This window comes from Peromyscus leucopus, chromosome 2, assembly GCF_004664715.2.
Source record: "Peromyscus leucopus breed LL Stock chromosome 2, UCI_PerLeu_2.1, whole genome shotgun sequence".
In the NCBI taxonomy this organism is placed as follows: domain Eukaryota; kingdom Metazoa; phylum Chordata; class Mammalia; order Rodentia; family Cricetidae; genus Peromyscus; species Peromyscus leucopus.
The window spans coordinates 152,055,394-152,195,348 of record NC_051064.1 but is presented as its reverse complement, the minus strand read 5'-3'; the positions used below and the strand labels follow the sequence as shown (position 1 = coordinate 152,195,348).

The window sequence follows — 139,955 nt, the reverse complement described above, 5'->3', positions numbered from 1 at the left end:
ACCTACCACTCTACATTTCTATAAGGGAACTGGAAGTCTACTTGAGTGTTTTAGTGACTACAAGTTTGCGGTTAGGCTCAGCTTAGAAGACCAGAGTGAAAACCAGAGAAAGGACAATATGTGAGCTTTCAATAGGATTTTTACAAAATCTACTTACTTTACTTTGTGTGGATGAGTGTTTTGCCTGCATGCATGTGTGCTCACCATATATACACCCCTAGTGCCCACAGGGGGCAGGAGAGGGCACTGATGCTCATATGGATGGTTAGGAACCACCATGTGGATGCTGGGAACCAAACCACTGGGCCACCTCTTTAGCCCCGATCTGTGACTTTGAAAGTATTTATTTTAAAGCCAGGCATGGTGGCACATGCCTTTAATCCTAGCACTTGGGAGACAGAGGCAGGTGTCTCTACATAGTAAGTTCCCAGGACAGCCAGAACTACATAGTGAGACCCTATTTCAAAAAACCACAAATAATTTTATTTCATTTTGTGTGTGTGTGTGTGTGTGTGTGTGTGTGTGCAAGTGCTCATGGAAGCCAGAAGAGGGTGCAAGTCCTCTGGAAGACCAGCATGTGCTTTTAATGGCTGAGCCATCTCTCCAGTCCCCAATATGTGCCTTTCGAATGGGCAGGGGTTGTTCCTGAGATGACCTCAGAAACACTCAGGGCTGTATTGGAAGATCCTAGGATAACCACCCGGGGAGAAGCCGGTGAGTTGAGACTGACTTCTCTAGATTTAAAGTGATAAAAGACCACATTTCCTTTTCCTTCTCTTAGAAATCATTCCTCACAAGTACACACGGTATGTCAAGCACATGCCTTGAATGCCTCCCTGCTTTTTTCTTTCTCCCCCTCACCCCTCCTAACACACAGTTTCATATCTACTTCCATGTCATAAAGACCGTCCTGATTTGATGTGTCTATGTAAATGAAAGAAAACACAGTGTTTGTCTTTCTGAGACCGGTGTCATTCACTAAATATAGTTATCTTCACCTTTATCTGTTTTCCTGAAAAACACATAGTTATTCTTTATGGTTGAAAAAAACTTTCATTGTGAATTCATATCACATTTAATTCTCCGTTCCTTTCTTGTTGGGAGCCCAGGTTGGTTCCATATCTCAGCCATTGTAAATAGTAATTAGCTTCATTTCTTATTAAAATCTGTCCAAAGATCAAATACAAAAGAGATTTGTTTTGTAATTTTTTTGGCTACAACATTTTTTGAAGCATTTGTGGATCCTTGAAATTGTCTTGGAAGGTATTCTAATTATATTTCTGTTGCTGTGGTTAACACCACAGCCAAAAGCAAACTGGGAAGGAAAGGATTTATTCCAGTTTGCAGGTCATATCTATCGCTGAGGGGAGTTAGAGAAGGGATTCAAGCAGGAGCCTGAAGCAGAAGCCACGGAGGAACATTTCTTGCTGGTTCACAGGCTCATACTTAGAGCTTTGTATACACATAGGAACTCCTGTCTATGGGTGATGCTGCCCATAGTAAGCTGGGCCCTCCTGCATCAAGACAACAACCCCCCACAGCCCAATCTTGATTGAGGTTTTCCTTTCGGATTGTTCGAGGCTGCAACAAATGGACAATTAGAACCAAGTAGGACAGAAGGGAGAAAACCATGAATTTCCTTCATCCAGCAAGAAGCCCCTCTCTCTAAACAGTGGATGGGCCAGGGGTTTCGTCCTCACTGTGCAAAGTATCTTGAGACAGATCCTTTTGTGTGTAAGCTGGTCTTGCTGTGTTGCCCAGCTGGACCCTGCTGAACTCAAGGCTCTCCTGTCCTCAGAGATGGACAGAGACCTGGAAATCATCAGCAGCATCCAGGCTTCTCTTTGTTCTCATTCCTCTCAGCAAGAGGGTCTCATTCTCAAGGTCACCTTGTAATCTGCAATTCTGGGTATTGCTTTTGTTTTTTTGACAGGGTCACTTTATGTAGCTCAGGCTAGCCTCAAACTTGTGGTTCTCAGCTTGCTGGCTACTGGGATAACAGGCGTGTGTCATCACACTCAGCTTAGGCATTGCTTTAAATATTGGAAAAATGAACGGCAGGAAAGATCTTACTCTAACCTAGTGAACTCTTTGAGGAGCCTCCAGAAATCCAAAGATTCCTTTTAAAAGTCAGAAAATGTCGGGGACGGGTCCATACAGCATTGTTCTTGGTTCCTATTGTAACTTAAAGAGAAACTTACACAATGTCCTGCAGATGAAGGAGGAGGGTGTCCTCAAATTTCTTGAGGTGGGGACCCACTTAGGTGGCACCAACCTTGCCTTTCAGATGGGGCAGCAAATCTACAAAAGAAAAAGCTATGGTATCTGCATCATAAATCTGAAGAGGACCTGGGAGAAGCTGTCGCTTACACTCGGGCAATCGTCATTGAGAACCCTGCTGATGGCAGCGTCCTCTCCACCAGCAACACTGGCCAGCGAGCCCTGCGAAAGTTTGCTGCCACCACTGGAGCCACTCCAAATGCTGCCGCTTCACACCTGGCACCTTCATGACCCAGATCCAAGCAGCCTTCAGGGAGCCGCAGTCTAGTGGTGACTGATCCCAGGGATGACCACCAGCCTGTCCCAGAGGTGTCTCAAGTCAACTGTCCACCATCGCTCTGTTTAACACAGACCCCCTCTGTGCTATGTGGACATTGCCATCCTAACAACAAGGGAGCTCACTCGGTGGGTCTGATGTGGTGGGTGCTGGCCTGGGAAGTACTCTGCATGCCTAGCACTATCTCCCATGAGCACCCATGGGAGGTTATGCCTGATCTTTACTTCTGCAGAGACCAGAGGAGACTGAGAAGGGGGAGCAGGCTGCCGCTGAGAAGGCTGTGACCAGGGAGCAACTTCAGGGCGAATGGACCATGCCAGCTCTTGAGGTCACTGCTGCTTAGCCAGAGGTGGCAGACTGGTCTGAGGGTATTCAGGTGCCCTCTGTACCCACCCACAGTTCCCTACTTGTTGTGGGCACAGAGGTCCTTGTACTCACAGAGAAGTACTAAGAGAACCAGGGATGTTAATCATGCAGGAGTGTCTCCTCACTTGTGAAGAGGAAATCAAATGCCTGCATTCCATCCAGAAAGCTGAGCGTGGATTTTGTTAACGACATGGTGACCTTCGATATCCTTGGAGGCAGACCTCACCAAATCCCCCAGAATGATTATTCCAGACTCTCTCTCCCTAGACTGTTATCTTTAGCTCCCAGTTAAACCCATCCTTAGAGAAGATGTCACATGTATTTTATAGCCCGCTGACCTCTATAAGAGACAACACTCGATGCTAGACCTTTTAGCTATAGAACCCATCCTCATGGTCACATGTACTTTGTAAAGGAGTTTCTATGGAGTCATACCTCAAGATTTATTGTGTACCTGAATGATTGTCACATGGAAACTTTTTCCCAATTTGTACTGTGTTTTAAATACGCTGACAATGAACCACCTGGCATTAGACTCCTTGAAGTCCGACAGGTTGACAAAGTCAATCTGAATGGGGTTTTCATTCTCATCTCTTCTCATGATTTGCTTCCCTGATCCCCTCACCTGCTGAAGACTGGGGTGCCCAGCCAGCCACTGAGGACTAGTTAGCAGCTGGCTCCCCCAGTGCCAGCCACCAAGTTGGTTAGAGCTGCCACGGAGTGAGTGGTCCTAAGCTGCTCTGTGTAGCAGGAAGCTTAAATAGTCTTATTAATAAAATCAAACCTGGAGCCAGGTATTGGGGTGAATGCTGGAAGATCAGAGAAGCAGAACAAGCCACAGCTACCTCACTTTGCCAATTCCTCAGCTGATTCTGTTTCCTCAGACTGGAAGCTTCTGAATCCTCGACCAGAATGAATCTCAGCTGAACTGTGCTGCTCAAAGCCTAAAAGTTTAAGTATCTCTAGTTCCTTGTCCTCATACCTTAAATACCTTTCTGCCTCCTGCCATCACTTCCTGGGATTAAAGGCATGTGTCACCATGCCTGGCTGTTTCCAGTGTGGCCTTGAACTCACAGAGATCCAGGTGGATCTCTGCCTCTGGAGTGCTAGGATTAAAGGTGTGAGTGCCACCATTTTTTAGCCTCTGTGTCTAGTGGCTGTTCTGTTCTCTGACCCCAGATAAGTTTATTAGGGTGCACAATGTTTTGGGGAACACAATACCACCACAGCTCTGTGACACCTGGACAAAGAGAGAAAACGTGGAAGGAGAACAGAGTTCCTAAAAGCTGGGGGAGAAGCCAAACAGACTGGATTGTAAGGGAAGGGTGCCTGGGTGCCTCAGATGGAAATGACTGAAAGCCAGAAGGTGTGTGGCTTGCGCCCATGCTACAAGAAATGCTGAGTGGCTGGCAAGATGGCTTCATGGTCAACACCAGCTACTTGAGTCTGATGATCTAAGTTCAAAACCCACAGTGGAAAAAGAGAACCAACTCCCCAAGGCTGACATCTGACCTCCACACATGAGCTGTGGCACACTTGTGTGTGTGTGCACACAAATACAATGATAATAAATACAAATTATAGCTAAGTGTGGCGGCACACACCTTTAATCCTATCACTCAGGAGGCAGAGACAGGTATATTCTCTGTGAGTTTGAGGCCAGCCTGGTCTATAGAGAGCTCCAGGACAGCCAGAGCTACACAGAGAAACTCTGTCTTAAAACAAAACAAAATTTATAAACAAAATTTTTAAAATAAAAAATAAAGAAATGCTAAATGAAACCTTTCAAGTTGAAAGGTTTTTTGCAAAAACCACAAAAAATTATTTTTACATCTTGATTTTTGAGAAGTTTACATGACCTTTGAAAGCAAAATGTGTAACTTTGGTTTTTAATGTACATAGTATAGACAGATAATACTTACAGCAATAGCATAAAAAATGGTGAGATGGCTGAGTGTGTTGCCAGGCCCCTGTATTTCTGGTACTCAGGGAGGCTGAGGCAGAAGAATCTCTGGTTTGAACTCAGCTTGGGCTTCATAGAGATCCTGTTTCAAAGAAAAAAAAAATGAGAGGGAAATGAAGGACCCATTTGGTTGCAATGGTACACTCTTAACTGTGTTGTAGGACAGGAAACGTCAACAACACATGCTGTTGGCAGTGGCTAATGCACAAGCAAAGGTGTGTGCAGGGACTCGGTGCCTGAGTGTGATGCAATTCTCTAAGATGCTCAGTGAAACCAAGAAGAAGAAATGGGGCCAGAGGAGAAAAGAAGTACTAAAATAGTCAACCCAGATCAGCCTCATGGGTAACATCAAATATCTACTGGTGGGATCTACCAGGAAAAAAAAAGAACCGTTAGCCTAGACAGTAAGGTCAGTAAGGTCAAAGGTCAGACCCAGCCTCCAGCTACTCATGAGAAAGGCACTTTGATCTATTTATTTATTTATTTATTTATTTATTTATTTATGGATTTTCAAGACAGGGTTTCTCTGTGTAGCCCTGACTGTCCTGGAACTCACTCTGTAGACCAGGCTGGTCTCGAACTCACAGAGATCTGCCTGGCTCTGCCTCCCAAGTGCTGGGATTAAAGGTGTGCACCTCCAATGCCCAGCCAAAAAGATTTATTTTTATTTTATGTTCATGCCTGTTTTGCCTGGAGGTATGTATGTACACCACATATGTGCAGTGCTCATAGAGGTCAGAAGAAGATACTAGGTCCCCTGGGACTGTAGTTATGGGTGGTTCTGAGTCATCATGTGGTTGTCGAACCTAGGTTCTCTGCAAGATCAAAAAGTGCTTTTCATCACTGAAGCACCGTTTCTGCCCTGTGATGTGCACTTTAAACATAAAGGGACAAGTTGAGAATGAGTGGATGGGCAGACTAACTGCAAACATGCCCAACGAGATCGACTTCAAAGCCCAAGATGTAAAACAGACATCAATGAATGAGGTGGATTTTTTGTTGTTGAGGTGTGTGTGTGTGTGTGTGTGTGTGTGTGTGTGTGTGTGTGTGTACACGTGTGTGGAGAACTTGCCAAGTAGGCTGCCTGGCTTTGGGGTCCAGGGGTCCACCTGTCTCCACCTGGGACTATGATGTGTGCCTTCATGCTTGACTTTTTCAAAAAAGTGGGTTCTGGGGGTCAAACCCAGGACCTTGTGCTTGTAAGACAAGCCTGTAACTCACTGAACTATCTCCACAGCCCTCTGCTTATTTTTTTTGAGCCAGAGTCTCACTCTGTAGCCATGCCTGGCCCAGAACTCACTGTGTAGGCCAGGGTAGCTTCAGACTTGAGGCAATCCTTCAGCCTCAGTCTTCTGAGTGCTGGGATTGTCAGTTCTGTTCTTCTAGAGAACCCTAATATACGTCCTATAAGAAGGACCTTCATGTACATGCTGTGAATGTGTTCTGAGTTAACCCTTCAACCCAGGTGGTGTCTGGGGGAGTCAAACAGTCAATACTGTCAGATATCCAGAGGGTGGTGACCAGGGAGACATGTCACAAAGTCCAGCAGTGCGGTAGCCATCTGACCAAAGGGACAAGCTTGAGCTCCAATGACCAGCTGCCCTTGTTTTACTTTCTATAAAACAGCCAGTTGGAGACAGAGGGAGCAAGGTAGCTTTTGGGGGCGTCAGCCTGCTGTTTTCTCAGATTGCCAGCCATCTGAACAACACAGACATTCAATTCTTGCCTCTGCTCATTGACAACTGTGGTGCCAGGCAGCATGAGCTTTGTGTCCCAGTCTCAGAGGCACTGACAGTGATGTCAATCACTTCCAAAAGGTCCTTACTCACAAAAGTCTGCACCTGACACCAGCGGGTGGGACTGGAGGCTGACTCCAGCCTGGGCTTGGAGCCCAAACACAGAGATTGATAGTAAACAAGGAGGAAATGGGGAAGAAACTGATGATCAGGATTGGCTTTCCTTCAATTTGTGTGATGATTCAGAGTGACACTGTAAGGTATTCCTCATGACACAACATAATTAACTACAGGTCACATCTGATAAGGGCTCAGGGTGCAGAAAACATACCTATCTGTTAAGAGAGGAGGGCATAGAAAACATCATATCTGAGCAGGGTTCAGTGTCAGAAAGCACACATGACAAGGGAACTTGCCCCAAATACATCATGTCTGATAAGGGATCAGTATGCAGAATACATAATCTCTGATAAGGGATTAGCACCTAGAATATATAATATTTCCTGAAACCAATCCCCAAGTTAAAAAAAATCAGTAAATAACTTAAATGGCATTTAAAAAAAGTTGTAGAAATGGCCAGTGAGTACATGGATATGTCTAACATGACTCGTTGTTGGAACCACAGATCCTAACCACGGTGAGGCTTACCTGCACACCCACGGTTTGGTGAAGGCCAGTGGGGACAGCTGTGCCATGGAGGTGAAGGAAGTGCCGCTGCCGGATTCATAGCCAAGATGCTTCTGAAGAGCCGTTTTACGTTATGTGTGCTTTTAGCACAGCAACAACCAACAATAAGAATGAGCCCTTCTTTGGAAGAGGTTGCCCCTGCCACTCAACTCCAACTTTTTAAGAGTTGTATGTGCACTATTAAGAAATGCCTTTAAACTGTGGATTTGACATTTTGATTACAATCACCAAGGTAGTGTCAGATTTCAAACAGGGTGAAAAATTGATGAAGAAACTCTTTAAAAAGAATGCACACACACACTAGGTGGCACATGACTTCATCCCAGTGCTTAGGAGGCAGAAGGATGTGAGTGCCAGACCAGCCTGTGCTACATAGCAAGTTCTGGGCTAGTCTGGGCTAGAGTGAGACTCCTTGAAATTCATATTAAGTGAAACAAACCAGACTCATTAAATAAGTCTAATGAAACAAGACTCATTGTGTGTGTATATGTGTGGTGTGTGTCTCTGTGTGTGTGTGTGTACATACAATTTATAAGAATGAGCCGGGCGGTGGTGGTGATGCACACCTTTAATCCCAGCACTCAGGAGGCAGAGGCAGGCAGATCTCTGTGAGTTCGAGGCCAGCCTGGGCTACAGAGTGAGTTTCAGGACAGGCTCCAAAGCTACAAAGAGAAACCCTGTCTCGAAAATTACAAAAAAGCCCCCCAATTTATAAGAATGGCTTACAGGCAGTGGTCCAGGTAGCTCAACAATGACTGTTTTCCAACAGAAAGGCCTAGGATCCAGTAGTTGTCCAGTCCATGAGGCTGGGTGTCTCAGCAGTCCCAGTCTGGTGGAGTCCTAGAGAGCTGTTGGTCTCAGTAAGTGTTGGGAACCCACAGAAGAAGTGAGTTCTAACCCAGCAAAGGGATACCTTAGCAACAGGATGCATAGACTTGCCAGTGAGAGCAAGGGCAAGCAAGCAGAAAGTAAAAACTTCCTTCTTTCATGTCCTTTCATGTGGGATGTGGGTTGCCATCAGAAGGAGTGGCCCAGATTTAGGATGGGTCTTCCCACCTCTGAGTATCCAATACAGAAAACCTCTAACAGGCAAGCCCTGCTGCTTGGGGTGTAGCTGATTCTGACTGTAGTCAAGCCGGGATAGTCCAGATTGGCCACTGCTCTCAAGAAAACCAAATAGCTCATGTTTTCTCTCAGGGTTAGATGGACTTTATATGTACACATGGAGAGAAAGAAGAGAGACTATTTGTGTAAAGGAGAGGGCTTGCCAGAGGGAGGTGAGGAAAGGGAGGCGTGATGCTGAAAACCGTTAGAAATAAAATCTGGGGACTGGAATAATGGTTCAGAGGTTAAACACACTAATTACTCTTGCAGAGGACCTGGGTTCGATTCCCATCACCCACATGGCAGCTCATAACCACCTGTAACTCCAGCTCCAGGGGATGTGACACTCACTTCTGACCTCCATGGGTATCAGGAATGATGTATATGCACAAGCATATATGTAGGCAAACCACTCATACACATTTTTAAAAATTAAAGAAGAAAAAGCTGACAGTTCATTTTCAAAGGTGCCTTAAGTCCAGCGACAAATGATCAAAACCACCAGACTCCCGCTAATCCCTGCTGGTCTAGCTACTGCCCCCCAAACTGCTAAGCTACATCTGCCAGATTAGAAGTTTAGAGTAGAACATGACTCACAGCCAGGCTTTTTTTTTTGCCCGTCTGGTTACATTTGACCGCAGACAGGCTGTAAGATGCAGACATGAACATGTGCACAGGTTTGGTTGAGGAAAAGAGAAGAGGCAGAGAATGACCTGGGCTAAGTGGAGGTCAGGCCTCCTTTTCGTGACCCCTCCTAGGCAGTCTGCTGAGTATCTCCTTCCCTGCCGCTGGCTGTCAGAAACCCACTGCAGTGGATGCTGAAGGCAAGCTTTGGACGATCTATGAGAAGTTCGTGGCCACAGAAGTGGCTCTGGGTGAAGAGTGGAAGAAAGGTCGTGTGGTCCGAATCAGTGGCGGGAATGACAAACAGGGTTCCCCATGAAGCAAGGCGTTTGGACCCACGGCAGAGTGCGCCTGCTGCTGAGAGAGGGGCATTCCTGTTATAGACCAAAGAGAGCTGGGAAGAGGAAGGGAGTCTGTTCCCATATACATTGTGGGTGCCAATCCGAGTGCTCTCAACTTGGTTATTGAAAAAAAAAAAAAAGTAAAGAAGGAAATTCCTGGACTGACAGATACTACTGTGCCTCATCAGTTGGGACCTAAAAGAGCTAGCAGAGCCTGAAAGCTTTTCAGTCTCTCTAAAGATGATGTCTACCAATGTGTTGTCAGAAAGACCTTAAAGAGAGTGAGAAGCCCAGGACCCAAGAGCTCAAGATTCAGTGTCTTGTTCTTTCCTTTGTCTTGCAACACGAACACCGATGTATTGCTCTAGGAAACACAAGGAAGAAGGTGTGGAATATGCTAAACTTTTGGGCCAGGAGAATGAAGATTAAAAAAAAAAAGCATCAGGAACAGAATGCCAGGAGATGTAGGCTGTCCTTGCTGAGAGAACTAGGTCTGAGTCCAGTAAAAACTAAGTCTTAAGAGGAACAAATAAATGACAAGGACCCTGAAAAGAGAAAAGAGTGGATGATGTGTACAATTGAAACCCCCTGATTACACTAAGGGAGGAAGCTCATATTAGTCAGTCTAGACTGATGCTCATCTTTGCAAGATGGGCAAACAAGCCCTGTTGATTTCACTACTCTGAGTCTCCAGTGCTCTTATTATGAAGAAAGATTGTTGTTTCTCGTGATATGGTTGAAGTATGTGATATCCTGGAATGAAATGTTCTGTCAATATGTACTGTGAACATGTGCCAATAAAATACAAGTACTACTCCTGCACCCAACAAAAATGAGAGAGGAGGATTCCAGGTCTCTTGAGGTCAGACTATTTCTCTTACTCTTGTGACATCTCAAGATTTGGTGGGAACAATGCTTGGGTCTGCTTCCCAGCTCCTTTACCTAATTGCAGAAAATTGAGGAGACTATGACCATGCCCTGTTTCTATGGAGACATCTGTGATGACACACACTGCTACCAGGAGCCTGTAGGACAGGAGCATTGGAAGCTTGTCTTTTCTGGCTTGGACACCTTTGAAGGTTCAAGCTAAGGTTGACTTCCCCTCCATAACTGGCGCTGTGCACAGGAGCAGCAGGCCTGTGTGGTCATTCAGGCTGACCTTCTGTCTCTGGTTCTGTCTTCTCAATGAAGAAGGAGAACTTCCCTGATGAACTCAGCTTGGCATCCCCCCAGATCAGCAATGGCATGGTGCTGCTTCAGAGTGTGGCCAACCGGGGCTCCCATGGGCCAGAGAAGAAGCTGCAAGACCGTCATAGACCCAGCAAGTCAGCCCAGGCTGTTGGCCGCTACTACGGCAAAATGGTATGGGGCTGGGTGGAGTACCTCTAACTTCCCAGCATGGCCACCATGGAGCTAGCTACTCCTCTCCCTTCCTGAAGGACCCTGGGAGCTGTCAGTCAGCAGAGCTTGGTACATGCTTATTGGCAATCTGCCACACAGAGCCCAGGAGGCCTGAGGACTGTAGCTTCTGGTGGGTCAGAGCCCTGGCTGGCCTTGCCCAACTTCCTGAAAGACTTATTACCTCCTTTCCAGAGCCCCTAGGCTTTCCTGGGGAGGTAGCTATATGGAGTAGTTGACTTCCCCCTCTGCAGATCTTGGCTCCTGCTTGGTCTGGTCAGCCAAGCCCAAAGGAGGAAGTCAACTCCAAACCCTGAGCAAAGAAATCCTGTCTGTCCTGAGTGTCAGAGAGGAAGGTGAAAAGGAGAGAAAGACCCATGAAGGGAAGTCCAGATGGAAAGATCACCTGCACCCTCCACGCACCAGGGCAGTCAGGGATGGCGATGGGAGGCTCACTGACTTCCTAGTTGGGTGCTGAAAACCCAGCCAAGGGTCGTCTCTAAGGCGGGGCTTTCTGGGATGCTTTCCAGCTGGCCAGGGAAGGGGTAGCCCTTGCCACCAGTGACAGCATAGACGGGACCCTTACAGCTATCCTGAAGGCACAGCCCAAGCATCTGGTCTCGTTCTTTCTCCTGCCAGAGCCAGCTTAAGAAGCTCACTGGCCCTAATGGCTTTGTGTCTGAAATGGAAGAAATGAGGAAAGCCTTCCTCATGCGGCCTGGATGCCCCCAGTTCAGTACCAGAGCCACATCTGTGTCTCATATGGGTAAGACCACCATCCCTCGTACCACCAAGGGTGACTAGAGCAACCTGCTGCCTCCTGGAACCCTTCAGGCTGTAAGGAGCCACTGTTCATGTGTCTGAAATTCTCTGTGGGAGCACAGAGTTTTTGTGAGACCTGTGCTGAGGCTGGGGGAGGGCCAACCATAAAGGAGAGAAGCAAGATGGCAGCCTCCTCATCCTCATGATTGTTCCTTCCTGTTCCACTGTTACAGTGTTGGGGTGGGAGAGGAGAGGGTTGGAATTTCCAGAAGCTTCTGTGAAGAGGCTCTTAAGTCTACAGACACCTCAGTGGGAGCAAACACCCCAAGGAGGCCGAGAAGCCTTCTATCTTGCTCCTCCTTGTTTTGCTGAAGCACAGGAGAGCACTTGGTGGCCAACCAGGGAAACATCATTCAGAGTCAAGGCTACACCCCAACCTCTTGGATCCCTGACCTGCTTTTGTCCCACGTCCCCACTACCAGCTTGGGGACTTGTCTGTGAAGTTCAGCAATAGCCAGGCACATGCTCCACTTCCCAGGGAACTGTGGGTTTGCTGGAGGGTGGGTTGAGGGGCCACAGAGTCTAGGCTGCAGGGTCTGTATCTGCATTCTCTCACAGGTACCACCATCAGTCTGCTCAGATGATACACTGTGATCAGATGGGTAAAAAGACAGAGCCTGTGTTTTGGTAAAGCCCAGGGTTTAGTCCCATGCCTCCATCAGGAAGACTCACTTGTTCCTGGCCTCGTGTTTAAAGATAATGTGACAGCCTTGGCCCTAGAGATCCTGGAATGGGGGACTTTTTGTCATACTTCCTGGCACCTTGCACATTCCAGGTTCTGCCACCACCGTTGATCTGCCCAGGGACACATGTACCAGCTCTGGGACTTGGAGGATGACTGAGGACCAGCCCCTGGACAGGCTGGGCTCTGCCACCAGTGTGGATGGTAAGGGGATCCTGGAGGCCTCTGCCTTCATCTGCTGGGGCCCTGGGCAATAAAGGTGCTCCCCAGGGATGCCTGATGTGCTCTTATGGAACTCTTCCTAGGATTGCCTGCCTCTCAAAAACTCTGAGACACAGGCTACCCAGAACTCTGCTCTCATTGGTGGAAGACACTACAATTGTTCCTTGTCTTTGGCTGAAATCTGTGTCCTCTACCTTCTCTGTGCTCTTTACTTCCAGCCCCCTGGGTACCACCTACTTAAATAGAGAAATAAGCTTTCATTTGCCAGAAGATGAGATAAACATGATAATTTCAGATAATGACCTGTAGTGAACAACTCCCTCCAGGATTAAGAAAGTGAAGAACCCCAAAATCTAAAGTGAGACTCTAGGGTGCAAGAGGGCTGGGTCATGGGATCAACAAGGACAGTAGCAAATGGCTTCCTGTCTTGACTCCCGGGCTCTCATTCCTCCACCCTGGGATTGGGATGGGGACCTTGATGATCGGCCACTTTCCTCAGTACATTCCAGGTGGGTGTGGGCAGATGTGGCGGTTTCAAGGGCTTCTGGTTGAGGAGACAGACAAACTTTAATATTTTAGTTTGGCAGGGGAGATAGCTCACTGGACAGACGCTGGCCTCTGAGGGAAGGTACGGATAGTGTCATGGAAGATTCTACAGCACATCCCCAGGGAAGAATCCAACTGCCCTCTGGGCTCTGCTTCCTCCACAGGGCACCTCTTTTCACTCAGCAAGAGTGCTTGTGAGCTCAACTACTCACGGAAGAAGAGTGAGCCCCCAGCCACAAGTCCCACCAGCCCAACCTTGGTCAAGAGGTCCCAAAGAACCAGAATGCCCTGGTACATCTCAGTCATCCATGAGAAGGTAGGGTTCCACGCCTGGCCCTGCATCCTGCCCACCCACAGGGGACTGTTGTTCTACTGTCTGGCTAACTGTAGCCTAAAATGACACCCAGACACCCTACTTTGGCTATTAGGAATCCAGTGATTCACACACACACACCTGACCTGCTTCCTTCCTTTTCCTGGTGAATGGCACTTTAAGCCAGCATAAAACTTGTTAGTGTGTGTGGCCATCAACCATTCGGTATACCCTCAGCCCAGAATTCTCTGTAAGAGTAAGTTCTAACAATCTGAGTTAGAGGTCAGCAAATGCCCAGAGATTTGTGTACGAGCTAGCACATCCTGGTGGGATTCTTTCTTTAAAAAACAAAAAATAATAAATTGATGCTTGTGAAACTTGAGTGCACAACTCACTTGTCTTAGAATTCCGTTGAAATTTGGCATTCAGGTTATTCTGACCTTGTTTTTAAAAATTCAGAAGCTCTGAAGAACTTTTTTTTTATCCATCTGTTAACACCATTCTGCTTTCTGGGGCTCAAATCCTGGATCTTTCATGTGCTTATAGTCCCAAACCTTCTACTATTTTTTTTTTATTTTGAGACAGAGTCTCACTGATTTGTTTAGGATGGCTTTGAACTCACTCTACAGCCCAGGAAGACCTTGAATTGACAATCCTCCTACCTCAGCCTCTCAACTGAGTTGGGATTCCATGCTTACAAAACAGATAAGTTTTAATAAATCACAGGTTTCATTCCCTTACAAGGTAGGTGTTTCCTCTTTTCTTCTTCCTTCACTTAACATGCATTTAGGAAGTGTTTTCCTGCAGCAGAAGGGAGCCACACCATCACTGCCTGTGGCTCCTGCAGGAGCAGCCCCTTCATTCCCGACATCCCTGACTCCTGTTGTGTCTCTTTTTGATGGGCTGCTTTCTCTGTGCTAAGCCTCCTCTCAGTGTTTGCCCTAGGTTGTGCTGATTTTCTCAAGTGTATGCTTACTATTTCTATGTCATGAATTCATGTGTTCATGCACATGTGTGCATGTGTGTGTAAAGGACAAAGGTCAACCTTGGATGTTGTTCTGGGAGTGCTGTCTTCCTTGTCTTTTGAGACAGGATCTCTCACTGACTTGTATCTCACTGATTAGATGAGGCTGGCCCCAAGGATCTGCCCATGTCCATCATCCCAGTGCTAGGATATATGTGTGCCCCCATTTCTAACTTTTTTTTTATGTTGAGTTAACTTTAAATTATTGGCTTTAATAGAATGAGACAGTTTTTCATTTTGATTTTATTTGTATGTCTTTTTAATAAATTATTCCTGTGTATAAGTGTTTTGCCTGCATGTATGTCTATGTTCTATGTGTGTATGGTGCCTATGGAGTCTGGGGAGGGCACCAGATCCCCTGGAACTGGAGTTACAGAGGGTTGTGAGCTATCATGTGGGTGCTGGAAATAAAACCCTGGTCCTCTGGAAAAACAGCCAGTGCTCTTAGCCATGAAGACATCTCCCGAGCCTCAACACCTATTTTACATGCACAGCAAGTACTTTCCTGGCTGAGCATCTCCCCAGCTCCCATGCTTTTTTAAAAGCCAGGAGGGTTTTAAGGGAAACTCTGAACAGTTGTTGAATGCACAAGGAAGAACACAATTGGACAGAAGCAAATGAAGTTCTGCAAGTCCCAGCAAGGATGGGTCCTTGACGGCTGGTGTATGTGTGCTGCTGACGCTACACTGTGATGTCCAGGAGCTCAAAAGTGTGTCTGCCCTTTGACCCAGCACTTCCACCTCTGCTACGAGGGCAAAGGTGTTCACCATCATAGTGTCATTACTCACCCACACATACCGAAGGAAGGCAGCAGGCCTGGCTCATCCAGGAGCTCAGATGGCATTATTAGGGATGTCTTTGTGTCTTCTCAAAGGCCATAGATAAATCCTCTCATATAGTGGCAAGAGCCAGCAAACTTGCACTGTGCTATCTCAGCAGTCCCCAGCAGGGAATGAGCTAGCTTTTCCCACTGTGGTCCCCAGACTACTTGGAGACATGTGCACATGTCTAAAATCACCATGGTCAGAACAGTAAGAAAATATATATATTTTCTAACTTCTCTCTCTATATATATTCTCTGGTGTTGTTTTCCCACTTTGCCTTTTTATTTTGAACATTAAACATTGTAATAGTCACACAAATAATTCCCACATCCCTTTCACATTTTCCAATGTTACAATGCTGCATGCTGGCTTCTGTGTGTGTGTGTGTGTGTGTGTGTGCGCGCGCGTGCGCACACGTTGTGTTTGTAGACATGTGCAGGTGCATGAACCCATGTGCATGCCTATGAGAGTGGGAAGGGGACCTTGGCTGTCCTCTCCAGTTGCCCCTTGCCTTATTCCCTTGAAACAGGGTCTCTCAACAAACCTGGAGCTAGCTGGGTTTCGGCAAGGCTCACAGCCAGCATGCTCTAGCTGGTCTTTCATTTGTACCCCACCAAGCACCAAGGTTCCAAGTGCATAGGATCTCATATCTGGCTTTCTATGAGGGAGGTGGGAACCCAAACTTAGGTTTGTAGGTGGAGTTCTTTGTTGGGACCACCAGCTCCCAAATAACCACTCAGAGACTTACTATTAATTATAAATGTTTGGCCGATAGCTCAGGCTTGTTGCTAACTAGCTTTTACATTTTAATTTAACCCATATTTCTTATCTACACTTTGCCATGTTGTGGTACCTTTTTTTAACATGTCAAGTTAATTTTGCTTTGGTCCATGGCTCCTCACGACTCCTGAGACTCCTCTGCCTTTCTTCTTCCCAGCATTCTCTCCGCCCTGAAAATCCTGCCTAGCCAACAGCCAATCAACTTTTTGTTAACAATGAGAGTAGAACATCTTCACAGTGTACAGGAGGATTATTTCACAGCTCAGGTCCTCATGCTTGTACAGCTAGATATCAACCTTGCCAGCTCCACTTGGTTCTTCCTTAGATTTGATTTGTTTTTCAATTCATGCATGTGTGTGGATAGACCTGTATGTGGGTATGTGCTGGTGCCCTCAGAGGCCAGAAGAGGGCATTAGATTCCCTGAAGATGGAGTTACAGGTGGTTGTGAGCTTCCTGGTGTGAGTGCTGGGAACCAAACTCAGCTCTCTGCAAGAGCAGTGTGCATTCTTGCCCATGAGCCATCTCACCCCTCTTGCTTCACCCTCACTCCCTCTTTCTCCCACCCTCCTTTCCATCCCTCTCAGCAAACTCTCTTACATTTCCCCCAGGTGCTGGGGCTTGAGCCCAGGGCCTCGCCCATAGAGCAAGTGTTCCACCACTGAGTGATGTCCCTGGCTCTCTTTTTCTTCTTGTGAAAATTTCAGAAAGGATCTCACTAAATAGTTCAGGTGGCAGGCTTTGAATTTTTGACCCTCCTGCTTCAGCCTTACGAATAGTTGGGATTACAGGCCCAGATCATCAAGTGGGGAGGTCATTAATTCTTATTTCTCACACTTTTCCTGGTTTCAGGTCATCGAACTGGGAGTTCATTAATTCTTGTGTCTCACACTTTTCCTTGGTTTCTGTTTTCTTGAGGCTCAACTTTTGGTTATTTTCTAAATTCTAAATTTAAATTTTTGAGATGTCTATTTTTTTATTTTTATTTCATGTGCATGGGTGTTTTGTCTGCATATAAGTCTGTACACCATGGGTGTGCAGTGCTTGTGGAAGTTATAAAATGGTGCCAGAACCCCTGGAACTGAAGTTATAAACAGTTGTGAGCTGCCATGTGGGTGCTGGGAACCGAACTCAAGTCCTTTGCAAGATCAGCAAGTGCTCTTAAACACTGAGATAGCTCTCCAGCACCTAAGATGACTGTTTATACTAGTTTATATTTTGCCCAATAAGTGCATCTCAAGACTGCAAAATGTCATTTATTTATTTATTTATTTATTTATTTATTTATTTATTTATTTATTTAGTGTGTGTGTGTGTTTGTGTGTGTGTATCTGTCTGTCTCTGTCCCTGTGTGACTTTCTTCCATGTGTGTGCAGGTAACCTCAGGGCCAGATGAGGGTGTTGGCTCCCCTGGAGCTGAAATTAAACATTGTCATAGCTGCCCTTCATGGGTCCTCAGAATTGAACTTTGGTCCTCTTCAAGAGCAGTATGGAGTTGGGCATGGTGGTGTAAACTTCTAATCTCAGTAGAGGCAGGAAGGTCTTGCCAACCTGGTCTTGCCTTGTGTTTGAGGCCAACCTGGTCTACATAGTGAGTTTTAGGCCATCCAGAGCTATAATTAGACTCTTGTCTCAAAAGAGGAGTGCTCATTCTTGACCAGAGACATCTTTACTTCCCTACAAGCTGGCTTTAATCACAGTTTTAGATTTATCTGAGGTGTTATGATGGTCCCACATTCCATTTCGTTCATTCATAATGTTTTCTAACTTCTCAAGTGGTTTCTTATTCAATCCACAGGCTACATAGAAGCCTACAATGTTATTTCAAATAATTTGAAAAATTTCTAGTTACCTTCCCTTCCAGACTTGTGTTTGGGTCATTTTCCTCCTGCCTGAAAACCTTACTTTAGTCTTTGAGTTCATATCTGTTGGTGAAGAACTGCTTGCTGAAGATGTCTGTAATTTGTCAACCCATTTTGAAGAACAGATGGAGTTGAGATTTTTGAGAAGGCAGGCTGAAGAGCCTGATAAGCCCCTTGGGGGTTACTCTTGGGTGATGTTGCCGCTTAAGTGTGGGGACCACTAAGAATACAGGCATCTCGAATTACAGTGAGAAGGCTGACCAGGCTCTGACACTGACCTGAACGCCTTTGCACGGGATTTAGGGTCTGCTCCCAGGAGAGATGGACAGGTCATAAGAAGCTGGAGGCATGGCTGCAATAGAGAGATGCACAGCTTGTCCCAGGGGCTGAGTGTCTGGGAGCTCCTGTCTTCTGGGTGGCTGGGGTGGGATATTGGGGACAATTGGCTTTGTCTAGTGGCCCAGGAACTGTCTCTGGTTTTCATATAGGATCATTCCCTGATCCAGCTGGAAGAAGAACTCCAGCGTCTCTCGGTGTTGGAGACCCAGATGCAGAAGAAAGATCAGGAGATCTTGATGCTCCAAAAGGAGAAGGAAGCCCTGAAGAAGCAGCTGAGGACCCTCCTCAGAAGCAGAGGCACAGAAACGTCCTCAGCTTCTGCCAGGATGGTGAGCCTTCTGGCAGGTGACCTATGGGAGAACTGAGATGTCCCCATGAGCTGCAGGCTCTGCTTCCTCTGTCCTTTCAGGTATTGGCAGAGGGCTGGGTGAGGCAGGTCCGTATGGCCAGGAATGATCCCCTGATTGGTCCAAGATATGATTTCATTCATATCTGATGGCAAAGCCTGCACTTATGTTGGGGCAGACATGAAGTCAGAGCAGGAAGGAGGTCAAGAGGTCATGGGCAGTGACTGAGTACCTTGGAAGAAACTGCCCACACAGATGCCTGAGGCAGAGCAAATGGGACTTCTGCTCCCTATTCCCCCAAGGGCTCTTATGCAGGCATGAGAGGACAGGGCAGCTAGTGAACTACAAAGGAGCTGGAAGCTGGTCTGGTGGGGCCCGGAGCCCTGTGGTCCCCCAGGGCTGCTCATCTGCAGACCATTGCTTTATTTTACTGGATGGCACTGATTTCTTGCCCTCTGTTGTGGTTACCCATCTGCACTTAGAGAGACTGACATTCCCTTCCAGGAGGATGAGGGAGGAGGGGGGACATCACCTGGAGCTCCCATGGGGGCATTTGGAGAGCCTGAGGTTCATAGCAGCATCTGGCAGGAGCGGTCCTCTGAGGCTCCCCTGAAGCTGGGAAGGCTGAGCATGCTGAAGACCGCATACAAAGAAGAGGAGGAGCTGCAGCGCTGGGTGCAGGTGCTGAACAGGCTGAAGCCCCAGGCTGTCACTCCGCAGATCCTCCCGGGGAGGATGGGTGCTAGGAGGGAGGCCACAGCGTCCCCGCCTACAGTCCTCATCTGTCGGCCCGCTCTCTGTGCAGATGAGCCCGGTGGATAAGTTCAGTCCCCTCCCCACCAAAAGCACAGACCTGGGAGGAGGAGACAAAGGAACTGGGATGCTGACGAGAGTTGGTATCTCTACCTTGTACCTGGGGACATTTGTGTGAATGCCAGCCCCTTTTCTCCCCGCCCCCCGGATGCAGGACGACCTTAACATGGTAGAGAGCAGGGAGCTGCAGATGGAACTAGGAAATGTCGTGGAGGAAAAGGGCGCTGAGGGGCCCCTGGAGGAGGCCGTAACTGGCAAGATCGGGACTTTGCTGGAAGAGGGCCCTGAGGAGGAGGAGGAGGAGGAGGAAGCAGAGGGAGCTGAGGAGGATGAGGATGAGGAGGTAGTGGTACAGGAGGAAGAATTGTGGGAGCTGAAGGAGGAAGAGGAACAGCGTCCCAAGAGGTCATACTCTCTGACCGAGTCCTTTGAGGAGGAGCTAATGGCCCAGCTGGAGGAGTATGAGCGAATGTTGATGGACTTCCAGAGTGAGCTGGAACTCACTAGGGCCAGATATTCCCTGGCCACAGGTAGGAAGGGCCAAAGGGCTGATGCCATGGGGTGTGGGTGCTCAGCTCTGCTGACTCTGCCCGGCGGGCAGGAGAGGCAGGAGTTGTGGCTCCCTCTCCACCAGGAGTTGCACCAGGAAGGGTGACTGGGCATTCAGAGGAGACCCTGGGACTAACAGCTCTTGCTCTGCCTGCCTCCTGCCTTACTCTTAGGAGCCATCACATCTTTACAACGACAAAACGACTTCCAAGAGTCTCAGCTTCGGAAGGTCACCACAGAAAACGAGCTTCTGGAAAAGGAACTCCGTGAACGGAAGCGGCAGATCCAAGCCATGACCAACAAGGTGACTGTGCACTCAGTAGCCCCCACTAGCCTGGCTCAGTGAGCCAAGCCAGCAGGGCCCGGTAGTCCCAGCAGCTCAGAGAGCATGGTTTTTCCTAGGAACAAAGAGTTCAAGCCCAGGGCACCAGCTGGTGGCAGCAGAGCCAAGATTCCTACTAGACTTTGTGGACAGCCACAGCCCTACTGTCCTTTGGTCTGTGTCCCTATGTCCTGTGCCATGATAACCTCAGCTACTTCCTAAACATTTGCTGGTCCCTGATCCCTAGGCTAAATTTATCCACGTTTGGAGTCCACTTAGCTACCGGGCTTACCCACACTTCTGTTAGCAAATGCCTGAGACAGAATATGTTATGCAGTAGGAAGGTTTATTTTTATCTAAGCTACTCCACAAGTGCCTCCCTCTCATTATCCCCCAGCCCATGGCAATGGCTTCTAAGTCTTTTAACAAACCCTTTAGGAAACTCCATTATGACATCAGATAATGCTCCTTATAGAGTCATCTTCATTGTGACGTCACGGAATGATTTCCTCTTTCCCCACGTCCTCATCTGCCTTCCACAGGGCAGGCTCTCTTCCCATCCTTTGTAATGTCATCTTATCCCACCTTTAGCGGCATTGACACCATGCTGACATCATTCCAGCAGTTACTTGAAACATACAAGAGTTCACTAAACAGTCCCGAGATTCATGTCACGATCTCCAGCTTCTGCACTCATGTCCTTCTCTTTCTTGACTGATGTTCTTCTGTTTTTGTGTAGCACATCTCTAGGGGTTTCTCCAGAAAGGATGTCTCTCTGTGAAGCTTTGGGGATACAAACTACCTGCAAATGCCTTTATTCTACATATTAATAGCCATCAGGTTGACCACAACTTGGAAGTCATTATCCCACCTTACTGTAAAAGCCATGAAGGCGAAGACGTTGTTCTTGTAGCTTCCAGGCCTGCTGGTGGGAAGTCTGAGGTCACCTGTGTCTTGAAGATTGTCTGTTGGAAAGCTGTGAGAGCCTGTCTCTGTCCAGGGTGTCCTGAGACCTCACAGAGTTGTGCCTTATTGCCTGGCGGAGTATCACCTCACACTACATGGCAGGCACTTGGTGGCCTTCTGGAAGTGTGTCATGGTTCCTAGAACCATTGTTTGCACTGCTGTTTACTTCTTTGTTCTAGTTTTATTTCTGTTGTCATGACAAAATACCCTGACAGAAGGCAGCTTAGGGGACAAAAGGGTCTTCCACTCACAGTTCTAGGCCGTAGTAGTCTGCCGTGGCAATGAAGTCAAGGCGGGAGCCAGAAGCAGCTAAAATCCAGTCAAGAGGAGAGAAAGTGAATGTTTGTATGCATAATGCTCGGATAGCTTTGTCTGCTGGCTCCTGCATAGTCTCAGACCCCAGCTGCAGAATGGCACTGTCCATTTTCAGGCTTAGCCTTCCCATATCAATTAACAAGACAACTCCCCCACAGACCAACATGATCCAGACAATCTTTCATGGAGAACCTCTTCCCAGGTGTGTAGGTTGTGTCCAGTTGACAGTTAGACTGACCACCACACTCTTTTCTAGATGATTATGTGTATGTGTATGCAGATGCATCTGCATCTGGATGAATATGTGGGTATGAGTGCAGGTGCTCACAGAGGCCAGAAGAGGGCGTCAGATATCTTGGCGGCTGGAGTGAGCTGCTTGACATGATGCTCAACTCTGGCCATCTGCAAGGGCAGCGAGTGCTCTTAGCCACATTCTTCCTTTCTGATTTCTCTTATGGAGCTCTGGGACTTGGATTGGTCCTCTTGATGTGACCTGCCATTCCTCCTTACTCTGTCTCCCCATCTCTTAGGTTTCCTCAGCTCCATTAGCAACTCTGCTTGGGAGTCTGTTTTAAATGTCCATCTACGCTTCAAAGGCTCCTTTCCTTCTTTTTCCAAATTCCACCCCTTTTTCTACCTCACAAGAGCACTGCCCCCTCTTTCTGCAAAGGCAGCATTAATTGGAGCTTGTTGTTGTTGTCTGTGACAAGGTCCAGATCTGAACCCCAGTGGCCTGGTATTCATGGCAATCCTCCTGCTTCTGCCTTCTTGCCCAGGGATCCCAGTATCATTGCTGCTTCAGTGTCTTGCTCTTCCATTTCTGATGAGCCTCCCTTGGCCTCTATTATTCATGTTAAACTTGTTGCCCCAGGGCTGCCCGGAACCTCGGACTATGCAGGTGACTACACTGTGAGATCCCCAGCAGAGTGGCCCCTGGAGAGTTTCCATCATAGACGTCTCCTCTGGTCTTTGGGGTGGTCAAATTTCCTTGAAAGCTAGGGAGCCGAGAGTGTCTTGGGTAACAAGCAAAGGTTTCTTGCTCTGGTTCTGGGCCAGGAGGGCAGGAGGCTGAAAGTGTCCACACTCAGCACGCAAGGGAGGGTGGCATCTTCAGGTCTGAAGCTGACTAGTCTTTACCAGTGTGGATAAAGGGCAGGCAGCTGGCGGGCCAGGGCCTAGCGTGAGTCCACAGCTCTTACTTTGGGTAACAGCTGGCCACTGACCACTGTTCTGGGAAACTGAACCGTGCTATCTTTGGTTTCCCTGTGAACGGCTGAGCATCTGGCTTTCTTGGATCTGCAATGTTGGATGCCATTCAACACTGCTTCCCATCTTCCACTGTGTCCTTGGGGCCCTTTCTCCTCTTCCTCGTCTCCCTGGCAGAAACCCACAGCTTTCCTCCCTGGGAGGCCTGGAGGCAGGTCAGATGTCTGTACTCCATCTGTCCTGGGCCTGGGCCCCACGCTGACCCCGTTGTCTGCCCTGCAGTTCTCCAGCCTCCGTGAGGAAAAGAAACAGCAAGGGATAATGGGGCTCATTGAGAAGGAAAACCTCATCCTCCGACAGGTGAGGGCATGGGTATCGCTGAAGGCTGGGCTGGGCTACCGTCCCTGTGGGTTGGGATACCACGATGGACAAGATAAGGCTGGAGCATCTCCACAGTTGAGCTGGGCCTCCTAATCCAGACAACACCCCACTCAACACCCCCCTCCCAACCCACACTGGGGTCCTCTGGCAATGGCTGGGCTCGGTTGCAGGCACCAGAGGTGCATTGCCTCCATCTTTTGGGAAGAGGTAGTAAGGACCACACAGGAGCAGCTCCGGCTACACAGCTGATGCTCTGTTCTTCCTGGTCCCCCCAGCAAGTGTCTGAGTTGGAGACAGAGCTCCTGAGTCGTGATCAGGACATCGCAGAGCTGCACAGCAAAATGAGCGAGCTGCAGGCTCAGATCGACCTGAGCGAAGATCACTTGAGGCGCTGGAAAGAGCTCCATGATGACCTCCAGAGCCGGAATGAGACCATCCAGCAAGCAGAGCAACAGACTCGTGTGATCCTGGAGTCCTCTCAGGCCAGGGTAATGCCTGTTGCCCCCCACCGAGGGTTCAAGTTCATGGCTACCTATATCCTTACCCACCGCCCACCCACACAGACCATGTGCCCAGCAACAAGGGCTCTGGCTCATTCTGCCTCAGATTACAACATGCAGTATAGAATTGAGGCTTGGGAAGTAGTGGAGGAGAGCGTGAGGGCCTATGGAACATTCTGGAAACACAGAGAGCAAGAGCCAGCATTGTTTATCAAGAAAGTGGGCCTTGGGTTCAACTAGAAAAGAAGGCAGGAGGGGGGTGATGATGCCCTCCCTCATCCCACCACTTCCCCGCTGCTCCTCCCCATTATCCCCAAGTCCTGCTTCAAGTCCTCTTATCTTTTCTAATTGATTTTTTAAATAACCCACTGAGTCCAATTAGTGCTGCTCCTATGTGAATGGCTGTGGGTTCACACACCGGGGGGCATGAACAACCAGTCAGTGATCACCACTCGAAGAAAAGTGACTCCTTCCCATAGCAGTCATTAACTGCCAATAGTCCCTCGGCTGGGGGTGGGGCCTTGGGAGCCCGTTCCCCTCCATGCTGGAATTAAAGAGAATCATGTGTATGTATGTGGGTACCAGTTCATGTGAGCGCGGATGCCTGCAGAGGCCAGAAGCTTCAGACTCCTGTGGAGCCAGAGTTACGGAAGCTGTGAACACCCCATGTGGGTGCTAAGATCCTGTCGTCTCTGGGAGTCTGAATGAGAATGACTCTCATGGGTTCATATGTTTACACACTTGTTCCCCAGTTCATAGAACTGCCTGGGCAGGGTTATGGAGTGTGGCCTTGTTGGAGGATGGGCTTTGAGGTTTCCAAAGACCCTACCATTCCTAGTGTCTCCCTCTGCCTCCTACCTGTGGGTCAAGATGTAAGCTCTTATGTATGTATGCCCATGCCCTTGCTTCACCGTCACGGACTTCAGCCCTTCAAACCCTAAGCTCCAATTAAACCTTTCTTTTATAAGTTGCCTTGGCCATGGTGTCTTATAATAACAATAGGAAAGTAGCTAGACAGAATCAAGTTCAGGTTCTCTGCAGGAGCAGAACAGGCTGCTGAGCCATCTCGCCTGCCACAACCTATGCTAGGGTTTTTAACTGGCTTGACATTGGCCCCCATGGCTGTTTTCTGATCGTCAAGGTTTAAGGGATTTACATCATAGATAATAGAGAGAGATCTGTCTAAACAACTGATAGTCTGTAGAGAAGGAGTGAACTGTTAAGAGGCTTAGCCATTAAGAGCTCTGGCTGCTCTTCCAGAGTATATGAGTTCAATTCCCAGTACCCACACAGCAGCTCACAACCACATGCAACTCCAGTCCCACAGGATCTGATGCCCTCTTCTGGCCTCTGTGGGTATTGCATGCATTTGGTACACAGCCGTTCATTCAGGCAAAACTCCCATACATATTAAATAAAATTAGAGCAAAATAAACAAAAGAGAGTCTGATGTCTTCACTGGCAGCTAGAAACTAAAATAAAAAATATTTTGTTTGTGTCACTATTTTATTTCTAAAATATGTATTTTTATGTATGTGCATGTGTGAGTCTGTGTCTACATGCCTATAGAAGCTGGAGCTGGAGTTATAGGCAGCTGTGTGTCCTGAGTCCTGTTAGGTGACAGGACCTGAACACAGATCCTCTGCAAGAGCAGCAAGTGCTCTTAACCACTGAGCCATCTCTCCAGCCCTGTGCTGATATTTTAAAACCATATATAGAGCTAGGAATATATCTCAGTGGTAGGGAGCTTCCTAGCAAGTGAGTGGACTTCTGGTGGGGAAGTGCACTTTTCTAGTTTAAGAACATAAAAATAAGTGTGTTGGCATGTTACAACTTCTGTGTTTCAATGTGGGGCCACCCAGGAACTGGGGTCTGATCCAGAACATTCTAGCTCTTAGGCAAGTCCCATTTCCAGCCATGACAAGCAGGAGCAAGAAATACCTTCCTGGCCTGCAGGGCTTATGGCGGCAGGGCCAGGCATCTTTCTTGGTAACAGTAGGCCATGTCTTTCACCTCTGTTCACAGCTCGAGAGACTAAGGAATAAGATCATTCAGGCTGTCTTCAGTGTCAGTGGGACCAAGAGCTTGTCCACTGAGCTCTCGGACAACTACATCCTGGAGTCCCTGCAGGTGAGGGGACCTAAGCTGTGTCCACATTGCCCATCGCTGAGGCTGGGGGAGGAGGGTCCCAAGCTGTGTCCCCACTGCCCATCACAGAGGCTGGGGGAGGAGGGGACCCAAGCTGTGTCCCCACGGCCCATCGCAGGGGCTGGGGGAGGAGGGTCCCAAGCTGTGCCCACATTGCCCATCGCAGGGGCTGGGGGAGGAGGGGACCCAAGCTGTGTCCCCACTGCCCATCGCTGGGGCTGGGGGAGGAGGGGAGCCTGAGCTCAGTCCAGAAACCCAGTTCTCACCCCAGCTACGTCACCCATGCATTGTAACTCCAGGCCTGTCCTTTTTCCCTGCTCAACCAGAGGGGACCAGACCATCCCTGGGGTAGCTCTAGCATGGAGTTGGAGAGTCTGAGCTGCTCTTGGCCTCAGGGAGGAGGGACACTCAGTTGCCCCTAACCCTCATGCCTGCACAGGGAGAGGGACAAGTTACCTGAATTCTAGAAGTTCTCTATGGTGGAGCCCCCTCCATAGAAGCTGCTGGGCCAGAGTCCTGGCACAGACCCCTCCCTCTTGGCCTCAGCCTTGCCAACTCCTATGGACCTAGAGTCCCCCAAAGCAGAAGCTTTAGAGGCTTTGGTGCCTGTGAACTGGAGTGGTCACCACTCGCCAGCCCTTGGTGCTAATCCTAGCTGCTTTGTGTTTCTCTGAATTGTAGGGCTTCCCTTTATAAAGGGGATGGACATGGCTACCCTAAAGGTACAGGGCGCCAGAGCCCTGGGATTGCTGAGGTACCAGGCTGCTCTGGTTGGGGCCATGTGCCACACAGGATCACACCTCATTAGCAGCCACTCTGTTCCCAAGGTCTAGGCCTTGCGTTGCATTGCCCACATTTCCCTTAGGCTTGTGGGGAGCCTGGGTGACTGCCACCTCTGGAGGGCGGGAACCTGGGGACAGGCCTCTGGCCTTGTGTGTGCTGGTGGGGAGGGAAGAGAAACAGAAGGACAGAAGATGCCCAAGGTCCTGTGCTAGGAGTGAGAACAGGGCTAGGGTTGGGGAGGGAGCGGCCGGGCCCTTCTGCATAAGATGAAGCAGAAGCTTCTGATCCTGTAAGTTCCCTTCAGTGCCATGTTGACTAAAGGGGTGGGCTTAGTGAAGGTCGGGTGTGAGCTGACTCCTGGGACAAGTGCATCTTCTCCTTCCACCCTGCCTACTGTGACATCAGCTCTGCAGCCCCACCATAGCCCTGGCAGGCATACCACAGGTTAGAAGCAGAGTTTCTGGTTTGCACTTGCCCACTCGCAGCAAGTCCTGGGTGGGTGACGGGAGACCGAGGTGTGGAGCTGGAGGCCACCCCATTGACTGTTTTTGTCCAGAAAATCATCACAGAGAGAAGTGACTTCTACAGTCAGCTGAAGCAAAAAGGCGTAAAGGTACCCCCGCTGCAGCAGTCAGACATCTCCCTGCCCAGCAAGCTCAAGAAGCTAACTTCCAAGTAGCCCTGGCTGGGACCCCAGGACGCGTCCTGCCGGGCAGAGGCCAGGGCCCTGCTGGGGAAGCCACCTGTGTGGCTGCTCTGTGATAATTAAAACTTAGAGTTGGCCACTGTCTCATCTTCTCTGGTTATCTACAGGACCTCATCCTTTACACCTGAAATACCTGGGCCATGTCCCATGCCACAGCTCCCTCTCCTGGGCCACAGCCTGTTTGTGGGGAGATCCACACCTCCAGGGCTTCTCTTCCAGGCTTCACTTTGCAGAGGGCCAGATACTGCGCCCCCACTCCCATCCCCATCTCTCCCCCCGCCGCCCCCCCCCCACGCTTCAGACTCAACACTTCTGCCTGGGGCATGCTCTTGCTACTGGGGCCCCATTGGAAGGTGGAGAAAGAGTGGGATGGGGTAGGTGGTGCAGGTGCTGAGTACTGCTCTTCCCAATCCACGGCTCCTGGTCAGGATGTTTTGACTTAAGTCTGTGCCACGTACCCTGCCGAATATAATAAAAAGCTCATCCGTCTGCGGCTCTTTACCCACATCTTGTGCATACACTCTTATGATCCTGCAGCCGCCCGTGCACTGGGCGCCACCAGTCTAGGAGCACCATCTCTGTCCTCCATTTGGGGAGCAGAAGGCCTGGATACGGAGCCTTCTCTGAGCTTTTCAGCCTGACTCTGCGAGGCTGGGCAAGGACCTGGCGCCCTCTGCAGGCCTCTCCGGTAGCCCGCTCGGTCCTGCAGCTCCAGCAGCCAGGGGGGTCTGCCCCGCCCCATCGGGACTAGACTTCCCGGTTCACTGCCCCCTTCCCAGCCTGGCCTCCCTCATCTCGGTCCTGCCCCTCAGACCCCGCCCCCAACCTCGGGCCCCGCCCTCGTCACCCAGGGGGCTGGAGACGCGTCCGGGCTTGCGCAGCGGCCCTGGCGAGGGGCGCAGGTGAGACGCACTCAGCGGACTGCTGCTTCCCATTGCAGCCCAGGGAGGTGGGACTGCCAGCACGCCCCTACCACTCCTGTGTCCTCCGGGGCTAGAGCTTCCCTAGTCCTAGAATTCCGGAGTGGGAAGGGCTAGATCGGCCTAACTACCCAGGGCTATCAGGCCCGGAACTGCCGGCCCAGCTCCTGCTGGGACCCAGGAATACCCCTGGAGCCAGTTTCTCCCTTTCCTCTAGTTAGCTGCTCCTTTCCCCACCCTTGTTTACTTTTTTTAAGGCTTGAGGCACCAACCCTCCTACCTCACATCCTGGCTTACCCTGCTGGGGCAAGGTGGGATCCACTGACCAGACCCCGACAGCCTTTCTGAACTCCGGAGGCTTCAGCCCCCACCACGACTCGACTTTGTAAGTTGGGGTCTCAGAGGTGCTCTGTGGGCAAACGAGTCTTATGAACAACCGCATGTTGGACTCCTGCGTGCACACCCCTTCAGGGGAGGCTCTGGGTTTGAAGGGGCCTTGTAGGCCCTTCCCACTGTGACTGTGACTATGACGGTTGTGCAGATCAGGGTGCACAAAGCCCAGGATGGCCCAAGGAGCTCCATGTCCAGCCACAGATGGGTGGCAAATAACAGGATCCCACTACCTCAGGCTTGAACAAACTGGGGAGACCCTCATACCCACCATCCACTGCTCATCCCTCCCCTTCTACATGTGGGAAGGGTTTGCTGTAGATTTAGAGACAGCCCTGGTAGGGCTAGTGTTGCGTGGCTATCTAGACTGCATGTGTAGTATAGCCGCTCCAGCCATACATAAGCAGGAAAGAGGTGGCTGCTCTAAACTCTGAAAAAGCAAAAGCTCTCCCCCTGCATTTGCTCCGCCCGGCACCTTGCCCAGAGCTGGTAACACGGCAAAGGAGGCATTGGGGTATTAAACTCATTCCAGCGAGGCTGCCACCGGGGGCCAACACCCCACTGCCCACCTAGAGGAAGGGATTGAGCCTTGTGCAGGTAGCTGGTGTACTCAGCAAACAGCCCTCATTTCAGCAACACTCACCACCTCAGGCTGTCAGCTGGACCCCCATCTGAAGACACTTGTGGCATCCTAAGATGGCTCTCTTCTTCCCCCACCCAGCCTGGCATCTTGAGCTACTGCAGAGGTTTTCTGTAGCCAACTGGCCTGCTGTGCCTTTGGGTCACTGTGTTCGGGGTTATCTAGGATGTGCTATATTCCCATTGCCTCAGCTTCTGTGAGACAGGGTCCTGGAGCTGGGTGCCATGAGGGGACACTTGGATACCTAGGACACAGGAGGCCTAACCTTAACCTTATCTGACAACCTGTACTTGTGGTGTGTGCCCTGTTCCCCTTAAGTAAACAAGAGGTAACAGGAGAGGTCAGAGGGTACATGAGAGGGCTAGTCAAGTGTCCAGTGCAGGCCTGTAGGTAGGCAGGAGCAGCCATGCATGGCAACATTGTCACGGAGACTCCTCCCAACCCACTGTCTGTTGGGAATGGCTGTCCCTGAGGGAGTCAGGGGTGGTTTAGAGATAGGAACCTTCCTGTTCTAGGCATTCATGTGGCTCTACTTCCTGCTAATCTACAATCTACAGCCTTCTGGAGCCCCTGGGCCCCCAGAAGCCCTTCTTGACTCCTCTCAGGGGCAGCAGGTGGAGGAGGGGCTGAGGACAGCTGCTACCAGGCAGCTCCCTGGCTGGCTGGACTGGCAGTACCAGCCACCATCCACTGCTCATCCCCCCCCTTGCCAGCCTCTCTTGGAGGGCAGCTCCAGACTTTATCGGCTGGGCTGGGGAGGAAGACAGTTATCAGGTTCTTGGCAGCTACACTTCCCTGGTCTCTGAGGGCGGCACTGGCTGCCTCCCCTGATAAATGTCCCTCGAGGGAGGAGAGTCCCCCACCCCTCAGAAGAGGCCCCAGCTGGAAAAGCAGTGTCTTACATTCCTGAGGGCCGGGGCTGGGCCACTGCCCTGCCCCCTGGGTTGGAATTCCTGCTTTGCTTAGTCCTTTTGACTCGACCCTGAGCTAATTTCTAATTATCTTGGTAAGTACCGCCCCCTCTTTCCAGAATGACCCTCCCCTAACAGGGACTCCATGCCATCTTTGGTGAGTCTGGCCTGATGCCTGTCTTTGTCTCCACTCTGCATGCTGTAGCCCACCTCAGGCCTGCAGCATGCAGTCCCAGGAGAGTGGCGTCCACTACAGCAGGTGGGACAGCAGCAGCCGGGATGAGGTCAGCATGACTGCCGGGTCCAGCACTGAGGAGGTCTCATGCTATAGGAGGTAAAATCCCAGCAGGCTATGGCCCCCACCGCACTGACTGGCCTCGACCAACCCCAGCCCCCATGACAGCCCACCCAGGTACCCACGGCTCTGGGCCTCCTTTGGGTAGACAGGTAACTCCCAACTCCAGCAAAGCACTCAGGCCTCCGACTTCCGCTCAAGCTTCTTCCAGATCTAGCCCTCCTTCCCCACCCAAGCCCACTCAGGAACCTCCCTGTAGCCCTGGCTTGGGCTCACTGGCGGTTCTCATCTAGGATCTCCCAGAAGCTGTGCTCGGGCAAGCTGGGGATCGCCATGAAGGTGCTGGGTGGAGTGGCCCTCTTCTGGATCATCTTCATCTTGGGCTACATCACTGGCTACTACGTGCACAAGTGCAAATAAATGCTGCCACACTCCCACCCTGGGGATTCCCTCCCATGTACGCAGACCATTTGTCAAGACACTCCTCCATATGAAGATGCCAGTGTGCACTGTCAGCACAGAACCAGCACACAGGGTGGATCCAAGACCCAACACCCCAGCCCAGGCAGCACCAGATGCACACATGCTGGAGACCAGGCTCAGCCCCTGCAGAGCTGTAGGGAACCTCCTTAGGCTGGATGTGCACCCAGGGTGTCCAGACTCCTTTGGCTAATGCTGGGTGGGGTCTTTCTCAGCCTAGGCCTGTCCTTAGCTGAGGCTGGGTGAGGAGTGTGCTCTTCCTTGTGGCACTGGGCAAGGTGCCTGGTCCTCTAGGCCTTCCAGATTCCTGGTTGTGCAGGGAAGACCCTGAATAATGATGTGTCCCCTACCTACTCTTTTTAGGGGACACAGACAGGGCCCCATCTAGGCTTGTTCCTGTTTCTGTGCAGGGCACAGAGGCCTTCTTAAACACAACATTGCATTCTTTTTCCGAGACAGGGTTTCTCTGTGTAGCCCTGACTGTCCTTAATCACTTTGTAAATCAGGCTGGACTTGAAATCAGATCCACCTGCTGCTGCCTCATGAGTGCTGGGATTAAAGGCGTGGGTCACCTGGCGTATAACATAACAAACTAGGCATGTCCTCAGGGATGGCCCTGAGGGAAAATGGAAGCTGGGTGTCCTACCCGCTGCCTCCTCACAGGCCCCCCACTCCTCAAGGAGCCTGTGGACAAATCACTGCTTACTGAAGGAACAGTGGGTGACTGTTCCAACAGTGCTGCCCAGCCAGGTGTGACTTGCTCCAGGCCTGACCCTCCTCCACAGCTCTTCCTGCTTGGCGCCCTGTCTTGGAATGTGCCCCTCCTGGCTGGGCCATCTCTCAAGAACACACACAGACCTAAGGGTTAGGATGTGGTTGGACCTGTCCTTCCTTACTGGACCATGTGAGGACAAGGCCTTCAACACTTGAAGGTACTGTGGCTAGAGTAGGAACACCGGTCTCCTCTCTAGTGGCCTATTATGGTAGAATCTCCCTGGACCACCCCTCATCCTTGGTGTGCTGTGAAATGTTCTCAGGCTTGCAGGCCATTCGTTAGAAAATCTTGAGGTCTGCACCCTGAGCTGAGAGGGTGGAGGGCCCAGGAGCAGCTGCTGTCTGTGGGCAGAGAAGGGAGGCCAGACAGTAGGTGATGGGTACCAAACGACTGAACCCATTGCTCCCAGGTTGGAAAGTTCCCTCCCTTTTGCTCTTATCACACTGGCAAGTTGAGGGGCTTGGCCAGTCTGGCCAGGGAGGGCTGGTACGGCCGGCCTCATCTTAAGCTCCTGGTTTGGATTGTCTTGAGCTTCAGTGGCCCTCGGGGGGAGTTTGCAGTAGAGCTGGCCTGGGTCTCTGCACTAGAAATCTAGGCCTCAATTCTAACAGACACCTCTGCCCACACTCACAGGCCCCAATTGAGGCAAGTCCGTGGAATGCACCCCCAGCCATGAGCCACTGCAAGGCAGGCAGTGAAAGGTTCCAGGGAAGGACCCTCAAGGCCTAGAGTGGCCCTTGTCAAGAGCAGTGCACCCTGGCCTGGTAGCCCTTAGGGCAGGAGCAGGTGTGTCTAGACAAGGCAGACATGGCTGGGCCAGGGATATGGGGTGCAGTAGGGAGGTGGGACAGGGAGAATCAAGTGTGTTCCATGCAAGGGGCTCCAGTTGAGAGGAAAGTATGCAGGCTTCTCTTGGTATTTCTGTACTCCTTGGATGACAGTGAGGGGGTGGGCATCTAGCTACATCCTGTACCCCAAACTAAGGTGTTCCCAGCCCACCCCTGGCAACTGTCCAGCGTCTTCAGCCTGGAGCTTTCTGGCCAGTACTCAGCAGGGTGCTGCTTTAAGTGATCATAAGGCCATGGGGCCCCCAAGAGGGGCCCAAAACCAGGTGGGGATTTGGGCTGTTCTCACATGTGAAAGTCTGCTACACTAGAACTGTGGCACTATCCCCTGGAGACGGGAGTGGGAAGGCTGCTGGATGCAGAGGAAATGTTGCTACCAAGGGGTTTTATTAGTTTTATTAGAACAAAGAGGCATTCTGCTTGTATTTGTAAAAAGTTCCAAAAATTTCAGTCTCACACATGGGCTGTGCTGGAGGGAACATCAGGAGCTGGTGGGGGTGGGAGGTGGGCATGGGGCAGCTCCACCCTCACAGTTTGGTGAATCCACACAGAACAGCCGAGCTCTTCCCATAGCCACTCAAAGGGACCTATGAGAGGCGACTGCGCAGTCACGAGGTAGCTCCCTGTCTCATGGAGCTTGAACACCTACGTCACAAGGTAGCTCCCTGTCTCATGGAGCTTGAACACCTACCAGCTTTGTCCAGGACACTGCCATAAGGGACCTTGAGCTTCACTGGTTCTGACAACGAAAGGTTCTTGCACAGCCTCAAAACAAAAACCCCAGACAACAAACCCAAACCATTGTTGTTTTACAGAAGACAAATTGTCCTTTGAGGTCAAAGACCAAAGAGAAGATGACATCAGGCAGAAAGGCTGAAGGGCCTGGTTCTCTGCTGCAGCCAGATGTTAAGGCAGGGCCCACTACATCCCTTTTGCAGCTGGCTGTGTCCTCAGGACCAATCACGTTGGCTCCAGGGATGGAGGGGTGTGCTGGGTACATAAGCCAACACACGCAGAGAGACAGGTGGTGTACAACGACACACTGAGATGGAAGCCATAGGGCCGTGTGTGTGGCACACCTTCCCGTCACTGGTCGACAGCCCACAAACCAGCCTGCCCATCCACTCACAGAAACCCGCCCCACTACACAGGACAGATGGGCATGACCTCTGGCCGAGGAGTGGATGTACCAGCAATGACCAGCACTCCAGCCCTGGGCACAGTGGTGGGAGGCGGACGCTGCTCTGGGAGCAGAGCAGCAGCACCGTGCTAGGAAGCAAGCTCTGAAAAGATGAAGATCACAACATGATGTTCCCAACTGTCTTTGCACAGGTGTTAAAAAACAAACCAACCCATTAACGTGTTGTAGAGAAACAAGTACCGTTCACTAGAACACCTGCTGTTTAACCTGAATTGAGACCTGCACTGCAAACCTAGCTCGGTGTCTTTCCCAAGTCACTCACCACATGATTCAGAACATTTCCAGCAATTACTTGAATAATCCATGAGAGCAGTAGATCACATGAGTGCTGTAATGATGACACAACTCACTTTATAACAGTCACCCGGACAGCAGCAGACACCTTCAAATACCCAGAGAAAAGGAACGAAGAACAACCACACAGACCTCTACAGCCAGCACACCCACAGGAGCCACAAGGGGACCAGTCATGCAGCCTGGACTGTCAGCGAACCACAGTCACGTAGGGAGGGGTGGTGATCAGGTCAGCCTTGGATGGGTACACCACCTTCAAGCTCCCCTCCAGGTCCACCACCCGGACCTGTTCCACCACCAGGGGGCACTGTCCATCCTTCCCAGCTCTTAGATTCAAGTTGGGATCGGAAAGTCCACAGCTGGCATCAGCTTCCGTACCGGAGAGTGCGTCTTCCTCTTTATTTTCTGAAGTGCTTTTGCTCAGCTCTGCCATTTTCTGCAAATGAAAATAACTTTTTAACAAAGAGGAGAAGTGGGGACGTCGGAAGCCAGGCTGCAGTAACCCACAGAGCGGCAAACAGCAGCTATGAAAGGGTGGGAACACGAAGCTGTCCCTCATGGCCAGGATCGTGGGTTGGGGTCACTCACCAGAATGAGGCTGTCCATGATGTCCTTACAGAGCTGCAGGCTCGTGGCACTCGTTACTTCCAAAAACAAGTTGCTTGTTGTTTTCTTAATCTTAAGAGTCGGATTTCAGGAAAGAATAGTTATTGGTGTTGGGACGTATTCAGAAGAACAATCTATAAGCAGAGTTACGCAGGGCTGGAGGTGCAGAGTGCTTGCCTTGTATGCATGAAGCCTTGAGTTAAGTCCCCAGCACTGCGTAAACCAGACATGGCGGTGCACACCTATAATCCTAGCATTAGGGAAGTGGAGACAGGAGGATCAGAAGTTCATGGTAATTCTTAGCTTATATATCAAGTTAAAGGCCAGCCTGGGCTACATGAAAACCTGTCTCCAAACAAAGAACTTGTAGCAAAGACTGGGGGACAGGACAATGGTGACTTTGTAGAGTGGGTGGCACCAGGTGTGGGCAATGCTGAGGAGCAAAGGGCCCCAGACCTCTATGCTGCATTTCTTTCTCTCTCTCACAAGCGGGCACTAGATGGTGGGATAGCCTAGAGGACATTTCCACACTTCAGACACTGCCTACCTTTGTCTTCTCACTGTTTGTGATAGGTGGGAAAGAAATCACATCTCCTTCGGCATCCACAAGACAAGGGTAGTTTTCCTTCCCGTCCAGTAAGTGAAGGTACCTGTGTGGGAGGCATCCGGGTGACAGGCACAGTGAGCTAGTGGAAAAGCCAAGCAGGGGCTAAGCTCTGCAGACGAACCAGACGCACCATCACAGCCAAGTGTCTGGATGTGACACCAGAGCTGCTTCAAGCCCTGCACCTTCATCTGTCCAGAGACCCGGGAGGTGAAGCTCAACAGAGGGCCTTAGGTCTGACAACACGACCCCACTACTGAGAACCTGATGGCCGCCTGGAGCAGGACACCCCCCACCCCCGCCACACACACACACAATGGAGTCTGGCCCTTTCAGGAGGGGTAGTTACTCTCTCTTAGAAGGAAGTCTGGGGACAGTCCCTCTCCCTCCGGTTATGTTGCATTTCTGGTGGCTGTAGGGGCTGGCCGAGGTACAGCTGATTTGTGGGTAGTGTGCCTAGACCTCCTGCATCTGCCAGCCTACTGACCTGTGCAGCCCGGAGACGCTCTGCCGCTTCTTCTGCTTTCTCTGCTCCTCAGCTTCCAGCTGCAGCTGCCTCACCAGCTCCTTGGCCTTGGCTTCTCTCCGCCCCAAGGGCACGATCTGTAGGAGCAGAAGCTCACTGTGCTACTGAGGCCACCTATGAGCATGAGGGATGCTGTACACCTCTCTCTACCTTAATCTCTAGCCGGGAAGTGGGTGGTCAAGTTTCCAAATCTGGAAGCAAGAGACTGAGGCCCATCACATGCAACACACTGGCTGGCTACATTTCCAGAGACCCCTCTGGAGAGGGGGTGTACAACACTCAAAAGCTCTAAGCTCATAAACACCCGTGTTTCTAAAAACATGTGACTGCTCAGAAGGCCAATGGAGAGATAGGAATCAGTCGCCTGAGCTGGATGAGTCAGGCATGCACCCGGCACCCAAGTCTCTTCCCCTGGGTCTCTATGCCAAATCCAAGCTTGGAAATCATAGCCCAGAACAGCAACCTGGTGATTCAGCTCACACTATGGTATTCTGTTAAGTGGGACATAAACCAAAATCTTTGGTTAAAGTTGGTTAGCTAGCTAGGCATGGTGATGCACGCCTTTAATCCCAGCACTTAGTGCAGAGGCAGGCAGATCTCTGTGAGTTCAAGGCCAGTCTCTCTACACAGAAAGTTCCAGGCCAGACAAGGCTACAGAGTGAGACCCTGTCTCAATAAAAGTCAATAAGCATAGGAAGCACCTTCCAAAGGCCTCCCTTACGATGGGCATTTGCACAGCTATGCACTGGGTCCCAGAGTGAAGGCAGGAACCATGTCCCTTATACACTTGCTTCCCAGACCCAACCTCCAGCCTGTGAGTCTCCCAAGGAAAAGCACAAGTGTAGACAGAAAGGGCAGAGCAGTTGGCACCTTGAGGTCCTCGGGTGGCCGGGCTGCATACAGCAGGGGCCCACGCACTGCCTGGAGGTCGTGGGTGGCAATGGTGGCTGCTGTCCTCTTCTCACAGAGGTCATCATGGAGCTTTGTCTACAGATGAGAGCACAGTAATGGGCCTCAGAGTTCCTGCTGTCCAGGGACACCCACACCAAAGCCAGTGCACTGCCTGCAGTACCCTCCTAGCCTGCACGCTCACCACTACAAAGTGGCACCTCCCTGTCTCCCAACTATGTATTTATCTGGTCACCAGCAGCCTTTCTCTTAAATTCTAGAACATGACACTTCAGAGTTTGAAGAGCTTTCATCTCAATCTATATTATTCCATCTATAAGACAGACTGCAGGTCTGCTGCTAGGCTGGGCATGGCTGGGGAGAGGGGGGAACTACTGGCTTCCTCCCTGAGATGCTGAAGGAAGTCTCAGACAACAACTCTGGCCTTGCTTATACAAGGCTGTACCTGTCTCTGCTAGGCACAAAAGATATGCTTTTCATTTCACAGGGAGACAGGTGCCAGAGGAGCAACCTTAGGGAGTGGTCCAGTCAGCTGGACCCAGGAACTCCCATGAGAATGTGCTGCTGAGAAAGGACAACTGTACTTATTACTATTATCCATTTATTTATTATTAATCTATTAATCTATTTTATTTATTTATTTTTGAGATAGAACCTCACTGTGTAGTCTTGGTTGGTCTGGAACTTGCTATGTAGACTAGAATGGCCTCGAACTCACAGAGATCTGTCTGCCTCTGCTGGGATTAAAAGTGTGTGCTACCATACTTGGCAAGAAGAGACAATTTTAACATGGTCTCATATAAAATAGACTGTGCATTTTATTGCAGAAATCAGAAATTTCCCACTAGTATCAAACATCATCAATAAATTCATGTCTGAAGTGGGGCAACATGTGAAAGCTATGTGGAGAAACCAATAGCCCAGGCCCAGCAGATCCTTCACATGGGTGTGCTCTGTATACCAAGGACCTGCCTTCCACACCCTGAACCAGGGAAACAGGCATGGAGACCACCTTGCACCTCTTGTTCCTGACCTGACTGCTGGCCCCAGTGGTATACCCAGCATGCAGCCCCATACCCAGTATACAGATTCCTGAATCTGCCTGCTGCATGCATGCCCACCCCAACATGCAGCCAAGTCTGTCTGCCATGTATCCACTTCCAGCATGCAGTCCCCCAAGTCTACCTACTGAGTGCCCACCTGGGAGCTGAGAAAGCGCCGGAGTGCATTTCCTGGCTGCAGGTCCATGCCTCTCACAACGGCTCCCACGATGTATGGACGTACGTCCCTGACCTCCGGGCTTACCCTGACTGTCAGGGGTGTGGGGTTCTCAGAGACGTGCAAGACCTTGAGCATCAGCCTGGCTGAGTCGGCTACCTCCTCCTCGCCCTCCCCGCTTTCCCGACGCTGCTTCCGCTCCCGCCTCTTCTTCCTGTCCTCCTTCTCGGAGCCCTCTGTCCGGCCCTTGCTCCGACAGCCACGGCCACGAGCGCGCAGGTACTCTAGGATGGATTTGGTCTGGCAGCCACCCACCATCTTCTCCAGGCGCTTGTCTCGAAGCTTGTTCCCTCGGAAGTTGATCTCTTTGAGCTTGGGGCAGTCTGCCAGCTCAGCAGGGATCTCGGTCAGCTGGTTGTTGGAGAGGTCCAGTGTCTGGAGTGAAAAGGAGAGAAGAGCTGGATGCCCAGGTCTGGGCAGGTGGATAACAAGCTCTACTGTGGTCCAGGCCCAGGAGCCACAGCCAGGCTACCCCATGAGGTACCTGCAAGCCCATAATCCCCCTCCCCATCCCCCTCAATCCAGAGGCTGGCCAACTCAATGCATCAGGCCTGTGACAACCATAGCAAACACTCAGGTCTGTCAGCAGGCTAGGGGACAGACCAGAACTCCTTCCAATCTGAAACAGGCTCCTCAAATGGCACCCCCTATTTCTTGAATTTAATGAACAAAAATAAACACCAGTAAACCCTCCCCCCACACCAGGTCTGACATCACTAGTGGAACACCGCCTCACCACTGTTCTCTTTCACGAGGGTGGGCTGGAGAAAGGCAGGAGGGCCATGGTGTCCATGCCATCTGTACACACAAAGCCCAGTGGTCCGTGGAAAAGAGCTTCCTGTCACTAGTCTACTGACGCACAGATGCTGCCGTTTTGAGCACTGTGGGAAGAGTGTGCAGCCCTCCAGTCTCCACGAAGTCACTTTGGTTGGGGAGGGGATGCGCTCAACGGCAGGCTGGGTGTCAAAAATTCCTCCTCTAGGGAAACAAAGTAATGCCTGCCCTGCCTTATAGAGCAACAGTGTCCACTCTGGGGAACCAACGATTTTTAATGAGCTTTCTTATAGAACGTGGATAAGGGTTACTTACAGGAACGTGAGTGACCTCAAAGCGGCCATGCCACTGGAAAATCTCATCACAGCATGGATGAATAGATGGAGTATCTACACACCTCCCCAGATCACACGGTCACATGCACTCAGAGCAGAATTACATACAAGTGTCTGAGATAATTCCAACAACCCTCCTCCTTCTGTGAGGGACATCAAGAGTCAGGAAGCCTGATCTGGTCTCTTGCAAGCAGCTGCTCTGATGAGGATGCTGGCTGCTCTGTCCAGAGGACAGTGTTTTACCACAGGCAACCAAGAGCCACCTGTCTGAGCTTCTTTGCCAACAAGTGCCTTGTGCTGCATGCCTCGCTTGGAAGCAGTTTGGAGAATCATCCATCAACACTTCTCTCAGGGTTCTCTCAGATCAAGCATCTTTTCAGAAGAGCCTGGGTGAGGTCTACAGCCACCACGGGTGTGGCACCTCACCTCTGCACTCAGAAACTAGAGCCATGCAGGTGCCTTGCAGCAAGCACTCAGATGTAGTTTGGCAGCTGAGTCCTAGGAGCACGGGGTAAGGACACAGGAAGACAACAGCACAGGGCAGGGACTGCCACAGAAACACCTTCTGATCTGGATGGTGGGACTTCTCAGCCTTAACTTAGGAAGAAGCAAGTGACAAGGAATCTGCTTGGCTCAAGCCACCGGGCTGCTTGTGGTGGGAAGACACTCCACCAAGGCTCAGCAGAAGCTCACGAGGCAGGTGACAGCTGTAAAAGCCAGAGGAGAAAAGCATGAAAAAATAGTGACAGGCGCCAGTGAGAAGGGAGCAAGGCCTGCTGGGTACAAACGTAAGGCTGGCCCGTGTGCCCCGCAGGGGAGTCACCCTGAGCAGTATTGCTGGCTGTGTCTAGGAAGGGCCCGAGCACAGTGCGCCTGCACCAGCACTCAGAGCCAGCAGCTTTGACCTTTCTCAGATGTGGGTGTTCATGTGACATAATGAGGGAGGGGACCCAGGACGAGCACACGGCTCAGCCGCTCTACACATGCAGCCTGTGATGTAATGAGGTGTCTCGGGAGGGAACCCAGGGCGAGCACACGGCTCAGCCGCTCTACACATGCAGCCTGAAGCAAGCTCATGAGTGTTGGCTGCCATGTTCCACAGTGCAGTCATGTCAGCACTCAGGTGAGTTTGGGGCATTTCAGATCTATATTCTGCGTCTCTCCCCACTGGAGGCAGAGAACCCGCAGGACCTAGCTGGTTCCTCAGTAACTACTCTGAGGACCACTATGACACGATCAGGAGCCGAGTGCTGGGTCTGAGCCAGACTGCCAAAGCCTGTACCTTCCTCCCAACCCTGTGGGGTCACTAGCCCAGAGAAACTGGCCCCCTGGAAGCCTGAGAGATTGGGTGCAGGTCTTATTTGACTGTCAGTTTGCAGCAGTCTGTCTGCAGCCCTGTGGGCGTGCGAGGACATCGCACTTCTCAAACCCTGGGTTAAATGAGATGTTTCTGCTTCCACTGTTGAAATGCACTTCACTGAAGACCTAGGAGAGCAATAAGCAGAGGGGGCAGTGGCAGGGCTGAGTGTCCAGCACCGCCTCAGAAACAGCCATTAGAGGAGGGGCATCTTCCAGGGACACCACCTGACAAGGACAGGACAGAGGCAAAAAAGAGTAAGTCAGAGAGAGGCAGGCGGGTCCTGCCGCAGAGCCACGGGGCGAAGCGTCCTTTGAGGAAGGTGATACTTGCTCATGTTCAGCTAGCTATCAGTGCCTAGAGAGAGACCTTGTCATGGGGGTAGAGCCTGGGTTCCAGCTGTGATGGGAAGCATTGGGGCCCTCCTGTGTGGAAAGTAACAATAGCAGAGATTGAGGAAGGGTAGATGTGCTCCCAGTGCCTAGGGGAAGCTGTGAGTGGTTGTGCTTGGGGCATCTGGATGCCTTGCAGGATGTGCTCAACTTCTGACACCAGAGCATCCCCAGGAACACAAACCCTACCCAGGACAGTGACATCCAGGGCCACCTCTGCATTAGACACCTGCTAGGAAAGGGATCACAACACAGTGGTGAGGGCGATGTGAGATGGTGTCTGTGGGAGACACACAAGGGACCACCTCAATCTCAGAAACCACAACATGGCAACGGCTTCTGGATTAATCTGGACTTACTAGGTCCCCCCAGTGAATCTGGCTACTTCTGACAACAACTGAGATTCAAAGACTGGGAAGTATCTGTTTACCCCAGATTCTCCTGTCAGAGACAGCTGTCTGTTCCCTGTGTGAGCTACAGGGAGGGACCAACCCTTAGCCAAGAAGAATCTCCCTGGGAATGTCTTTGATGACTAAGGTGCTGTTCTGTCTACTTCAGCAGTCTCAATTGGAGAGTGTGGGAGACCAGCTCCCACATTTATTTACCCCAGGGACTCTTGAGGAATGAGGGTTAAGAAACTTAGATGGAAATAAAGAGGGGAGAGAAACAGAGAAAAACGCAGGATAGCCTCGGGTGGGCCTGGAGCCTTATCCACTGGCCCAGAACTTTATTCCAAAGGGCTATTTATAACAATGCCAAGGGGAGGGGCAAAAGACCTCCCCCTTGCTAGTTACAGCCAGGTGCAGAGCCTTCCAAACACCTGGTACTCAGGCCCATGGTTCAATCAACCTCTTATGCAGTCCTGCTGGGTACAGCCACTAGGAAAGCTAGTGGGCTCCAACAGGAGAGCAGCGCAGGTCTGGCTGACAGACGCTACAGGAACAGGCTGGAGTGATGTCACGTGACCCTCCCTGGCTTACCACAGCCCTGGCATGGTCCCTAAGAGGCCACAGAACCCCAGAAGAAGAGAATGGATATTACTCTAGGTTAACAGGTCTCCCCCGAAAGGAAACCAAGCCACACAGGTCTAAGGCAGAGCATAAGTCCACACCCTAATAAGCATAGTCAACAGGGGAGACAAAGGACAGCAGAGGAAGGCCAGCTGCTCCTTGTATTCCTTGCCCCAGATGCCTAAACAGCAGACTCAGAGTGTTCCTACTGTTCTCCATTAGGGCTGAGGAACTACATGGCTTTGTGGTCCTGTTGGTAGCCCCTCAAGCTGGTGTGGCACCATGGCCAAGGCACCTGCATTTGATTCTCTTTTCTGGAAGTGAGGAGATACACAGAGGCCTTAGTGTCATTGTCCTGGGCCTAAGCAGGCTTTCTGTGTCCACATCCTTGCCTGTACTGGGCTTTGCTTTCCTAACCAGTGGAATGTGGTTTAGTGCCACGAGGCTAAGCCTTGAAGCCTGACAACTCGGCTTTGAGTTGCCAGGTGAAGACAGAGAGGGGTTCCAAGAAGATGGATGACATGTAGACAACAGGCTCAGCCCGGTGGTAGCCGAACAGCAACCGAAGTGACTGGAGCAAAGGCAGCTGAATCAATCCGTGGAACCAACGCAGGCCAGTGGTTGATACAAAGAGAGGCGCCATGTTGTAGCAATCATCAGTCCTCCTGGAAAACCAAAACATCTACTGCTGTGGAATGGTCTTTCTGCACACCGTGAATGTGTTCTCCCATTGGTTGATAAATAAAGCTGCTTGGCCAATGAGGCAGAATAAGGTTAGGTGGGACTATCAAACTGAAGACAGAGATGAAGAAGGGTGAAGTCGGGGCAAATACCAGTCGCCCCCAAAGGAGCAAGATGTATTAGAACACAGGTAAGCCACATAGAGCAACAGAAGAAATGGGTTAACTTAAAAGTAAGGGCTAGGGGCTGGAGAGGTGGCTCAGAGGTTAAGAGCACTGGCTGTTCTTCCAGAGGTCATGAGTTCAATTCCCAGCAACCACATGGTGGCTCACAACCATCTGTAATGAGGTCTGGTGCCCTCTTCTGGTGTTCAGGTACATGCAAGCAAGCAGAACACTGTGTATAGATAATAAATAAATAAATAAATCTTAAAAAAAAAATAAATGTAAGGGCTAATTAGTAATAAGTCTGAGCTACTAGCCAAACATTTATAATTAATATAAGCCTCTGAGTGAATATAATTATATTGGGACAGAGAAAAGTCTCTGTTTACAATCTACTACATAGGAAGGCACAGTGTACAGCTTGTATCCCACCTAAGCCATAGGGATGCCTATGACCTAGAGCTATGACCTAGAGGTCCAAGGCACCTCAGGGAGTCACATCCCACAGTCTCCTCCAGGAGATGCCAAAAAACAGGTATTCTGCAGAGTAGCTGGTCCACTTCTCTCTCTCTCTCTCTCTCTCTCTCTCTCTCTCTCTCTCTCACACACACACACACACACACACACACACACACACACACACACGAGAGGGGGGGGGACATATTACCAGCCAAGTCTTTAACTAGACATACAGGAATAACTGTAAAGTGAGCTCAATCTCTCAAGAGCAAATTTCCTTGCAAATCCATCTGCTATGTCGATATACCTTCGTTATGAAAGATCTACATAAACTCAAGGATGAGAAGCAGAAGAGAGAGGCTTACCCTGCCAAGGATGCACATAGAGGGGGGAACTGTGGAGAGCCCAGACTGGACTTAGGTCTGACTGTGGCTCTGCATCTTCTGCCTTCCCATCCCTCACCCAACAGACTTAATGAGAACCTGGTGGTCATCAAGCATGGAGGGAGCCTGGGTCCACAAAAGGACAAGAAACCAGTCACGAACACAAAGCAGTCCTGCGGAAAAACTCTAGACACCTAGAGTTGGTTTTGGGTAAGCACTTCAGCTTTCCATGAAACGGAAGCCACGACCCGGACGGACCTCTCAAGGCTGTTCTTAGGGTGAATACTGTATAGACCTCAATCCGTCATACAACGCCAATTCCAATTCTCTCACGTTTTTGTGCCTTCGCTGGATGCACCGCCATTTGGAAACCCGATCAGTTACAATTACACATAAAAGAACTAGACCTGGCTCCCTGCTCTTGGACTTCTTCCCACATAAGAAGACCCAGTTTGAAAACAACTCTAAAACTGTCACACGTCCAGAGACCCCTGAGCACGAGGGTCTGAGAAGCGATCTGGGATGGACTGGCTGCGGAGGCAAAGGCATCCTCCAAGGAGGGACGCGTTCCCCACCCCTTGGGCCCCACCTGACCTTGAGCGAAGCCAGGTGCGCGATGTCAGGACTCAGCTCCCGCAGGCAGTTGTCGGCAGCCGCGAGCTCACTGAGCAGGGGCAGAGCTCCGGGTCGGAAGAGCTCGGCAGGGAAGGCATCCAGGCAGTTGCCGGTGAGGTTGAGGCTCTGCAGGCGGGGGGCGCAGCGCGCCAGGTCGGCGGGCAGCTCGCGCAGGCGGTTGCCACTGAGGTTGAGGCTCTGCAGCTGAGGCAGCCCGGGAGGCTCGGCAGGGCCCAGGCCCTCGCCCGGCGGCAGCGCCTCCAGCGCGTTGCCCGACAGGTCGAGCACGCGCAGCGCGGGCAGCGGCCCCAGCTCCGGGTTCAGGCCGGGACCCAGCGCGTTGCGCCGCAGCACCAGGCTGTGCAGCTGCGGCAGGCCCTGAGCCAGGCCGGGCCCCGGCGCACGCAGGCTGCCGCAGCCGCTCACCTCCAGGTAGTGCAGCAACGGCAGCGTGAAGAGCCGCGGCGGCAGCCGTCCCCCCGCCGCCTTCACCCGCTCCTCCAGCCCCGGCCCGGTCAGCAGCAGCTCGCGACGCCGCTCGCGCTCCGCCAGCTCCAGCTCTGGCCAGGCCTCGGATACGGCCGCCGCCGCCGCCATCACACCGTCCGTGCGCCGCTTCCGGAGTGCGGTGCCTTACTTCCTGCGGGAGCCGGAAATGACCACAGAGAGCACGTGTGGGGCGGGTGGGCGGGGCCGGCCACTTGGAAGTCTCCCTGGGGCCGTCTAGTGTGGGTTCGGGTCGTCCCGGGAATCCTAAGGCTAGGGTGGCCTCCTTCCCCAACACCCAAACGCCAGCCAAGGACACAATTGTACTGGGGATGTCGCTCAATCAGTAGAGCGCTCGTCTGTCGCGCACGAAGCCCTCGGTTTGATTCCCAGCACTGCCTAAACGGTGCGTGGCGGTGCACACCTGCCATCCCAGCGCTCAGCAGGCGGAGGGAGGAGGACTAGGGGTTCAGTGTCACCTTCAGCATTATAGCAAGTTTGAGGTCAGTCGGGCGACATGAGACCACATCTCAAAAATAATAAAAGAAGACAGACAATGAGAATAGATTTAGTCAGTATGGCATACTGGAATGAGGGAAAGGGCTCCAGTGAACCCCGTAGCCTGTCTTCAGGGTACTGACGTGTGCCTTAGGTTTAAGTAGAGGAAGAACTGGGACAGGCAACAAGAGGCAGCCCAGTTGTTAGAAACATATGCCAGCCCAAGGTTCAATCCCCGGTACTGGTGGGAGGGAGCAGTCTTGGGTCAATGTATGACCTAGCCATCTTTATCTACGTTCTGGTCCTGCAAGGTGGTCCAAGAAGTTGAAGTAGTTGTGCTATCTTCCTTCGAGGGGGGAGCTATCAAGTTTCCATAGGCAGTAATTAATGCTCAAGCGTGAGACCTAGTGGTCAGAAATAATAGGCTCTGCCCCCATAGGCTTGTAGCCATGTCATAATGCAAAACGCATTGAGTCCAACTTTAAAAGTCCCCATAGTCTATAATAGTCTCTACACTGTTTTAAAGTCCAAAGTTCAAAGTCTCTTCTGAGACACAATGCAATCTCTTACCTGTAAACCCTGTAAAATCGAATAAAAAACCAGATCACATACTCTCAACATACACTGGCACAGGATATACATTACCATTCCAAAACATAGGTAAGGGAGCACAGTGAGGAAATACTGGACCAAAGCAAATCTGAAAACCAGCTGGGCAAACTCCAAATTCTGCATCTCTATGTCTGATGTCAAAGTGCTATCTCCAACTCCTTTCAGCTCTGTTGACTGTAACACTTCTCTCTCTTGGGCTGGTTCCACTCCGTTAGCAGCTCTCCTCAGCAGGTATCCCATGACTCTGGCATCTCCAACATCTTGGGGTCTCCAAGGCAATCCAGGCTTCACCTTCACAGCTTCACACAAAGGCATCCTTGTAAGGGCACCCATGACACATGCCTGGCCTCAGGGGCTTTTCTTAGTTGCAGAGGAAGATTCCATAACCCCTCTCTTCTATCCTGGACTTTAAAGTTAGAACCACTGGCTGATGCCTCCAAGTTCTGCTGCTTGCTGGGGCAGTACACAGTCACCTCATTCAAATACATTTTCACCAGTTTTCTGTTACTGATGGTTTCCTTTACTACCTAGGCTTGGCTGTCCTGAAACTAGTTGTATAGACCAGGCCAGCTTCAAACTGCCAGCCTCTACCTTCTGAGTGTTGGGATTAAAGGCATGGGCCACTACACCTGGCCTTAAGCTTTTCTTCAATTCCTTTTCATAAGTTGGAAGCTTAGCTGGGTGTGGTCTTTCTCTGAGATCACCACTCCCTTTACTGCACTTAGCATGAGTCTTTTCTTTAAACTGTTTATACTCCCTGGGTACCCCTTTTCTCCTCAAATTATACATTTCGTATTTTTCCTTGCTCAGCTTTGTAGCAGGAATCTTAAAAAGTTCTTATTAATAAAATCAAACCTGAGGCCAGTTATTGGGGTGAAAAGCCCGAAGGTCAGAGAGACAGAACAAGCCACAGCTAACCTCACCTGGCCAACTTCTCAGCTGGTCTTGTTTCCTCAGACTGGAAGCTTCTGTGCCCTCAGCTGAACTGCTGCTCGAAAGCCTGAAGCTTAACCAGCTAAAAGCTTCTAGTTTCTGGTCCTCACGCCTTATATACCTTTCTGCTTTCTACCACCACTCCCTGGGATTAAAGGCTCACTTTCTGGGATTAAAGGCATGAGTCACCATGCTTGGCTGTATCCTTGAACACATGGATTTCTGCCTCTGGAATCCTAGGATTAAAGGTGTGAGTGTCACCATGTTCTAGCCTTTGTACCTAGTGGCTGTTCTGTCTCTGACCCCAGATAAGTTTATTAGGGTGCACAATATTTTGGGGAACACAATACCACCACACAGCTTGCTCCTTTTCATTATAGATCTGAATAAGACTGGCCACTAATAACTATAAGACACAGTCAACACTCAGCTGTTTTGAAATCTCCTCTGCCAACACAATTACCAAAACTCTTCAATTTAGCCTTGGCCAGATTTTGGACAAGGGCTGAAAGCAGATACATTCTTCACTATATTATCACAAAACAGTCTTTAGGCCACATATTAATATTCTTCTCCTCTGAAACCTGTAGTGGTTACCTTTCCACCTATGAACTTGAAGTACCAGCCCCTGAGGTGTGGCCTCAGGGCTACCATTAAGACCTGAGAGGCATGTACAGTACTCTCTTCTCTCCTTCATGTGCTTGGATGGTACAGAATTGGATTGGCAGAACTGTGGGACAGGACCTCAGCCTTATGGGACCCTGCGATGACTTGCCTATTCTGTTTAGTGAGTCGTCTTTTCCAATTCATGTCCTAATAAATTCATCATACCCCTTAAACAGACTCCCTTGGATTTCTCACTATATCTGGCACCCAACATGGGGCACGAACCCACGACCCAACATGTGCAGTTGGGAATCCTTGCTGTGGACATGGTAGCACAGGCTGATAATGTCAGTATAGAGAAGGGGAGGCAGGAGACTCAGAACCTGGGATTAAGAGCTTAGTGGTGGGCAACACCCTCACCTGTTTTGAATAAGCACAGGCTGGTAATGTCAGTATAGAGAAGGGGAGGCAGGAGAATCAGACCCTGGGATTAAGAGCCTAGTGGTGGGCAACACCCTCACCTGTTTTGAATAAGGTTCCTGGGCCCCTTCCATGAGTCCATAAGAGCTACCTCTATGGTCAGACTGTGGTTAAAGGGCCATGGTCTGCAAGGATGGGGCTCTGCCCGACCACTGAGGTCTGTCTAGGATCAGCCTGACCTGGCAGTGAGGAAAAAAGGCCATGTCGGTTTGAGTGAAATGGCCCCATAGAACAGGATGTTTGAGCTGGGGAAGGGACAGAGTGGGAGAGTTTGAGGTTAGCCTGAGTTATGATGAGACCTTTTAAACAAACCAACAAACCAAAAACCCACCCCCTTTAAAATGATGCCTTAAGTTTATCTGTGTTTGTTTGTATTCTAGGCCTGCAGAATGAATGCAGCATGGGTCAGTCTGCCTCTTCTTGAGAAGTCATTCTACAGGGTGAATTCTCTGTTCTGCCCAGTTTAGCATTTTCCAACTTCTTGGTAGGAACTAACTTATTCTGGTAGGACTGTGAAGTGCACACCTTCCTCAGCAGCTGGAGAAACCCCAGAACTCTGTGAAGTTGTCCCACAGAGTGAATTCTTTGTTCTGCATGTTGATAGTAAACTCATAACTCATTTTCAACAGTGCTTTACAGACCCAGCTCTCCCAAGACTCTGCCAACATTAAGGGCTGAGCTACTCTCACTACAACTTCAGAGTGATTTATAACACCCTCCCCTCCTTTGCAGGTAGGGTTGCATGTAGCCCAGGCTAGCCTATACTTCACATGTAGCCAAATGATGACCTTGAACTTGGGATTCCCTGCTTCTAATTCTCAAATGCTGGGAGATCCATCCTAGGGCCTTGTGTACACTGGGCAAACGCACTACCAGCTGAGCTACGTCTCCAGCTCTACAGTTGCTTACTACCAGCTGAGCTACATCTCCAGCTCTACAGTTGCTTACTCTTTACTACTTTGAGCTGGGCATAGTGGTGCTTGCCTTTAATCCCAGCACTTGGGAGGAAGAGATGTGTGGATTTCTGAGTTCAAGGGCAGTCTAGTCTATATCATGAGCTCTAAACCAACCAGGGATGCATAGTGAGACCCTGACTCAGAAACAAAAACAGGGCTGAGAGATGGCTTGGTGGTTAAGAGCACTTATTGTTCTTGCAGTGGACCTGGGTTCAATTCCCAGTACTCACATAGTGGCTCATAACCATAATCATAACTCCAGCAGAGGAGGATCTGCCCTTTTCTGACCTCCATGGGCACCAGGCACACATGTGGTGCACCAACATACATGTAGGCAAAACACTCATACATAAAAGGAATAAATCTAATAAAAAACAAATGAAATAGGTATATAAAATCTCAAAATAAAAGTGACAAAACACTGAATGATATTTTTACTGTATTAATGTACTCAAGGCAAATTAGCACATAAACCCTAAAACAATAGCAATAAAAATATATTATTTTATAATTCTGGTACCTGAAAGAAAGACAAATAGAAAAACTATGTTAAAACATTAAAAAGTTGCAAATTTTCATTAAAGGTATTTACATTTGTATTCTAGTATCAGATATGACACAATTCCTTTAAATTAGATTTAATAGAATCTTTTATGAAAATAATATAAATAAATATTAAATATCCACAACATATCATATGTGAAGCGTGAGGAGTGTTCCACATTTTGATATTATCAGTGGTGGGGTTATTAGCTCCTTCCCTGAATCAAGCACAGTGGTGTGGAGCTTTGTGGCTGCCAATACTGCCAGTCACCTCTGCAGAAACTCATGATTCTCTAACAGGCAGACGAGGGAGCTAAAAACAAAGGATTATTTTCTGTTCTGTTTAATTTTGAGCCAGAGCCTCATTCTGGAGCCAGGCTTCCCTTGAACTTGTGGTGAGCTTCTGACTCTGGCTTCCCAAGCGCCAGTTCAGGTGTGAGCCACTGTGCTAGGCTAAGAAGGAAGGATTTTTACAAATAACTTAAGGTTACAACAGATAGAAAGCATTACAGGTATCTGTTTCTTAAGTTCTGAGGTTAACTTTCCATTGCTGTCCATACTTTGAGATGGGCTAGAAGACAATGGCCAGCGTCTGACCCGAAGGACCTCCTTGTTACCCTATGGTACCTGTGCTTGGCTTTCTCAGTCATTTCGTGCTCTCTCCACACTCAAGGCCTTTGACAGGATTCTCCTCTCAACAAACGCTGTTCCATTTGATGCTCTGGGCCAAGCACAGTAGGAGCTGTTTGCCAAAAGCAGGGGTTGAGTTCATGGGATTAACTACCCAGCATGCTCGCTGCTTAGGCACCTATACATGTTTATGGATTTTGTTTTACATGGTTGGGAATTTTAAAGAAATATGCCCTAATTTTTATAACACTAATTTTCTCAATCCTAGACATTTCAAAGGAACATGAGGAAAACCTCAGGAAGCAGGCTCAGTGCAGGGCCTCAGTGGGCCGCCCTTCATCCCATGGTGGCCAGGGACAGTGACAGGAGCTTCAGATGGACTCGGTCCTTCCCACAGATGCTTGTCTGACCAGAGCTCCTGGTAGGAAGGCAGGTGAGGATGCTGGCAGGTGTCTCCTGAGGTCTGAGCCATTGTTCAGTGAAGCACTTGTGAGGGACATACTATGAATGATTTTGGAGAGTGGGTTCACTTACATCACGGAATGTAACACAACTCATTTGGAGGCTCTGGGCCAGCAAGGTGTGCGGGACTTGTCTTTGTGGGTTGCAGGTGGGCTATGGCCAGGTGAGAATAGGGTAGCCAGGGGGACATCATCCAAAATCCACTTAGGACTCTGAGCCACTGACAGATGGCATCAAGGTAGGACTGTCAGCGGGGTCATGAGGATAGGTGTGCATAAGGAGCACTGGGCAAAGTGTGTTGGAGGGGGACTGTTCTTAGAATGGCTCTCTTTTGCTTGCTTTCCTTTATTGCTTGTTGCTGTACATGGCATGACAACCTAGCAGACAGGCGTATGAGAGACGGCACTGCAGGCTCAGCCTGGCCTGCTGCTGTCCTCTAGGGCCACCAAAGGTGAGCTCAGCCCTGTGCAAAGTCCACAATGTGCAACAGACACCAGTGAGCTCAACGTTTAGGGTACATCTCAGTAGTAAGGGAAGTGGGTGCTGCACTGCTGGTTTCCTGAGCAAGATGTGCTTCTGTGCCTGGGCACTGACAAAGGGTCCAGCACTGTGGGACCTAGACTGGGAAGGGTTCTTTGGTCAAATCCACACACTCTGTTCCTGTGAGAGCAGACACTGTGACACAAGAGGCCAGGGACAGCGGTACTGAGCCCAGCATCACTACGTCAACACACATGGCTTAGAATGGGGAAACTGGCACAGCCCTGGCAGAGACAGAAACTGTCACTGTCTTGTGTATGTCCTGCTGGAGCTCTTACTCAGGCCCCCCTTTGGGGTGGGTATCTTGCTTCCAACCTTGGGTCCTGAGGTTCCTGACTTCGATGCTGCTGGGCCCTTCCCTGCAGTGGAGACAGATGCACAGGACACAGAACCATATGAAAAGAGGAACTCTTACCCACAGGTGGGATGCAGACTCCACAGTGACTGTGAGGATTGCTGGGAGAACCCATACTGGGACAGAGATACCCACATGGCAGAGGGAGAGGAAGACAAAGAATGCGTGGCACAGAAGGCCACCAGTTCAATGACCCAACTCCAGACATGTGTCAGCAGCCACAGTGAATGTGGCTGAGTGAACCTGACAAGGAGCCACGGACCTGTGCCCAATTACTTCTAAGAGGCTGGGTGAGGAGGAGATCTTGCCATGTGAGCCCTGGGCATTGCACCTGGTGCAGCCTGAGCAGGAACATGGGCCACTGTTTTCTGGTGAGCCAAGAATGGAATGGAGGGCCTTCCTTATATATAAGTACTCAAACACTGAGCTACAAACCCAGGACAGGTCACTGTTTTATCACATGGTGTCACTATATCCAAAGGTCTTTTGCCTTGGAGGCACCTCTTAGCAAAAGATGTTTCCTGAGAGGCTGTCTTAAATTTGAAATGGAATGCCTTAGATGGTGGGATGTAAAGAGGGCAGTGGCTTTCTCTGTGAGTGCAGTTAACATCATGTTTCTAAATCCTTCAGAGTGAGTCATATAGAAAGAGCCAAGGTGCAGCAGCCGTGGTGAGCCTTACCAGCCCCCAGTGAGCTTCCAGGAGGCATTTGTGAGGAGCAGCCATTGCCTGCACTTGGAGATGGGATTAGCAGGTCAGCTGCACATGGACAGGAAGCTCAGGATGCATTTCGCCTAAGCTAGAGCAGAATACAGGAGCCCCACATGTGGCTTATACCTCACCTTGTTGTGGGGCTGTGGCCTTGGAGAGAATGTGTGTCCTGCGCAGGTTCATTGTGCAGCCGGTAGGGCCCATCAGATGCGCCTTCCATGCCTGCAACAAGGAGGAAGGCTCAGCATGTTAGCCTGGTGGCTCCAAGGGACCTGGGGTGCTACCAGAGTAGACAACTCACTGTTCATAATGAGAACGAGGTGCTAACCAGTGAGAGGCTTGGCTCCCTGCCCTTCTTTGGCCTTAGCACCTGACTTTCATAGGCTGGTGAGTATGCATTTCACATTCCACCCTGGATGAGTGGAATCTGAGCCCTGTGGCCATGAGGACGTATTTCTGCCAGCGTCTAGGAAGCACTAGGCAGTGGGCCCTTCCCCTGATGAGCTGCAGGTGAACACACAGGTTAGCTAGTAGCTCCATGGCAGCCCAGGAGGTCCGCCTGCCCAGGCCCTGAACCAGGGGAACCATGAGGTGGTAAATGGATGTTGTCATACAGGGCGAAGTAGGGTTGTGTTGTCTAGCACAGCCAGCCAGAACAGGGAAAGCAAGTAACAGCATGCAGCTACTGACAGAGAGAGGGTATTAGTGAAAGGCAGATGGTAGGCACAGAGGGGAAAAAGGAGGAAGCTGCTGGCTGGTTCAGTACTGCTCAAGACGGAGACCAACAGAGCAATGAGAAAAGAGAGAGACGACCATGGGAGGTTGGGAGTGGGTCAGTAAAGACAGCGATTTAGAATGAAGGTTCCTAAATTACAAATGAGCAGTGGAAGGCAGAGTCTGTGGATGTGCAGGTGTGAATAAGTCCTCCTAGCATAGGGTAAGGAGGGGACAAGGACAGCTACCTCAGCCTGGATGCAGTTCTTTGAACATGCCTTATTTACAGACTTGGGGAGACCATCTATAGAACTCAAGCCCCTAGACCAGTGAAATGAAAGCAATGCACCCAGGCATGTCTTCAGCGGGTGTCCAGGCTGGTGGAGCTATGCCCTGGGCTCCAGAACAGAACCTGACTCTGGTTACCCCCTGCCCTGGGCTCTAACAGAACATCCACTTTGGTCAGACCCCGGGGACTCCGGTGTTGTTCGAGCTGTCCTAGGGTAGACACACTAATTTCATGTCCTCAGGGCCTTTGAGGTTGGTGAGGCTACAGAACTGGGGTGGGGGCATGCTGGGACTCCAGGAAGACAAGGTGAGAAAGGAGCACTGGCTGGGTGTGGATGGGCAGTGTGCACTGGCAGATTGTGACATATAAGTGTCCCAGCTCTGTCCACTGTGGCTTGGCAGCAGTGGTCTTCCCTGTGCTGAGCACTGAGGCCTGCTGAGAGGGTCACACCCTTAACAGGACAGCTGATTCCTGGTCTGGGCAGAATGTTCCAGATAGGAGGATGCTACCTAAAGCCATGTATGAGTCAGCTCCAAAGTCTCAGGAGACTAGGCAAAGGGGCCCTTGTTGTCCAGAGGTGATCATCCATAAGGACAGGGATGGCCGCAGCTCTGTATCTGCTGTTATCCATGAGTTTAGCAAGACACTAAAAGCCGATAAGCTGCCACCTAGTGTGCTGGCCTGTCACTCTGAAAGCTGCCCAGTGTGTGTGTGTGATAGTTTCCTTCAAGATTGAAACATTTCATCCAGTGGGGAAATTCCTTAAGCAAGAAGGTAAACAACTCAAAATATATCCCTCTTAAGTTATCCCAGTATAACTCAGGGTTCACTAAGTTGGACTTTGGTACTGTACTATTGTGGGCTCCTTCTCTGGGGTGAATATATGTGTGTGTCTCCCCAGGAAAAGTCACACAACACTGGTGACCTGAAAGAGTATTGGGCTCTATAGCATCTCCTGAGGCAGAAGGAAAGGTCTCTAGAGCTGCCTGGCCTGGAGGGCACCACCACTGTACTGTGTAGACAGCTAGAAAGGGGAAGATCCATGGATACCCCGGGCCCTGCAAGCATACCCAAACATCAAAGGCAAAGTCCATGCCAAAAAGCTGCCTGTGTCACCATGCTACTTACTGAGGACGGGAGGAGAGCATGTCACTGAGAAGGAAGAGAACTATCAACCACTATGGGGAACATTTTGTTACTCCAAATGGTTATGGGCTACAGACCTGACCATGATGCCAGGGAGGCCTGGATCCACACATGAAAGCCATGACCAGTGTAAAACCACGGTTTCTGACTTCCCAGTGACTGAGACTCAGCTGTTAGGAAGCCAGGAGGGCACTATGCCTCATAACCATCATCCTAAGGATATGTCCAGTGCTTCCCTGCTGCTCCCTCTCAGCTCAGGCCTCCTCACCTCTTCTCCAGGGGCAAAGTTCTCATGACACAGAGGACATCGGTTTGCCACCTTCTCCGATTTGGCAGCTGAAATGATTTCAACAAAGACTTGGTTACTTGGGTGAACTCTCAGGGAGAGGAAGGATGCATCTAATCCCACAATGCCCAGGCCTGACCCCCAACAGTAGCTGGACCATGACCAGGGAGGACACCTGGTGACCAGATGACACTCACGGTTGCACTCCTTAGTTTTGATGTGCCTGGGAAGCTCGTCCTTGGGAACAGCCTCGCTGCAGCGGTGGCACTTCCCAAACCCGTCCCTTTTGTCACATTCTGTCAGCAGGTGTTCCGTCAGGCTGGATATCTCAACCACCTGGATCCCAAGAGACAGAGCAGTGTGACTTCTGTGGGGCAGTGCAGACTGTATAGAGAACAGGGCAGCCCTTCTGGGTCCTTTGGTATTTGACCTACAGTGCCTGTAGAGACCCTGTGTGACCTACAGTGTCTGTAGAGACCCTGTGTCCTTCTCATGTCACCTTAGTTCCATGTAAAGGCCATGGGAGGGGGTGGAGCTACCGTTGATTTCAGAGTCTGCTGTGGCTCTGGGTTCAAATTCTGGCTCCCCAGTATCTCTAAGAATGTGCACATAGATAGGATTCTCCCACTCATCTAACACTTGGTAGGAATACCTTCCACATAGCCATGGCACCACACGCTGTTGAAGAGGCCAGTCGCACACCTGGGGCTTTCAGAATTTCTGCTGCCAGGCAGGGGTGTGAGTGTCCAAAGGGTAGGACCTGCCCTCTTACACTCTTCCCTGTGTGGCACAGGAAACAGACACTCCCCATCTTGTCTTCCTCATTTGAAGAGAGAGGACCAGAGCAGAAGAGAAGTAGATCAGGGCATGAACCCTAGGAAAGACTGGTAGGGGGACAGCCCCAAACTAAAGACCTCTATTATGGGATATCTGTGTGAAGATGCATTGCTGTGATTGGTGTAATAAAAAGCTGAATGGCCAATAGCTAGGCAGGAGGTATAGGTGGGACTTCCGGGTAAAGAGTGGAAGAGGAGATAATTGAGGCGCACAGGAGACACCACTGAAATGAAGAATGAGTCGGATACACAGAATGGGGGAAGAGGTTGTGCTTTTGTTTCTACAGGAAACGAAAAGCTATGGGGATTCCTTCAAAATTATCAAAGATCAGATTTGACTAGGGGAGTCCTCCTGAGGATGTTGGCTGCAGACGTGAGGGAGGAATCCAGGAAAGACTACAAGACAGGTGACATGTATGATGACGCCCTCTGCATGGGAACAGCTAGCTCTGAGACGCGATGAGACAAGATACATCTTGCTGGCTACAGAGTCCTCGTGACTTATTATTACATGCCATCCTTTCATATGGCATGGATAGAAGTTTGATTATACAGTCCAAATGGACTTATAAAGTTGACAATTGCCTTTTACCTGTTCAAACATAAAGCAGAAAATCATCTTTAGCTGACTTGTACACAATGCACATTCCATACTTGTGTTAATGCAAATATATGTTAATTTAAAACATTTGTGTTTTCAGAAAAAAAGGACCAGACACCAATGAAGATAAGTAGCCTAGAGGATCCAGCTTCTCAGAATGCCTGTTACAGTTTCCTCAAAATTCTGCATCTAGAACAACTTCAAAGCTATTAGAGATGGTCCAGCCTCACAGACTACTCCAGCCAGGACTTCAGATAAGTTCTACACATTCCTATCATACAGAGACTAAACAAACAAACAAACAAACAAACAATACAGCTAGATCTCCCAGGACTTGACCATTATCTCAGTTTTCTTAGGATCCCCTAAAGATGCCGTTGCCCCCAGACAACAGGAAGCAGTCTAGAAAACATGCTGGCCATATTCCCAAGAGGTGGGGTGGATGATTCTTGGTGATTTGATGGGTTATGGATGTTTATCATCATTTAAGGGAATTGGTTACAAGTTGTTATTGATCATGGTCAGGAAAAAAAGCTAAGCAAAGGAGTTTAGATTCAGGGATCTCATTTTGAAAAGAAAAAGGGGGATATAGGGAGGATAAGATGAAAGGTTAGATTATCAAATCTACTTTTAAACTAAAAAAGCAACTACCAGTCTTAAATATTTTACATTGGTATGGATTTTGAGGTATTGATACAAATATAAGGTTATTTTTGTTACACTGAATATATGTTTCCACTCTTGCTTAAGGTATTTTCTTTTATATTGATACAAAATTAAGGTTATTTTTGTTAGAACATGCTGTATATATGTTTCTACTCTTGTTTAAGGTATTGTACCTATGCAGCTCATTTTAAAATGTAATGTAACATTCTAGTTCTTAAAGGCTATTATTAGAAACTGTCTAAGATAATTAAGAAATGTAGGTTAGTAGTCATCTATATCAATCAAATTTGTTGTCATGTTAGGTATGTTTTCAAGGTCAAACATATATTTTAAATAGATGGTCTTAAACCACTTCAAAGACCTACAGAATATGGCATTTAAGATGTTTTAATAACATAAGATTTTTCATGACAGTGAGACACACGTGCTTGATGGCCATCAAAGAACCTCCATATATATGGAGTTTGCTTTCATTGTGGTAAAGCTAGCCATTTGGGCAAGAAACTGCCCTTGCCTATACTGCTGACAGTATGTTGTTCAAACTGGACATGCAGGACACAAAAGAAAGCAACTGCTGAACTTTGCCAAGACAAGGTAGGATAGTTCTTCAAAATTCCTGCTTCACAGAAAAGTCTGTCAGATATTCTAGGTCTGTAGGCTGAAGATGGATGCCTCCATGTTGCAGAGGAACCTTGGATGACTGTCTAGGCAGCCAGATGTTTCTGTCGTTTTTACAATTTTGGAAGTTGCTTGCTCTGCACTTCCTGTTTACTCAGGTAATATTATATCCTTCTCAGGTTTCTGATGGGGTTGAAGATAAGATAGTTATAGTCACAGTTTTCTTTGTTACCAAATTCAGAAAAGAAACTCATATAAGAGATATAAAGTTTATAAAGGTTGAGAGACATAAAAACCTAAGTTGTTTATCTAAGAAAATGTTTTAAGATCTAAAAGCAGCTGGGTGTGGTGGCACAAACCTTTAATCCCAGCACTCGGGAGGCAGAGGCAGGCGGATCTCTGTGAGTTTGAGGCCAGCCTGGGCTACCAAGTGAGTTCCAGGAAAGGTGCAAAGCTACACAGAGAAACCCTGTCTCAAAAAACCAAAAAAAAAAAAAAAAAAAAAAAGATCTAAAAGCATATTTTTAGGGTGGTAATACAAGTTATGTTAAAAAATGTTTTAGGTATAAAATGCTGGATTCATCCAAATAGAATAGATAATAAAGGAATTTCTCCAAATTTGCCAAATACAAAAAGACTGGACATTGTAAATGTATTTCTTTCTCGATAACTGTCATTGTGTATAATTTTATTATATCAGAATTAAAATCTTTCCTTTTTATTTAGACAAAAGTAGGGGATGTTGTGGGATATTTGTACAATGTGTGAAGATGTATTGCTGTGATTGGTGTAATAAAAAGCTGAATGGCCAATAGCTAGGTGGGAGGTACAGGCGGGACTTCTGGGCAGAGAGGGGAAGAGGAGATAATTGAGGTGTGCAGGAGACACCATTGAGACACAGAATGAGTTGGACACATAGAATGTGAGAGAAGTAAAAGCCATGTGGTAGAATATAGATTAATAAAAATATGGGTTAATATAAGTTATAAGACTTAGTATGACAAGCCTAAGCTAATGGTCAAGCTTTCATAATTAACAAGTTTCAGTGTCATTATTTGTGAGCTGGCAGCCCAAAGGAAAGTCCGACTATAGATTTCTATTCAAAAGACATGTGGAGACAATGAAAACACAGACAAGGCTGAAAAGGAGAAAAGATGGGTGGGCCCATCGCATCTAATGGACAGATGGCTATATCCAGATGGACAAGGTGACAACAGAAAGGCACCTAGCAAAGATGGCCACTGTCCAGTGGACAAAGGGCGCCCACCTCAGTCACAGGCAGTGTGCAGCATGTGAGAACAGTAGTGCTCTCTCTGCTGTGAGCTGTAAGGTGGCCAGGACTCTGCAGTATCTCTGGATACTAGTCCAGTAGAAAAAGTCTGTACAACAGGACCAGGCTAGACATGTGGCCCAGTGCTGTGGTCATATTGATACTCCATGATTAACTTGATCATGGCCATTGCAGAGCAGAGAACGCTGTGCTGATCTTGAACCCAGAGTTATGGCAATGAAATTATGCAAAACAATACACCAATAGCCCTATACATGGTAGCGGATGGAGCTGCAGCCCTCGCCTGAGACTCCGCTCACCACTCCTGAGGTCATCCTGAGGAGGCCCTAGAGTAGTACATAGAGGTGGAAGGTCCACTGACACAGCTCTGTGAGCTGTGCCAGCTGCCATGAGCAGCCTCAGGAAACTCACTGGCTCACCACGCCAGGCAGAACTGTCCCTTTGTTCTGTTTGTTGGTGTTCTATCGGGGGGAACAGATGTTCTGTATGTCTCCACAGGAAAATCCACACAGCACATCAGAGCTATAGACATGAGAGAGCCAAAAAAGAGTCTGGGAGAAGCAGCTGCATTGCCTGCTACAGGTTATAAGAGTCATCTGCAACTGAGGCTGAGCCATCTAAGGCTGGAACATCCACAGGGGAATCTCAATATGCCTGTCCTTGTGTGGTGGAGGATGGGACACCTTTTTATAGGAGGTCCTGAGGATGGCACTCAATCAGAGAACATAGTACATGCCTTCAAGCAGCACACAGGGGACAAGAATGGAAGCAGGCCACAGTGGTGCACATCACCTGGCTACTTGCTGGAGATGGAGGGCCAGACAATGCCATGAGCCTCTGCAGGATGGAGGGCAGAAAATGCCCATGGGCCTCTGCAGGACAGAGGACCAGACAGTGTCACAATGCCCATGGGCCTCTGCAAGACAGATGACAAGGAGGTGCTGCTGATCCTTTCCCCACTTCTGTGGAGGAATGAACGCTCATGGGGTGGAAACCACTCCAACTTCTTTCCAAGAGGCCTTCAGAGAGACCTGCCTACTCTGTAGAAAGGTCTCATTATAGCCTTCTAACAGACCTAGGAAGGCATTGATTGTACCAGCAGTCAAATAAGCAGATAAAGGGTTTAAAAGCAGAAGACACCCTGTCGCAGGAACCATAAGGCTCCTGGTGGAAAAACTCAGTGCTCCGGGTGGGCTACCCCCTCCCCCAATCTGTAGACCAGGAGGCCCCTTTAGACCACCTGAACCACACACACTGTTGGCTGCATGCCGGAAGCATGTGCTAAGTCCCTACTGCTAAGGACACTACATGCTGTAGTAGAAGACATGAAGGAATCCAGCTAGCATCCTCCCCATTGGCTGGCTAAGGTAGTGCCAGAAAGTGCTATGCAGGCTACTGGGAAGGACTGTCACAAAGGTCCTGCACAGCTATGAACTCTGCTTTCTACGCTACAACATGCCAGGTCCTGCTGGTGCAACAGCAGCCCAAGTTCTATGGTACAGCCAACAGTTTTCTGACAGGGTTAAACCCCACTCTACAGCAGAGAACTCAGGTAAGCCAACAAAGACCCATAGTGATGAGGTCATGGGCCCCAGTGGGGAGGCTACTGCTACTGTTTTCTCAAATGATATGTCTGTCATAGTGTCTTCCCAGCATTTGTGTTTATGTCTCTAGATTACTTCTACTGTGAGCTGTGGTCAAGGGCACTTCTATTTGTAACAGTACCAGTTACTTCAGAGAATCCTAATGGGCCTAAATGCTGAGGATACATGTCTGCTGCTGTGACATGTAGAAGGACAAACTTAATACAGCTGTTAACTCAAAAACATCTTCTCACTGAACTTTCTCTCTTTGAGCCTTGGTTAGGTGGGAAAGCACTGTTTTTACCCTACAACCTTGTCTCAGAGTCTGCTGAGCCACGTAAGGGAACAAAAAGGGAAGTTCAACTGCCCAGAAGAGACAAGTTCATGGAACTGGTGCCACAGATGGTGTCTATGAACCAGCCACTGGCTTCATTCAGCCCAACATGACCCCAGTGCCCTTGTGTTCTGGCCTCTGTTGATTGAGGGTGAACATATTTCTTTGCTTTTTTGTGTTGGTGTAAATTGTTGGTTGCAGTTTCCACCTAACAGTGGTAATATTCTGTATTACCCCACAAGCTCCGAGAACACAGCAGAAGCAGGCAGAAAGAAGGCAAGCCCTGGAGGATGTGGTGTGGCAGTGCAGCTCTTTCCTCTGGACTTAATGTAACGACTGGCCCCAAGGGGCAGAGACTGTGGTGACCTACAGAGTACCTTGGCCCCACACTTATAACAATGAAATAAGAAATGACCATCATGATCAATAGGTCTGGTTGATGGTCATGGAGCTGTTACCATCCAGAGGCTCCACTCACTATCCCTTGTCCCACGTCAGCCACACATGGTCTCGTGTGCTGTGCGGTAGACAGTAAGTGGAAGCTTGACTGAGGGCTGGGGAGTGGGAACACTTTTCAGTGCTGCAACTGTTTGAGGGTCAGCCATGAGTAACTAATAAATTAACTGGTAAGTCGGACTTGGAACATGGGTGTTTCTTTATGTTTCCCAGGAGACTGCCAGCAGCAGAGCTATTCCCAGCAGTTCCAAAATGGAACAGTCAAGCGTATGAATCAATTATGGTCTATGCAAAGCACAGACATGGCAGTAGGCAAACAGACACAGGAGAGCATGGGCCCACACTGCAGGACTCCACTTATACAAGTCCAAGCAACAATGCTGTGAATACCATCGAAGTGGAATGGAGATAGCTTGAGTTGAGGGTGGTAGAGACAGTGGCTGACAGAGCCAGTTCCTCTGGGCCACAGCATGGACTGTACTTTCCTCACGACTTTCCCTTTGAAGCTTCAAAGATCTGGGTTACCCATGCTTTGGTCTTTTTGTCAACACCTAGGTGTCCTAGTGCTCAGCACCCGACTTGCCTGCAGTGGTCACCTGTGAGTGGCCCATAGCCCATGCCCAGCACCTGACCTGCCTGCAGTGGTCACCTGTGAGTGGCCATAGCCCATGCCCAGCACCTGACCTGCCTGCAGTGGTCACCTGTGAGTGGCCCATAGCCCATGCCCAGCACCTGACCTGCCTGCAGTGATCACATCTCGTCAGCATGAGGCAGTGTTTCCAGTAGTGCAGGTCCAGACCCTCTTCTGTGAAGGACTCATTCCTCTCCCCACAAAAGATGCACAGACTACAATGAAATAGAAAAGCTGGAAGTGAAAGCCACGCTTTGGCTACCATGACCACTCAACCCCCACTGCATTAGACTCAGGACTCCCCAGACTCCTCCTGTCCTGAAATGCCTGGTGCTCTGAGGGCAGGCTGCACCTCTTGGGGAGGATAGCAGGGCTCAGGGTCCATGCATAATACCTGGAGAAAGGACCTTACCAAACAGCTGGCATAAGTCACAGAAGAGCTAGAGGACAGCCCAGGCCCTTACAGATTGGACCTGCTCGTGGACAGGATGTCCACGGCAACTGCTGTGGAGCAAAGACAGGGCTGAGGCTGTGGTGGGCCCAAGGCAGTGTGGTGTGGCTTAGGGCAGTTTCCAAGCTTTGGAATCAGGAAGAGGAGTCCAGAGACGGAGAGTCACAGTGAGCCAGGGAGGAGATGCATGCCCAGGGCCTCTCCATGGCCCCCATGCAACAGACACAGGTGGCATCACTCACTTATCCAAATAGTGGTTGTCTGGGATTTCTGGAGTCTCAGGTGGGGCAGCTTTCCTTCCCTGAGGGTCTGAGCAGATTAAAAAAGCACAATTTAAATAATGTTTGGTTGAAATGTTTAAAGTTTCAGCAAAAAGTAGTAATTTAAAAAAATGTCATTTTGTTTTGTTATGAACCCAGTGGTAAGGTGTACACACAGTCTGTATCCAGTTAGGGCTGCAGAGTCAAGAGAAGCAGCTTCTTTCTTTTTCTTAAGAGTCAAATTTGGGCCCTGCACACCCCAGGAAAGCACTGCTGCCATGTGCTACGCTGCAGCCCTGGTGTGTGGCCAAGGCCTTGCTATGTAGCTTGGAGTGGCCTCATACTTGCTGCAGCACTCTGAGTGAGAACAGGCTCAGGTTTGCACACTTGGTCCCCAGTTGGTGGAACTGTTTGGGAGGGATTAGGAGGTGTGGCCTTGTTGGAGGAGGTGTGTCACTGTGGGCAAACTTCGAAGTTTCAAAAGCCCATGCCACTCCCATCACTCTCTCTGTGTCTTGTGCCTGTGGATCAGATATGAGCTCTCAGCTACTGCTTCAGCACCATGCCTGCTGACTGCTGCCATGCTCCTGCCATGACAGTCATGGGCTCACCCTCTGAAACTGCAAGCCCCACATAAACGTTTTTTTCTACAAGGTGCCTTGGTTATGACATCTTAGCACAACAGAAAAGTAACTAAGACACTCACCATCCTCCTGCCTCATCTGCCATTCCCTAGCTCATATGTATGACACCAGGCCTGTTAAAGGAAGTGATTTTGTTGGGTTTTGAGACAGTCTCACAATGCAGCCCTGCTGGCTTGAAACTTAGGTAGCCCAGAGTGGCCTCAAACTCACAAGAGATCCCCAGTCACTGAGTGCTGGGATTAAAGGTATGTGCTTGACAAAGGAAGTGATTTCATTGTTGAGTTGCCCTGATTGGAATTTGCTCACCTTGATTCTTGAGCTTCATAGCGTCATTCTCCTAAGACACAAAGACAGAAATAGTCAGGAGCGAACTGCGGCTGGGAGCTGTAATATACTCAGGATGCACCATCCTCAAAGTACATGTCTGGATTTGTTTGATATTTCCACCAAAGAGTAACAGAATTCATGCTTTTCCTATTTATTTATTTATTTATGACAGTCCCATCTGTCTGTCTATCTACCTACCTAATCTATTATGTATCTATGTATCTACCTACCTACCTACCTATTACGTATCTATGTATCTATCTACCTACCTATTATCTATCTATCTATCTATCTACCTACCTACCTACCTATTATTTATCTATCTATCTATCTGTGACAGTCTCATCTATGCAGGCCAGGCTAGCCTCAATATCGCAATCCTCCTGCCTCAGCTTCTTCAGTGCTGTAATTATAGGCACTCAGCTCCACAAAACTATGAAAGAGTCATCAGCAATCTTTTCAAGCCAAACCTGGTGGTGAGCACTTGTGATGTTGGCATCTGTTAAGCAGAAGCAAGAAGGTGACAAATCTGAGGCCAGCCTGGGCTACTTGATGAGTTCTAGGGTAGCCTCAGCTACCCCGTGAGACTCCATGTTACATCAACAACAAAACAACTCCAGCATTTCCTCCTGCTCTGTTTAAGCCCCTTAGTTCCGCCATTCCATAGACACACATACACCAAGGCTACCAATCTCCTCCACAGGTGACTTTCATTTCTATTAGTCAAGTGACCACAGCCCCACCAACACAGGTATGGCGGGCAGCAGACACCTGGCCATGTCCTAGCTAGCTTGTGACCTGGAGTGAGCCTCTAGTTAGCCACACCTGTAAACTAGCAGGGAAACCACTCAGCACGGTCAGCACGGACTGCACCCCCCGGTGGCTACCATCCTGCCACAGTGGTCCAGGAGGCATCGTAGTCTCTGTCAGGGGAAAGGCTGTGGCCAGCTTTCTCCAGGCTGCCCTGCTTCCTCCTTCCCTTACTGCCAGTCTCCCACGGGCCTTTGGTGGGAAGGTCTAGAGACCTTCAGCCCTTTTGGGGCAAATATATTTGTAGACGTGTTTTCTGCTTCTCGACTTGTTCTTCCCATTTGGGTGGAGAGCAGCACGGGAGACCTCTGCCCACTTCACAACACCCTTGGAGCTTGTGTAGTAGCCGTGGCCATAGGCGTGAGGAGCTTGGAGGCAGGCTCCAAGTGTGCCTTGAAAGAGTGAACTTTGCACTTGGGACTGTGGGCCTTCTTAAGACCTCTGCCCTCTTACATTTTAAAATTACTTTAATTGTGTCTATGGGGGCAGTAGCACATGCACATCACAGTCAAGTACAGAGGTCAGGGGACCACTTTATGGAGTTAGTAGTTCTTCTATCATACGGGTCCCCGGAAAACTCAGCTCACCAGGTTTGGCAGTAAAGACCCCCTGAGCCATCTTGAGGGTAGGCAGAAGAACTTTCCCCTCAAGCCTCACAGCAGCAGCAGCACTGGCTAGTGACTGACATGGGACACCATGGGCCTGGTGCAGGCCTTCTTTTACTTGTGCCCCAACCAACCAAACAAAAGAGAGTAAAGCCACCCTCTGCATCCCCCCCCCCCCCCACTCAGGCGATATTCTGACCTGGGCTCCAGCTTGGGTCTCTCTCAGAGCGGCCAACTGGCCCTGCAGAGCCTTCATCTCCTCTTTCTTCTGTTTTTCTGCTTCCTTTGTGGCTGCTCTTTTCTGGGCCTGGTTAAAAAACCATTTTTCCCCATTAGAAGAACTTTCTGAGGGTAGCTTCAGACATTGGGAGACAAATTATAGCATCAATTTGGATGACTGTAACTCATATTAAATTCTTCAGTGATTTACTAAAGGTTTGTGCATCACTAATCCTGCTCTTCCCAGACAGGGGATGATGGTCTCACAGCTCACAGGCAGGACATGGGCAAGGACAGGCCAGGGCCTGGCTCAGGGACCTCCTTCTTATTACAGACTGTGCTTCTCCACATGGGACTCCTTAGGAAAGACACTGGCCGTCCATTATGTCTCAAGTAGCACTGCTATTTCTCTCTCTCCCTTGTCCAGCCTGTCCTGTATTCACAGCATTCTCTTAGCTCAGCCTCCCAGTGCTGAGATCACAGGCAAGAGTCAGCAAGGCTGGTCCATGTTCCAGGTCACTTCTTAAACACAGACTGCAGTTTCATCGACTCATGAACACCAACTCACCCTGACTTCAGCCTCCGTTGGCCTGCCATCTATCTTAGCAAATCCTTCAAAAATGGCTTTGTAGAGAAGGTTCTTGCGTGTGCTGCTGTCTTCTGGAGGAAGGTGCTCCAGGGTGAGGGCTGGGTGCTGTCTGTACATGTCCAGGATGATTTTGACTGCTGTCTCTCGCACCTCATATACCCTGTGCTCCAGGGCGCTCAGTGCAAACTGCAAAGAAAGCAGTCTCAGCTCTGCTACTGATTTTCTAACAACAAAGTTAACTTCTCCCAGCACAAAAGTGACTGATGGGGTACTGCAAAGACTTGGAAAATAAAGACAAGGCAATGAGGAGACAAGAGCAGAGGGAGCCACATACCCACAGATCCCTTCAACATGCTGGCACATAGCACACTTAAGTTCAGAGCTATGCTTTGCTTTTACTTCTAGTGTGCTATGAAGCACTCTTTAACTTCCATCCATCCACACTTATTATGAAATACTCCACATATACAGGGGACTAACACAAACCACAGGGACGCAGCATCTATGTCAAGCAGGGCAACACCTCTATGGGATTTTTGTTTGTCTGGCTCTCCTGTACCCTGTCCATCTCCCCAGGCTGCTTTCTTCCCCTGCCTGGAGGTTCCCTTTCATCTGCAGCTGATGTGTGCTGCTGCCCACAGGCTGTCACTTTGCCTAGTGCGTCTGTCTGTGCAGCTTTGTCATTGTAACATTATGAGCAGGGTGCTGGGGATGCAGCCAGTGTTAGGAGCACCTGTCTAACATATCCACATGTTCTGTCTCTAGCATTGTAATTGTACATAGCACCAAAACATATTGGCGAGATGGCTCAGCCAGTAAAGGTACTTGCCACCAAGCCTGACTGACTGAGTCCTAGCCTTGGGACCCACAGTAGAAGGAGAGAGCTGACTCTTACAAGTTATCCTTTGACCTCTACATGCACACTGTGTCTCCTGCTCCGCCAGTGCTCAGTACCATGCTTTCCAGATCCTGAGCTTACTCACCTTATGTCAGTGGTTCCCAACTTGTGGGTCACGACCCCCAAAGACCATCAGAAAACACAGATATTTACATTACAATTCATAACAGTAGCAAAATTAGTTATGAAGTAGCAACGAAAATAATGTTATGGTTGGGGTCACCACAACATGAGGAGCTGTATTCTAGGGTCGCAGCATTAGGAAGGTTGAGAACCACTGCCTATGTTTTTCATTTTAACTGCACTGTGGTGCCGTCATACAATCATGTCACAATGCACTACCCCGGTCTAGGCTGGCATTGGCATGTTAGAGGTCAATGCCTCCCCAGTGGCTCTGGGCACTGGGCCTCTCATTTCTCACACTTCTGAAGGGCTCAGCCTGAGCCCCACTCTTAGGTTCTACCCTACACCTGCTTGTTCGCCATCACCATCAGGCTCCCATACTGGGTCCTCTGCTCCTTCCAGTCTGTTTCATGTACTCTTACATCAGAGACATTGGTCTGCCCTTTCCTGGAGCCTCCCTGCCTCGGCATTCAGTCTACATTGCACAGCCATGCCCTGGCCCTGCTCATCTATTCCTGCAATCATCCCTGCACTCCTCTTTTCCTTTCCTTTGCATCATCAGGTGGAGCTGAATGTGATGGCAGCCATCAGTGTCTCACTGGTTTATTCTGTTTCACTTCAGACTTAAGCCACACACACTAGGGGTGTCCTGTACCATGGACAGCAGAGCTTAGCCATAAAACAAGTGTCTGGCAGTGATCCAGGCAGGAGACCAAGATAGGCATGGTTTATATTCTGTATTTTAAGCAAAGAAGTTTGTCAGAGGTCATTGTCATGAGCTATTGTGGGGCATGATGCAATTACAGTTTATAGCAACTGATAATTCAGATGTCAACCCACCAGTGGAATGTTCTCTGATGGGCTAACCTGTCGAACAAGGCTTGCAGGCCACCAACTCTGAATACTATTGCTTTCATCTGTAATTTCTTATGCAATGATATCTCCCCATTACCATGTATTTTCATGAAATGTGTATTTGTAATCTTTTGATTACATCTAAATCTTATGGGCCCATATATCTATAGGTTGTCAGGAAAATGACTTTTCATTTAGCTATATAATTGTTTGTTCATTTTTTCAAGACAGTGTTTCTCTGTGAAGCAGTCCTGGCTGCCCTGGAACTCACTCTGTAGATCAGGCTGGCCTCAAACTCACAGAGATGTGCCTGTCTCTGCCTCCCAAGTGCTGGGATTAAAGGCGTGCGCCACCACTACCTGGCATATAATTTTGATATATAGAAAATATACTAGGATATACTTCATAGCCAGATCTATTATCCCATGAGACTGTAGACACTTAAAGTCTGCTTTGTTCCTTTTACTCAGACTAACAAAAACAAAAATAAAAACAAAAAATCTCTCCTCAGTCTAACATAAACTGCATGCATTTAGCTCATTTTTATTTCAGAGCAAGTTCAAACTAGACTAAAGGCCATTGTAAATAGATCATAAGTTTAAAACTTTACAGTTATGCATAAGGTCAGAGTCGCAGATGTCTACCAAGGTTACTAACACCCTAAGAAAAGCCTGCCAGTTCTTCGCTCGCCAAGTCTGCTGGTAAACGCTGTCTCACAGTTTGCTGTGCTGGGCACTGTGCTCCCCGACTCTGGTCCTCAGACCTTGGAACCCTACCATGGTAATGGTTCTGCTTGTTATCGTCTATCCTAGGAATGTGCTATGTCCTTGAGGGTTTCTCAGGATTGCAAGGAGTTAGAAATGTGTGGATAGTCAGGCAAGAGAGAGCTAAGAATGAGAGCTGAAAAGAAACTGTAGATCGGGGCTGGAGAGATGGCTCAGTGGTTAAGAGCACTGACTGCTCTTCCAGAGGTCCTGAGTTCAATTCCCAGCAACCACATGGTGGCTCACAACCATCTGTAATGAGATCTGGTGCCCTCTTCTGGCTTGCAAGGACACATGCAGGCAGAACACTGTATATGTAATAAATAAATCTTAAAAAAAAAAAAAGAAAAAAAGAAACTGTAGATTTAGAGAAGAAGGAGAGAATAAAGAGACATGGATAGAAAAAGCATATTATGAGTAGACTCATCCCACAACCCTTAGAAATAGTTTATCTCTGCTGGTTGTAGAGCCTCCTTTGGTCTCTGGGAGAAAGATTTTTAAGGCTGGACCATAAAGACTTCCATTAGTGCTGTGGGATGGTCTGTATGTCAAATTGCTCTGATTGGTCAATAAATAAAACACTGATTGGCCAGTGGCCAGGCAGGAAGTAGGCAGGATAAGGAGAGAGGAGAATTCTGGGAAGTGGAAGGCCGAGTGAGGGAGACACTGCCAGCCGCTGCCATGACAAGCAGCATGTGAAGATGCTGGTAAGCCACGAGCCACGTGGCAAGGTATAGATTTATAGAAATGAATTAATTTAAGATATAAGAACTAGATAGCTAGAAGCCTGAGCCATTAGGCCTAACAGTTTAAACAATATAAGTCTCTGTGCTCTGTGTTTACTTGGTTGGGTCTGAGCGGCTGTGGGACTGGCGGGTGACAGAGATTTGTCCTGACTGTGGGCCAGGCAGAAAAACTCTAGCTAAACATTAGAAGTTTTTTGTTTTTCAGGTTTTTTGAGAAACCATATTATGTAGCCCAGGCTGGCCTCAAACTCATGATGTAGTCAATGATAATCTTGAACTTCTGATTCTCCTGCCTCTACCTCCTACATGCTGGGATTACAGGAGTGTACAGCCTGGTGTATGCCGTGTTGTAGATTGAACCTGGGGTTTTATGCTTGCTCCCCACTATGGACAGTGTCCTGTGCATTCTATGCTCTTACTAATTAGTGAGGAAATAGCAGGAAGACCCAGATGTTCCCGCATGCTCACTGCCTCAGTCACTGACTAGACAGCCCTGCTCTAAGCTGTGGTGCTGGGGCCAGTGTCATGCCACATGAGGCTGGCTCACCTTCATCACATTGTCCACAGTGAAACCTGAGTTCCCAGTGCCCAGGTCTCTCAGCAGCCGGGCCAGAAGGTCCACTTGGCTCATTGCCAGATGAACGGAAGCATTGGCCTTCAGCGGCTGCACCAAGTAGGACGGGATGAGCTGGAGAGACTTCACCTCCTTAAACAAGGCCATTTCCTACAAATGTAGCACAATTGGTTAACTATTACAGGTAAAAAGCTAGAGGTGACTTAGTACAACTTAGCATGACTGTCACATTGAACACCAAAGGGAACAAACAGGGAAGTGAAGGGACAGTGACAAGCCACAGGAGAATTAGGAATGGGAGCTGGGGTCTCTTGGAACCATAGATCTGGGCAGAAGAGATCAACACAAGAGCCAGGAGAACTTTGCAAAAAAAAAAAAAAACAAAACCCTGAAAACCTGAAGGCTTCTATTCTTGGTATTTTTTCTGAATGTAAAGTTTAGAAAGAGATTAGGATTAGAGATAGAATTTTAGCATCAAGTATCAATGATTCTCTGGTAATATGATCACTGGTGGACCAGAGTGAAAGTCCCATCCAGTGCTTCCATTGTTGGGTGATAGGGCTCCTTAAACTTGCCCCACCACATGCGCTCAGTATGTAGTCACGATCTCTCTTTGTGTCTGGACCATGAGTGATTGTCCAGACACAAAGCACAACGGCATAGTAAATATGGCCTCCAGAGGTCAGGACAGCAGGTTCCTGAAACAATAAGTGGGCCTGAGCATGGAGGCTCAGTTAACCTGGTAACTTTGAAAGTTGATTTTTATTTATGTGTGAGTGTGTCTGTGTGTGTGCACTTGTACTATGTGTCTGTGTGTGTATGCCACATGAGTGTAGATGTTTTTTGGAGGCCATAAGAGGGCATTGGATCCTGTGAGCTGGAGTCACAGGAGGGTATGAGAAACCACACGTGGGTTCTGGGACCCAACTGCAGTCCTTGGGAAGTACAGCAAGCACGCTTCACTGAGCTATCTCTCTAGCCCCATCTGGTAACATCTGGCACAGGATTACCTCAAATAGTGAGTGCTCAGCTTTAGACCACCCGGAAACTAACAGGGAAAGCAGACAGAGAGGCACACTCCTGGAGCCCTAGCACAGGGAGGCTAAGGCAGGGGAACTGTGAGTTGAGGGTAGCATGGCTATATGGTAAAACTGTCTTAAAAAAGCATTAAACATGAGCTGAGTGTGGTGGCACACTCCTGCAGTTCTGGCTGCGGGAGGCTGAGGTGGAGGAACACCTGTGCCCAGGGAGGTGGCCTGGGTGACATGGATAGTCCCTGTCTCTTACGGAAAACAAAAACCAAACCAACTTTCCATGTAGGAAAGAAATGAAGCAATACACACTTTCATTTGTGCTGAGACTCACTGCAATCCTCCTGCCTCTGTCTTTTAAGGGCTGACATCTTTTCACAGGAGACACTCTGCCCACGCTCTACACTACAAGCACACGGCAGCACCTCTATTCTGTTTATTTTTTTTCCATATCTGTTTTCCCTGAAATTTAAGTTTCTTAATAAAACCAGGTCTGAGATTCTTCACACTCTGAAGAATGACAAAAGTTCTAAGACAGATGTATACACTCACAAACTTGCATCAAATTTTAAGGAATTCTCCGATTTTCTCAAGTCCAGATATGGAGCTTAAGGATCCCTAAATCAGCTGGGCAATGCACATCTGTAATCCTAGTGCTTTGGAGGCTGAGGCAGGAACACCATGTCTAGTTCTAGGTCACTCTTGGCTACACAGCAAGTTCCAGGTGAGCCAGGGCTACATGAGATCATGTCTCACAATAAGAAAAACAAAACAAAACAAGGTTCCTAAACTAGACGTGCTCACTGGCTACTTTAAATAAAGCCAAATATATTTTCACAGTACTTCACACACTGTGTCAAAAACCTCTTGCCTATTTACATGTGGCTTTTCACACACTGAGCCTAGAGAAAGTATGCTTGGTCAAAGAATGAGAACAGATAGAACAGTAGTGTGCTTCCTCTTTCTCTTTCCCTCTTGGTTAGTTCTCTAGGTGATTGCATGTTATCCATTCAATCTGCGCACGCGCATGTGTGTGTGTGTGTGTGTGTGTGTGTGTGTGTGTTTGTGTGTGTGTGTGTGTGTGTGTATGAGTACACCACAGAGGGAGAGTGGAGGTCCAAAGACAATTTGCTGGCATTCTTTCCTCAACTGTGTGGGTCCATCTCAGGGACTGGACTCAGGCTGTCACTTGGTGGCAGGCACCTTTTACCCACTGAGCTGCCACCCTAGCCCTTTCTTTGTTCATGTGAAAGGTGTGTGTGCATGTCTGATGTGTGTGGAGGTGGTGTGTGTGCATGTCTATGCACACTGGTGTGTGTGGAGGTGAAAGGTGTGTGTGCATGTCTATGCACACTGGCATGTGTGGAGGTGAAAGGTGTGTGTGCATGTCTATGCACACTGGCATGTGTGGAGGTGAAAGGTGTTTGTGCATGTCTATGCACACTGGCATGTGTGGAGGCCTGAGCTGATTTCAGAAAAATCTTCCTTCATAGCTAGTCCACCTTGTTTGAGGCAGGGTCTCTTAATCAAACCCAGTGACTGCCAACATGGCTGGTCTTGCTAGGCAGCTTGTTCCATGGACCTATCTCCACCTTCCAAGGCTGGGATAACAGGTGAGCGAGCGCCCACAGGTGTTAATGTGGGTTCAAAGGATCTTATCTCTGAGTCAGCAACGGCTTCCACTGCTGAGCCAACTCCCTAGCTTTATCCATTCATTATTTTTATCTCCAACAAGCTGGGTATAGAATCTTGCCTGCAATCTGAGCACTTGGAAGTTAGGGCAGGAAGATCACTGAGTCTCAAGGAGCCAGCCTGGACTACACAGTGAGTTCAAGCATTACAGAACACAACAACAAGAAAAGCTGATGTGTAGACAGGGCTCATCTTTCCAGTGTTGGGGAGCATGGTGGTAGGTGTCTGAGGCTCTGAAGGAGAGAACCCCGCAAGGCAGAGTTCAACATCCACAAGGTGTTGGGGAAGTTCAGACCTGAATGAAATTCACAGCTATGACACGGAGGCGAGCCGAGGAGTCTCCGGTCCTGCTGAGTAAAAGGGGAACAGCTCTCTCCACACAGTGTGTTGTTTCCAGTCTGCTCAGCTTGTGCTTGGGAATATACTGTGTAATTATCATTTTCAGCAACTTCAGTGAAGCCTGGAAGACCTGAAGAAAATGAGGTCAGACAGATCAGCTGCTGTGGTGGGAGTTCAGGAGGAAACAGGAAATCAACAAATGTGAACGTTACACTATAATCTGCTTCCAAGTACGGCACCCCAGGCCCGGGCCCTGCTCTCATTTCAGCCCTCACCACTTAACCCTCCTGACCATGTGATGCCAGCTCACCACTCCTGACAGACACCCAGTCCTCAACTTTTCTTTTTTGGGATGCTCATTCTCAAGCCTGTTCAGAGCTACTAAAAGGAATGCAACTCTCCGGCCCCTCACGTCTCATGAAAACAAGGAGAGCTGAATGTCGGTCCGCACATCTGCTGAGTTCTGGGAAAACGGAGGCTGTGCAGAGCAGAGGAAGTGCCCAGGCAAGGACGGCATCTCCCACCTGCCGTTTTCCCTGGAGCCTAGGATGTGCCTCTTGCTGGAGAACCCTCATTCCTGGCCTACTGAAAGCTAACTCACGGTTATGTCAATGACCTGGGGACAGCAGGCAAAGGACTTACTGAGGTCACAATGTCCTTTATGGCTCTTCTGATGAGAAAGACAGATGCTCTGAGTATGTTTTTCAAATCTTCCTTCTGGGTTCCAACAGGCATCTCCATCAGCTTCTTGTACAACGCCAGCAGTGCATCCTCTCGGCAGGACCACGTCTTAGAATAGGCCCCAGCCACCTGCCAGGAACAGCAGTCCTGCTTTACCTCAGGAGGCAGACTGTCCGGCCCCACACAGCCACCCCAGACTGCCATCTTGCACTTTAAAACTCACTTACTCTGCAGAATGAGAGGTAGAGCTGTGTTAATGTGAAATTAAGACCTGAGAGCTCCACATGTGAATGGCAGGATGTACACACACACACACACACACACACACACACACACACACACACACACACACACACGAGTGCACGCGCACACATGCACACACACACTAAACAAAGCAAAAACAAAACAAAACAAAAAACCAAAAAACAAACAAACAAAAAAACCCCTAGAGCTGTTTTCCCTACTTTTCCCATTAGTGTGCTCCAAGTTTGCATGCATGTGCACACTGTATGTGCAAACATGCGTGCCATGCATGTGATAACTCGGGTCTTCCTTTTTACCAAGGTTTCGCCTAAGGTGTCAATGGCAGAACTGGCTTCTCTCAAGGCCTTCTCTGTCAAGGGCTCGGGTTCCCCTGAGACACCCCGTCTCCGGACATCACTGCTGTCTGGCTCTCTCACTTCTGGTTCTGCAGATGTTTCCCCCAACTGCTTTCGAGTAATAGGAAGAGGCCGTTCATCGTAGGGCAGGGCGTCCACCTGTAGGTGAGCAGAGGCAAGCAGAATGTTGTGGGTGGCTGCTCTGCCCAAGATGTCGCCTCCACAGCCTGATGGGCTGCTGGGCGAGAGGTCTAAAAGGATTACTCATCTAAGTATAAGTAGCACCAGATTAGAATAATTCCTATAAATGGATTATAATTGGAAAAATTTGATGAAGCCTTCCATTCCTGCCTGAACTCACTTAGACATGGAATAACAATACTCCCACCACAGAAATTCAGCTCAGATACTAGTCACCTGCAGCCATTTCAGTTCAGCTGACACGAAGTTCAGGAAGGGTCATCCCATTATTTTTCAGACTAGTGTTTGCTGACACACTTTTACTGCATTGCACAGAACAATAAACACGCTTATTATCTGGGGGCCCAACACAGCCCCCCAGTTAGGGAATCTGTAACAAGCTCCTCTGTGGTGCTCCTTGGTGAGGCAGCTGCCACCCTAGCCTTCAGTCCTCCAGTACCTCACTCACCAGGCACTGTTCGTGGTGCCTTCCAGCCTTGTCCAGTCAGAGGCAAAGGCACAGAATTAAAAGGCAGGTGTGCAGTAGAGTGGGAGTGGAGAGGGAGCACTCCCAACTCGGCACTGAAGCTGAGACAGTAGGCGATTGTACACATGTGAGGAGAACACATTTCTGAAAGTCTGAAACCACTTGTGTGAAACCCTGAGACAACATGGAAGACTAGGCCTCGGCGGCATCAGTACTCTAAGATGGACACATGTGCAAAGGCCCTTCTAGAAAGGCCTGGTGGGGCCAGTCAGCATAGGGATCTCCTCTGTTCTTGCTGCTGCTTCAGGGGCTGGAGTGTGACTGAAGTGGGGACCTCTTGACAGTAGGCAGCCTAGGGAGACAAGGAGCTGGGGAGTCAAGTCACAGGAAGAAATCCGCTTTCTGCTGACAATGTTGAGCTTCTGAGTCACACCAATCCTGAAACCTGCAGGACCCATTGTGTTTCTAGCTGGAACAGTCAATAAAAAGCCCGGCTTGCTTCAGGTTTCCTGTGTTCTAACAGGCACGGTGACAATGGACACATGACTGAGGCTCTATCTGGAAAGTACGTATAGGGGAGTTTACCACTTATTTTGAGACAGGATCTCACTCTATTGCCTTGGGTGTCCTGGTACTTGCTATGTAGTCCAAGCTGAACTGGCAACAATCCTGCCTCAGCTTCTTGAGAGCTCCAGGTACAGGCAATTTTACACATGCTTTCTTATTCTTTGAAGCAATGCTTGAAGTATATGTATATATTTTCTTACAGAAGAATCATGGGTTCAAAAGATACTTTGTGAGCCCACAGATGACATGGCAGACCCAGAGGGCCCAGCAGGGTGGGTTACAGATGTGCCTCTCAAGGGATGTGGCCAAGGGACTATGCTTACTCATGCTCTGCTCTAGTCAGAGTGCTAGGTCCCTCCTAGATTTGAGGAGGAGGGTTGGCCCTGGGGACAGATACATACCTATGCTTTGGGATTAGTACCCAGTACAGCCCAGGTCCTCAGTGATGCTGCTGGTTAACAGTCATGCTGGAGTGGAGTAACTTACATGGCTCCTAGGTGCAGGGCCTGCGGCAGGCGGGGACTGGTCCACTGCTGAATGCCGAGGAGAAGATGCCAAGGTATATGCCAAGGGCTTTTCCTGGAGGATAGGGCCTGCAAATGTGTCTTCTGTTACTAGCTCTTCTGTGCGCGGGAGTGAGGACACTGCCTTCCAGTGCTGGGGACTGCTGGGTGAAGCAAGGGGCTGGAGGGGCAAAGCGAAAGGCCGCTGTATCTGGAGGAAAGAGGGACAAGAGGTCATGACCACGGCAGGCCATCTGAGGGACAAGAGGTCATGACCACGGCAGGCCATCTGAGGGACAAGAGGTCATGACCACGGCAGGCCATCTGAGGGACAAGGGGCCATGACCACGGCAGGCCATCTGAAGGACAAGGGGCCATGACCACGGCAGGCCATCTGAAGGACAAGAGGTCATGACCACGGCAGGCCATCTGAAGGACAAGAGGTCATAACCACGGCAGGCCATCTGAAGGACAAGAGGCCATGACCACGGCAGGCCATCTGAAGGACAAGAGATCATGACCACGGCAGGCCATCTGAAGGAAGCCATGCTGAGTGAGGAACCCTGGCATGCTCATGAGCACACAACAGCCCACTCTTAAGTCCCAGGACCACAGTATCTCTTCAGCTATCTCTGCCATGGTTACAGTGCAGCCTACAAGCAGCGCCAAACACCTGGCAGCAGGAGCATGCACGCTGGGGCATGTTTCACAAACGTATCTGTGCTAGAAGCACACTAGTAGGCAGGCACTGGGGCAGGACCCTCGGTTTAGAACTGGCCATGCATTAAACAGCTAGTCAAGGGACTCTTCACAATACAAACTGGCAGAGCTGACTGGCAGGGTCTGCCCTGGATACCACACTGCGATTCTCACTGGTCTATGTTTCTACTTGCAAGGAAGGCAGAGGTACACAGCCATCAGTACCAGCCTGAGACTGGCAGCCTAGAGAAGGACTGGTAAAAACTGGCAGTCTGCATGCAGCACCAAGCCTCCCTCCCCATCTGCATCCAGCACTGTGTCCCCTTCCTTCACCTGCCATGGAGTTATCATCTCCAACATGGACTGTAAGACTAGGGATAGGGTGCCTGCTAGAGGTCTGTCTTCACTCACTCAGACTAATCCAGGGGGTTTTACACCCGTGGGCACATGGTGCAGGTATCACAGCCCAGACAATGTAGAGGTCAGGCTGGAGGGGTCCCTGGTAAGTGACAGTGCCTGGATCTTCCTGACACTGGGCTCCTCCTCATCTTCTATGTGAACTCTAGAAGACCCCATCACAGCAGAAACCTGCTGACTGCACATGGCATGGAGTTCCTGCTTTAGTCCACACATTCACAAAGCCCAAGCACAACTCTGATTAGCCTTCACTCTCTCCCACTTGCCCCTACCCTGTGGCCCATTCTGACCTCTGGCTCGCCCTGCAGGAGGCCATGCAGCTCCAGCTGTTCGTACACCTGGGCACGGTAGTGTGCCATTTGCTGTTTCTTTTCCTTGGCCAGGTCATAGTCTTCTTTCTCCACTGCGCAGCGCTTCTCCACCTCGTAGCGTCCCAGGCGCTCACCGACCTGCGGCACACACACAGGCATCTGCTCTCACAGGACAGTTGTGGTTGGGAGTATTTGTGCTGCATGCTGTCTCAGCACAGGGTACTAAGGAGCTCCACAGGCCAAGACAGCCCAATAGCCAAAGGAGCAGTAAGCCTCCAGTTCCATCTCCACATTTTCACATTCAAGGTGCTGCTTGTCCATCCCCAGTTCTACCTGCCTGGGACTGACTCCTTGTCTGTTGCTCAGCCTTAGGAACCCTGTGGGGGTGGTGCAGAGGAGACCCAGCCCAGGCAGAAGCGGAGGGCATGTTCTCAGAAGCTGTACCTTCTGTAGGTCAGCGATGGCTTGCTTCAGTTTCTTGGCATGGTCATAGCGCTCCTTCTTGACAGCGTCCCGTTTCTTTTCATCCAGCCTGCGGATGATCTGTGCGACTTCGGGGTCTTGGTACATGTCAAATGCCAAGTCATCAAGTGGAGAGATATAGTCAGATCTCCTAAGGAGAGAAGACGAGCCCCTCAGGTCAGGGGAGTCAAGAGCTCATGTTGAACACACAGCTAAGGAAGGTCCCAGCACAGTTCACAGGGCCTCCTATGTGAAGGAGTATAGACTCAGAGAGGCTGGTCAGGCTGCAGTCAGGAGCTTTCTGGGCTCCTGCTCCTGGTGCTTCACTGAGCTGCGTGTCAGGCTGAGCCTCAGATAAACTCGGCATCCACGACCATGTGATTTTTGCCACTATTCTTAAAATGTACAGCACAGCAGTGATTAACCTCCTTCTGGGTTACAAAGTGCAGCAATAGCATGTGCCAGGACCACACTGCACAGATTCAGAGGACCAGTTTCAGGGTCTCCCATCAGCTGCACTGGCTGCATGAAGTAAGCCAAACACAAGCCGTGACTTGGGTATTTTACATCTAGGTGAAGTTAAATTAAATATTATTTGTCAAACAAAGAATTAGTGGAAAACTTGAATCATAATAAGCTCAAATGGAACTTGGGCATATACCATTTAAAAATCCTCAGGCTCCTTTCTGTCACCCCATGCCCCATTTAATCCGGCCCCCTGACCGCCAGCCCAGTGACAGTGATGGACAGTTGCAGCTGCTCTGAACATCCCTTCTATCCAGTAATGTAAGGGTTGACATAACGTACATGTTGCCCCCACATACTGCATATTAACTCTCAACACTATGCTTGCAACTCTACATCACTTTGCCATGATGTCCCAGAAATAATATAATTTTATTTTTAAAAACCTCACTAAAAAAAAAAAAAAAAAAAAGAAAAAAGTCCCATGGCGCCATAGTCAGAATTTCTAGGGCAGGAGCACAGCCACTCTTATGCAGCACCCCAGGGCCAGGTCAGGTTCTCACAGTGAATTTCAGCACTGACACTCATGCTTCACCAAAACCTGGGGGCCAGACAGGCCAGGCACAGTCTGCTCCAGCACTGAGGGTGGAAGCTCCTCTGGAGCATGCACTGTGTGCTGTGGCTGCTTTGCAGGCTCAGGCTTTGGGGAAGGCAGAAATCAAGTGTGGCCACCAGGAAGGAGCTGACCAGTGCTGACAGAGGTGAGGGTACACTCGGCTCTCCCACAGACTCAGAACTCTGAAGCAGAGCCTGAGAGCTGTGGCCTGGTGGACAACTGCATCACTGTTCTCAGGAACCTTTGCTGACACCTGTACATACAGAACTGAAGCATTTCTGACGGCAGCAGTGCAGGTGTGCAAGATATGCAGTCACCTTAACCTCTGCATGGACACAAAGTAACCCAACCAGTGGCTTATCTGCTCTCACCTGACCTAAGCCTCCCTGAGACCCCGAGCCCTTTGGAATGACTGAGTTGTGAAGTGTCCTGCGAAGGAATGGAGGAGGGGTCTTACCCAGCAAAAGTTCCTTCTAGGGCTGGGTCCTCACTGTGGGGACTGTGGCCAAGGTAGTGGTCAATCAGCTTCTCTCTAGAGGTCTTTGGGAACAAAACATCTTCTTAGACTCTCAACAAACAAAGGACAAAACAAACCTTAACTTTACAGCTGTCTAAGAGAGATGCTAACAAGACTCAGTGGCCCTAGTCTTCTGGTTGGGCAGCTAAAACTCCTGAGGAAAGTTTTGAGCCCTTCTGAATTGACATATTTTACGGTGAGAATTAAAGATTCCTCCTCCCACAGAAATTCCTTTTATTTTTTAGGAAATTCCTATTATTTTTATTTTTATAGGAAATTTCTATACTTACAATATTGCTTTCATCACCAAAATCTGCAGGGTCTCCAATGATATTTATTGCAACCAAAGCCACCTAAGAAATAGTCAAATCAGTGTTTGAGATGCTTTAAGCCCTTTAACCAGCTCTTGCCTGTGGTGTTATCAGGTAGGAGGGTGCATCCCCAAGTGCACTGACAGGAAGTGATCAATACATTAAGAGGACTACTCTTTTAATGCTCAACCAAGTTGATATGGTTTACAGGGTTCTAAAACAATAATCTTTAACCTAGGGTTTTGGTAGAGTCTCCCAATAAGAGGTCTCTATCCACATTACCCCAGAAAAGGAAAAGAAACACTAAATTAACACAGCTCAGTTTACCCATGTGCTGATTTTCACCTCTCATTATAGGTGGAGAAGTTGCTCTCCTTCCCAACCATTACTGCAGCCCAAGTTCCTAACCAGTTCCTACTGGTAGACACATGCAGATAGGGTGGAAGGGGAAAATGTTAGAAATGGTCCTTCCTGTTTCCTGAGGCCACATATAATGGATGTCATGATGTAGCAGCTGAGTACCTCACAACTCATTTGCCTGGTACAACAATGTGACCTGTTGGCTTTCTCCTACTCTTCTTGGAGAGGCAGCAAGAGTTATAAATGTGTGTGCAAACAAGATTGTTCTGGACACACAATTTCTTTTTTCAGGGTGGGAAGAGGTACTGGGATTGAACTCAGGCTTTGAGCATGTGTCCTACTACCCTACCAAGCACCCTACCACTGGCTACACAGGGGCTGTCCCTAATGCTTTGGCTGGCTTTTGGGAACTTTCCCCTCATACTGGGTTGCCTTGCTCAGCTTTAATACAAGGGGAGGCGTTTAGTCCTACTGCAACCTGATATGCCATGCTTTGTGGATACCCATGGGAGGCCTGCTCCTTTTGGAACAGAAACAGAGGAGGAGTGGATTGGGGAATAGGAGGAGAGGAGGGAGGGGAAACTGTGGTTGGGATGTGAAATAAATAAATAAATAAATACATTTAATTAAAGAAAGAAACAAAGAAAAGTCAGCAGTGCAGCTGAAGCAGCTGGCCCAGCTGCTGGTAAGCAGCTTACACGGGCACTGGCCTTGGGCGGTTCAGAGGGTTCATCGGCATCATGCTGCCAAACAACAGGCTGCCAAACAACAACAGGCTGCCAAACAACAGGCTGCCAGTCACACATGCTTAGGAAAGCACAAGGCAGGAACAGTGCAAGTGGCTTCCATAATGGTGTCAAGCTATGACACACAACAGAGGAACCCTTTTCACACTCTTTATCTGAGTCTGGTCCAATCAGAGGCTCTTGTGTGCCCTACGACTACATGCCAGAGGCGACATATGGGAGAACCTGGCTTCACAGAGCAACAGCCACTCATACTACTGCTCTCGTGGGAGCACCCTGCCTCTGCATGTACAAGGCCACCTGAGCAGTCCTCTCATGCGGGGGTGCTGTGGTGTCAGGGCAGAGCCTCGAGCACACGCACACATCTTACCTGATTATATATGTTGTACTTGTTGGCATGGTTTTGGTGAAAAATCAGCTTAAGAAACTGCCCCACGGCATCCACGTACACAGACTTGAGCTCCCGGGCCTTGCAGCCTGTCTTTCCATTGTCGCAGAGAGAGACATAGCTGGAAGGAAAGCCACAGCTGAAGCACGGTGCTGACAAAGCCTTGCCCACTCCCACCGAACCCCACAGGGCCTGGGTGAACAACCTAGGGACCTTCCAGGTCAGGCTCCAGTGAATGCTCTTGAGAAAAGCTTTCTACCTGAGAAGCAGCTGCTGCTGCCCCCACAGATATGGTAACTCTGCCTGTTAAGCATATGAAATCCCACATGTGTGTTGGGAAGATCACCACGGGCCAAAGAGGCACAATCCATGGAGCTGTGGTGTTCAGTGTCACCACTACACACTGCATTTCATCCTCACCCCAGTCTGCGGAATCGCTCTGCTTGGTATGGCACCAGGTATTCGGGCAAGCTTTCACTGATGTAGAACTCGACCTTACTGGAGATCATGTACTGGTGAGCGAGCAGCTGCAGCTTCCTTATCCGACACCTCTCCACCATCTGGAGAACAATCTCTTGTGGAAACTGGCAGAACCTAAAAGCAAACACAGTTCTGGGGTCCTGGGCAATGTCTGCAGTTTTCCTGTCTGCCTGCTTTCAGGCAGGGGAGTGTGAGGCACAGCACATTGGATGTGGGGTAGTGTGACCCGGGTAAAAGACTGCTGCTTCCTCCCTTCTAAAGCCTGGACCTAAGGCTGATCGACTCTGCTGGCCACCTGCAAACCCAACCTCAGGCTGTTAGGACTAAAGGCTGAAGTGGACTTCAAGTTTATCAGGAGACAAATCAACCATTCTTATGGGGCTGTACCAGCAGGCCAGGCAGAGCCAAAGGCTTCCCACAGGACCCTGAGGACATAAGTGAAGCACCTGCTTACGATGGCAGGCTGTCGCCATCCAGGAGGAGACTTCCGGGTGTGCTCAGAGCTCCAGGGGCAGGCTGAGCGGGAGCATCTAACTTTGCTCAGGACCTACACACTGCATGAGTACTAAGTGAAACTTGGCTAGAGCACTCCTTCCTTCTGTCAGCAAGGAGCCCACACAGCAAGGCAGTCAGGACTCAGCAGGACAGCGTGTGGACACGACAGCACTGACACACATTAGCTGGTAGGTACTATGCGCATGTGGAACAAAGGGAGCTCTGAAGGGTGGGGCAGTCAGGAAAGACCCCCTCCCTTCACAAGCATCAACATCACTGTGCGCGTGTGTGTGTGTGTGTGTGTGTGTGCGCGCGCGCGTGCGTGTGCTGCCACTGCTGGCCAGGCTCTTCTTCCTAGATCCCACTCAGAAAAACCATAAACTGGGTGAGGCTCCTTTGGGGCTCTTCAAGAGTGGAGCCATTTCCCCAACCCGGGTGGAGCACAGTTAGCCTGGGTACCACTAACACATCAGCCCTGTGCTCACCTCCCAGTTCTCTGACTTCTTCAACTCAGGGTAAGTGCTCTCCCATTGAACTACACCCTAAGCCTCCCATCCTTATAACACACACTGACAGTGACAGATTGCTTTTGAATAAACGTAATCTGCTTTGAATAAAAACAGCTCAGTGGGTGTAGGTGACTGCTGCCAACCTGAGCTTGATCCTTGGGATCCATACAGTGTTAAGAAAGAACTGAGTTGGCCAGGTGGTGGTGGTGGTGGTGGTGGTGGCGGCGGCGGCGGCGGCGGCGGCGGCTGCGGCGGCGGCAGCAGCAGCACACGCCTTTAATCCCAGCACTCAGGAGGCAGAGGCAGGTGGATCTCTATGAGTTCGAGGCCAGACTGGTTTACAGAGTGAGTTCCAGGACAGGCACCAAAGCTACACGGAGAAACCGTGTCTCGAAAAAACAAACAAACAGACAAACAAAGAACTGAATCATACAAGTTGACCTCTGATCTCCACACACATGAATGGACATATACATAATAAATGTAAAAAAAAAAAATCATCTGGAAACAGAGACTGGTGTGCAGGCTGGAGCAGTCAGCTCTGGAGATTTTAAGCCTGGATCCCAAGTCTCTGAGAAAGATATGGCAGAAACTTCCCCTATCCCATAAGTAGTACCCTGTACCCAGCCCTACCAGCACCCTGAACATGCTTTCTGTGCCATTGCTGACAGGACACCTTGTCTATCTTGGTGACACTTCTTTTGAGGATACTTTTCCTTAACTTCTGCAACATATTTAACCTCAGGTATCAGGAGACTCCTGGGCCAAAACTAGTGTGACTCTGTTGGGGTGACCAGGAGTACACATACCCTCTCCTTTGGTAGCCTCTGGAAGCATGGATATAGTTATGACCTTAAAGAAATACCATGCCAATGACAAATGGGCCATGTTAGTGTGACTTGCATAATTACTGTTACGAAGCAAGCCCTGTGTGTCTACTTAAGAACCTTCAAGCTTCATGGAATTGCAGGGCAGACACAGCTAATGCTGAAGATCTCTGCAGAGGGGAATGCAGAAGGAAGAGAGTGAAAGCTTTACCCTTTGCAGCTGGAGGGAGGCAGGAGACCACTGGCATGGGGAGCTTGGGAGAAAAGTGGGTATGACTCGACGCATGGGCCTGGCCTTCCCAGTGGCACCTAGATTGGTAGATGTAGGGATGGCATGCCTGGGAGGGAGTACACCAGGAACCTCAATACCCACAGCTCCAGCAAGTGCTGTTCTGCCTCATCTGCTTGACTTCTCCAGTCCCTCAGAGCTCAGGGATAGAGGGGAGGGGGTTTACCAGGTCCCCTCAGAAACCCCAAGAGGAAAATGCACTTTAATTTTAGTGATTTAATTTAATTTTCACTGAAATACACCATATACCTGACTAGAAATGCATTTCATGTTTTTAGATCATGAGGTAAACCCTAAATGTATTCAGATTCAGAGGTGTGTTTTCAGCCCTGCCCCTCAGTCCAGCCTTACTTTGGTGACCTCCAGCCACTGACAGTCGGTGCATGGATCATTAGTTCTCGGGCACTGAAGCCATCTTCATGTCCAGAAGAGCTGACCACTACAAATCCAATCTTGTGGGGCATTCTGCACACATGGGCTATTCAGAAGATCAGGGAAGAGTTCTGTGAAAGAATTCAACTAGGTTAGATGTAGTGTTAGTTCACATCATACAAGATGAGCCACAGAGTACTCAGAATTGCCCACCACTCTGAAAAGGCTAGTTTGTCTAAAAAAAATTTTTTTTAAATGGATGTTCTAATTCTACTTCATGTATCATTTAAGCTGTCTTGATTTTCCTAAGAGTCTGACCTGTGCTGCGGGCTGAATTACATCCTTACTAATGATCAGACCCTGCCTTTGCTGCATGTGAATATGACCTTACTGGGGTTTCTGCAGATGTGATCAAATTAAAATGACATCTTATTGGGAGAAATCCATGGTGGCTGGTGTTGGGGATGTCTTTCTGTATGTTGTGCATGTGTTGCTCTGATTGACTGATACATAAAACTCTGATTGGCCAATAGCCAGGCAGGAAGTATAGTATAGGTGGGATAAGCAGAGAGGAGAATGCTGGGAAGTGGAAGGCTGAATCAGGAGATGCTAGCCCACTGTCCAGGGAGCAGCATGTAACAGGCACACAGGTAAAGCCACGGAACATGTGACAACATATAGAATAACAGAAATGGGCTGAGTTTAAGTGTAAGAGCTAGTCAGTGGTAGGCCTGAGCTAATGGCTGAGCAGTTTTAAATAATATTAGCCTGTGTGTGTTTATTTGGGTCTAAGTGGCTGTAGGGCTGGTGGGTGAGAGAGTTTTGTCTTGACCACAGGCCAGGCAGGACAAGAGAAAACTCCAGCTACAAATGGCACCAAACGTGGGGCAAGAGTTTCCACCTAAAACCTGAGAAAGAAGATTCTAAAAACAGAGCTAAAAACAGCTTCCTCGTTGTCTCTCTCAAGACAGCGGCAGTCCGCGGGCTTGAGCTACTCCATGGCGGGTTCACCGCCTGCAGGCTTGACCTACAGCATGGCGGGAATGAGGCAGCTGCAAGCTGCACATTAGCCTTTGCTAGTACCACCAAAAAAAAAAAAAAAAGTTTCTGGGCTACACGCTGCTTGTATAGAAGCATAGACCCACTGCTTCTGAGAGTTGATGGTACACATGGCTACCAGACCTAGAGCTCGCTGTAAAGGTACCACACCATGTTGAAAAGCTGAGGTGGGCAGAGCCAGCAGCCACAGCTGCCATTTCAGTCTTAGAATGCTGCAGTTTAAAGCAAGAGATTCACACCAGGCGGTGGTGGCGCATGCCTTTAATCCCAGCACTTGGGAGGCAGAGCCAGGAGGATCTCTGTGAGTTCGAGTCCAGCCTGGGCTACAGAGTGAGTCCCAGGAAAGGCGCAAAGCTACACAGAGAAACCCTGTCTCAAAAAAACCAAACCAAACAAGAAAAACAAAAAGCAATAGATTCACAATAAGACAGATTCAGATGGGATAAACCTCTAAACAGTTTACAATGTGTGTAAAAATGTATGTAGGCTTGGAAGAGAAAAAAAAAAAGCAATATATGGAGTTATATAAAGAAATAGTTTTAAAAATAAAGTCTTTAAAGAGAAAGTAAAAGTAATATAAAAATAAGCCACATAAAGATGAATATCACACGGAGAATCTGGATTGTGTTGTCTTTGGGATTTTTAACTGCAGAAAGACATTTGATTGTAAAGGCTGCTCAGCTAAACCAATATGTATATTTTAAAGGTACCTTGACTTCAAAATTTGGATGTGAGGATATGTTGCTTTACAAAAGAGGCTCTGTTTTTGTTTCCACAGAAAGCAAGAGGCTATGGATTTGTTCCAGATTAAGATACATCAGGTTTGACCAGCCAAGACCCCCGGAAAGGTCTCTGATGACACCATGGTCCAGGTGATCCAACATCCAGAATGGTTTCAAGGCAACTGGTTCAGACAATACAGCCTCATGGACTACCCCATAATCCTAAAATTTTCTTTATGTCCCCATAAGAATACAGCGCCCTCATCCAGCAGGAATTAGTATGAGAAGCTATGCCCAAATTCCCAAATATAACAAGCTGGCTTTGGAGATGGAATTGGCTCACTCCTCTAAACCCAAGAATATTGCTAAAAGAAAAGGTTGAGATATTCTTCTGTCCCGTATCAGAAGAGCTCTCTAGTGTGCGACAGAGAAAAATCAGTATTTTTATTTAAAACAAGATTGATTATAAATGCCATCTTTCTAAAAAAGAAAAGGGGATAGTGTAGATATGATAGGATGAAAGGGTAGATTAATGAACCTACTTTTAAAGAGCAACGACTTGTTTAGAAATGTTTTACATTGGTATACATTTTAGTGTATTGATACAAATTTAAAGTTAATTTTGTTATACTGTATATATATTTCTACTCTTGTTTAAGGTATTATATGTTTATGTAACTCATTTAAATTGTAATGGTTAATTAAGAAACAGATTAATAGTTAGTCATCCATGATAATCAAATTTATATTAGTTAAGTTTTGTAGGTATACCTAGATATATTTCAATTAGGTAGATAATCTTCAAACACTCCAAAGACCTAAAGAATATGGCATTTAAAATGTTTTAAAAACTTAGACTTTCCTGGATAATGAGACACGTCTGTTCTGGCAGCACCAAATACATCAAGGAAGATGATGGGCACTGAAGAAACTCATTATAGAGTTTGCTTTCTTTGTGGCAAAAGTTAGCCACTGGGCAAAAAAGTGCCCTTGCATTGACTTTTTGACAGTATGCTGTATAAAGTGGACATGCAGGACCCATAAGAAGGTGACCACTGAACTTTGCAAGGTGAGATGGCCCTTCAGGTTCCTGCTTTGCAGAAGAGACTGCCAGACATTCTACAGGCACAGGAAGAAGTGACTGAGAGGTTCTAGGCCTGTGGGCTGAAGATGGATGCCCCAATGCTGCAGAGGAACTTTGGATGATGGTCCAGGCAGTCAGCTGTCTGTCATTCTAAATTTTGGTAGTTGCTTATAATGCTCTTCCTGTTTACTTAGGTATTATTACATCCTTCTGGGGTCTTTGATGTAGTTGAAGATTAGATAGTTGTAATTTCCTTAGTTATGATAAAAGATAAGTTAGATACAAAACCTTAGACTCACAAATATAGCATAGATAGGATAACTTCTTTAATTTTGCCAAATACAAATAGACTAGATACTATAAATAGACTAGATATCGTAACTGTAATTCTTGCTTGATAATTGTTTTGTTATATGTAAGTAATTTTACTATGTTAAAGTTAAAACCTTCCTTTTTGAAAAAAAGAAAAGGGGAAGTGCTGGAGATGTCTTTCTGTATTCTGTGAATGTGTTGCTCTGATTGATTGATAAATAAAATGCTGATTGGCCAATAGCCAGGCAGGAAGTATAGTATAGGAGGGTTAGCAGAGAGAAGAATGCTGGGAAGTGGAAGGCTGAATCAGGAGATGCTAGCCCGCTGTCCAGGGAGCAGCATGTAACAGGCACACAGGTAAAGCCACGGAACATGTGACAACATATAGAATAACAGAAATGGGCTGAGTTTAAGTGTAAGAGCTAGTCAGTGGTAGGCCTGAGCTAATGGCTGAGCAGTTTTAAATAATATTAGCCTGTGTGTGTTTATTTGGGTCTAAGTGGCTGCAGGGCTGGTGGGTGAGAGAGTTTTGTCTTGACCACAGGCCAGGGAGGACAAGAGAAAACTCCAGCTACAGGCTGGTGTACTTTTAGGAAGAGGAAAATAATCTGGGGGTGAGTACTTGCCTAGTATACACAAGGCCAGGTGTGGGCTGTATCTCCAGAACCTCCCCACCCCACATAAAACAAACAACCCCTCAATAAACACACACAAAAAGTGGAGGCTCAGACACACATGGAGTAGATGCCACATACTGACAGAGATGGGAGCCACTCAGTTAAGGCTAAGGTCAATGTTGGAAACCATCAGGAGTGCAGAGACACTTGTCCCTGCTGCCATTCCAATGCCAGCCCTCTGGCTCTGACGTTCCTAAGCCACCCTGCTTATGATACTCTCACGGCAAAACCAAAGCTTTGGTAGGGTACAAAGTGTCTTTTTGCATTATCAAGGAAACAAACAACTAGTAATGATTAGGGAGAGGCAGCCTAGTCATTAGTACATCAATAACTGCCTTGTGTAAACGAGCAGCCCTAGGGAAAGTAGGATGTCCAGACACACTGGTGCAGAAGTGAGCACATTGTGTTGGGAGCCTGACTCAGGACACTTTAAAGGTTATCTGAGAACAAGATGGACTGGGATCATCTGCTGGCTCCCAGATCCTGAGAAGAAGTAGAGAACTACCCAGAGATGCCCAGTTGGGCACCTTGCTGAGTCACCTCCCTTCACCCTCCAGATGGGCACAAGTACTTGTCAGTCCCTGCCCCCCAACCTAGACAATTAAGCTGGGCCAGGATAGGGTCTGGCTACAAGATAAAAATTTTGGATCCAGCCCTGGGTGGAGGCATGGGGTCAGGCAGCAGGGACAGCCCTCCCAGTCCTAGTGAGGGAGAATGCTACTGCTTATTTTAACAGAAAGTCTGCTGGAGGCCAAGCTGAGGGGTGACATAGCCAAGCCTGGGGGAGCTTGGAGAGGAAAAACTGGCTGAATGATCCTTTCAATGTGATTTTCCGGTGAACTGGTCTGTGTCCTAGCTCACCACTGTCGTTTGCAGGATGCATGCTGTGATGTCTACTTTGCTGCTTGGCACCCATGCTCTCCACGCTGGAAAACAGCACACAGACTCAGTGTTGCATTGGTGACTCTGCATTCCCCTCGGACAGCCCATGAATTCCACATCCTTTGCACAGTGGAGGTTCATGGATGGGAACACACGCATATGTTGCCCAGAGGGAAAAGGTGATACTCAGTCTCAGGATTATATTGAAGTCACAGCAAAGGAGCTTTCTTCCCACAGACTCCTATCACTAGAGTCCAGGGCTGCTAAGGCCACCATCAGAGCAGGCCCTGCACAAGTAGAGCTAACCTTGGGTAGCAGCACTGTCAGAGAGCAACACAAGGGTCCTCAGATGTGACTGTACTGAGAACTCAAAATGCTCATGGCCTCATGGCTACTCAGTTTTCAAACCAATCAAATACCTGCTAAGTAAGACAACTGGTGGTGAAGTAAATCATCATCACAAGAAAAACCAAACCAAACCAAAAAAACTCCTTCTAATATAGGAAAAAGAAGTCCATTGGAAGTTTCTTGGAATAAGATACATCATTGAAATATTCTGTAGGCAGCACTATTAAGTATCCCTCAGGAAGCCAGGCTCATATGAACATGCCTGATGCATAATATAGAGCTTTCTCTTACTTTCATCGGATGTGAAAAGGGCCATTTCAAGGATCAATGCCAGTCTGGTGTTTGCTGGTGTTTTTTTTTTTTGAATGTATGCACTAAACTATTAAAGCTACAATGGCAAGTCACAAGTCACTGTTAAAGATGCTACACTGAGTTCCCTATGGCTGTCACAGCAGAGGGGAGGAAAACTGACCCAGAAAATAATCAGGAGTAGTATATAAGCACAGCAGGGTATCTTAACATGCTTCTCCTATGTCAGGTCACTTGGGTCACGAGCCTGGAGCTAATGCTGCCCTTAGCCACTATACGTCCCTTTAGTACCCACCAGCAGCATGGAAAGTCTTAGTCATTCGGCCTCTTCCCTATGTCTATTCCCCATCTCTATTCCAGATGGTTACAACTGCCTTGCTCCACCCACGTTCCTGCCAGACAAACATTCTTTACACCCGACTTCAGCTACCTCTATCCAGGCCTTAATTCCAAAACCCTCTGTGCCCCCCCCCATCTAGAAATTAAAATGCTAATTCTGTCCTGACACCTTGTTTCCCCCATTCTCACTTCTTGTCTTGAATTTCCTGTTACTTTTGAGACAGTCTCACTATCAGCCCTGACTGGCCTCATACAGAGCTCCTCCTGCTTGGCACCTCGAGTACTAGGATTAAAGGCAGGCGCTACTACGCCTCACTATGTCATGAATTTTAGAGAGCATGCAAAGTTATTAAACACTTAGAGGTAAACCTCTGGCTCTGACGTCTCCAATTCTTTGGCCATCTTCAAGGGCCTGGACTGTGCCAGGTGTCATAGAACACACTTTTAATCCCAGTGCTTGGAAGGAGGATCTCTGTGAGTTTGAGGTCAATGTGGTCTGTGTAGGAGTTACAGGGCTATAAATGACAGTCTCAAAAAAAAAAAAAAAAAAAGAGCAGGCCTTTCTACTTTGGCAACAGTTGTATTCTGGGATGTACCAAGACTTACAAACAGATACAAGTGCGTCCCCAATAAAAGCAAAACAAATAACTGGTACTGAAGACCCTGGCAAGGAGGGCTGTAGGACAGTGTGGCCAGAAACACCAGGACCTCAAGATGGACAGCTGCAAGAACATTCATTTTCAGACCGTGCACTGGGAGACCTTCCACCCCTTACTCCTTCCCCTTTCCCCAGTCTTCAGAAGTCTTGGCATGTTCGTGGCTCCACAAAACCCAGCACAGAGCCTTCTGGATCTGTGCAATGCTGGGTTACTAGTTGGTCACCAGCCGTGGGTGCTGTCCCTAGGGCAGCCCTAGCCAGCAGTGTCAGGTGGCATTTATCCTAGCATTGCTTATAAACTGTAACTAAGCCCAAACTCTTATATTTTTGGTTGTGAGCCTATCCTTTAAAGCCATGTTTCCAGCCCTAAGCCCAAACTCAATGTAGCAACTTTCAAATATTTTGTTACAAGGAAATGAAAATGTTTCCAGTTTTCTTTTGAAGAAACGAAAATGTTACAATATTAAGTACTGATTTACGACTAGTTAATCTTAAGGATTGAAAGTATTTTTAGAGAATCTTAAAGCTTAAAAAATATCTCAAACCGGACCCAATTAACATCACCCCCCCACCCCCCACCCCAAAAAAAACCCCAACACCGATCAAAGTGTAGCCTACCCGGGGCCAGAGCTACAGTCTTTAGTCTTGTGGTAATTGGTCCTGTTCAGTAACGCGCCCAGAAGAGGACAAGGCGGGGCTGGACCCGGATTGCTGACACTAAGGCCGAGATGCGCGGCCCGGAGGCCTGGAGCGGGCAGCGGCCACGTTCCTCCACGGCCAGGTGTCTTCCGCCCCGGTGCCTGCTGAGGACCCAGGCCGCGCGGGGTCACAGAGCGCCGCGGAGACGAGCCCGCGGGACGCTGCGATGCCAGCCTCCGCTCCCTTCGGAGGAGCCTCGCCTCGGTCCGGCCGCCCCCACCCCGGGCCACTGAGGCGAGGGCAGCGGAGGAGCAGCCCGGGCCGCCTCTGCCCAGCGCCCGGGCCGCAGCCACGCTCCCATGGCAACCAGGCCGGCCCGCGTTATACGCCTGTGCGTCCGCCCGCAGGCGCCTGCGCGCGCAGCCGCGCCTCGCGGATTCCGGCTGGGGAAAGGTCCTGTAGCCGGACGTATCGGGTCGCGCCTGCCTACGTAGAGAAAAGCGTTCCGGGCGGCGCCTGCACACCACAGTTCCGGGAGGGCCGAGGAAAGGGCGTCAGTCATTGTCATCAGGTGCACGCAGAGTCCGCTGCTGGAGCCCTGCAATGTGCGCTGTGCTCCGCCAACCCAAGAGCGTCAAGTTGCGAGCCCTACACAGCGCGTGCAAGTTCGGCGTGGCGGCCCGGAGCTGCCAGGAGCTGCTGCACAAGGGCTGCGTCCGCTTCCAGGTGGGCCGGGGTTTCGGGGCAGGCACTGCGGGGCGAGGACCCTGGCGACTGCTCATACGGTTTCCTCCCCTTGGATGGGCTTGGACGGGCGCTGGGCTCCTGTAGTCTGGTGGCATCCTGAGCAGGCTGTCTGGAAGCCTGGACTGTGTGGGACAAGCTGCTTGCTCTTCCTGTCCTCCAGCTCCCGGTGTCGGGCTCCCGGCTGTGCTTGTACGAAGATGGCACGGAGGTGACCGACGACTACTTCCCGGGACTCCCCAACGATACTGAACTTCTGCTGCTCGCTGCTGGCCAGACCTGGCAAGGCTGTGAGTAGGAACACTTTGGAGATGGGCAGGACCCACACGGTTTAAGCCCGGGTCCAGGGGCCCAGGCTAGTAGATCAGGTCAGGGGCGCTGAATGCCAAGAGCCTTTGATGAGCAACTCTGTTTTCAGTTGTGTGTGTGTGTGTGTGTGTGTGTGTGTGTGTGTGTGTGTGTGTGTGTGTGTGTGATAAATTAAATTTATTTCCTAACTGCCAAGGGCAAGGGGGAAGGATTAGGGGAGCCCGGGAAGGTGTTGCTGGGCTGGACTGTGCAGGGCAGGCATGCTCACCCTTGCCTAGGGCAGTTCTTCGGCATGTGAATGCTGAAATGCTGTCAGGGATCATGGTTTTCATTAAAGCTATTCTAGGTAGCTGTGTGATGACAGCTCACTGTGGCCTTAATCTGAATTTCTCTGGTGGCTAATGGGATTGGATATCATCTTGCTGTGTTCCCATTTGCCACCTGCAGGAGTCTTCATGTCTTTTTTGTTTTTAATCGAATTTTTTAAGCTGTTGGAGTATTTACCCCACCCCTAGAAAATCCTGGTTATGACTTTGATGTCAGATAATGTGGTTTTCAAATATCTCCTGTTGTGTACCTTTTCCCTCTCTGAGCTCCAACCAGCTGAGCTAACTGACCACGCTCTTTTCATGCTCTGTAGTAGAACAAAAGGTCCAGACTTGGGAGGGGAAGGGAGGACAAGGTTACATACATGTAGCTGAGGCTGGCCTTAACTTCACTCTGTAGCTAAGGCTGGCCTAAAGCTTCTAATCTCCTGCCTCCACCTACCAACTGCTGGCATTCCAGGCATGTGCCACACACCTAGCCTCCAAGTTTCTAACTTTGACGACATCCAGACTGTCGTTTTCTTCCTTGTGCATTTTCACCATCCAGAAACCTTTTGGCAAGTCCTGGCTTCCCGAGGTTCCCTCCTGCATTTTCTGCATCTGTTGGTGTGTTCACAAGACCTTACTTCTTCAGCTTGTTAACACAGCGGATCTCACTGAGTTTTTTGAGTATGAACCAGCCTTGCAGCTTCACTTGGCTGTGGTCTGTGCTTTTTTAATTGGTACTGGATTCTGTTTGCTCCTGTTTGGATAAGATCCTTAGGAGGATGTACTTGGCGTTCAGCACTTGCTGGGAAAGCTCACTGTAGCCACTTGTGGGCAGGGTCTCTGGGAAAGTAGGGAGAGGGATTAGAAGGCCTGGAAGTGGGACCCTAAGGGATTGAGCGAAGGAGGTGACTTAGTGTGGAGGAGAGAGGGCCGGAAGAAGAGAAGTGTGCTTCTCTAGATCACCACAACCCCATCACCTGACAGGAGGTAGCCAGAGGAATGGAACTGGTAGTGCCACACCTGTGGAGATGTCAGGTGTCAAGTACCAGGGCACGGGTTGTGACACCAGAGTCTTGACTTTGGGCAGTCCCTGGGCTGAGTAGACAGGATCCTCTTTTTGGGGCCAGAACAGTGTGCATGTGTTTCTGTTTGTCTCCTGGTGTGGCAGATGTGAGTGACATCACTCGCTTCCTCAGTGTGTTTAATGAGCCACATGCTGGGGTCATCCGGGCTGCACGGCAGCTGCTGTCAGATGAGCAGGCCCCACTGAGGCAGAAGCTGCTGGCCGACCTTCTGCATCATGTCAGCCAGAACATCACTGCTGAGACCCGGGAGCAGGACCCATCCTGGTTTGAAGGTATGTGGATTGGGGTGACGATGGTGGCCAGGATGTCTGGGGCAGGCGAAGAAGGGCCTCTTTAGAGCAGAGGCTCAGGAGGATCTCAGTCTATTTCAGATCCCAATGCTTCCCAACCAAGGGTGACAGGCCTCTGGAGTGATAACAAAAGGTGTCCCTGGGAAGGCATCTGGCTGGGACTCCTGGCTGGAGACAGTGTCCAGGGCAGCCTCGAAATAGTCTTTTTTCTTTTCCTTTTAAATCATTCTTCCAAAAGCCATGGGAAAATACATGGAATGTGGAGTTTACCACCTTAGCAAGAGAGTGTGTCAGAGAGTCAAATGATATCCCTGGGTGTCATCCTGAGGAATGGTTGGAGCCTATCAGGCCAGGCTGACTGGCCAGCAAACTTGAGGAATCTCTCCTATATACTTCATATCATTCCTAGGTCATTCAAGTTACTTGATACAATGCAGATGCTGTGAAAGTAGTAGTTGGCTGTTCTCTTTAAGGAATAATGACAAGAAAACAGTCTGTAGAGTCCTGGGAGATGGCTCATTGGGTAGTGCTTGCTGTTTAAGCCTGAGGACTCGAGTTTAGATCCCAGCACCAAGGTAAGATCCAGGTGTACATGTCTAAACTCAGTGTTGGGGGTCAGGAGCAGGCTGATCCTTGGGGTCCACTGGTCAGTCAGTATAGCCCCAACAGTGAGCTCCAGGTTTAGTGAGAGACACTGTCTCAATAAATAAGGGTGGAGAGTGACAGAGGAAGACATTCAGTGGTGACCTCTACCTCTTCACATGTGCATGCATGGGTGAGTGCACTTGCACAGATGTGCGCACACATGCGTACATTCTTTTTTTTTTTTTTCCGGTTTTTCGAGACAGGGTTTCTCTGTGTAGCTTTGCGCCTTTCCTGGAGCTCACTTGGTAGCCCAGGCTGGCCTCGAACTCACAGAGATCCGCCTGGCTCTGTCTCCCGAGTGCTGGGATTAAAGGTGTGCGCCACCACTGCCCACATGCGTACATTCTTACACATCATATACAGACGCACACAAACTCAACATCCTTTAAAACAGAAAACAATCCACATACTTAGTTCCAATGCAAGGGTTTTTTTTTTTTTTTTTTTTTAAATTTACTTATTTGTTTGTTTTTGGTTTTAGTTTTTCAAGGCAGGGTTTCTCTGTGTCCTGGAACTTACTTTGTAGACCAGGCTGGCCTCAGCCCAGAGATCTACCTACCTCTGCCTCCCAAGTGCTTGGATTAAAGGTGTGCGCCTACCCAGATGTAAGATTTTTCAATGGTTAAGGTCTGTGGTTGGGTGAATCTATTGTACAGAAGGCTGGTGTGCAGTTGGTGGCACTCATGCATCCAAACACCCTCACCTGTCATGGGCACTGGTGTTTGATGTCAGAGCCCATTTCATCTTGCACAGCCCATGCATGCTCTGTGGCTCTGCAGCCCAACCCTCTCACTCCACTGTCCAGCTCTATAAACAGAACACCTCCATATGTCCTCCTCCATGTGGCACCTGTGTGAGTGAGTCACATCTCCCCCTGCCCCTTTCTTGTCTGCTTGGCTCCTGAGCTGTGGGGGACACACAGGTTGTGGTCTGCCTATGGATTCCAGAATCATCTTTCTTGCAGGTTTGGAGTCTCGATTCAGGAATAAGTCTGGCTACCTGAGATATAGCTGTGAGAGCCGGATCCGGGGCTACCTGAGAGAGGTAAAGGCCATGTTCTGATCATGCTGAGTGAGTGCTTAGCATAGGCTGGATCATTTGGTAGGGTTTCCACCCCTCTGCTGATGCATATCTGTAAGGTTGCTTCTAAGTCAGCAGAAGGCATGTATACCTCAGAGAAGCAAAAGCCTCCTGTCTCTGTGCAACTGTTCTCTCCTGCACTTTGGCCTCTGACCCTGTTGTCCAGCAGGTGTGAGAACCTTTCTGGGCCATGTGCTTTGGTTAGGGTCAGAGGCCTCAAGTCTCAGCTCTTATTCTCTTCTTTTTGGCAGGGATCCTGTTCAGAGCAGCACCAGCTTGCGTCTTGTACATCTGGCACGTCTGTCCTGATGTAAACTTCTTTCCATTATGGATAAGTTTTCTGCATCTGCTCCATTGCTCTGATGTCACCTTCTTAATTGGGTGGTACTTTCCCCTAATACTTACGTTTATTTTTTTCTCTGGGTACATTGCAGTCCTCTGACCTTGGAAAAGTGGAACAGAGGACTGAAGATGCCTTTTGCTTGGGGTGCTTTGTAGATATGCCCTGAGTGACTGCAGGGTCTCAGCTCTGGCTCCTGGGTAGACCAAGGCCTTCACTGTGAAGTGTGACCAGTGGCTCCAGTGCAGCTATACCTAGCCTAACCTCCAGAAGGAGGCTGTCTTTGATGCCCTGTCCTCCTCTGCCTGGCTTCCTTTCAGTGAAGACGTGAATGTCAGTGAGATGTGGAGTGGAAGGAGACCCTCTGGTGAGTGGGACCTGCTCATACTGAGGGCATGAGGTGCCTGTCACTCCACCAGGAGAGCCTTTTGTGCCTTTCTGCACCGGGCTCCACGTGACGCCTTCATTTAGATAGGATGAGCAGTGGATGGGTGGTTGGGGACAGCAGCTTGGCTCGTAGGGACCTTTTTCTCCCTGCTCTCCTTAGGGGCGTATTTATCAACAGACACTTGGGTAATTGCCGAGCAGTTGGCAAGTGGCACAGGCTTGGGCCTTCTCTGTCTGTCTGTCTTACGGCATGTCACCCCTGAGCTGCTTGGTTGAGAGCAGATCCTAAGGCTGTTTTCTTCCTTCATGCACACCCTCCTCTCAAATCTTACTCTGTTGTGTAGCTCGAACTAAGTGTTAGTGTCCTATGGGGAAAACCTGACCTGTGCATGTGTTCCCAGAGCCCCTGCTGGTTGAAGCTATCCCCATTTCCCATGGGTATGGAGGACCTGTCTGACCAGCTAGCTGGCCTGAAACCCTGAGTGCCTGGGCTGTTCTCTCATCACGGTGGACGCTGTCTGCCTGCACTGGCCTGCTGGGCTCTCAGGCTGTATCTCCATTGAGCATGCTCCATGATTTCCTTCTTAAGCTGCTGTGGCACTGCCCTCTACAAACCTACCTGTTAGTCGTCTTCCATACTGGAGTGAGGTCTGTAGGAGCACCATGGCAGCCAGTGGGGACAGTGGTACTCCATGCCTGACTGCTCTGCCCAGGTTCCTTCTAGGTGGCAGTAGCCAACCTCAGGCAGACAGGAGGCCTGAGAGAATGCATAGAGCTTGAGTTTGCTGGACCATGACCAAAACTAGGCAGGTGCCCGCCGAGGCCTGAGTGGCCAGGCAGCTGGAACAGCAGGTGTGGATCCCCCTTCACCCTGGGCTTTCTTTGTTTTTAAACCTTTCACCTTTCTCTTCTCCCTCCCAAAGTGGGGTCAGCTTGGCCTTCATTGTCTGCTCATTTGCATGTAAGGCTCCTCATTGATTGGCAGGTAGAAAGTGATGCCTTAAAGTGGCAATGTGCTGTCCCTGTATTCCCTGTACCCAGCTTAACCCACTCAGTGTGTCACAGCTGCTAATGTTTTGGTGTCCCGTGTTCTGTGCTTCTTGTGGCCTTTTGGATCCTCCTACCTCAGACTCCCAAGTGCTCGGATTACAGATGTGTGCTACTCTGCCTGGCCTGTTCTTACTTTGTTCTCCGAGCCTGACGGAGGCATTGTTGATTCCATTTCATGGTTTCCTAGGCTGTGATAGTTGTGATAGCAGTGGTCAGACACTGACTGTAGGACTGGGCTTAGGCAGGTTCCTGATGACCAGTGCATGGCACAGGTTAGTAACTGAATGCAGGCTTCTGGGCATGGTCAGGTCATGGGCTCAGGTTCAGTGATGCCTCTGGCTCACTCTTACAGGTAAGTGCATATGCCTGTGTGGTGGATGCAGCGGCTCGAGAAGAATACGAGCGGGTCCTTAGCTCCATGTGCCGGAAGCTGAAGTCTGTGAAGTACAATGGCAGCTACTTCGACAGAGGTGCCAAGGCCAGCAGCCGCCTCTGTACTTCAGAAGGCTGGTTTTCCTGCCAGGTGAGCCCTTTGTTCTGGGGTTACTGAGAGTAATGCTGAGCATAGCCTTCCTGGGTGAGAGGTGAGGAGGACCTTCCGCAGCTGGCTAGAGGGTAGATGCTGGTGGCCCTCACATTCAGAGTGCGGGAGGAGGTAGGGATGGTGGTATGCAGTTGTTGGGGTGTTAGTATGTGGTACCACAGGAGCAAAGGAGCATGCTGGGGATAACAGGTCTGATCCTGTGTGGATGTGTAGAGGCACCTAGCAAAGGATGATTCTCTAGTAACAGGAACAGAAATGCCTTCATCTTTGGAAATTCAGAATATGAAATCGGGGTAATGGAATGTTGGGGGCAGGTAGAATTCCAAAGGCAAATTTTTAAAAATTAGGTTTATTTTATGTGTATGGGTGTTTTGTCTGTGTGTATGTCTGTGCACATGTGTGCCTGGTACCCGTGGAGGCCAGAAGAGGGTGTCAAGGGTGTCAAATCCCCTGGAACTGAAGTTACAGGTGGTTGTGAGCCACATGTGTGCTGGGAATCAAACCTTGGTCCTCTAGAAGAGCAGCCAGTGCTCTTAATCCTCTGAACTATCTCTCAGCCCAATCTCTGATGAACAGCAAACACTTTTTTTTTAAATGAGGTCTTAATATATATTTGAGGCTAGACTTAAGATCACTATATAGCCCAGGCTGACTTAATATTTATTTTATTTTTGTGTATATGTGTGTAATGTTTGTGTGTGAGTATGCATATGTCATGGCATGGGTGTGGTCAGAGGACAAACCACTCCTGACTTTTACATGGACTCCAGGATCCAAACATGGTTCTCAGGCTTGTGTGGCAAGTGCTTTTCCTGCTGAGCCATCTCCCTGGCCTTAAACTCGAAATCCTCTTGCCTTTGCCTCTTAGTGCTGGGGATAAAGGTGTTGCCACTGTGCCTGGTTCAAACTTCTGTTCATGGGTTAAATGCCTCATGGGGCCTACTCCTTAGCAAGCTTGTTGGCTTGGAGGAGAGCAATAACATACCTCACTCCTGCCTTTCCAACCCCTGCCGTGGTCACTGCAGGGCCCCTTTGACCTGGATAGCTGTCTTTCCAAGCACTCCATCAACCCCTATGGCAACAGGGAGAGCCGGATCCTCTTCAGCACCTGGAACCTGGATCATATGTGAGTGTCTGTCACCAAGATTCCAGTTCACTAACCAGAACTAACCCAGTATCTGATTGTCTGGTATGTTACACCTGTGTGGTGCAGGCCTAGGGAGAGATCCCACATGCTTATGGAAGGGGCTTCTGGCCCACATTAGGGCTGTGGTGGGGGAAGTCACAGCTGGGCAGCTGTGGCTGCTCCTCCTGAACCAGGGCAGGGCAGGAACATACTTCAGCAGCTGTGGTACTCTCCTGACTGTAACTACCCTTGACCTTGCTTTTTGAAGGCAGAGTGCTCCAAGTACCCCAATTGGTACCTGACTCTTGGCATCAAAACTATTAAAGTGTAAGTAGTGAGTTATATTTGAGCCCTTTATCCTCTGTACTCAGTGCCCCTTCCCTGTTGTCGGGGAAACTACTGCCCTGACATGGGCCCTGTTCATGCCTCTTGCACACCTTTACCAGGAAGTATGGACTTAGATGTGTGCTGTCTGTCCACACAACTCAGGTGACCAGCACAGACTCCTTCAGCTGTTGGCAGAGTTCAGCTCTACATTTGTTCCCCTACTGGGCACTTAGGCCTTTCTGAGAATTCACCGTTACCTAACTCTGGGATGAACATTAGTCGCCCAGTTGCATGCCGGGCAATCTTTCTGTGCACTGGCTGCACCCATAGCTGTCAAGGAATGCAGCCTTGGCCCTACCCAGCATCATGAGGGTGTCTGGGGTCTGGCATACACTCTAGATGAGAAAGACTGCCCTGGCTCTGACCTCTAGTCGCTTTGGGGAAATTAATTCCTGTGGCTCCCTTTTGAGTATTTCCAGCCTTCTCTGGATGTTCCAGTTCACACGATGCAAGTGTCCTTGCCGCCACTCGGTGTCACTGTGCCTTTTTGCCTTTCCCTGTCTGAGGAGAGCTCCCACTTTGCTGCTTCTGTTTCCTGGTCCCTGGAAGGCTGAGGCCTCTTTGTGGCTCTGCCAGTCTGGCTTTAATGTCGCTTCCTTTTGCTCGTTGTTTACTTTTGTCCTGGGCACTGATTCACTCCTGCTTGTCTGTGTGAGAGACATTGTTGCTATATTTTGGGCACATTTCTGATGTCTTCTGTCACAACTGGATGGGGTGGCTGTGGTATAAGCCCTAGAAGACTCAGCCCCTTTCTCAGGGTCTGAGGCACTGTTGCTGTCAGAATCCTGGCTGCAGGTCTGACGTGTGCACAGAGCCCGCCATCCCCCTGCGGGTGCAGGGCATCTCCCTGCTCCCCATCGTCTGCAGCTGCTTTTGCCCTGCGTTTAACTACAGCGAGTTTTGCTTTTATTTTTATTCCTACTTTGTGTTCCTTTAGTTTCTCCTTGTTCTCTGGTTTCTCTCTTTTGTGTTTTAACATATGCTCGAGGCTACATGTCTCCAGCTGCACCTGACTTTAGTGTTTGAGATCAGTGTGACTGTTCTGATCTGTGAGTTTTTGGCAGGTCTTGGAGTTCCCAGGGCTGTTCTGTCATTTCCTGTCATTCTGCTCGTCCTTCTTGTGCTCTGGTACTTGAAGGTTGAGACTCTATGTCTACCCTGCTCTTTGTCTCCCGCTCCCCCTGGCTGGGTTTCTGTTGTTAGCACACTAGCTGCCTTTTGTCTAACTGAGACTGTCCTGCTCAGGACCCTTGTCCCAGTGTCTGGATATGGTGGCTGTGCAGTATTTGATATTTTGTTGCATGAGTAAGTAGGTTTGAATTCATTTCATTTGCTGTTTGCTGTGCCTGCCCACTGGTCTTACTATGTACCCTGTTCCGGGGCTGTTTCTCGAGTTGTCCCACCTAGCCTTAAGCCTGCACAGATGCTTGTTTTCACGTCAGTGCCTACTTACACCTTCCACTTCTCGGCTCGATGCCTCCTGCATCTCCTTGGTCCTGCTAGGGGTTGGCCAATGAGTGGTCCTAGTACTTCTTAAGGAGGGTCTGAGGGTGAACTCCCTCGAAACTTCTACCAATGAGTGAGTGGAGAGTGACTGTCTCACTGGGTCTGGAATCACAGACATCTAGGTCCCTTTTGCACTCTCTGGAGGGAGGCTGATCATACTGATTCCTGGCATCTGCTCATGGGAGCTGTTGTCTGCCTTTTCAGTGAAGACTGGTTTGTTTCCCCTTAACTGAAAGTGATGCACGTCCAGAGACAGAACTTTCTTTTTGGTTTTGCTGTGACTTGTCCTGGAGAGTTATGATTCTCCTCTGCAGTCTCTTGGATTCCCATGGGCATTCTGAGAACTTCTTGCCACTCACCCTCTTTATGCTGGCTTTGCTTGCGTGCTCTGGCTCAATACTGCTTTTTCGGGTAACTTCCTCCTGTGAACTCAATTGTTGTCCGCCGTCCCCGCCATTGAAACTGTCACCCAATGAGACAACATCTGGAGGTAGGTCCTTTGGGAGACAGTTATGACGTCATAGGGAGGAGAGTAATCCAGCAAGAACAGACATTCTTCTAAGTGGGAGAGCTTGTTCAGACTCTCACTGCTATGTGAGGACAAGCCAGGAAGTTGGCCCTGACCAGACCAGACCACTGTGCAATGGTTAGATTTCCAGGCTTCGGGGTGGGAAATGACAGATGTGGGGGAGGTGGTTTGCCTTCCACTCTGCTGTTCTTGCGACTGTGCTGGGATCTGGGTTTCTTTTGTGACCATTTTTCTATTGTTGGCTTGTCAAAGTGTCTGCAGAGTAGATCTGCATTTGTTCCCTGTAGATAGATGTCCCTGTTTCCGTGGCTCTGAAGTAACATGACATTGTTTTTGCTTGCCATTTCTATGTCACATTGGCCATACACACTTGGATCACATGCCTGTGAGAGGCCCAGGCTTGAGGGGGGTCTGTGGGCACCTGTATAAAATGGGTCCACGAACACACAGGAGTCACTAGGGGCTGAGAAGTGCTCACACATGGGGCTTGGCTTTGTTGAATGGCCATGTGAGCAACCCGGCCTTCTTGCATTCTTTTTAGTATGTAAAGCAGCGCCCATCACTCAAGTTTGCAAAGTAATAAGACAAGCAGCACTGCTTGTACTGGACTGTGCCACACTGACCATGTCCACCCATGGCCCATGTCAGGGATGGGCCAATGTCACCAGTTTATGAAGCATGGTGCTGGGCTCTTCTGGTTGATTCATCCATAAGTCCCATCCATTTCACCACCTCTGCCCTTCTGGAATAGTCCTAGTTTAGGTTCCTTAGGAATCCTCAAGATCTTCACACCTGTAAGCTGTGTTAGCGTTTCTATTGCTGTGATGAGACACTGACCAAAAGCAATGGAGGAAGAAAGGGTTTATTTCATCTTAAAGCTTATAGTTCATCATGAAGGGGAGTCAGGACAGTAACTCAAGACAGGAACTGATGCAGAGCCCACAGAGGAGTGCTGGTTACTGGCTTGTTCAGCCTGCTTTCTTATACAATCCAGGACCACCAGCTTAGGGGTAGGTTGGGCCTACCCACAGCAATCAATCAAGAAAATGCTTCACAGACTTGCACACACAACAATCTGATAAAGGCATTTTCTCAATCGATGTCCCCTCTTCCTAAACGACCCTAGCTTGTGTCAAGTTGACAAAAATCTAACCAGTACAGCAGGGGTATTTGCTATGGTCGACACTGTGCTATGAGCGTCTGTGGCTGATGGGAAAGTGCACAGCGCCCTGTGGTGTGTGGCACTGGCAGCAGATGGGCTGTCTTCCCCTGACTTGGCAGAATAGAGAAGAAGCGCACCGTGGTGCCCACGCTGGCTGAAGCAATCCAGGACGGGCGGGAGGTGAACTGGGAGTACTTCTACAGCCTGCTTTTCACTGCTGAGAACCTGAAGCTGGTACACATTGCCTGCCACAAGAAGACCACACACAAGCTGCAGTGTGACCACAGCAGGATCTACCGGCCCCAGACAGGATCCAAGAAGAAGAGGCTTGCTCGGAAGCGCCGGTGACACATGCCAGCCCTCTGTGAGGTGACTGCAGTGGTGACGGGGCTATTAAGCTTACATTTTGTCACTTAGAAGGTTCTAGAAAAGCCTTTAAGAGTCTCTGACAGATCTGAGCATCTTCCCTGTTTGCTCCCCAGCCTCTGACAGCCCAGTGGGCAGAGGACAGTGCTGGGTGCTCACTGTGTCTCTGTGCCAGGGTCTTCATGCACATGGCTCCAGGGCTGAACTTGGCCACTGTGGAATGGGGGATGGTGCTAGTTTGAACCTCAGCTTTTATGACCACCATTTCCACTGCAATGGCAGCTCTGACTATGTTTCTCTGAAAGAAATCGTGCCCCTGGGGTAGACATTTGCATTTCATAATGAACATGGAGAATGTTCTCTGCCGAACTGTTTAAAATGGCAGGTGAGAAGCCTTCCGGATGTCTCCCGGTGAAATCGGCTGACTGTGGCATTATCTTGAGCCATGTGAAATGGTTTTTAATGGGTTAAATAATGTCTGGCTGTCATGAGTCTCATGACCCAACACTGATACATTTATGTATGCTCATTTGGAGCATGTTTAAGCTTTTCTGTGTAGAGATAGGAAGCTGATAAAGGCACAGATGGCCTACCTGTGCAGAGAATGACCCTGAATTCATGATACTCCTGCCTCATCCTTAGAGCTGGGATTACAGGCGTGTACCACCACACCTGGTATTTGATATTAAATGTGTGTCAGTTTGTGCACAGAGACAGTCTGAGGAAATGCCTCACTGTGATAGCAGTAATCCTTAGGTATTCAGCAGGATGAGATTTGATCACTAAGTACTAATTTCCTACACCATGTTTTTTATAGTACTTGATTTGTTTTGTTTTTTTTCTTCTGAGATGGGATCTCACTATGTAGCTCTGGCTGGCCTGGAACTCACTATTAGATCAGCTTAGCCTTGAACTCACAGAGTTTTGCCTCTGCCTCCTGAGTGCTGGGATTAAAGATATGTGCTACCATGCCCAGCCCAAGTTTGTTTTTTTTTTTTTTTTTAATGAGTATTTTATATGTTTTGTAATGTTTGGATTTTTATATTTGCCATATAATCAGAAAAACAATAAAGGGTTTCCAAAATAAACATGTCAAGAGTTTGCATGTATTGAGGAGGATGGAACTAAGGGTCTAATACCAGCAGCTGGTGACTGAACCGTTGCCCCGGCTGAGTCCGTCTTCACAGGGATGCATGGCAGTGCCTCAGCCAGTGGGGAGCTTTCAGAGGACCATGCTGCTTTACAGTCTTGGATGCACACTGTTCACAGTGTGTTTTCTTCCATTTTCTGGAAAAGGGCTGCCCTTTTCAAGCACCATGGACATGCACAGTCACTGTCCCCTGCTAGGACTGTTGCCAGAACTGGGCTCTCTCAAGTTTGACACTTGTTATGTGCATGTGTGTGCCTAAGTGTATGCTAGTGTACCATGTGCTTGCAGGTCCCAGGGGCCAGTAGCATTGTTTACCCCAGAACTGGAATTACAGGGGGTTGTAAGCAAGCCGTCATGTGTGTGCTGGAACCCAATCTGGGTCCTCCGCAAGAGCAGCAATTGCTCTTAGCAGCTGAGCCTTCCCTTCAGCCCCAAGTTGGACATCTGTGGCCTCCTGTTATACACACCCCTGCCAGTGTGCCTCGCGGAGGATTGCTCTGCACCCTCCTGATCTAGGCTCTGTTTCTGCAGTTGGTAGAATGTAGAAATCCACACTTGTTGCAGCTGGACATGAAAAATGGGCTTTGAGTGAAAGCCAGAAGGCTGTCCTTGATGGGACATGCTTTGCCGGCTTCTGGGCCCTCAGCTGGTCAGAATGATGGAGTGGTGGGTACAGATGAGAAGTGTCACAGACAGGAGTTGTCACCCAAGCCCCCAGACTCCCAGGATAATGTAGGCAGCAAACCCCAGGATAAAAATAGTGAACCAAAAAAAATACGTAGTGACACAGATTCATTGTGTTTTCGGCACTATGGCTGAGTCACACAGTCAGTGAGAGGCAGCAGAAGCCTGGGACCAAGCAAGGTTAAGGAGTCTCAACTACTCAAGCTGAAGGGAGAGGTACTGCCAACTGATGTAGGAGAAGGGGTGGGCATAAATACCTAAGCAAGGCAGAGCCACTGAAGCCATCTAGGAAAGTTTTTGGCTTAAATCTTTGAGTCCAAAGAAGGGCCTGTCTTCAGGAAGCTCCTGCAGGAGCCAGCACCCTGGGTGCCCTGCTGGGTGAATTTTGTCTGTCCCAGGCCATGGCCCATTTGACCTGCAGGGAGATTGGAGTGGGAACAGCAGGTCTTCAGCAAGGTGACTGACCTCCAAAAATATCTAGGACCTGACTGGGCTGTCTCCCATTGTCTTGGGAATGACAGGACTCCACAGGGAGGATACCTGGAAACACACTGACTTCCTCTGGACCTGCTCTCGCTCCCTACGCAGCTAGCTGCTGGCTTGTGTCCTTGCTGTGGTCACTGGTTCCCGAGTCCTGGGAGGCCAGCCCCAGGACTGCAGCACTGGGAAGACAGGCTTGCTTGTGTCACAGGTGTCTGTGACAGGAGCCTCCACAGGACCATGTCACAGGTGTCCATGACAGGAGCCTCCACAGGGCCATCTGCAGACTCTCAACTGGCTTTGGCACTTGTATAGACTGTGTCAAGGTTGTGGTAAGTCACTCTTGTAACAGCTGGCTGGCTCAGGCTCTTAATCTAGTATATTTCCCCAAGTAGATTCTAATAACAGCTTTAATGTGTTTAAATACTAAGATTTAAAGACATTTGTGTGCGTGTGTGGGTGTGCTCACATGCCAAGAATGGCATGTTTGTGGAGGTCGGGACAACCTGTGGAGGTCAGTTTTGTCCACCATGTGGGTTCTGGGGAGTGAACTTACATCTTTAAGCTTGGCAGCAAGTACCCTTACATGCTGAGCCAGCTTGGTGGCCCTGTTTGGGTTTTGTCTATTTGTTCTTGAGTTATTTGCTTCTGCTGCTGTGGACTCTCCGTGAGCACACACTGCTGGACCCTCTCCCTGTGTCCTTTTGTGCCTGATGTTCCACACCTACCCTCCACCCTGTCTGTAGGTTCACAGAGGATACCTGTGTTCTGGCAACTCCTCCATCTCATGACAGGCAAGGAACTTAGGTCTGTGACTTCCTCCATCTCAACAGACTTTTCCAATCCCACAAGGAAAGGGTTCTGTGAGCGTCCCAGGGCTGGATGACTCTGCTGAAATAGCGCTGACTGCATTCGAGTTATGGGGCCAGTCAGGGAAAGGTGGTACCTGCTGAGGCCTGCTGCAGGCTGACACTTAGTCCTGGTGCTTCTTTCTACCCAGTATCCATCAGCAGGGTGGGCTCTAAGTAAAGGATTGAAGCAAGCTCTGTTCCCCATTTTGCTAGTCATGGCATGCCTGTCTCTTTGGTAGGCATGTTGTGATTAAGGATTCTTACTGAAGTCTACTGGTGAGAAAGACACAGCTGTCCCACTGAGGAACTCTGGTGTGTCTTTTCTGGGGGCCCAGCAATCTAAGGCTGTGCGTTATAATCCCTGACTATCAGAAGATGACCACAAGCAACAGCTTTAAATTATTGTTCATCAGTCATTAAATCACAAAACTGAGTAGGTGAAGGTCACAGCTAATGAGAAAGGATCTTAGTGGAAGCTGAGAATGATGGTAGGGAACATTAGCTTTTGGGGGGTGGGGCGGGGCAGTTCTATCTGAACAGGAGCAGAACTGAGAACTTCTTACAGGCCTGGAACACTTGTTTTTGAATAGGACCCAGGTTCAATTCCCAGTACCCACATGGCTAGCCTCAGCCCCAGCAGAGCAGGGAAGGGGTTGTCATGATACCTCTTGGTCAAAGCCTGTACCACGGGCCTTGCATCTCCTGCTAGCTAATGGGCCTGAAGGGTGGTCCCAGCTTTGGACCCCATTCATTTCTTCCCATGGTTCTCAAATATTTGACAGTTTTAGGGACATAATATTTCCTTAAAAGTATTTTCAAAATATATTTTATTTCCTTCTCATATGCACTTTGCAAAAACTATAAGATAAATGATTAGCTTCCCTCAGAAACAAGAGTCCTTCCAGAAGAAACTGAATTCATCTCCAGTGATCAGTTTGGCATGGAAAGTAAGCTTGTGTTACCAAAACCAAAGCACTCAGGAATTTTCCTTATTTCCCACTGCCCAGCCCCCTGCTGACCTGTGCCAGGATGGCACATCTAAGAAAGGAGGAAAAGACGGCAGTACAGCAGTGGTGGCAGCAACCTGTGGTCATAAGGAACCTGTCCATAGGAGCCGAGTGTTTGCGCAGGTGACATGTCAATTCTGTATTCAATTAAGAGCACGTTCTCTTGGAGATGCCATACAGGAATCTTAAAACTTGCTGCATCGTCCAACTGTGAACTACCGAACAGGTGAAGACACCATTCTACATCTCCGCGTCATCCTCATCCTCATCATCTTTGGCTCTGAAATGCATTTTTCTGAATTCTCGTCTGCTCATGGAAGGACAAGATGAAGAGGCTGGTGGCAGATCCTTGAGGGGAAGAAAACATGACTTCAGTCTTGAGTGACATTGCCTGGGCACCCAGATCCTAACCTGACCACGGTCTGCTCTGGGCCTTGCAGAGCTGGCCTCTGTTATAGACATGGGAAGTCTGTCCAGGCACAGGTCCCTTGGTAGGAAAGATGCTATGCTCCAAGCTAGAGATAGCAACAGAAACACGGTTACATGTTCACAAAATCACAGATCTGACTTCCTAACCTTGTTTGAGGTCCAAGACACACCCAGGGGGCTGCAGCCAGGGACCCCGCCTTCCCAGCCTTAAAAACCAGAGCTGCTTCCCAGTTTATGAGCCCTGGGAGAGTAGGGGTGGTGTGAGGGAGGCACCTCCAAATAGCACATAGCTCATTTTCTTTTTCTCCTCTTGCATGAACCTGGTCCATTTATGTTTACCCTTGTGTTGTGGCATTCTGGGCACACAGTGCTGGGAGCACATGGTGACAGCTGCAGTTTGTCGCCCAGGCCCTGCAGGAGAGTCAGGAGGTAACACTTACCTGCATAAGCTCAACGTTCCCGAAGAAGCGACTCACAGGCATGGGCTGGTTGCTGTCATCATCTAGAAAGACGCTGCTGTCCATCTGGAGCACAGGTGCCTGCACCTCCTCTGTCCTGGGCACAGGCTCCGTCTGCTGGGCAGAGCTCTCACATGGCGTTCCGTGCGCTGTTGTGCTGGACGCGGGTGAAGCAGATCTGAGATGTGTGGGAGCAGGACCCAATTTCGTGGTCTTTCTGAGTGTCCTGCACTACAGCAGGAGTGGGGTAGACAGCCCCTTGGGGTGTGCCGTCAGTTACTCTCTCTGAGGCGGTTCGACAAGTAGCGCTCCAGCACTGTCCTTCTTATGTCATAATCTCTCTCTCAACAGGTGGCCCATCTAGGCGAGGCCACAGGCGCCACAGAGGTGCCCAGCGCTTGCACTTTTGGCAAGCAAGACTGCATTGTTCGTGTCTTGAGAGGTTCGCCTAGGACCACTTTTCTTAGCGGGTCAGTGCTATTTCTTGTCTTTCTCAGAATTCTTGCCTTTACCATGAAACGACCAGGTCGACCGCAGGTTTGTCTTCATACTTGAAGACTCTTTCTTGGACGGCTGCAGTGATCCTTGTGTGTAGTCTTTGGGGTCGTGGGACTGAGTTAAAGTCCTGCCTAGGGTGAAAAATAATGGGTAAAGAGGGAAACACCAGAATTCCAGGCAAAGGCACAGGTGCTTCTCAACGTCCATATCTATGCGCCACCTGTCTTGCGCCTACTGCCACAGGTTGTCAGTGTCCTTGCTTGACTAGATGGGGGCAGGTGAGGGACTCCACAGCGGGCCACCATCGTCGCGATCACAATCTGGCCTCTTTACCTGCGACTGTCTTTTCTTCTGAGGTACTGGACAGCACTAGACTGAAGGTACTTGCTTTCGTTTGGCTGTTAATAATAATTGTAAATCTTGCTGGAGTTAGAACGGGGAACATGCATTCTGAAAACTCTCACCTCTATGATGAATAAACTTTAGTGCTCTCCATGGCTCAGAAGTGTATATCCCCAAATACACATGGATGAGATGACGCAGAATCTACCACAACAAACCTAACTGCAAGTTGAGAGTCCTATCTGGACCTGGCGTTTCTCTACCCAAGTTACCGTCATATAAGCCATAGCATTTGTAGCCTCTCCTTAAAGTAAATGAAAAATCATATATTTTTAAATCTATACTGGTATGAGAGACACCCAGATTGGAATCCCAATCTGCCCCAAGCCAAGAACTCTTCAGCTTCTTTCGCTCTATTAGTCCGCATCACACATGATGCCCATTGGAGACTGTAGAGCGACAGTCCGCAGCCAAGATGCATTTCAGGCTAAGGCTCTCTTCAGCGCAACTCAGTCGGATCGCTCTGGCATGTGATACCAGAGGTGGAGATTGTGCCCTCGCAGGCCTCGCCAGCTGTCGTCAGATTTGCGGCTTGTAGGTTATGCGTATGGACTAGGGCTGTCCAGACATCCGCACTTGACTTTGTTCACACCAGACCACTACGACAGTATCCTCTTTCTCCTGCTTGTTACTATGACCTCTCTCATGCTCTTAGGTTGGGTTAATGCAGAGGTGACACGTATCAGTTGAACATTGGCTGCCATCGGCACCCATTCCAAAGTGGCACAGCGGTTGCACAAAAAGTCTGTGCCAGTTATACGATGTTACTGAGTGAGGTGCCTTGCTTGGGCTAAGTGAGTTTCGTCCAAGCTTCCATCGCATGAGGCACAGTTGCAGTGGTTGCAGACCAGATATGGCTCAAAATCTGCCCTGAGTTGCATTTCAAGGTAGTCACCTCGTTACGGTCAGCTTCAGATCTCCACGCGAAAATCAGAGACGTGCAAGCTATCAACAAGCGGGCTTCCTTGGTATATGTCTGTTCCGATGCTATACACAGCAGCAGAAGGCTTGGTGCTGTAGTACACAACACGGTGTTCTTCAGGGAGCGTACAGGTCGTGTCGCATGAACAGGGTGTGGATGGAGGCCTCAAGGCCTTTGGTGCTACTTTGGTGAGATGCAAACCTCTACCTGACCATTGCTGTGTGCTATTCCACTATCTGTGCGAGCTGGCTCAATTCGTATGGCGCCTCGTGCTCTCATGACGCGTCCCAAAGGGCCTGGAGGGACTCTGGACAGAGGTGTTAGTCGCTGTGTTCTCGCCGTGGGCTCGTCCCGTAGAAGGCCGTGCTTTGCTACGCGCTCCGATGCGCATCTCCACCTTTGAGTCTTAGAAGAGTGCCTACACGGGCTTTTCACTAGAGGGAGCAACTAGCTCATGTCTCCGCCCGCGTCTTTGAGTGGCACCTTGCTGGGGCTACTCAGGCTCCGACCGCAGTCCAGTTTCCGATCGACAGCTGCCTGCTGCCTTTCCATCACTCCTCTCCTTAGCTGTCCACACCAGGCTGGAAGCCTCCCTCTGTTCTCTTCACGCCTCAGAGCTTTCGATCGTCGTTTCCGCTACTCCCACAGATTCCACTCACCACTAACACTCTTGACTAACTGTAGATATGGCCTTTGATCGGCCTCCAGTGGAGTTCAACTCCTCTATGCTTCACATAGCTGTTATCACATTAGGACACCGGCTGCCAGAGGGCACAGGCAGTGAGGACTGGAGTCGGTTCTCCTCACGGTGGCGAGAACCGCGTTCTTCTCACCAAGGTAGATTATGGTAGGTGAGGCCCTCTTTCTAGATCCCTCTAATCGGCCACCAAACCTGGGAAGCAAAATTCCAAGACCTCGAGTGGTCAGCGTGTTGTCTCCTCATACGAGCGGCGTTCTCCCTGATCTGTACTCGTTCGATATTGGCCACATATGTTAGCTGCCAGTATGGTCGGCCGACGCGCCATCACACCCTTGAGCACCTACACGACACTACACTAGCACTGACTACACTCAACACATGCCACAGACAATTTCAGAAGAAAAAGGTTGGACTCAAGTGCTTGGCTCTGAGTGCCAACTTGGCATCCCTCCTTAGTAGACCGTGAGGGCTCCAGAGACACATTCTAGTCCTCCTTCCTCGCATGTCATTCTACATAGTCAGTGCCAAACTTACTACCATGCGCTGAGCCACTCCGCCCTGTGCCTCCGCGTCTCTCTCAAGATTCTCCCCCCATGGCAAAAGTTAATCATTGTATGGATCTCTCTCACTGAATAACACGCACTTTCCCTCCATCTTCTCCCTCCTTCTATCTGGTGGTGCTTCCTCTCATCTCTAGAGACAATAACGTCCTTGTATTTATATTTCTCTCTCTCTAGTATCTATTATATATTCTCCTCTCAGTGAAGTATTCCTTCCTGCTCTTGTCGGCATTCCGCTATGCTCTCTGCATCTGTTGTTGCTATCGCAGAGACGCCTTGGGGATCTACGAGCTAGTTGCGTCGATCGCTGTGTTAGGGCTGCCCAGCCATCTCCCCCTCCATATCTTTCGAGTACAGGGATGTCTTGATAGACTATATCGCCGCGGCGTGCACCTCTCAGATTGCTATGCAGCTAATATAGACCTGTGGGCATCTGCCAAGAAACTGCCAGGGTCGACTGCCTGCTTCTCATTCCGCCGAGGATGAGCTGGAGGTTAAGATGACCCTGCTGACCCACATCTTTCCCTTATCGTGGTCCCGTGCGCTCCGAAAATCGCACTCGTGCGTGCTCTCATGTGCGCTCCTGCCATGGCATACGCATTCATGGTCTCTGTGACCAAACTGTGCCTGCCACCACTCAGCCCTCTCACCAGCCTCTGTACAAGAACTATTTTTTGGGAACTCCCAGTCTGTTCGGATTTGATTACTCTGATGGTTCTATTTTGGGACGCTTCTTGCCCTCCCATCCACCTGCCTAAGTCTCTTCCTGCAGTTGCACAGTGCTGCTCGCCGCTCCATCTCCCCTCTCTCCTGGTTGTCTTCGGAGTTAGCACCACCACACAATCGGTGCTTCACAACTCGTTAGTGCCCTCAGGCTGACCAGAAGCTCGTCTGGCAGTCTCTCACGCTCCACATTCACATCACCAGACACCTTGGAAGGAACTGATCATGGAGATATACCAGTACGGCGGACGCAGGATAAGAATAGGGCAACTAGAGAGAAGATACATGATGTCCAGCATCGTATATGGCGATGAAAAGCCTACTCTGGTATATACATCAAAAAATCTATGCTCTGTGCTCGCTGGCTCTCTCCGTGTGCTGGACCTGTCCTCCTCTTCCTCCGATGTGCCAGTGTGTGTCCCAGCTCGTGTTATTCTGCAAAACATACTATTTGTCTGCAGCTGCTGCTCTCCTGTAGCCTGCTCCCCTTTGTGTACAAAAGCTCTTTCCCACGCCCTGGGCTTCACAGTGGCCTGAACTCACAGGGAGGCTTACTGTATCTATGTACCTCAGTTGGGTCTGTTTCTGCAGACGTCCCGCTTCACCATGTCTTGAACATGGTTATCCTAATTAGCTTTAACACACAAGAAACCATGGAGTCCAGAGGACTGGAGATGCAGAGCAGCAGGCCACCTGAAACTTCTTACGCTCCCGAATATCTCCGGATGGGAAAGGGAGATCCTGTACTCCACGAATCTCTTCAGGACCAAACTGGGCTCGAAGAGCCTGGACTCCACCTGCACTTGTGTTATCACTCATTCACGAAATCCTTTTATACCCAACTCAAACTTTCCAAGGTGACAGCCGGCCCGATAGTCGGATATGTGCTGGACTATAACGGGGAGAGAAGACAAGGCTCGACTAGACCGCCTCCCAAGAAAGCGAGCTCGAACTGTGTGCCATAATGAACTGAAGGGAACCTTAGAATCCCCCTACTCTCTTCTACGACAAACACGTCCGTGGGCAGTCCCCACTCGTTGTCTTACATCTATGTGTAGCACGTGATTAAGACTCTCACACAATGACCATCTAATTCATGAAGTTACAGCTCGCAGCGATTTAGAGACAAGCTCCGAACTCTAGAGTCAATACGATGATTTAGTGGCCTACGTTACTACGCAGTGGGCGATTCTTTCCATCGCGTTCCTGTGGCTTGCCTGAACTGAAGGATATCATATTTGACGTTTGAGCTTGCTTGTGCCGTTATATAACTCGAAGTCAGTGACTCCTGAAACCAGCATACCTCCAGCCTATTTACCCATCAGTGGTATGCACCAACGACCTAAAGTAGCGTGTAATGAGTAGCTCCGTTACTACAGAATAACTTCTTTTAACATCTCACTATATCTGTGTACAAGTGGTGGGCATACAGTGTTGATCAGCAAGTTAACACAATAGCAAAACAATAACGGTAAACAAAGAGGAAGCCACGGCTGGCTGGTTGTGGCGTTGAAATGTTAGCAATACCGCCCCATATGGCCCTCAAGGCAGGGTTAGAGACCGTGTAGCGCACTCTCAGTGGTAAATGTAAAATGGAGCCCGTGGCCTACTGCAACGGTTCCACATGGATCTCCTACATCCTGTAGATTGTTCCATGACCCCAAGAATTCCCACAGAACGGATGGGTTTTGAGGAACGCAAGGGTGTAGGACCCATCCTGCTTTATGGGTCCGCTTGGAATTTGACGGCTCATCCGTTGTGCAACTTCGTTCAAGACTGACACCACACAATATGGGAGTAGATAATAACTAAGATTACGTAGTGTGCTCTCGGTGCATATCACATCACTCTAATAAATTCATAAGTCTCTACGCATTGGCAATAGCAAATGCCAAAATTAATAAACATGTCGATACTCTGTTCTTATTCTCGCTCTACCACACTATCCTATAAATCCTTCTACACCAGTGCCAACCAAAAATGTTCGCCTCAGCGTCGACCGCCAGCCTGTGGGTTCTGCGGCGCAGGGCTTGCAGAACTCAGCAGCAACACCACCCTCTCTCATCGCCGATCTTACAATATCCCATCCTGAAGGAGGCATTCTCCACTCCCCGGTAACAGGTGAGTGGTGGGCACACACAGAACCTTTCAACTAAGGGCGCTTCTGGGCAGCCTCCGGAGTCTACGTTGCTACCGCTCCATGATCGAGCCCCACCCTCTGGTCTGGTTCCTACTTGTCCTCACGCAAACTTTTAGACTGTCCTCTAGCCCATGTTGCTCTCGACTCGAGTCAATCTACTCAGGTTTCGTCATAGGTCAGCGCCCACTCTTAATGTACAGCGCCTGAGTGAGAACACTAGCAGCGGGCATGCGGGTGCAGGCAGCCTGCTTTAGAGCCGTCCAGCACTTTCCCACTCAGAGCCTGCAGAAGCGGCGCAGCCGGCAGGTCTTGGAGCCTCCACTCCCCGGCTTGGCTGTGCAGTGCGCGATACCTCGATTAGTTGTTGTTGTGCATCTCAGTCTCCAGAGGTGAGTACTGCCCTTCGTGATATCGTGTCGCGCCACACGCGTGGGCTCCGGCAGGTGATACTTGGGGAGGTAGCACACCCGTGGGGCACCTCGTCAGAGGCGTCTTCCGTCCACTGCCCCGAGGGGGCTCGTCGTACGCTTGTGGTGAAAAACCTAAGGCACCCTCTGGCGAAGACATCCACCGAGTCCCTTGGTCAGGAGTGACGAGTGGACTGGCTGCCCGGTGACCCTCAGTACACGGAGTCCCAGCGGTGTGCCTCGCTTCCAGCGCTCCTCATACTCTCTTTTCTCTTGTCTGTTCTCAGTTCCACAGCTTTTTGAGTACGCTCTTGACTCGTGTGGCGTCCGTAACCGCTTACTGGCCGCTAGCTTCAATCGCGCGGCCTCAGCGGACGAGCTCTGCGCCGCTCGAACTGGCGTGAACGGTCACCGCCCTCGACAGGCTCGCCCCTAATCACACGATGCTCTGCTGGCTTGCTGCTGCAAGTTACGTGTCCCGACAAGCCGGTCGCTTCTGGACAGCGCGTGACAGAGGGATAGGCTTGTCCGGGGGGATCATTGACCGAGGGCGGAGCGCCGGTAAAGCCGGCCGGAACGAGCGCGAAGCGACCCTCCCGCCACCGAGAAGAAGAGTGGGAGCACCTCTCTCCCTTTGGAGATGCAAGTGCCAGTCCCCATACGAATGCGAGTCCTGGCGCCGCCATGTTTGAACAAAATCGAGACAACTTGATGTATGAGGCCTCACCGCGTGCCATGTTGTGAGAGCCAGAGGAGGCGCCCCGCAGCTTTGATACATAAGGGCCGCCATGTTTGAAAAGCCGGCGCACGCATCGCCTTTGATGGCCACTCGTTAGTCTGCCATGGTATGACGACCTGGTGAAGGTATCCATTGTGAACTATATATGGTGGATCGCCGTGTTTTGAAACCCGCAATATCCCTTGACGCCTTCGATCGCTCGCCGCGTTTTGACAGGGCAGCTGGCCTCGTCTGGCAGGGCCTCCTTCTCTTTGGTCTCACTCGGTCTTTGCCCACTGCTCCGGTGTCGGCTGTCTGTGAAACATTCTTCAAGCTCTCGTTGGTTATGTCCCTTTAAGTTCCCCTTAAGCTACATGCCACTTGTAGCTTGCTCGGTCGTCTTTGCTTCTTCTCGCTATGAATCTTATGGAGGAGCGACCCTCTCTTCCTCGTAAGTTCAGGCAGTACCTCTTAGTTAGTCACTTTAGAGGCAATATAATAATCACACCCTCTCTCCCTCCTCTCTCATTGACAATTTTGAGTTGTCATTTACACATAAGACTCTTACAAGGAATTCTCGGATCACACCCTTCCTCCCAGTCGATGTGCATATTTCGATTTCTTTCTTCCAATAAAGTAAGACCTAAGTAGTGAAAAATATAAAAATAGAGCTTTATAAGAATTCTAATGATGACATTAAATCTTCGTCTCCCTCTTATGCCTTCTGTCTTCTCTTGTGTGTGTTCGTCTAAGATACTCCGGACTCACACGGACATACTATGTATAATGGAAGGGAGCGTGAAGTGCGTGTGCGTGATGTTTTTTTTGGTTTTTTTTATATATCCTCTTTTATTATTTTATTTGAAGTTTTGTCATTTTAAGGTGTGAGATCTCCCGGAGATGGTCTAGACAGTCCTGACAGTGACCTGCTTCAGCGGCGTCTCCCTTCACGTCCTGGAAAGGTTCCATGTCGCTGTCTGCTCTTGGCCCAGGACACTCTCTTCCAAGCACCCTTACGGCCAGCCTGCACTCCTTTCATCTCCCAGCTCTGGGCTAAAGAGAGCAACTCAAGAAGGCAACTGGTAAAAACGGCCAGTGGTCCTGCGACTTGACATCCCTGTGCCTCAGATCGCTAGCTTCCTTTCCTACAGAGGCTCCACTGCCAGCCTGGTATTAGGGATGACAGAGCCTCACTATGAGAAGTTAGAGTCGCGAGTCGTAGGATTCTAGGCCTCTTGAGGAGTGAGGAACCAAGCGACGAGTCTCCAAGTATTATATCATAACATAGGGTGATGCTGGGATCCTACGTATGGAACACTCCACCCACTTTCTCCGTCGGCTGGCAATAGTCACGCCATACACGTCTTCATATAAGCCTACAACTTATATATTCTACGCTGTGTGATTTTCCTATGTGGGGACTCGATCTTTCGTGCGATAATGGGCGCAACGCCAACCATAGGTAGACTGTTATGAAATCCATTGAGAAATATAAAATGAGTATAAATCCAGCACCGTTTAAGCAACCAGTTCGCTATAATGTGACTCATCGCAAACGAACTGCCCTGAGTTGTCACTGGTTGATATATTCTAAAGCTTCAAGCACCCCAACATACAAAGTGTGACTTTTGTCTTTGTCCTTCAGGAGGGCGCTGGTGCAGAAGACCCTAGGATTCTAATTGGGCTATTTGAGTTCGGTATCAGTCAACCTAAAAACATACCGCTCCAAGGTTAACACTCCAAAAGGCTCATGGTCTTTTGTTTGCATTAATTTTGAATCGATTTACTTAATGTACACGAGTGTTTTGACTGCATGTATGTCTGTGGACTAAATGTGTGCCTGGAGCTGTTGGAGGTCAGAAGGGGGCACCAAATCACCTGGAACTGGAGTTATGGATGGGTGTTAGCCACATGCCGGTGCTAGGAACTGAACCTAGATCCTCTGCAATAGCAACAAGTGCTCCTTCTAAGCATAGGTGTACTGTCTTGCCTCTACTCCCAGCTGGGATAGGAATAGTGTTTCCTCAATTGCTTCTTCCATGGGTGGCCCTGACATTGTACTCTCACCTGACACATCCATAGCAGTTCTGTAAGTCTGGACTGGAAAGCTCAGCTGGACACACCTTTCCTCTGTCATTGCAGATGTATGCCAGAATGGACCTATGCCTGGAATCTTGCTGGGGATATTCTGATGGCATCACTGCTTCCAGAATCAAGGCTAACATCAAGGATGGGGTCTATGAGGTCCTGTCAGGCACCCACAGTAGGTCATGGATGAGTGTTGTTGGACTTTTCTTTGGGCCACCAGCTCACAAAAACAACTACATGGAGACTTCTTATTAATATGAAAGCTCAACCTATAACTTAGGTTTGTCCCACTAGCTTTATAACTTAAATTAACCAATTTCTATTCATCTATGAGTTGCCATGTGACTCGTGGCTTTTATCTCTTCTCTTGCATGTCTTGCTCTCTCTGTGTCTGGCTCATGACTCCTCCTTTCTTCTTCCCTGAGCTCTCTGTCCCTAGAAATCCCACTTAACCTCTTTCTGCCTAGCTAATGACCATTCAGATCTTTATTAAACCAACCACAGTGACACATCTCCACACAGTGTAAAGGAATATTCCACAACAGATGAGCGCTTGCTGACTATGTGAAGGCCTCTCCTTTTGCTGGCTTCCATGTCTTCCTAAGGCAAGATATAAAGGCAGGGTAAAATATGAGGACACAAGAAGGGAAAGAAACCCCTTATTTTGGAGTCTGACTGAAGCCTCTTGACAGATGAGAAGGGAGAATCCAGCACCACACACTTTTCCTGTGATGGCTAGTAACATAGATTTATCATTGTTTCCATATATGATATTTTGTGTTAAGATAGCAGTAAATCAGGCCGAGGGTGTGAATTTACATGACCTTGAAATGGTCTCATTCCTTTTCCTTTGTATTTTTTCCTGGCAGAATCTAAGAAGTCATTTCACTTTGTTTGCAGTAAAGTCAGTCTACCTTCCCACATATCTCTGATCTAGAGTTGAACTGTATCAACCATAATCTCATCAGGGGCCCTTCAGGGACCAACTGTGTTCTTACTTAGGTTCTTAGGAACTCATTGGGGTACAATAGCTTCAAACCCTACCACACCAGGTCTGTATCTGACTATTAAAAGATAATGAAATGAAACTCTCAGAGGAGCCCACCCTGATGCTTTCTCTAGAGCAGTGGTGGAGACTCTCACAGGGATTGCATATCAGATATCTTGAATATCAGATATTTATATTTATATTATGATTCATAACATTAGCAAAATTGCAGTTGTGAAGTAGCAATGGAATAATTTTATGGTTGGCAGTCACCACAGCACGAGGAACTGTATTAAAGGGTCACAGCATTAGGAAGGTTGAGAACCACTGCTCTAGGGCCTTGTTCCTTCTCTTAATTTTGAGCTTAAAAATCTGTATTTAATAAACTCCAATTCTGCTTTAGACTGGCTTTCTGTGAAATACTTTTCTGCTTCAAAGTCAAAGAGTTAGTTTTACTTTGGTAAGTTAGACAAGCAAAGGGAGTAGCTTAACAACCTGGGACTCCACCTGGCTTGGGCTGTACACACACCCTGTCAACCTAGGATCCCTCACCTGCATATCCTGTGCTTGCACACGCCTCTCCTAACAATATACTTAGCCACTTAAGATCCTCTACTGCATCAGATTGTTTGTGCACCCCTGACATGACCTGCATGGTTTTAGAGTTGTCCTGACTAGAGTGATGAAGGAATGAAAAATAGATTTACACATGTACATAAAAGCTGGGATTTCATCGGTAGTGTGATCCAATGAAGACAGATCAGCTGCAACCCAGAAACTCAGCACATTTGAGGTAGTCAGTTTACAGCTGAATGAGGAGGTAGGTTAGATCATCTTGGTAGGAGGTCTCTGTAGGGGGACAATTTCAAGTTGTAGTCATCTGAGCGGAGGAAACTGTGGTTGACATTTTCTGCATATATTAGTTTTGGCAAAAGATCAATTGTTGATAATATCTGTACTTGGATCAGAAGAAGATTTTGCCATTCCCATTGGTCTGAGAGGCTAGGGTTCTTGATATAGCTGTGTTCATCTCAATAATACACCTTCATTCAGGTTCTCATTCATTCCCCACACATCATGCTCCAAACAAAGGAATAAGATACTCCCCTTGGACTGGATGTGGTGGCACACACCTTTGATCCCAGCACTTAGGAGACAGAGCAGGTGCATCTTTGGAAGTTTGAGCCAGCCTGGTCTACCTGGTGAGTTCCAGGGCAGCCTGAGCTACATAATAAGATCATGTCTCAAAACAACACCAGTAAGATTCTTCTCCAGTAACACAATCAATAACTCTCCTTTTGTAGTCAGTTTCCATTCAAACATATTTTAGAATATGTCTGTGTACTGGGTGAGGGGCCAAGACTGGCTGTGAGTGCTTAGGCAGTAAGGCAAACTGTATCCTATGAATGATTTTTTAGGGAAGAAACCCTGTTTACCATATTGTGCCCATCCATATTGTGCCTGCATAGGATGATAAAATGCATCATGGGAAGGGGCATTTCAGTAAGCTAAGCCAAGGTTTATATAATCCAAGCCTGTTAATAAAAACAGATCCATCTGTTTTGTAAGTCTTTCTCTGTGCTACCAGCTCCCAAATAATGACACTGAGACTTATTATTAATTATGAAAGCTTGGCCTTAGCTTAGGCTTGTCCCACTAGCTCTTATAACAAATTAATTCATTTATTTTAATCTACATTCTGTTGTGTGGCTTTTTACCTCATCTCTCAGTACTGCTAATGCTGCTTTCTCCATGTCTGGCTGGCAACCCTGCCTTTCTTCCTCTCCTAGTCCTTTCTGTCTCCAGAAGTCCTGCCTAACCTCTTCCTGCCTAGCTAGTGTCCATTCAGCTCTTTATTAAACCAATCATAGTGACACATCTTCACACAGTGTAAAGGAATATTCTGCAACATTTCCCTTTTTGTCTAAAAGAGGAAAAGTTTTTAACTTTAACATAATAAAACCATAAACAATAAGAACAATTATCAGATAAGAATTACATTCACGATGTCCAGTCCTTTTGTGTTTGACATATTTGGAGAAAATACCATATTATCTATCTTATTTTGATGAAATTAAAGTTTATGCCTAAACCATTTTCTATTATAACTTGTATTACCATCGTAAAACTTTTTTTTTTTTAATTTTTCGAGACAGGATTTTTCTGTGTAGCTTTTTGCATTTCCTGGAACTCACTCTGTAGCCCAGGCTGGCCTTGAACTCACAAAGATCCACCTGCCTCTGCCTCCCGAGTGCTGGGATTAAAGGCGTGCACCACCACTGCCCGGCTATAAAACTATCTTTTTAGACATCAAAATATTTCTTTAATAAACAATTTAAGTTTTTATGTCTCTCAACTTTATACATTTTATATTTATAACATAAATATAAACATTTATATCTCTTTTGTGAATTTCTCTTCTGAATTTGGTAACAAAGAAAACTGTACCATAACTGTCTCATCTTCAATGCCATCTGAGACCTGAGAAGGATATAATATTACCTGTTAAACAGGAAGTACAGAGCAAGCAACTTCCAAAACTGTAGAAATGACAGAAACATCTGGCTGCCTGGACAGTCACCCAAGGTTCCTCTGCAACATTGGGGCATCCATCTTCAGCCTACAGGCCTAGAATATCTGACAGATTTTTTTCTAAGAAGTAGGAATTTTGAAAGACTGTCCTACCTTGTCTTGGCAAAGTTCAGCAGTTGCTTTCTTTTGTGTCCTGCTTGTTCAATTTGGACAGCATTCTGTCAGCTGCTTAGGCAAGGACAGTTTCTTGCCCAATGGCTAACTTTGCCACAAATGAAAGCAAACTCCATCTGGAGGTTCTTTGATGCCCATCATCTTCTCTGAAGTAGATTGGTGCAGACGTGTCTCACTGTCATGAAAAGCTTTATGTTATTAAAGCATCTTAAATACCACATTCTATAAGTCTTTAAAGACCATCTATCTATTTAAAATATATCTCTGTTTGACCTTGAAAACATACCTAACATGACTATAAGTTTTATTGTTATAGATGACTATCTATTAACCTGTATTTCTTTATTATCCTAAATAGCTATCAAGGAATAAAACTTTATGTTACATTTTAAAATGAGCTGCATAGGCACAATACCTTAAATAAGTGTAGAACATACATACAGTATAACAAAAATAACCTTAAATTTGTATCAATGTACAAAAATTCATACCAATGTAAAATATTTGAGAGTAGTGGTTGTTCAAAAGTAGAGTTAACAATTTATCCCTTTATCCCATTATTTCTATACTATATCCTCGCTTGTTCCCTTCAGAAAGAGATCCCTGAATCTAATCTCCTTTGTTCAGTGTTTTTTTTCTGACCATGACCAATAACAAATTGTAATCACCCTCCCTAAATGATGACAAACATCCATAATTCATCAGAAGACCAAAACTCACCCACCCTACTTCTTGGGAATGTGGGTGTCATGTTTTCTAGACTGCTTCCTGCAGTCTGGAGGTGATTGTATCTTTAGGGGACCCTAAGAAAATTGGGATAATGGTCAAGTCCTGTGAGAGCTAGTTATATCATTTGTTGTCCAGTCTGTGTGGTGGGAAAGTGCAGGGCTTATCTAAAGTCCTGCCAAGAGTAGTCTGTGATGTTGGACCATCTCAACTAGCAGCTTTGAAGCTGTTCTGGATGCAGAACTCTGAGGAAACTGCAACAGAGGTGCTCTGAGAGGCTGGATCACCTGGGATACTTGTCTTTATTGGTATCAGGTCCTTTTTGCCCTGAAAACACACATATATATACTCTTAAAGGCAACATATATCTCTACATTAACTTAAGTATGGAATTACTGCTTGCACAAATCAGTTAAAGATGATTTTTTTTGTTTTATGCTTGAGCAGCTAAAATCTGTTAACTTTATAAGTTTATTTGGACTGTATAACCAAACTGTAATATAAATCTCTATCCATGCCATATGAAATGATGTCATGTAATTATAAGTCATGAGGACTCTGTAATCAACAAGATTTATCATGTCTCACCCAGTCTCAGAGCTGTTCCCATGTTGAGGGAACAGCTTACACATCACTTTTCTTGTAGTCTTTTTTGGTTTTTCCTCTCATATCTGTAGCCAAGATCCTTGTGAAGTCTTCACAGGTCAAATCTGATCTTGATTAATTTTGAAGGAATCCATAACTTTTCATTTCTTATGGAAACAAAAGCATAACCTCTCCCCCAATACAACACATTGTCTGACTTTGATTTTGAAACCAAGATATCCTTAAAATATATAAGCTGGCTTAATTCAGCAGTTCCTTTCACAATGCAGTGTCTCTCAGCAGCTGTAGTTTTCTCTTCATTAGCATTCAAAAAATTCAAAGTCAACTGCTGTGGGATGTCTTTCTGTACGCTGTGAATATGTGTTGCTCTAATTGGTTGATAAATAAAGCTGTTTGGCCAATGGTGAGGCAGAATAAGTTTAGGCAGTACACTGAAACTGAAGATGGAGATGAAGAAGGGTGGAATCAGGAGAGAGGCCAGCCTGCCACCCATGGAGCAACAAGATGCTAGCAGACCGGTAATGCCATGGTCACATGGCAACGTATAGATTAATAGAAATGGGTTAATTTAATTTGAAAGAACTAGCTAGCAAGAAGCCTGAGCCATAGGCCATACAGTTTGTAATTAATATAAGCCTCTGTGTGTTTACTCAGGACTGAGCAGCTGTGGGACTAGGCAGGACACAGGAAAACTTCTGTCTACAGTCAACTGTTGTGAATATTATTTTAAGTTGTGTTCCATTAGTTTATGCTGTGGAACATTTGTTTAATGATACAGAGATGTGTTGCATTCTTTTGTGTTTCATTTGCTTAACTCTGTAAAGCTGTGTTACTTTGCCTACCTAAAACACCTGATTGGCCTAATAAAGAGCTGAAGGGCCAATAGCTAGGCAGGAGAGAGATAGACAGGACTGGCAGTCAGAGAGAATATATAGAAGGAGAAATCTAGAGAAGTGAGAAAAGAAGGAGAAGAGGTTGCCAGGAGCCAGTCACCCAGCCACACAGCCAGCCATGGAGTAGGAAGTAAAGAAAGATAAAGAAAGATAAAAAGTTCAGGGGCAAAACATAGTTAGAATGGGATAAATTAAGTTAGAAAAGCTGGCTAGAAACAAGCCAAACTTTACTTGGCTTTTTATGTAATTTTACTCCATGTTTTAAGGGTTTATTTTGTTATTTTAAAGCTATTTTTTCTATGACGGTCTACAGCTGTTTCCTTTTCTTTCTTCAGCATCTAAGTATGTTTTTAAACATACTATACCTTTTGAGAGGTTTTCTGTGTCCGAATCTGGCTTTACCTAGCATCTGCAGTGTTCTCTGACCGTGTGAGACAAATCTTAAACTGTCATGTCAACCTCTGTATGGCTCAGCTTAGTGCATGTCACTGGTGGCTGGCTCAAGCCTGCAGGCAGCATCCCGTAGCCACGTCTCTGTATGCCACTGAACACTAGCCTGCCTGGGAGACTGCAGGACTAGGAAGCTACATCCAGCTTCTTGTCTAGAACTTTTCTTAGCTTTCTTAGGCCCTATGTTTGGATATTCAAGTTCCCACATTAGATCCCATATGTAGCAAGTCTTTCTCTGTGCTACCAGCTCCGAAATAATGACACAGAGACTTATTATTAATTATGAAAGCTTGGCCTTAGTTTAGGCTTGTCCCATTAGCTCTTATAACTCAATCAACTCATTTGTTTGAATCTGTGTTCTCCTGATTGTCTAGTTACCTCATCTCTCCATACTGCTCACACTGCTTTCTCCATGTCTGGCCGGCAACCCTGCCTTTCTTCTTCTCCTAGTCCTCTCTGTCCCCAGAAGTCCTGCCTAACCTCTTCCTGCCTAGCTAGTGTCCATTCAGCTCTTTATTAAACCAATCATAGTGACACATTTTCACAAAGTATAAAGGGATTTTCTGCAACACCATCTTTAGTACACCTCTTCACAACAAAACTCCTCCTTTCAGAGCTCATACAGGAAGGCACTGGACAGTCGCCTGAGTCCCTTGAATAGTTTAACCCATGGAGCTTACAGCTCTCTTTGTAGTGTATCTGACCTACACTGTTCCCTTTTTTCTTCATTAGTTTGCATATCATCTACTTATTACGAAAGGGAGGCATGGGAATGATTTACATGATGAAATATGTCAGAACTTCAGTGAAAAGGGCAACTTCATGTCCAAGAATATCACCAGCTCTAAATGAGAAATAACTCTTGTCACTAGAGCCACACTGGTCCCTCCACGCTCTGGGAAGAACTTTGTCTCTGACTTTCACACTCTTTGGCTGAATGTCTCTACCCTTCCCTTAGTGCCACATCCCACAGCTGCGACTGCTGCCTGGACTGCCTTTCTTTGAGATTTTTTAGAAGCATAATCTACCTGGTTGGTTAGTTGCAGCTATACCCCTTTTAACCAGCATGCTGTCAAAACTGTGGAAGAAGCTTTCTCAGTGCCTGTCCTGCTAGGTCTCTCACTGCTTCTAGAGACGGTAGCCCCTCCAGTGAGCAGGGAGTGGCGGCCAGGACTCTCTTTCTAGGCCTTTCCAAGCAGCCAGGAAAGTGAATGATAAGGTTTCTTGCAACTTTCCACTCTGTATTCCCTTCTGCAATTCTTTGATTATGAAGCCAGAACCTGGAAACCCCTGGCCCAGTCAGTGACTCCAGCTAACAGTATCCCTCAGAGATTGAGGGTGTTGTAGGCCACTGCTTGGAGCTATGTGTTCATCCACAGCATGGGGTGACAGATGGAATTCCTCTCTCTCCTTTCTGTTCCAGAGTGTGGCTCATTCATTCATTCCCCTACATTACCAAACTCTCACTGTGGGTCTGGGACAGGGAAGATGTTACAGTGTTGGCAAGTGAGTCCCTCTCATGCCTTTTTACAGCCTTTGGACCAGTCAGGGATACAGATTCCACTGAAACATCACTTCAAGAGTTCTGAACATTTTCAAGGTAACAAGAACCCCAGTGTGTGGGGGAGTTACATGGCATGGTGGGTGTCAGACCTCCCCAGGTCAAACAAGGCACTTTCCCAACCCTTGGTCACCACTTTCTTTATTCACCCTTTCTGTCCCATCAGGAGAGAACAGCAAGGATCTGGTAGTGTTCCAGACTGGTCAGGTGACCTTCTCCATGAGGTGAAATGGATGGAGAAGCTCTTCTAGACTTCTCCCTCTTCTTCCCTGACTCCCATGTTGGAGTGTTGGGATGCAGAAAATCCTGGGATACAAGTCCATAGAGAACAAGAGCCAGCTGTTCCCCAAGTCCCTAGATCCTCTGGATCCCCTTTCCCACTTCATTTCTTTACTTGGGATCAGCTATACCCACTGACCTCCCAGGAAGAGGGTGTAGGTGCTTGGGGGGGCACCATCTTAGTGGCAGGATATGGTGCTTATACAATGTATGTGATTTGTCTTCCACATGGACTGGGGGTCTGTTGAGGACATAGGTCCAGCATAGTGGCTGGTGCATACTGGCTGAGCCCCAGTAACACTCACAGCACCATCTAGGTAAACACTACCATGGAACTATCCCACCCCCCAGTTCCTTTCCTCCTCCACCTGCTCCATGGAGTCTAGCCTTGTGTTTATGGTCCTCACGAGTCAGCCTCCTAAGTGCTGGCAGAGTAACGTTTGTGGGGTGGGTGGTGGTGGCATACAAAGAGAGGGAGGTGTGCAGGTTCTGAGGAAACTTCGTATGCTTGTACACGACACACATTCACTGATTAAACACTGCGTGTCCACCACTTGGTATTTGCCTTTGACAAACACTGTAGGCTGAGGAGATTTTGAAGTGATTAGTAATTGGTCAGTAGACTCATTCACCAGGGCACCCAAGTCAGAGCACCTTTAATTTCTGCTAAAAATGGAGGCCTCTGTGATGAAGGAGTGCCTCCTGCTTTCTGACTGTGTTCAGAAGAATGTTGTAGTGGCCTGTGAGGTGGCTAAGAGGGTAAAGGCAGTTGCTGCTGAGCCTGATGACCTGAGTTCTATCCCCAGAGCCAACATAATGGAGGCAGAGAACTAACTCTTCCAAGTTGTCCTGTGACCTCTACATGTGCAGACATGTATACGCATGCATGCACACACACATACACACATGAACGAACACAAAAATAAGTATAAAAAATTTAGAAAAAAGACAATGTAAACAGAAAGCCCCAGAGAGAATACCCCCAAAAAGCTTACAGCCCCTTTGAAAAACCTTCTCTTACTTGTTCTGATAAATATTTTCCTGGTAGGTTGCTTATCTCCTGGCTTTGCCAGCAGCAGTGAGCTACAGCAGGATTGCTGTCTGCGCTGGATCCAGCATGCATTGGTCCCACACATTTGCTGATGTGTGAGGAGGTGGAAGGAGGGTGAGTAGGATCAAGGACCTCATTGACAAGGAATAGGAGCAGACATAGAGCCAGCTTGGTCAGGACAAACCTCCTGTGGTAGGCAGCATGGCCTTGGACTTTGAGCTTCAGGAAATGTCACTGGAGATGGAGGGGACAGCAGGGAGGAGGGCTGGGCTTGGCCCTGGGAGGAAGCCCTATGCCTGCTCCTTTCGGAGCTCACTGGGGGTAAGTGCTTGTGGCATTTAGGCAGCTTTACTTTGTAGACTAAGCAATAGCCCATGACATTAGAATGTTTGAGTACAATAAGCCATTTTCTGCCTTAGATAGCCTACAACCCGCTGGGATGGCGATCCAGCGGTGGATCCTCACGTTGGTTCCTGCAGCATAACTTCATAATCCATGCAGAGGGCAGGTTGGTATCAGCCCCCAGAGTTGATGGCTCCTCTGTCTGCTTGTTGACCTCTCCCAAAGCTCACAGCCCCAGCTGGACTTCTCATCTCCCATCTGCTGCCTACAGGGAACCAGAGGCTCCATGTTTACGTCCCACATACTGGCAGTCCCATTTAGTCTCAGTCTCTTCCTTCTTGGGGAGTCTATCTCTTTCTAGCAATCAATCTAGTGTGTTTGAAAAATCTAATTGTTTTTTCTTGCAGTTGATGACAGCTCTAGGTCATTTGGGTCACTCATCGGTTACAAAAGGGAGATAGAAGCTCTTGGAACCAGCCAGGTCAACTAGAAATACTCCTCAATGGCTTCCCACACTCCCAAACTGCTGATGCTATCTGATTGGTTCATCTGACAAACTTCATTTAGCCCTGGAGTGAGTTTCACCATGGCCAGGAATGTCATAGACTACACAGAATGCAGCAGGCATGGAGCTCCTGGACATGGCTTGGAATGGATGTCTACTTGGAGAGTCATTCCTAGCATTCATATCTGGGTGTAAGAGAAATGCCATGATGCTGTGGGCTTTGGCAACTGCCAGTTTCAGCTTTCCTCAGCAATCCCAAGGGCATCCTTCATCCAAGTGTTAGTGAAACTGCAAACCCTAAAGAATGTTCACATTATGAACTCTGACATATCTGGACACAAAGGCTGAACCTCTCACAGCCCTCTGTCAGCTCTGTGGCCACAGCACAGTCACAGCATCCTTTGAATAAAAGGCTTGGGATTTGCAGAACTTTGAAATGGCTGTTTTCAGTTCAATAAAAAGAAATGCCATTTTTGAGAACCTTTGGACAGATAGGAAGAAACATAGATGCAAAGCTCTATTTTGAGGGTCCCTTGCCTTTCGGGGTGCTAGCAATGGTGGAGAGCTCCTGTGGGGAGCCCCTGTGATCCTATTAAATGGGGATCAAACTGCAAGGCGATGTGGGTGAATCAGTCTTGAAGCAGCTATCGCCGCCTCCCCTCAGATGCTCCTGCCTCTCCTTGCCCTTCTGGCTCATTTGGCTAAACATCAGTGGCACAGTAGGGACAGCTGCCGGAGAAGAGGCTGTGCCCATAGATGTGATGATCATTAACTGTTGTTTTCTTTCCCTCCGTGGCTGGGTAATGACATTGCTGAACACAGGAAAAGCAAGTTCCAGGAGATCAGTCAGGGCCAGAGATTTTTCCTTTATCAAACCCAGGGCATGAGCCACATGTGGTGGCTCTTGATAGCGATCCAAATACCTGGGGAGGCTGAGGTAGGAGGATTGCCATGAATCTGAAGTCAACCTGAGATACACAAGGAGTTCCTGGCCAGCCTAGGCTAAAGAGTGAGAGCCTGGGGTGGGGCTGGTGAGATGAGGTCATAGTTAAGAGCACTTGTTGCTCTTTTGGAGGATAGGTCAGTTCCCAGCACCCACATCAGCCAGCCTACTACCTGCCTTATTACCAGTTCTAAATCTGATGCCTTCTTCTGGTCTTGGGGTACCCAGACATGTCACACACACACACACACACACACACACACACACACACACACACACACACACACACACAAATCCTTAAAAGAAAGAGTGAGACTCAAAACAAACCAACAACAATGTAGGCATCCATTCATCCATGCCAGCTTTGCCACAGGGAAAGACACCCATGAGAGGCTCACAGTGGGGGCTCGCTTGTTCGTTTGATGGTGATGACTGACTTCAAGTTAGTGCTGAGATCTGAGTCCATAAGTGCACACACCCTGAGCTAAATGTCACCATCTTTTAAGTCATATAGTTTCTTCTGGGCCACAGAGTGCAGGGGATGGTGACTTCTGAAGTGGCAGGGAGGGCATCAGGAGGTGCAATGAGGATGTACGTAGAAGGGCTGATGCCAGAGAGTGGGAAGAGACCATCTTCCCACTCAAACCATTTTGCTCTTGGGGACTGGACGGATTTGGGACAGCACCATCATTTTCAGGAACAAGAAGGCTCAGGGAAGAATCTGTCTGTTTCCATACTGTGAGTCTGTCCCCGTGAAGGTGTCCAGAGGTTCCCTTGCAAGACTACATCCAAGGAGCCCACAGGTCAGCAGGAAGGAGCTACAAGTAAACCATGGTTCTTGATAAGGCCAGAGGGGTCTCTACTTCTTCTTGTTGATCTAGGTGGCGTCTCTGTTCACTGCAGCTCCTCTGCAGACCCTGACTCCTTGAAGGACATGTGTTTGCTGAGGTCCCTGTGGCAGCAATCCAGCCTGATGCCTCCTAAAAGCCAGCACAGATCCAGGTCAGTGCATCTTGGGCAGCTAAATGCTGGATAAACGACATTGTGTGTTCACATGGGCAGCAGAGCCAGGACTACCTGCTGCCGGTTCACAGTGGCTAACAGGTGTGAACTAATGTCGTAGACATAACCTTGCCTCTCAAGTCTGGCTCTGCCAGGGTTGCTGGGTCCCTGGCTGCCTCCCAGATGTCTCTTGAAACAATTTCCCCTCATCTCTGGGAGTGTAAGCGCCCCCGCCACCAAGCCTCACAGGCTTCTTTGCAGAGTGTGCGCATAAGGTTGGAGGCCGAGTCCGCCTCCTTATCTGGTCCCCACAGTCTCCCTCGGCTTGGGGTGTCAGTTCCTGTGTGTAGGTTGCAGCTACCAAGGTGTGTGTCTTGTCAGGGTTTTATGGCAACCATCTGGAATTCTTGGATATTCTTGGACTAACTCAGTTGGCCTAAATTTGGAAGCAAAAAGTGGGGATAATCCATGCATTGATTTGTTATTTTTGGGATTATACAATTAAGTATCCCGGCGGATAGGATGGGGCCAGATGTTGGGGAAGTGGATTCTCTCTCTCTCTCTCATACACATAGCAAAAGTTTAGGCCCCCTGGAAAGATAAAGACACAGTCTGTACAGCACAGAAAATGACTTCTGAAACCAGTCAACATGCCAAGTCACCAAGATCAACCCCAGGTTCCTCATTCCCAGAGAATAGAAACCTGACAGCTGTTACTGTCTCAGAGATGGTTTCTTATGAGGAAAGGACATAGAGTAAGACCAGCCAATGACACGTTGGGGTGAGGGTGGGCTTTGGGAAAAGCCACAGAGCAGCACACCCTGGGCTGTCTCCCAGGAGTCAGTCTTCTGGACAGATGTGTGATGAGACAGCTGGGGTGAGACCGAATCTCATGTCTGGAGTTCTCACTAAGGCTCCGTTGCACAAGGAGGCCCAGTGGCTGTCATAGCCTCCCTGTTTTGACTGTTTTTCATGGCCCAAAGTGCCCTTCTGGGTTGGCCAGTCCTGCATTCGGTGGCTCTTACCACCCTAAATAATACCATTAGCCTATCCAGGGTGACCTGACATCCCAGACAAAGAGTGCAGATCCTACTAGGGCATCTTAGAGGTTCCACTCCTATGGAAGCTGGGGACAAAGTCTAGGTATCATTTGGGATAACAGTGGAGTTCTCCCCACATAGTCCTCTAGAGCTCAGCACACACAGTTGGGGGAGTGAGGAGATAAAAGAGCACAGCCCTGGTGGGTCTCTAATTCCCCTCTCGGAGGCTGCCTGGTGTGTTCTTCTCTTTCTCTTTCTTTGTGACTCCTATTGAAATTCCCCCAGAACTAACGCCTCTTGCATGCCCCTGATGACAAAAAAGGTTTTGTAGAACATTTTCCTCTGAGGGAACAGGCACCCTGCCTTTTTCTCAGTGAGAGAGAAATGTTCTTCCGGATACTTTTTTAATTTACTGAAAATCTTTTGACTCTTTTGCTAAGGGGAAGCAACCTTCCAACAGAGAGACACACAGATAATGTCCTTTTAATATTGGCACAGAGCCTAAATCAGGCTGGTGACAGCCCAGGGGACATCACACTTGCTAATGAACCCCACCCCCTCTCAGAGAAGTCAGGATCCTCTCTCCTACAGTCCTAGCATGACCTCAGAACACCACCAATGGGGATGGGCGGCTCCCCTCTCACCAGTGAGAGGCGGTGGATGACCAAGCTTCCCTGGTAAGTGATAACCCTACCCAGCATTGCTATCATCAGCATCATTTCTTCCAACCTGAGACATGTCAGGGGTTCCTTTCCAGGTGGTGAGTGTTGCGGCTCTACACAGCAGCCCTCGTGCCCGTGGTTTTTGTGGGTACCATAGGCTGGAAGCCACAGAGGAAGATGTTTTCTGCTTGAGAATCTGGGGCTGGATGGGAAAAATGTTCTAGTAATGGTGCTTTAGACTTTTCAGCTAAGATCTCAGCAGGAGGGATACTTGACACAGAGACTGCAGGGTCCCTAACAAGCTCCCCTGGTCCATGCCCAGAATTTCCAGCTGTCCCACCCGGGTTTTCATTCTTAGGATACTTCAGATGGTGTGTGTGTGTGCGTGTGTGTGTGTGTGTGCGTGTGTGTGTGCGTGTGTGTGTGTGTGTGTGTGTGTGTGTGTGTGTGTGTGTGGTGTGGTGTGTGTGCACATGGGAGGTGGAGTCTGGATGCAGCATCACATATGCAGGCTGTCCCTGGAGATGCAGAGTATAGATAGGATAAACTGCTGGATCCCAGGGTCTCTAAGTGAGCAGGGGAGAACGGCAGGCTGTCTTAGAAGTTGCATGATGCCCAAGCCTTGCAGGCTTAGCCACTCCACTTCTGACTACAGGGCCTGGAGAGTCTGGGACTACAGCAGCTGCAGGTTGGAGAAGCAGGTCCTCAGTGAAGTTGTAGACATCCTGTGGCTTGGCTCCATCTTGATGGTGACAGGGATGACCATGTCTGTGTATGGAGAGCACCTTGGACTGTGTATAGCATAGTTCCAAAGTTTCCCTGTGTGTCACTATGTCATTGTCACAGACACCTATGGTATGCACACAGACTGTCTTCTGTGACACATGGGACACATGGAAGAGGTGTAACTCTCCCGAGATCACATGCAAACAGGTACTAAGGCCACAAAGTGGCTTTGAACCTGCCAGAAGCTAGATGTCTCTGGCCACCGACACCAGGGGGCAGGATGAGACAGGAGAAGAGGCAAGCAGTCATGCTACAGATCTGCCTACCACTCCTGGGAAAGTGGCTGAGTTCCGACCTCTCAGGATGCCCTTGAGGAAGTGGCATGGGCATCAGGTCAAGCAGAGAAAGCAGTTCCTTTCCCAGTGGCTTATAGAATCTTCTGTGAAGGATGGAAATGGGGGTAGCAGAAAAACCCATAGAAAATGTGTCTTGGGCTTTGGAGTTCCTGAAAAGTCCAGAGAGAAAGCATCAAACATGCATCAGCAAGAAGAGGCAGAGCCGTCACCTTCAGGACGGGCACCTGCTTGCCAGCCCAGAGCCTGTCTGCTGTTGGACAGTTCAGAAACCATCTTCACTTGTGTCCTCATGGCACGTGCCGGCTTGGTATGCCGTGGGCTCCTGGATGCCCTGGTGCTATGGTATTGCTGGGGTTCTGCCTTCTGGTGCAGCTCATCCCTGGATGAAATGGTCTCAGGTCTCTTCCCAACCCCTCCACTGAGCTCTCTAGGCAACCTATCCATCTATGACACTGGGCTCTGGCCCCCAGGACACACACAAAGATTCAGGACCCCAGCCCAGGTCCTCTGACGCCCCCTCCTCCTGAACCCCCATTCCCATGGGCACTTTCTAGGACACACTTATTATCCCTTGAGATCCATTAAATCGTAGAGAGGCACTCCAGGGTGTGCTGGTTTATTTAAGGAAACTGAGGCTTAGAATTGCACAAGCCCTGGCTGAGCCTTGAGCAGGTTGTGGTGCGTGTCTGTATGTGCACTCTTCTGGGATAGTCCTTATCAACCTGTAAATGGTTTGTTCTCCCTATCTTCCTCCGCAGCATGTCTCTCCTGCCTCCAGCCTCTTCCCCCCTCAGCCTCTCAGCCACAACCCCTATCTGCGCAGTAATCCATGTTCCCCAAGCCTGTGGGAGGGCTCCCTTCCACCAGCCTGGATCCTGATACCTGTTTGAGGAGCCTGGAATGAGCTTTTGGGTTTTCAGAGCCTTTGTAGAGTGGTCCTGAGAAACTCATTACACAATGTGGGCTATTACCACACATACTCAGGCACAGAGTATCTGCCATGCTTCAGTACACAGCTCAGTACCTTTATTCCAGACCTTCACTTAACCAGGCACAGAAATAGATGGAATTGAACATGTGGGTTGACCACAGGATAAATCCAGCGGTATGGGCACAATGGGCACCAGTCTATAGGAGAAGGGTAAGCTGGCAAAGTTGGCTTCCCCTAAGACTGGAGCCCACATTGGGCAGGGAAGGGAGTGTGTGTAATTCTGAACTGCCACTCATGTTGTGGGGAACAAACAGGATAGGCATTGCCCCTAAGTGTTGCAGGACAGCCAGCCATGTGAGCCTTGTGAGCAGAACCAACACAGAGAGTAGAATGGGAGGGTGTCTCTGACCCTGTCCTTGCCCAGCTGGTTGCTGCCCATGTGTCAGGGCAGCCTTCTGGGCCCAATCACCAATGCAAACACAGATGTGCCATGACTGATCCATGCCTAGTGAGCATTATGCTACCAGGGACTTTCAGAAGAACCCAGTCTATAAGAACAGAGGTGCAGATGTGAAGCACGCCTAAACCCCAGTGCTAGATGGCATTTGAGGTCACTTCGGCCAGGTGACATGTCTGCAGCCGTGGCTCCACAGCCCCATGCAGAGATCTGGTATACACCAGAGTATCCACTGAGTTGCCCAAGGGGAACATTTTGTTAGCTTGACTCCCACACTCTCCTTCGACTGCGGGTGATCTACATGAACACCGCCACCCACAGAGGGCTCAGGATGCACTTGTCGCCAGTCTGGTTGCCCTCTGGTGTCATCTGCAATCCTCCCAGAGCTCCTCTGATGAGAGGAACGAGGCTGCTTTGCTGTAGGAGGTGGATGTCTGGTTTCTGTGCAGATGTGGGATTTTCTTGGGAATGTGGGGTTTCCATGATGGCCTCTCCAGTTCTTATTCTCACAACTACAGCTCTTCTCAGCAGCTTTCCATGCTGGCCTCAGATCATCCCCACACCTCTCTGGAACCTCAGCAGGACTCTGTCCCTAGGCCCCAAAGCTCGTGGCTCACATCTCCTCCATCTGTTAGTGACATGAGTGGGATCTATTCTGAGGAATGCATCAGGGATTGGTATGGATTAGGGAGACAATGAAGGGTCTCCCCTATGTCTGAAATCTGGTACTGTTTTCTGTCTGGCTCCCAGCTACACTCTGGGGGATTGTCTGCTGACCTCTGATCTGTAGACTCCTAGGCAGAGTTGGCTGTGGTCATCAGACCATGTCAGTGGTAACTAAGTTACCTTAACTTTATGATCCTTGGGGAAACTTCCTTTGATGCCCACCATGCACAGTAAGATACTGTCCTCAGGGACTTCCAGGCTATACTTGATTTCCCTCTGCAGACTAATGGATCCATCCAGAGTTATAACACCCCCTACAGAATGAAAAGATCCTGCAAGGCTTACAGGTTTTCCATGACACTTTGATCCTAGCTATGACCCTCAACTCCTCTGCTGAACACCTGGTCACCTCATGCCAGCTTGTTCCCCACGGCTTCCCTGAGGCCCTCCTTTGCTCTGAGGTGGTAGTAGGCTTCCCTTGAGTCACTAATACCTCAAAGAAGGAAAATAATATGTAGACAAGTATCTTGCCCACCATGTTCTGAGAGTCCTGTTCCTCCTACCCCTTGTCCAACACACCTGGTTTGGGCCCTAACCCTGCTTGAAAAACCTGCCTCTGCCCCATCTGGTGCTAAATAGACACTTCCAAACATCTGCACATTTTGGTCTCTGGAAAGCCAGAGGACTGGGGTATCACTTCTCACCTGACCATCTAAGCCAGGCTGGGAGCTGTATATTCCAGAATCTGCCCCCTGGGGTGTCTAGGAATTCTGATAAGACAGATTTAGAGCCTCAGTGTGGAAGTGATTCCCTGGAGGCCAGTGGTCAGCTGTAATAACATTGGATACGATGTTCTTCATCAAGCCCTCCTTTGTGTCCACACCAAGGGGACTGCTTGGGGACTGGACACCCATTCTCAGCTCCCAGGACACATCAGAGCTGCGAGTCTCTACCTGCTTCTGGCCTTTAGGTAAAAGAGCCACCGGCCTTTCTCTCCTATCTCCCTTTCTAAACCGTCCAACCCCCATGTTTATAAGTTCCCGATCTCTACATGGAACCCCCTCCCTTAAACCCTTAAAGGTGCAGGGACTGTGTTTCTTGGATCTCTGTAGCTATGGCTGCTCAGTGGCATGGGAGCAGAGTTCTCTGCAGGGGTACTGCTGCTCGTAAAAGCGATGTGCCAGCTAGAGAAGAGCTTGTCCTGCACGTCACTGCTACCACCGCAGAGTGTTCTCTGGGTGCAGTCATGAGGTACAGTTCTGAGAGGAAGGAGGACCTGGCTGGGTGCTGGGGGTGTCTTCTGTCCACTCCTAATGTTTCCTTCCAGATGGATCATGGCCTCTTGTCTCAGGTGGATTTATGTCCATGGTGTACTTCTCTCATCAGACATAGACAGAAGTTGAGAGGATTACATAAGTTGAGAGGATTGCATCTCTCCCTGCTCCCTCTGAACCAGATCTAGATGAAGCAGTGAGCCACCCTGTCTCCCCAGCAATGGAATCACTCATTAGGAGGGCTTCACTAGGTCTGCTCTGGGGCCGAAAGCCTATTTGGATTGAAGTGGGTATCTGTTCTATCTATGACCTTGAGGTACCAGCCCCTAGGGCATGGCCTCAGCTTAAGACCTGAGGGGCATGTACGGCTTGCTCTCTTCTCTCTCTTTCATGGGCTTGGATGGTGTGGACTGACTCAGGCGGCAGAAGCAGCGTGGGACCAGACATCAGCCTTCCAGGACTCTGTGACGATTTTGCCTATCCTGTTTAGTGAGTTGTTCTCCCCAATATAATTTCTAAATAAATAGTTCCATTATCAGTATCTATGGATTATCTGCGATATTGGATCTCCCCCCCACACACACACACCACAGCTGTGTATCCAGACCTCACCTCATTCATTGCAACATCCCATTGACTCACGTGTCTTATTCCTAACCTGGTTCATAATGAGTTGGAAGAAGGCAGTGTTATTTGGGTCTCCTCAAAGGCCTTGACAGAAGTCAGGTTTAAAGACAGTATTGTAAGGAATCATTGTTCCCTCCTGCCTTGGTGTCTCTGTCATTGTAGATGAAACACTGGTTCTGGCAGTAGCAAGCCTGAGTTTGAATCTGGGTGCTGCCTTAAGCTTGCTAGATGGTCTGGGCACAAATGCCTTCCCCAGCCCTATGTCCCTACAGTGAAACATAGCAAACTGTGCTATACATCACTGGTTTCTGAATCATATGGGATACTCACTGAATGCACAGGTGCTCTGTCAACATCCAACCAAAGGACCCCCTCTCCTGTCCCAGTATCTTTGCATTGGATGTGCCCTGACAGCAACATGCTCACCCTCAGCCTTGAAATCTTTGTCCAAACACCAACAAAGGACCAGGGAAGAACTGGGGTCCTTCACAGTCTATAAGCCTTTTGACAGGTAGCAGCAGTTTGGAGGATGTCCCAGGTGCAGCAGCAGGCTTATTGTCCATCCTGCCACTCCCAGGAACACCCCAGAGACCACACTGTGTGGGAAATCACAGACATCCATATTGAGTCAGAGGGTGGCTTGGCTCTGATGGTGAGACAAAAGACCAGTCATTTGCATATGGTTTCCTTTTTTGTGTATGTAAAAATCTCCCAGTGAGTCTGAGTTAAGTGTCCCCAACAAGGGTTCTAAAAGCAGTATGTGAGGGATTAATACATTGTTTTTGTTCTTTCTTGGTGTCCCATTTACATGGTAGCAAACTGTAGAGATTGGATACAATGTGGTACTTTCTCCAGACACAGATATGACTTAAAAACTTAAGTTCAGCTCAGCAACTCAACAGCAGCATGGACTTGACTGCATTACTTAATCCCTTTGAGGATCAGCTTCCTAATTGACTGTGGGCTCTTTGAATTCTAGGTGAAAACGTGAAACAACCGAAACTGATTCAAGCTAAAGAAAGGGTTGAAACACATCTGCAAGCCCCAGGGTCCAGCCTCCATCTCTGCTAGGCTTCAGTGATGTTTTAGGAGGTCAGAGCCTCCCAGATTCCAGCCATGCTAGGTTGGTCTGCCATCCTTGTGCTCTGATTGGGTAACAGGCTCTGCCACAAGCCAATCCTCATTGTCGGGGAATGGCTGGAGCCTAATTGGTCACACCTGCCAGGGAGCTGAGGAAAGAGTCATGAGTTCCACCCTCATGAAATCTTCACTGCCAATAGGAGGTGGGTGCTTCCCTGGGATGTCAAAACCCCATCTCACAGACTATCACACCTGCTCCATGTAGAGACTTTGTGAGTGCTTGTAATGATGCTTGTCATATAGTGAGGCTTCATAGACGGGGGTCTTCCTTTCCTAACATCAAGAGCTATCTGTTCCTTGTGACTAACCAGGACTAACCAGTCACACAGACTGCAGAGGTGTGGAGGTGAAGTGAGGAGGGGGTGTCGGCATTCAGAAGGGGGCTCCCACTAGAAACAGAGCTCGCTATTCTCCAAAAGAGGGGTTCAGATGACTTTCCTCCCATGCAGACTGTACATATCTGTGGTGTGAAGGGCACAGAGGAAACATCTGGATTCTTTCACTGCACACTTTGTGGGTGGGGTGTTGGCACTCAACCTCATTTTCTGGGGTGAGTGCATGTGTACATGAGGAATGGAAGTCAACACTTGTAGTTGCTTTCTGAGACCCACATAGCACATTTCCTAAGAACCCCATGAGCTGCTTCCATTGGAATTCTGTCCTAAAACACTTGCTACAAACAGCTCAGCATGTGGAGTGATGGCAGGTGGTGGCCAGACAGCTGAGAGGAAGAGCCCTGAATCAGGGGCTGCTGGTGGTTCATCACAATCAGATCACCAAGGAGGCAGAGGGCTGTTCTGAGCGGGTATGAAGGACTCAATGCAGAGCACTCCTTATCTGCCCAGCGAGGTCCTCCATCATTTCCCTCCCACCTCTGGACCCCTATCCAGACATTCACCAGCTACAAAGGGCTGGACCTCTACAGTGCTATTTGTGGCTTTCACACTCACGTGGGTCTCCTACTTGGTACAGAGGAAGCCTTTGTGTTCCAGGAAGGCCAGCAGAGGAGGCTGGTTCCTCCTGCCATTTAATCCCAACCCACGGCATCAGCTGCCTTCGCAGGGACAATTTCTTTCCTTTTCCAAATAGGGACTCAAAGTCATCAGCATCTCTAGCTGCTACCACTCCTTAGGAGCCGTGGTGCTGGGCAGCCAATGCGCTTCCCTGCCTCAGGAAACCATTCTCCGGGAGCAGGCAGTGTGTGAGTGGGGGCTGGGTTTACCTTGAAACACACACTCTTTTTGGTTTCTTTACCTGGTGACAGAGGCTGGCACAGTGGCTGTCACCGAGGGACCCTACCAGGCAAAGGATGAACAGTAGTGGGCTGGGTACTGCTCATGCTATAGAGGTGCTTTGGCTTTGATGGGCAGATACGATTAGTGGAGGATATTTTCCACCCACGCCTCCTCCCATGCCCTGCAGCAGGCTGCCCTGAGAAAGAGGAAGAGTCTTGATCATCCTGTACCAGTTGCAATTGGCTCTTCCATCCCCTCCTCTCCACACACTGCCTCCATATCTCCTTAGCCTTCTGTCTCACCTTGGTTTCTGGACCCTCAGCCCTGCACACCGCTCAGCCCTTGTGTTGTTATGACCTGTGCCCCGCCTGCCAGGTGCTCAGTGGCTGGCACTGACTGGCCCAGCAGTGAAGGTCTGGGGGTGACACTCTACCACAATGCTCCAGTGGCCTTGGAGAGGGCAGCCAGCCCCACCTCTCCTTTTGGGGAGGTGGCAGGCCAGATCACTGCAGGGAGGTTTCTTAAAACTGTCTTGAGTGTGGGAGATGGTTCAACCATGAAGTGCTTGTTTTGAAAATTCAAGGATGTGGGTTTGAGCCCCAGGACCTGTGAAAAAAGCCACCTATGGGGATGTGTGTATTTAATCCCAGCGCTGGGGAGGTGGGGACAGGAGGATGCCCGAGGCTCACTGGCAAGCCAGCCTAGCCTACTTGGCAAGTGCCTACTTGGCAGTGTGAGACCTGTCTTAAAAAACAAGGTGGACAGTACCCAAGGAGCACTACCTGATGTTGATGGTCTACATGTATTCACACACACACACACACACACACACACACACACACACACAGAGAGAGAGAGAGAGAGAGAGAGAGAGAGAGAGAGAGAGAGACAAAGAGACAGAGAGAGACAGAAAGAGACACAGAGAGAGAGAGAGAGAGAGAGAGAGAGAGAGAGAGAGAGAGAGAGAGAGAGAGAGAGAGAGAGAGAGAAAACACAGAAACAGAGATGGAAAGACAGAGACAGAGAGACTGTGCACACATATAAGCATGCACACATAAAAACAAAAACTAAAACAAAATCAACAAAAACTTGCATTGAGTTCATCAGTAGATAAGTCATGGACTCTGGGTGAGAGGGCTGGGCTGGAGTGGGGCTCTGCAACTTTTGATGGGCAATAAATCCTTTTGCATCTCTTCTTCTGGGTCATGACCACATGGGTACGTTCACTTGCCTTTAAAATATAAAATGGAGTTTCACAACTCCAACAAATGGGCCTGTTTCTTTTTTCTTTTTTTTTTTTTTAATGAGTGAAGTGGGAATTTTATGTGGGTTCTGGGGATTTGAACTGAGTTCCTCATAGTTGTCCAAGTGTCTTACCTACTGAGCCATTCCTCTGGCCCAGGAGTCTCCTTCCTACCTTCATATCCCATCCAGAGACAAGCAGTTGCTTGGGTAGTCACGATGTAGACCATCTATCTCCTGTCCACTGTTTGCAGGTCCCAGGTGGCAAGGTTCACAGTGGCTGGGAGCAAGTCTGTGTTTCTTATCATGGAGGCATGAATGTCCAAAAATATTTGTGGAATGGTATTTGGAGGACAGTGAGGTTTCTCTTAATCAATCTTGTGTTGTTGTAATGATACCACCGGCTAGTAATTTATGAAATAAAGTGTTTCTGACAATTCTGGAGGCCACTAAGTCCAAGTTTGAGGCAAGGTCTTGCTATGTAGTCCCAGCTGACATAAAACTCAGGATCCTTCTGACCCAGCCTCCCTCCCAAGTGCTGGGATGACAGGCATGTGCTGCTTGCTTGGTGTACTGGTTAGTTTAATTTAGTTTTGTTTTTTTATCAACTTGACATAAGCCAGGGTTACCTGGGAAGAGAGAATTTCAATTGAGGAAATGCCTACATTGGATTGGCCTGTGGGCAAGACTGTAGAACATTTTCTTGATGATTGATATGGGAGGGCCCAAATCACTAGTGGTGGTGCTGCCCCTGGGCAGTGGTCCTGGGGTGTATAAGAGGTCCTGCTGAGCAAGACAATACATAGCACTCCTCCATGGCCTCTGGTTCCGTTCTTGCCTCCAGGTTCCTATTTGAGTTCCTGTCTTGGCTCCCCTCCATAATAAACTGTTACCTGGAA

General features: G+C 48.9%; 6 protein-coding genes and 1 pseudogene across 13 annotated transcripts; 4 read left to right on the top strand and 3 right to left on the bottom strand.

Annotated features, from left to right (window-relative positions):
- Window positions 1–2,137: 2,137 nt before the first annotated feature.
- LOC114685619 lies at window positions 2,138–3,008 on the top strand (annotated as a pseudogene).
- Window positions 3,009–10,435: 7,427 nt separating this feature from the next.
- On the top strand, window positions 10,436–27,306 carry Ccdc27 (coiled-coil domain containing 27). Its single transcript, XM_028860247.2, has 12 exons — window positions 10,436–10,740; window positions 11,416–11,542; window positions 12,374–12,484; window positions 13,213–13,364; window positions 18,338–18,517; window positions 19,124–19,216; window positions 19,503–19,878; window positions 20,071–20,201; window positions 22,989–23,066; window positions 23,363–23,575; window positions 25,613–25,717; window positions 27,075–27,306. Exons 1-12 carry the CDS (start codon window positions 10,564–10,566, stop codon window positions 27,195–27,197), a joined length of 1,866 nt encoding a protein of 621 aa, XP_028716080.1. The 5' UTR covers window positions 10,436–10,563; the 3' UTR covers window positions 27,198–27,306.
- A 712-nt stretch (window positions 27,307–28,018) lies between these two features.
- Smim1 (small integral membrane protein 1 (Vel blood group)) lies at window positions 28,019–30,817 on the top strand. Its single transcript, XM_028860260.2, has 4 exons — window positions 28,019–28,126; window positions 28,402–28,529; window positions 30,291–30,419; window positions 30,674–30,817. The coding sequence occupies exons 3-4, from the start codon at window positions 30,310–30,312 to the stop codon at window positions 30,798–30,800; spliced, it is 237 nt and encodes a 78-aa protein (XP_028716093.1). The 5' UTR covers window positions 28,019–28,126; window positions 28,402–28,529; window positions 30,291–30,309; the 3' UTR covers window positions 30,801–30,817.
- Window positions 30,818–32,861: 2,044 nt separating this feature from the next.
- Window positions 32,862–44,697, bottom strand: Lrrc47 (leucine rich repeat containing 47). Of its 3 annotated transcripts, XR_005090970.1 has the most exons (8): window positions 44,048–44,697; window positions 37,821–38,273; window positions 36,582–36,698; window positions 35,673–35,788; window positions 35,129–35,231; window positions 34,564–34,653; window positions 33,168–34,411; window positions 32,862–33,125 (listed from the first exon to the last, which is right to left on the bottom strand). XR_005090970.1 is itself a non-coding variant. In XM_028860256.2 (7 exons), the coding sequence occupies exons 1-7, from the start codon at window positions 44,663–44,665 to the stop codon at window positions 34,166–34,168; spliced, it is 1,743 nt and encodes a 580-aa protein (XP_028716089.1). In that variant the 5' UTR covers window positions 44,666–44,697; the 3' UTR covers window positions 32,862–34,165. The 3 variants fall into 3 exon arrangements, 2 of the variants coding, with proteins under 2 accessions (XP_028716089.1, XP_037059145.1); XM_028860256.2 differs by having other exon boundaries at window positions 32,862–34,411; XM_037203250.1 differs by having other exon boundaries at window positions 32,862–34,411; window positions 38,154–38,273.
- A 4,364-nt stretch (window positions 44,698–49,061) lies between these two features.
- Window positions 49,062–90,954, bottom strand: Cep104 (centrosomal protein 104). Of its 3 annotated transcripts, none has more exons than XM_037203249.1 (22): window positions 90,547–90,954; window positions 83,518–83,669; window positions 80,987–81,160; window positions 80,549–80,687; window positions 79,052–79,114; window positions 78,702–78,784; window positions 77,146–77,314; window positions 76,681–76,839; window positions 75,258–75,485; window positions 73,499–73,696; window positions 72,900–73,067; window positions 72,214–72,387; window positions 69,169–69,345; window positions 65,215–65,421; window positions 64,627–64,734; window positions 62,992–63,022; window positions 62,024–62,090; window positions 61,437–61,545; window positions 54,512–54,650; window positions 54,297–54,364; window positions 52,011–52,101; window positions 49,062–49,924 (listed from the first exon to the last, which is right to left on the bottom strand). In XM_037203249.1, the coding sequence occupies exons 2-22, from the start codon at window positions 83,628–83,630 to the stop codon at window positions 49,851–49,853; spliced, it is 2,739 nt and encodes a 912-aa protein (XP_037059144.1). In that variant the 5' UTR covers window positions 83,631–83,669; window positions 90,547–90,954; the 3' UTR covers window positions 49,062–49,850. The 3 variants fall into 3 exon arrangements, with proteins under 3 accessions (XP_037059144.1, XP_028716081.1, XP_028716082.1); XM_028860248.2 differs by lacking the exon at window positions 49,062–49,924 and adding an exon at window positions 50,970–51,173; XM_028860249.2 differs by lacking the exons at window positions 49,062–49,924; window positions 79,052–79,114 and adding an exon at window positions 50,970–51,173.
- A 66-nt stretch (window positions 90,955–91,020) lies between these two features.
- Dffb (DNA fragmentation factor subunit beta) lies at window positions 91,021–103,325 on the top strand. Of its 4 annotated transcripts, none has more exons than XM_028860255.2 (8): window positions 91,021–91,293; window positions 91,475–91,607; window positions 92,765–92,782; window positions 93,067–93,291; window positions 94,919–94,998; window positions 97,164–97,334; window positions 98,381–98,481; window positions 102,185–103,325. In XM_028860255.2, the coding sequence occupies exons 1-8, from the start codon at window positions 91,171–91,173 to the stop codon at window positions 102,411–102,413; spliced, it is 1,080 nt and encodes a 359-aa protein (XP_028716088.1). In that variant the 5' UTR covers window positions 91,021–91,170; the 3' UTR covers window positions 102,414–103,325. The 4 variants fall into 4 exon arrangements, with proteins under 4 accessions (XP_028716088.1, XP_037059142.1, XP_028716087.1 ...); XM_037203247.1 differs by lacking the exon at window positions 92,765–92,782 and adding an exon at window positions 98,754–98,808 and having other exon boundaries at window positions 91,475–91,601; window positions 93,103–93,291; window positions 102,185–102,270; XM_028860254.2 differs by lacking the exon at window positions 92,765–92,782 and adding an exon at window positions 98,750–98,808 and having other exon boundaries at window positions 91,475–91,601; window positions 93,103–93,291; window positions 102,185–102,270.
- A 3,080-nt stretch (window positions 103,326–106,405) lies between these two features.
- C2H1orf174 (chromosome 2 C1orf174 homolog) lies at window positions 106,406–108,293 on the bottom strand. The gene is made up of 4 exons (XM_028860257.2): window positions 108,209–108,293; window positions 108,023–108,119; window positions 107,473–107,668; window positions 106,406–106,951 (listed from the first exon to the last, which is right to left on the bottom strand). Exons 1-4 carry the CDS (start codon window positions 108,291–108,293, stop codon window positions 106,844–106,846), a joined length of 486 nt encoding a protein of 161 aa, XP_028716090.1. The 3' UTR covers window positions 106,406–106,843.
- Window positions 108,294–139,955: the final 31,662 nt, after the last annotated feature.

Excerpts from the sequence above, each read along its gene's own strand:
- C2H1orf174 (XM_028860257.2), bottom strand. The coding sequence starts at position 108,293 with ATGGTGGCCCGCTGTGGAGTCCCTCACCTGCCCCCATCTAGTCAAGCA. Across the intron at positions 108,120-108,208 it reads TGGCAGTAGGCGCAAGACAG|GCAGGACTTTAACTCAGTCC; the intron begins GTGGCGCATAGA and ends TTTTCACCCTAG. Across the intron at positions 106,952-107,472 it reads GGAACGTTGAGCTTATGCAG|GATCTGCCACCAGCCTCTTC; the intron begins GTAAGTGTTACC and ends CTTCCCCTCAAG.
- Lrrc47 (XM_028860256.2), bottom strand. The coding sequence starts at position 44,665 with ATGGCGGCGGCGGCGGCCGTATCCGAGGCCTGGCCAGAGCTGGAGCTG. Across the intron at positions 35,232-35,672 it reads AGCGTCTCCGGGCTGCACAG|GTACCTTCACTTACTGGACG; the intron begins GTCAGTAGGCTG and ends CCTCCCACACAG. Across the intron at positions 34,654-35,128 it reads CAAACAGTGAGAAGACAAAG|ATTAAGAAAACAACAAGCAA; the intron begins GTAGGCAGTGTC and ends CCGACTCTTAAG.
- Dffb (XM_028860255.2), top strand. The coding sequence starts at position 91,171 with ATGTGCGCTGTGCTCCGCCAACCCAAGAGCGTCAAGTTGCGAGCCCTA. Across the intron at positions 97,335-98,380 it reads AAGGCTGGTTTTCCTGCCAG|GGCCCCTTTGACCTGGATAG; the intron begins GTGAGCCCTTTG and ends TGGTCACTGCAG. Across the intron at positions 98,482-102,184 it reads ACCTGGAACCTGGATCATAT|AATAGAGAAGAAGCGCACCG; the intron begins GTGAGTGTCTGT and ends CTGACTTGGCAG.
- Cep104 (XM_028860248.2), bottom strand. The coding sequence starts at position 83,630 with ATGCCCCACAAGATTGGATTTGTAGTGGTCAGCTCTTCTGGACATGAA. Across the intron at positions 54,651-61,436 it reads GATGTGATCACTGCAGGCAG|GTGGTTGAGATATCCAGCCT; the intron begins GTCAGGTGCTGG and ends CTTGGGATCCAG. Across the intron at positions 52,102-54,296 it reads ACTTTGCCCCTGGAGAAGAG|GCATGGAAGGCGCATCTGAT; the intron begins GTGAGGAGGCCT and ends TCCTTGTTGCAG.
- Smim1 (XM_028860260.2), top strand. The coding sequence starts at position 30,310 with ATGCAGTCCCAGGAGAGTGGCGTCCACTACAGCAGGTGGGACAGCAGC. Across the intron at positions 30,420-30,673 it reads GAGGTCTCATGCTATAGGAG|GATCTCCCAGAAGCTGTGCT; the intron begins GTAAAATCCCAG and ends GTTCTCATCTAG.
- Ccdc27 (XM_028860247.2), top strand. The coding sequence starts at position 10,564 with ATGAAGAAGGAGAACTTCCCTGATGAACTCAGCTTGGCATCCCCCCAG. Across the intron at positions 13,365-18,337 it reads TCTCAGTCATCCATGAGAAG|GATCATTCCCTGATCCAGCT; the intron begins GTAGGGTTCCAC and ends GTTTTCATATAG. Across the intron at positions 23,576-25,612 it reads TGGAGTCCTCTCAGGCCAGG|CTCGAGAGACTAAGGAATAA; the intron begins GTAATGCCTGTT and ends CTCTGTTCACAG.